General features: G+C 42.5%; 2 protein-coding genes and 1 long non-coding RNA gene across 4 annotated transcripts; 1 reads left to right on the top strand and 2 right to left on the bottom strand.

Annotated features, from left to right (window-relative positions):
• Positions 1–43,952: 43,952 nt before the first annotated feature.
• Positions 43,953–92,360, bottom strand: CAV1 (caveolin 1). 2 transcript variants are annotated; one of them, XM_075857118.1, is made up of 3 exons: positions 92,272–92,360; positions 78,327–78,488; positions 43,953–47,644 (listed from the first exon to the last, which is right to left on the bottom strand). In XM_075857118.1, exons 1-3 carry the CDS (start codon positions 92,299–92,301, stop codon positions 47,303–47,305), a joined length of 534 nt encoding a protein of 177 aa, XP_075713233.1. In that variant the 5' UTR covers positions 92,302–92,360; the 3' UTR covers positions 43,953–47,302. The 2 variants fall into 2 exon arrangements, with proteins under 2 accessions (XP_075713233.1, XP_075713234.1); XM_075857119.1 differs by lacking the exon at positions 92,272–92,360 and adding an exon at positions 80,984–81,028.
• Positions 75,467–80,104, top strand: LOC142749287 (uncharacterized). The gene is made up of 3 exons (XR_012882396.1): positions 75,467–75,554; positions 78,445–78,625; positions 79,834–80,104. It is a non-coding gene; the product is annotated as an uncharacterized LOC142749287 (long non-coding RNA).
• An 8,535-nt stretch (positions 92,361–100,895) lies between the features above and the next one.
• Positions 100,896–104,225, bottom strand: CAV2 (caveolin 2). Its single transcript, XM_075855043.1, has 3 exons — positions 103,881–104,225; positions 103,304–103,491; positions 100,896–101,123 (listed from the first exon to the last, which is right to left on the bottom strand). The coding sequence occupies exons 1-3, from the start codon at positions 104,022–104,024 to the stop codon at positions 100,979–100,981; spliced, it is 477 nt and encodes a 158-aa protein (XP_075711158.1). The 5' UTR covers positions 104,025–104,225; the 3' UTR covers positions 100,896–100,978.
• Positions 104,226–144,179: the final 39,954 nt, after the last annotated feature.

Below are 144,179 nucleotides of genomic sequence, written 5' to 3'. Positions count from 1 at the left end.
AATAGCGGGGAGGGGGACGGCGAGATCTCTGCCCGAGTAAACACCCGCGCTGCGACTGCCAGAGTGGGGCCGATTGTCCGGTGTAACCGCGCGACCCTGGGAACATGTCTGCCCAACCACGGCAGAGCCTGCAATGGGATAGACATAAACGCCTGTTCCATAGACACCCATTCTTTCATCCCGCCGTGCCGGAACCAGTCTAAGATTCGTGTCAAGTGGGAGGCGTGATGATAGGAGACAAAGTCCGGAAGACCAATGCCCCCTCCCCCTTTACACGAAAGAGCAAAGATCGGGCGATACGTGCTGGTTTCCCTGCCCATATGAATTTGTGCACCAGGGACAGCAGGGACTGAAAGAACGGGCGTGGGATATGGATCGGTAGGGCCTGTAGGAGATACAGAATCCGTGGCAAGATGTTCATTTTAAAAATCGCACATCTACCGAACCAGGTAAAAGTGGCCGACGTCCAAAAGTCCAGGTCCGCCTTTATACGTTGAAGAAGCAAAGGGAAGTTCACCGCATAAAGGCGAGAAAGATCACTGGGAAGTCGGACTCCCAGGTATTTAAGCGAGTCTCTTGCCCACTTGAAGGAAAAAGACTCTGACAGGTCAGCGACCAAAGTCTGTGGTAACGAGATATTAAGGGCCTCTGACTTCTGGTAGTTTATTTTGAAGTTGGATAATCTCGAGTATCTACCCAGCTCCGCCATCAGGTTAGGCAAAGAAATTCTAGGGGCTGTGAGGAAGAACAGTAGGTCATCCGCGTAAGCTGCAACCTTATGGGATCTGCCTCCCAGGTCCACGCCTGTAATGTCCGGGTTGGAGCGGACGTGACACAAGAAAGGCTCTAGGCATAAGATAAAGATCAGAGGCGATAGGGGGCAGCCTTGGCTTGTGCCGTTAGTAATCGTAAAGGAGGATGAGAAGTGCCCATTGACCTTGACCTGAGCCGACGGGGAGGAGTAGAGACCAGAGATCCATGACATCATATGAGTCCCTATTCCTATATGTCGTAGGGTGGCCAACATAAAGTCCCAACTGACCCTGTCGAAGGCCTTCTCCGCGTCCGTTGACAAAAAACAAGTGGGGAGTGACGTGACTGCCGCCTGGTACATTAAATGAATTGCCCGTGTGGTGTTATCTCTCGCTTCCCGTAAGGGCATGAAACCCACTTGGTCAGTGTGTATCACGGTTTGAAGGAGCGGAGACAACCGATATGCCAGAATCTTTGCAAAGAGTTTCAAATCTACGTCCAGTAGGGAAATAGGACGGTAACTCTGGCATAGGGATGGGTCCTTCCCTTCCTTGGGTATGACCGTAATATGAGCCCTCAGTGTGTCCCTGGGAATGGAACCCCCTTCGGTAAGTGAATTAAAGGCCCGGATGAAGTGGGGTGCGAGCACTTCTGAATAGGTTTTATAATACGGCAGAGACAGGCCATCCGGTCCCGGGGCCTTCCCCGTAGGGGAGTCTTTCAGTGCCCATGACCACTCCTCTGGGGAGATGGGGGCCTCTAAGGCCGCAAGATCGTCAAGTGGGATGGATTTCATCCCAGAGGATCGAAGGTACTCCTCAATCCGCTCTAGATGGCTACCGCCGTCCTGTGAGGTGGTGCCTTTGGGAGATTGTAGAGAGAGTGGTAATAGGCACGGAAGGTCTCAGAGATGTCATGTGGAAGTTGCAGTCGTATATTATGGGTACCTATGATGTGCGGGACGTATGTACGCGATCTGGTTTTCCGGAGGGCGCGGGCCAAGGTCCTACTGGGTTTATTACTGAATTCATAAAAGTGTCTTCTACATTTGACTAGGGTGGCCTTCGCCTTGGCCAGACAGAGTGAGCGTACCTGCTCCCTCAATTGTCCCAATTCTGCCCCTAATAACCGGTCCTGTGATACTTTATGGGACTGTTCCAGTCGGGGGATGCATGACAGTAGGTCTCTGATATGTGCCGTTCGCTCCTTTTTGAGTTTGGCTCCCAGTCGTATAAGGGAACCGCGCACCACACATTTATGCGCCTCCCATATACAGAACGGGTCCATCCCTGGTGTGTCATTTCTATCAAAGTATTCTACCAGGTCACGACGTACTTCAGAGACCAATGACGTATCCTGTAGGAGCGACTCATTCAGTCGCCACTGCCAGGAGGGAGGATGGGCCAAAGGGCGCGCTAGGGTGATGGTAATAAGGGCATGGTCAGATATCGTTATGTCATCTATTGACGATCATGTAAGGCTAGGGAGATATGCGTGGCGCAGGAAAAAATAGTCCAACCTGGAATAGGAGTTGTGAGGCTCCGAGTAGTACGTGTAGTCTTTGACTGAAGGATGCATAACTCGCCACGCGTCAACAAGTTGATGGTCGTGCAGCAATCGCCGTATACGACGATGTGCTGCCCTGGGTAGGGAGGAGTGCCCTCGTGATGTGTCTAAAACGGGGTCTAGGGTGACATTTAAATCCCCCCCCCATGACTAGGGTACCTTCCAGAAAGCCATCCAGAGCCCTCAAAATTCTGTCCAGGTAGGCCACCTGACCAGAGTTAGGGAGATAGTATGAGGCCAGTGTGTACAGTGCATTATCCAACTTACCCTTTATGAAAAGGTACCGTCCCGCCTCATCTGCGCAGGTGTCCACGTGTTCCCAGTGTAGGGAACGAGAGACCAGGATGGAGACTCCCTTGGTCTTGGAGTTGGGGGACGCACTATGATACCCTGCTGGGTTGTTGGTGTCTGTAAGCTTCGGGATGCTATCTGCCAGGAAGTGGGTTTCCTGTAGGAAGGCCGTGTGCTTTTAGTTTCCACAGGAGACGGAGAATGGAGGACCTCTTTTCCGGAACATTCAGACCCTGTGCATTTAGGGAGACAACAGTAATGTCAGTCATGGAAGCGGAAATTTCAGGAGTGGACAGAGGGGGAAAGAGAGGGAAAGGCGAGGAAGAAAAAGAGAGAAAAAAGAAAAAGAACGGGTATATTTAGAGCAAGCTCTCTAAAGTCGGAGTACAATACCTCTCCACTACTCAACGCGAGCTGTGCCGCCCGCAGGAAACCTTCAAACATGACACAGAACCCTATGAGGGAACGAGGAAAGACCAGAGTTCAATGACAGCGCGACAACAGTTAAAATGTCAGCTAGAAAATTCAATTAACCAAAGTGCTTGAGAGCCCCGGACTCACCTTATTAACAGTTAACATTCCTAGAAGTCACCTTCCCCTACGTCATAACCCAGGTTAGGCAAGTGAAACAGTTAAAGCAGGTAAACTAGATAAAACCTCCCCCAACAGGTGTGGACCTGCCCGCCCCCTCGACCCACAGTGATACAACCAGCTATAAGGCAGTTCCAGCAATGTGTTCCTGACAGTCCTTCAGGAACCCTATGGGAGAAAGAGAGAGGCAAAATGCAAAATGTAGTACAGGAAAATGTCTACAATAAAGGCGTCTGTGGACATTCAGTCCCTCCACGGCGTTTGTCATCCAGGGGGATGGGGGTCATCGGGCCCCGACCCTCGGTCTCTGCGTGGAGGTCGACGTTCCATGGCTCGGAGGTCGGATCTGCTGACGGGACCCAAAAAATCCGGGTATGGGCCTCCTCTGGGAGCAAATGGTGTCGGCGGTTCGGTCCAGTCTGGTAACCGCACCGGCGTGGTCTCCAAGAATCGGAATGCTTCCTCCAGGTCGTCAGGAGAGCGGACTTCAAAAGACATTCCCTGCTTGCGAAGGATGATGTGGAAAGGGTGTCCCCACCTGTATGTTGCGCCTGCTGCCCTTGTTGCTTCCAATAACGGGCAGACAGTTCTGCGCATGGAGAGTGTCAGTCTGGATACATCTGTCAGGATGGTGATATCGGCGCCATTGTATGGGACAGCCCCTTTTTCCCAGGCTCTGCGGGCAATCTCCTCTTTTTGCTTGTAGAAATGCACTCTACAGATAACATCCCTGGGTCGATTGCCGTCTCCATTCCTGGGACCTGCCAGTCTGTGAACTCTGTCCATTTCTATGGGCATAACTCGCGGGCGCTCCAGGAGCTTATTGAAAATGTGGGTCACAGCATCGTAAAGTCCATCGGGGGGTACAGACTCGGACAAACCCCTCAGCTTCAAGTTGTTCCGCCTTCCCCTGTTCTCGACATCATCTAAGTGTAGGGAGAGGTCTCGGAGTTGCGTAGCTTGGGTAGCCAAGGACTGGGAGAGGACCGATATGTCCAGGGAGTCGACGGAGTGCTGGCGTTCTAGGGTGTCCACTCTCACGGCTAGGGCACGTACTTCCTGGGTGACCTCACCTATGGCCCTGTCGAGTTTCTCCTCCAGTCGTGCGAGGCGGAGGTCTAAATACGTTTTAGTGGGCAGTACCTTGACCATCTCCCAGAGTTCTGCCAATGTCCGTTCCATGGAGAGCGGGGGGCCCGAGGACAGGCCGGTGTGGTGGTCTCCTGTGTGCACTGACGGGGTGGGGGAGAGGGTCTCCCGGAAGATGACCGGTAACCCCTGGCTCTGCTGACTGTTTGGCACGGGTAGAGGCCGCTGGGCCGGTGGTGGTAGTGGTGTCTCCAGTGTCCCGCATGTGGGCGCCAGGTCAGGGGCCCCAGGACTGGTAACGGGCTGGTGGTGGCTATACAGGAGGGGTGTGATCTATGTCTGGGCTGGTGGAGGGGGCCCTGTGCTTCCTGCCCCACACTGACCTCTGTCTGCCGGCTGCATCTCTCCTTCAGGTCCTGCGGTGCCGGCGCCGGGCTATAGCTGGCCGGAGTGAGAGGAAGGCGGGGTGTGCCCCTGCTGCGACCCGGAAGGCTGGCTGCGGCCTGTTGGAGGGGACAAGGAGGCCTGTTGCGGGGTGCCTTCTGGCGCGGATCGGAGGAACCGGGCGATATTGGAGGTGCCCAAGGTGTCCGGGGGGTACCGACGGTGCTTCCCCCTGGTCATATTAGGTCCGGCGGCTGTTTTGTGAGCCCTGTCGGGCGATATTCGGCGGGGTGAGTCCGGAGCTACAGCTGCACGCGTCCTCACACCGCCATGCCTAAGCCACGCCCCCGCCTAAAATATATTCTAATAAAAAGGAGGCCCTAGGTTCTCCTTTGCTTCTGAGGCTGGTGCTTCATTCCAATCCCTGTCGTTTTCCCTCAAGTGATGATGTGCCGACAAAGCCCCGTGTGACAAAGGGTGACCCTCTCTGCTCCATTTCTAAACCAGTCCCCTTCATAGTCGCATGGCACTCGGCGGGAGAGGGTCAGAGCGCATACACCAACAAACCCATGTTATGGCTATGGGGTATGTGGACCCACTGGGCCGCTTCGACGTAGTGGAGTAGCAGCTGGTCAAAAAAAATGTCAATGGCAGTCACTTAGGGCGAGAGTAACTGGATTGCTGGCATATGCCGGATAATCAGAAGCAAACTGATGCCAGACTATCAGCAGCTGGCTTGTGCTGGACTATTGGAACTTGGCTTGTGCTGGATAACTGTGATTGTCTCGGATACAGGACACAGGAACTGTAGTCATCACAGACACTGGACTTGGATACAGAAGCCGTCTCTGACACTGGACTTGGCAAGGACACTGAACACAGATGGTGAAGTTGTCTCGGACACTGGACTTGGCAAGGACACTGAACACAGATGGTGAAGTTGTCTCGGACACTGAACTTGAACACAGAAGTCGCCTTGGACACTGGACTTGAACATAGAAGTCGTCTCGGACAATGGACTTGGCAAGGACACCAGACACAGATGGCGAAGTCGTCTTGGACACTTGACTTGAACACAGAAGTAGACTCGGATACAGGTATTGGATACTGGATACAGCTAGGGAACCTTTGCAGGACAAACACTGGGAAGACACAACATTGCTCAGGCACTAGGGAAAGGGGCAGGATTCTTTTTAAGGGCCAGGGTGCTCAGGGATAGGTTGGGGATAATGTTACTGACGCGCGCTTGTGCCAAGTCTTAAAGGGCCAGCGCGCGCACCCTATGGCCGGGGAGAGAAAGCAGAGAGCATAGCGCGTCAGCGTCCCCGGGAATGGAGATGCTGGTGAAGAAAGACAGTCCTGCGGTCGCGCCCGTTGGTAAGAGGGGGATGCCGGCGTTTCCGTGGCCGCATGTGTTACGCATGATCCGGACTTCCCAGGTGATGCTGGGATTCATAGTTTTTCAGCGCATGCTGAAATATAAAATCCCACCCAAGAAGCAAAAGTAGAGGACCGTGTGTGCAGCCATATCGTGGTTTGGTAAGTACCCCGAAAATAATGTGTACTGCCTGGAAATGACATAAAACAATAAATTAAGGTTTTAAAAAGCATTTTGGGGATATCTTTTTATATTTGGGCCACCGAATAACCCCTTTAATGTACTTAAAATAGAACTCATACAGTCTCATAGGGCCTCCTTTCACGGTGCCAACTACCCAGTGCCCCATAACAGTCCCAGTAACACAGTGCACCCATAATAGTGCCAGCCATGTAATGCATACATAAAAGTACCAGCCACACAGTGCCCCCATTAGCGCTTATCCGTCCCTGCTTCCACGGTGCTATCTGCTACTTAACGCTCTTCTCTGACATGGAAGATACATGTGAGCAGCCACCAGAGGGCACAGTGCACTGCAATTATGATCTCTCCATCAGTAGGATGCATGCAGCTCTCTTTTGACAGTTGTGTCTTCTGAACACGACATAGACAAGCAGGACCGCCATCAGGAATTTCTGGGCCCCATACAGCTAAAATGTCTGCCCCCCCCCTCCATTACCGGGGGTGGGCAACGGAAATTGAGGCGCTCACGTTTGTACATTATACACATTAACTGATTTTGGTGCTGATGTCAATTACAGTGAACGAAACCATGGAGCAGGCAGGGACAAACATGAGGTATTGGTTAATATTTTGGCCAAAATACGCAAGCTCGCAACCTGCGTCAAGGGTCCCCATCGTATTGCGAGTCCCTATACTCCTATTACAAACAAATCACTGAAAAATAACTATATTAGTTTAAAATCACTGAATAGGCCATACTTACTCACAAAGGCAGGTATAACACCTTCCGGCAGGACGCAGACAAACCACAATGCTACATAGAGGGAGATTACATAGGTGCAATATACTGATGAACACCCACTCACACGCCTACTATTCATGAGGGGGTGGCTGCTTAGTATTATCATTGCACACAAATGTAGCTTTTATAAGGGTATGTTCACACAGAGTTTTTTACATGCAGAAGATTCTGCCTCAAAATTCTGTGTGAACACGTCAAAAACGTGTAAAAAAAACCTCTGTGTGAACTGGCCCTAAGAGTGTCAGTGACATGGGTGCATCGCTTACAGCTTATTAGTCACGCTGTGATCTCCCTCTATGTAGCATTGTGGTTTGTCTGCGTCCCGCCGGGAGGTGTTGTACCTGCCTTTGTGAGTAAGTATGGCCAATTCAGTGATTTTATTCACATTTATAGGAGCAAAAATCAAGCAATTATTAATAAATATATACTGTACATTAACGGTTACATAAAAGATAACCAAATCAGTGAAACTAATGTGTTTATTTGCAATTGGTAGTTTAGTCTGTAATATGGGTTAAAGAGCAAAATGTAATTGTGTTTTTATAATAATTTCCAGTAGATGGCAGAAGATACATTACAATAAGTTTTAACTTACGGTTCAGAATCACTATTAACTTTTGTGTGGAGGTTTTTCTGAGGCTGCTTAACCCCTTGGCGCCCCTCGCTGTACATTTCCAGTGCTGGAAGCCTGCTGCTCAGGACAAGGATGGAGATTGACAGCCAGCCTATTGCAGCAACGGCCGAGATAAGGCCGGAGATCACTTCGATCTTGGCCTTGTAATCCCTTAGATGCTGCAGTCAATAGTGACACGATTATGGGGGGTGACTGTTAAATATGGCAGCCAGGGGCCTTAGAAAGTCCCGAATGGTTGTCATATGTAGTTGCTTATAAGGCGGTGCTTTTGGCATGGCCTGAGAGTGGATTCATTGTTTCTGCTGAATGGAACAAATTTTCAGTTGCAGAAATTTTTGCAACAAGATCTGCCGTGTGTGAACCCACCTTAATCGGTATCTGTCAGTTTTTTTTACTGACAGTCACTAATGCATTATATAAAAGTAAAATTAAGGCTGGGTTCACACGAGCACATTAACGTCTGTAATGGACGGACGTATTTCGGGCGGAAGTCCCGGACCGAACTCAGTGCAGGGAGCCGGGCTCCTAGCATCATAGTTATGTACGACGCCAGGAGTCCCTGCCTCTCCGTGGAACTACTGTCCCGTACTGAAAACATGATTACAGTACGGGACAGTTGTCCTGCAGCGAGGCAGGGACTCCTAGCGTCGTACATAACTATGATGCTAGGAGCCCGGCTCCCTGCACTGAGTTCGGTCCGGTACTTCCGGACGAAAATACGTCCGTCAATTACGAACATAATGCCCTCATGTGCACATACCCTAAGAAGTAAAAGGCCCCTAGTTGAAGAAAAAAAAGATATATAAGGGCTTATTTAGACGAACGTGTAATACATCCGTGCAACGCGCGTGATTTTCACGCGCCTCGCACAGACCTATGTTAGTCTATGGGGCCGTGCAGACTGTCCGTGAGTTTCACACAGCGTGTGTCCGCTGCGTAAGACTCACGACATGTCCTATATTTGTGTGTTGTTCGCGCATCACACACCCATTGAAGTCAATGGGTGCGTGAAAATCACGAGCAGCACACGCAAGCACTTCCATGGTGGCTGCGCGGAAATCACGCAGCCACGCATCATATGCTGCTGACACACGGAGCTGTTAAGTAACGTTTTTTGCGCGCGCATAACGCACACGCTCGTGTAAATCCGGCCTAAGGCTGAGTTCACACAGGGCAGATACGCTAAGCAAAAGCATGCAGCGTATCTACCCTGGGCGCCGCAGGGAATTCTGTGGTGCAGTTTTTCGCCCTAAATGTCCGCTGCGAAAAACTGAAGCATTTAGCCAGCCTCCTGGGATGACATTTCATCCCAGGAGACCGCTGCAGCCTGTGATTGGCTGCAGCTGTCACATGGGATGAAACGTCACCCCATGAGGCTGCCCTGGAGGAAGAAACACAGACTTCTGGGTAAGTATAATTTATTTTATTTTCTGAGTTGCGTTTTTTTGCGGAGGAATCACTGTAAAACTTGTTGCAATAAACGCAACCTCTGCTATTTGTTGCGGGTTTTACCTCCGCATTGAATTCAATAGGCAAAATCTGCAACAAATAAGCAGCGTTTACGCAAAAACAAACAATTGACACGCTGCGGAATAAAACTCTGCACCACAGGTAAATTTCTGAGCGTTTTTTCCGCTTATAATTTACGCAGTGTGTGGATGAGATTTGTTTTATCTCATCCACTTTGCTGCTACTGTATTTGCTGTGGATTTTCCTCAAAAAATTCCGCTGTGGAAAATCTGAAGTAATTACGCACCGTGTGAACTGTCCCTAAAATTTGTTAAAAAAAGACAGACAAATAAAATCAAGAATAAACATTTTCTTTCCCATAGAAATTTCAATGTTAAATAAAAGTGATTAAACATTAAAAAAAACACATATTTGGTATCCCCGAACCGTAATGACCCACATAATATTAACACATTATTTATTCAGTGAAAAAAATTAAAATAAATAAAACAATAAAACAATGACGTAATTGATTTTTTAATTACATTTAAACGTTCAGATGTATGTATCCCAAAATCATGCTAATAAATATTATAGGGTTCACTGAAGTGACAACTGAGTAAAATATACCTTTTAATAGTAACTCGTTTTAAAAACAGGGGTAACACACCACTGTGAAGTAAGCCCCACCGTGAAAATTTAAAAACGTATAAAACAAGAAACACTGAGTCATTATGATAAATATATCTCAGTGTTTGCAACAATGTTTCACTGGAACCAGCATTTATCCTGGGCACAACAGTAGTACAATCCCCAAAATGCACCAGTGTCCGTAAACAAACACCGGATCTCCTAGCGCTGGGTGTAACACAATGCTACTGTCCCCTATGCAGACATTCCATGTACAATAAACGACCCTACGCGTTTCAGATACTCATCCTCAGGGGTCCGTATCTTGGTCACTCTGGCCTCATCACCAGCGATAATAATATTCAACAGCAGATATTCTGCTGTGCGTCACGGGAAGATGCTCGTATCGATGTCAACGGATGAGTATCTGAAACGCGTAGGGTCATTTATTGTACATGGAATGTCTGCATAGGGGACAGTAGAATTGTGTTACACCCAGCGCTAGGAGATCCGGTGTTTGTTTACGGACACTGGTGCATTTTGGGGATTGTACTACTGTTGTGCCCAGGATAAATGCTGGTTCCAGTGAAACATTGTTGCAAACACTGAGATATATTTATCATAATGACTCAGTGTTTCTTGTTTTATACGTTTTTAAATTTTCACGGTGGGGCTTACTTCACAGTGGTGTGTTACCCCTGTTTTTAAAACGAGTTACTATTAAAAGGTATATTTTACTCAGTTGTCACTTCAGTGAACCTTCTAATTTTCTTATATTGTGGGAGCACAATTATATTTATATCAATTTATTCAGTGAATTTATAATAAATATTATAACTCTTCCCGAAAAAAACAAGCCCTCATATATTTATGTAAATCGAAATAAAAAAAACTAACGGCTGTTGAAAAGCAGTTACGCCAAGTGAAAAAATTTATTGCGTCCTCAAGGACAAAATTAATTGAATCTTTGAGGGTATGTTCTCACGCAAAACGAAAAACAGCTGTAAAATCCGGAAAAGGGAAAAGAGCCTCTGATTTTTAGTCATTTTTATGCATCAAATGTTTTTTGCAGCTGTTTTTCTATTGACACAATGAAAAACGGCTCCAAAAATGACTCAAGAATTGACATGCACTTCTTTTTACTGCCACATAAAATAATAACCCGTCGGAACGAAACGCTGTTTTTCCCATTGAAATCAATGGGCAGATGTTCGAAGGCGTTCAGCTGAAAATAAGCCGTGTAAACATACGCTCGGGCCGCGTTCCCACGTAACATAAAGGCTTTGGAATTTCCGCAACGGAATTCTGTGCGGAAATTTCGCAGCATTTAGAGTAGCAGCAAAGTGAATGAGATTTTTAAATTCTCAAACCCACGCTGCGGAAAAAAAATGTAGTGAAAACAAGAAATTGACCTGTGGTGCGGATTTAAAATCTGCAGCATGTCAATTTATGCTGCGTTTTCGTTTCTTTTCTGTTGAATTCAATGGGGATGTAAAAGCCGCAACAAATAGCCTAGTGTTGTGACTTTTGCGGTGGAATCGCAGTGATTTTGCCGCAAAAATGGCAACTCAAATAAATAAGTTTATACTTACCACCCGGGTGTTGTCATAAAGACACTTTCTTCTGTTCCTCTTCCAGGCCGGCAATCACAGGCTGCAGCGGTCACATAGGCTGCAGTGTCATCCCAGGAGGCCGGACTGCACAACAACGGAGTATCGCCATGCCTGCGACCGGGGTAAGTATGAACTTTTTTTTTTTCTACCACTTCTTTCCGCAGAGGAAGTTCCGCCCTAATAACTGCATCAGAATGTGGTGTGGTTTTTCAAAAACGAAATGTGCTGTGGGTTCTAGGTCGAATACACTGCATAGTTTTAAGCATCGTATCCAATCCGTGGGAACCTAGCCTAAGGGGTTAAAGGCTTGCAAATTTCTATTTGTTTGGACAAAAAGCAAGATGTAAAATATGACCTGTAGTTATTTGTTATTAATAAATAAGAGCAAAGTGTAACATGTGATGGCATCTCCTGCAGAACTCTTCTGTAATGATGGGGGTAGGGAAACAGACAAGTGAGCCCTAATCTACCCGCCCCTCAGTCCCTGTCTACTTGCAACGACCCGCCCTAGGCGACGGGGTACAACTGGGCGACGGTCCCTACACTCAATAAGTGAACGACAGACAAACAGACAAGGGAACACAGAACCTAAGGGAAACGGGGCAGTTGCCCACGGCAACACCGTGAGCAACAAGAGTAGTAAACGAGCCGAGTCAAACCAGGAGAGTACGAGGTGCCAAACGCAGAGCAGGAGAGTAGTGAACAAGCCGAGTCAAACCAGGAGTGTACGAGGTACCAAACGCAGAGCAGGAGAGTAGTCAACAAGCCAGGGTCAATACGAAGCAGGGACAAATAGTACAAGAAGCTGCAGCAGGGCCAGGAAACCAACAGAGAAGATTCACAAGCAAGGAGGAACAGGAAAGGCAGGTATAAATAGACAGAGGGCGGGAGCTAGCTCCGTCTGGCCAGGCTGCGATAGGCTCTCCCACTCCTAAGCCTGCCATCCTGAGTGGTGGAAGATGGAGTCAGTCTCACAGACCTAGAAGCAGGTGCAGACTGATTACCTATGGGCGTTGATAAAGAAGCTGTGCCTGGCAGATCCTTTACATCTTCATTGCTAATTTTTATTTTTATTTTGAAGCTTTTGGGATCGATTTTCTTAACCCCTTCCCCCTGCTTGCATTCTGGGCCCTAATGACGAAGCCATTTTTTACGTTTTCCATCGTCACATTCGAAGAGCTATAATTTTTTTATTTTTGCGTGGATATAGCTGTATACGGTCTTGTTTTTTGCGGGACAAGTTGTATTTTTTAATAGCACCATTTTGGGGTACATATATTTTATTGATTAACTTTTCTTAACTTTTTTTGGGGGGGGGGGGTAGAAGAAAACCTGAAATTTCGCCCCTCTTTTTTGCGTCCTAAATCTACGCCGTTTACCGTGTGGTATAAATAACACAATAACTTTATTCAGTGGGTTGTTACGATTGCAATGATACCAAATTTGTATCATTTTTGTATCCGTAAAAACACTTTTTTCAGAAATGATTTGTTTTTGTGATTTGAAGAGCCATAACTTTTTTATTGTTCCGCCGATGCAGTTGTATGAGGGCTTGTTTTTTGCGGGACAACTTGTAGTTTTTATTGGTACCATTTTGGAGTAGATGCGACTTTTTGATCACTTTTTATTAAGTCAGGATTCACAGAAAACAGCAATTTTTCCATTGTTTTTTATTTTATTTTTTACGGCGTTTACCGTGAGGGTTAAATAATGTAATAGCTTTATAGTCGGGGTCGTTACGGACATATCGATACTAAATATGTGTAATTTTTTTCTTTATTTTGTTTTTTTTTATAGTAAAGCAGTTTGTATGGGGAAAAAGTGGGTTTTTCATTATTTTTTTTTCACATTTTTTTAAAATTAACTTTATTCAACTTTTTTTTTTTACTTGTCCTACTAGGGGACTTTTATATGCGATCATCCGATCGCTTTTATAATACACTGCAATACTTTTGTATTGCAGTGTATTACTGCCTGTCCGTTTAAAATGTACAGGCATCTGCTAGGCCATGCCTCTGGCATGGAGGAATAAAAGAAAAAGAACGGGTGCTTTCCAGGCGCTACCGGAAAGCACCCGTTCTTTATCTTTTATTCTTCCATATCTACATTGAGACTTTTTGCTAAATTCTCAAACCGGGTCCTGGGCTGCAACCTGACTCTACTACCACCATACCGTGGAGGCTGTTTTTGGATCCTGCTCTACTGGATGTTATGCTCCCAGCATAACCGCACCAGGTTAGCATTACTCGCACACTGTTCACACCTATAAATCACAGTTTCATGCACTATTGTGCGCTTTGTTGTCTTTTTCTGCCATTTTCTATGCCTCTGGCATGACCTAGCAGGCATTCACTACAGGCAGACCTGGGGGCCTTTATTAGGCCCCCGGCTGCCATCAGAGACACAGAGACTCGGCGATCTTATCGCCGGGTGTCGGTGGGAGAGAGAGGGAGCTCCCTCCCTCTCTCAAAAACAACTCAGATGCGGCGCACACTATTTAGCGCCGCATCTGAGGGGTTAAACGGGTGAGATCGATACTAATATCGATCTCACCCGGTCAAGCAGGGACGCCCCCAGCCCTCAGCTACCTCTGGCAGCTGAAAGCAGGGAGATTTAACGGCTCCCTGCTCTGTTTACTTATCCTGATGCAGCGCCGTGAAACGTCTATTGCATCAAAATAAAGCCCACTAATGACCGCCGTGAAAAGGCTAATCGGCGGTCATTAAGGGGTTAAATATGAAATATGCCTTTAAAAGTTGTTAGAGCAGCTTCTGATCTAGTAGACTTGGCCGGGCCATTTGTTTTAATGTAGTTTGTACATACATGAATTGGTGGGCAAAACTTTCCCTTGTGAAAACAGCCGATTGCCAGGGCACTGCTTTTAGAGAAGGGGTAAATCACCATTCTTTTGTGTACAATCCTAGGTTTGACTGAAAAACTGAACCAAAAACTGCCACAAAAACTGTGTGTGAACCTGGCCTAGTAGTGAATTACATGTTTCATTAAGTCCTTTAAAACAACCTAAGTTTTGTCTCTTTTGACATTGACAAATGCCTTTTTTAATGTGCGGACAAGAGTCTTCTACTTTTGTACAACTTCTTCTCAAGTGGCTTTTTTAGGACATTTCTGCCAAATGTGGAGGACAGATCTTCGGAACTCTCTAATAACTAAATTTGCAACCAGATGTGGTTCTTAGTTAGCACTAGAGCTTCACAAAGTTCTCCTGTTAAAGGACATTGCAGGGAAAACAAGCATTCGGCCAGGATGACCCACAAAGTTTTGATGCAGTTTTTGGTGCAGTTTTTTTAAGCCAAAACCAGAAGTGGATCCAAATGGAAGCAAAGTTATAAAGAAAAGAGTAGTGCATCTCTCTTCTTTTGTAACCACTCCTGTGTTTGGCTGAAAAAAACACCTGCATCAAAACTACGTATGTGATCCTGGCATTGGGGTGTATTCACACATGCAGATTTTAATCCGGTTTTGTTAAGGATTTTGTATGCATTTTTTTTAGGCCAAAACTATGTATGGCTCATAAAGTGAGAGGAAGTATAAAAGACAGATACTTATTTTCCTCTTATTTGAATCCAGACCTGGTTTTGGCTTCAAAAACTGCATTAAAAAAACCCTGAACCAAACAAGATCAAAATCTGAATGTGTACGGGTATGTTCACACGCTTAGCAAAAAAAGTCTGAAAATACAGAGCTGATTTTCAGATGTTTTGTAACAACTCGCGTTTTTCGCTGCGTATTTACGGCCGTTATTGGAGCTGTTTTTCAATGGAGTCAATGAAAAACGGCTCCAAAAACGTCCCAAGAAGTGTTCTGCACTTCTTTTTCACGGGCGTATTGTTACGTGCCGTATTTTGACAGCGACGCGTAAAATTACGCCTCGTGGGAACAGAAAACCGTAAATCCCATTGCAAGCAATGGGCAGATGTTTGGAGGCGTAATGGTGCCGTTTTTTCAGGAGTAATTCGAGGTGTAAACGGTCCGATTTACGTGTGAAACCACTGCGTGTGAACATACCCTAAATGTACCCCGAAACTGAAATCAAACATGCAGTTTTTGATGCAGTTTTTTGAGAGTGTGGTTACAAACCCAAGGAAAACTGGGCAGCATTGTTCAGACTTAGGGAATGTGCACACAGGGTGTATACACTGCGCAAAAGTATGCAGCGTATCCGACCTGAAGAGAATTACAACCAAAAAAAACTATCCAAATTGTGGTGAAAATTTTTGGCTGGAATCTCTGTTGAGGAAAACAGAGTTGGAAAAAAAAGAGCCAATAATTACCATACCGTCATTGTCATAGCGATGCGTCCCTCTGTGTTGACCCTGCAACCCATGTGACCGCTACAGCCTATGATTGGCTGCAGCAGTTACATGGGATAAAACGTTATTCCAGGAGGCCAGGCTGCAAGGAGAACAGAGAGACGTGTCACCATGGAAACTACTGCAGGTATAGAGTTTTTAATTTAAAAAAATTCTGACTTGTGATAGTTGTGGCGGAACCGCAGCTTTTCCAAATTGCAACATTTGCTTTTTGTTGCGGCCTTTACCTCCCAATTGAATTCAATAATGAAAACCCAAAACAAAAGTGCAGCGATTCCGCAACATAAATTTATACACTGCGGATTAATAAACCGCACCGCAGGTCAATGTATGAACGTTTTCTCAGCTGATTTTTTTCCACAACATGTGGATGAGATTTGTTGAATTCTCATCCAATGTGCTGCTACTGTAATATGCTGCAGATTTTCAACAATTAAATCTGTTACGTAAAATCTGCAGCTAATCCGCTAAGCGTGAATATACCCTATGGATGCTAGCAGGTTAAAATTATGTTCCTTCGGCACACAGCTAGCCTATTGCCGCGGCGCAACTGCTGCGAGGAGGAAAGAGAAGAATGTTGGAGGACCGCCATGAGGAGGCAAGAGAAGAATGCTAGAGGACCGCCATGAGGAGGCAAGAGAAGAATGCTAGAGGACCGCCGTGAGGAGGCAAGAGAAGAATGCTAGAGGACCGCCGTGAGGAGGCAAGAGAAGAATGCTAGAGGACCGCCGTGAGGTGGCAAGAGAAGAATGCTAGAGGACCGCCGTGAGGAGGCAAGAGAAGAATGCTAGAGGACTGCCATGTGGAGGCAAGAGAAGAATGCTAGAGGACCGCCATGAGGAGGCAAGAGAAGAATGCTAGAGGACCACCGTGAGGAGGCAAGAGAAGAATGCTAGAGGACCGCCATGTGGAGGCAAGAGAAGAATGCTAGAGGACCGCCGTGAGGAGGCAAGAGAAGAATGCTAGAGGACTGCCATGTGGAGGCAAGAGAAGAATGCTAGAGGACCGCCGTGAGGAGGCAAGAGAAGAATGCTAGAGGACCGCCGTGAGGAGGCAAGAGAAGAATGCTAGAGGACCGCCATGTGGAGGCAAGAGAAGAATGCTAGAGGACCGCCGTGAGGTGGCAAGAGAAGAATGCTAGAGGACCGCCATGTGGAGGCAAGAGAAGAATGCTAGAGGACCGCCGTGAGGAGGCAAGAGAAGAATGCTAGAGGACCGCCATGAGGAGGCAAGAGAAGAATGCTAGAGGACCGCCATGAGGAAGCAAGAGAAGAATGCTAGAGGACCGCCATGTGGAGGCAAGAGAAGAATGCTAGAGGACCGCCGTGAGGTGGCAAGAGAAGAATGCTAGAGGACCGCCATGTGGAGGCAAGAGAAGAATGCTAGAGGACCGCCGTGAGGAGGCAAGAGAAGAATGCTAGAGGACCGCCATGAGGAGGCAAGAGAAGAATGCTAGAGGACCGCCATGAGGAGGCAAGAGAAGAATGCTAGAGGACCGCCATGAGGAGGTAAGAGAAGAATGCTAGAGGTAATTAACAGCGCAAACAGCTCTGTTAGTGACAATTTACTAATATTATAGTAAAGTTATTGCAAAGATGGAGCTTCCCTTTAAGAATATAAAGCCTGTACAAATATAACAATGCTGTGTAAGAAATTGTTGCTTACATATGATAGCATAGTGGTGATATTTATACAAGTAACAACTTTTATAATTATGATCATCACACAGCAACAGATACAAATAATGTTGGTGAATTAGATATAGTCTATTATACTTACAGTATCCTGACACTTATCTAAATCCCATCAATATCATACATGCTCATTGGAGTTCTGTAAAAGCTAAAATGCGCGTGTCTCAAAGAATAACATTGCTTCAAAATATAGGTCGTTCTTTGTGAGGATAAGATTTTATATTGTACAAAATAATAATGGCTTGTATTATCATTCTCTTTTATGTCCAGATCTTATTTTTTTTTTCCTTCAGAAGAATACTGGTTATTCATGGCCAGGTTTCCTTTGAATTTGACCCATATAAGTATGGCCTTTTGAAAGAGTTACTGAATATATCTGTATGATATTTCAATAAAATGATTTTAAAATAAATACTACAATCCTCAAGCCTGGATAAACATTGAGGTTTTATCCTGACATGAACATGTGTTTGGAGAACAGAAGGTTTCTGCCTTTGAGGATTTCTTTTAAACCTGCACTTGTGGTGAAGACACGGCAGGAACACGGCTGAGTTCCATTGATTTAGGAGCTTTAACATATGATCGCTTCACTATTCCCACATTATTTTCCAGCCCGGTATGATGTCTCATGCAGTGAAGATTTCCACGCTTAAAAAAGATTTAACATGAAATATGCTGTTCTAGTGTTGTGTGCTCAGCCAGCATCAAGAAAAATCAATGGGCATCTGAGTCAATGTCATACTAGTTGTTTATGGAAAGTAAAAATATAATCGTATAAAAATAGAAATAATACAGAAATAAAGGAAAATTTTAAAGCATATACTTAATTGAATCTTCTGGGTCCGTGTGCTATCTGCAAAATTGTGGATGGCATATACTTAATTGAAACTTATCTGAATCCTCTGTTTAGGTTACGTTCCTGGTTTTGGCTTAAACAATATATGAAAAATCTGCACTGTGTGAACAGCGCCTAACAGAGCCACCTTATCCCTCCTTTTATAATTACTAATTTCTTTGTGGAAAACACTATGTATATACACTTTACAAGCATTCCAAATCAATAAGGTCTCATTCACAAGAGCGTATCCAATTCACGCGTGTGAAAAACGCGTGTGAATCGGGTCCATGTGTGTTGCGTTGTGCATCAGTGTGCTTTGCGAGTGGCATGCGTTGTTCACGCAGTCGCAAAGCACATCTTTTTTTTTTATTATTATTATTTTCAACTGAATTGATGGGTAAATCATGTAACACACACGCATGCGCGGTGAGTGGTTTTCACGTGCCCTTTGACTTCAATGGGTGACTAGGTGCGTGATAACGTACCAATATAGGACATGCAGTGAGTTTCACGCAGCAGACTCTCGCTGTGTGAAAAATTACGCATGTGTGAATGGCCCCATTGAAATCAATGGGTCCGTGTGCTGTGTGTTGCTTCAACGTACGTACAGCGCACGGACGTGATTCACACTCGTGTGAATGGGGCCTTAGGGCGAGGTAGAACCTTCATAGTATTTGAAATACACTCCTCAACATTGGAATTGCAACACCAAGAAGGAAAAGTTTTGGAATTGTGGAAATCACAGGATCGATAGACATGTTAATGATATGCAAATAATAAAAAAATGGAAACAAAATATTCCAAACATCTTGATTTATTCAGTATCGAGTATGAGCGCCACACACAGAAATACACACACTTACACGCCTTGACATGCTATCAATGAGGTTATTAATGGTTGGCTGAGGAATGTTATGCCATGCTGAATGCACTTGGGCACGCAAATCATCAAGATTGGCTGTTGGCAGCACCCTTTGCAATTGCCGACCAATGACGTCCCAAATTTGCTCGATAGGAGACATGTCTGGAGATGCTGCAGGCCATGGTAGCACATTTAGAGCACGCAGGCTGCTCAAAGTAGCACGGGCAACATCTGGCCTGGCATTGTCCCTTTGAAAAACAGCTTTTGTGTTAAGGATCTGCCAGGCACAGCTTCTGTATCCACGCCCATAGGTAATCAGTCTGCACCTGCTTCTATGTCTGTGAGACTGACTCCATCTTCCACCACTCAGGATGGCAGGCTTAGGAGTGGGAGAGCCTATCACAGCCTGGCCAGACGGAGCTAGCGCCCGCCCTCTGTCTATTTATACCTGCCTTTCCTGTTCCTCCTTGCTTGTGATTCTTCTCGTTTTGTTTTCTGGCCCTGTTGCAGCTTCTTGAACCATTTGACCCTGCTTCATATTGACCCTGGCTTACTGACTACTCTCCTGCTCTGTGCTTGGTACCTCGTACACTCCTGGTTTGACTCGGCTTGTTCACTACTCTCCTGCTCTGCGTTTGGTACCTCATACACTCCTGGTTTGACTCGACTCGTTCACCACTCTTGTTGCTCACGGTGTTGCCGTGGGCAACTGCCCCTTTTCCCTTGCTTCTGTGTACCCTTGTCTGTTTGTCTGTCGTGCACTTATTGAGCGTAGGGACCGTCGTCGCCCAGTTGTACCCCATCGCCTAGGGCGGGTCGTTGCAAGTAGGCAGGGACTGAGTGGCGGGTAGATTAGGGCTCACTTGTCTGTTTCCTTACCCCCATCATTACATTTTGGGACATTTTGGAGAAATGGCCGTACCACTGGTTCCAAGACCAAATCAATGTAACGCTGAGCTGTTACTGTACCTGAAATGAACACTAGAGTGTTCCGGCTACCGTACATTATGTCAGCCAAGCCACAATACCGGGAGTAGGACCGGTGTGACGTTACCTTGTGAAGGCCTCTTCATGGCGTTGCCCATGTGGTCTCCAGACCAATCTCTGGCTATCATTGCATCCGAGACAAAAGCGGGACTCATCGCTGATCAGGATAAACCTCCATTCCAGCCTCCATTGCCATGTTGCTGTTCATCATGATAGCGTTTGAGAGCGATGGCGTGTGGTCAATGGAACACCTGTAGCTGGACGTCTGGCTCATAGTCCCATGTTATACAAATGCCTTCTGATGGTTTGTGTCGACACTGGTTACCACCCTAGGCTTGAAATATGACGTCCAATTTCACTTGCAGTACAGAATGGATCCCACTCTTTCAATCAGATGATGCATCCGTGCGATTTTTGAGGTTTCATGTGGCTAAAAAACTTTGTTTTTTAATCTTACTTTTATGCTTCTTCCACATGCCACAGATTGGAGCTGGGTGTTTGAAAGTTTGATCATTTGTAGATCTTTGTGGTACCTGCTACTTTCTTCGATTTGCATAATCTTACGGCTTGCCCTTCTTGGTGTTGCAATTTCAATGTTGAGGAGTGTATAAAGAAATTTCAGAATTCATTTTATCTTTTAGTAGATATGAGATTTAACCAAAATGGGTTCAATCTCCACCTACAATATCTGTGTTTACATCCTAGTGGAACATTCATAATTAACATTGAGTGATCTGACAATCCCCTACTCCGGTAGTAGAATTCATCCACTAATTTAAAAAGTGCATTACCAATCAAGAAGTCAATCCTTGATGCATTGACTTTTTTGCTACTCTGTAAAACGAATGACTCTCTTATCTGACCTCTGAGGGTATGTTCACACGGAGTGTTTTCAGCCGTTTTTCGGGCCGTAAACGTCCCGAAAAATGGCTGACAAATTGGAGGCAGAACGCCTCCAAACATCTGCCCATTGATTTCAATGGGAAAAACAGCGTTCTGTTCCGACGGGCCGTTTTTTTCGCGGCCGTTTTTCCAAACGGCCGCATAGAAAAACGCCCGTGAAAAAGAAGTGCATGTCACTTCTTCAGCTGTTTTTGGAGACGTTTTTCATAGACTCTATAGAAAAACAGCTCCAAAAACGGCCGTAATAAAACGCAGCGAAAATCGCGAGCAGCATAAAAAACGTCTGAAAGTCAGGAGCTGTTTTCCCTTGATTTGACATTTTTGAGTTTGTGTGTGCACATACCCTTAGACTACATTCACACAATGCCTTGAATTTCTGCCGCGGAAGTGCTGTGGGCATGCAGCAGATTTACATATTGTACCAGAGAAAGTCAAATTTGTGGGTATCGGAGGGTTGTTCTCCTTTTATACTGCTGACTATGGGACATGTCATAGTAACACTATCCTATTAAAATATGCTGATTGGTCTGATCTCTGAAAGGGATAAAAAAAATAGTCTAGAATAATTTAGTTTTTAATGTGGAATAGACAAAGGAAATTATCATTTATTTTAGGAGACGGAGCAGGAACATTTGTGTTTGACCATAGGTGAGAAACAAGTGAAGGTGGTTTAACCCTTTAATGACCAGCCTATTTTAAACCTTAATGACGAAGCTATTTTTTACGTCTTTCCATTGTCGTATTCCAAGAGCTATAACTTTTTATTTTTGCGTCAACATAGCTGTATAAGGTCTTGTTTTTTGTGGGACAAGTTGTATTTATTAATAGCACCATTTTAGGGTACATATAATTTATTCATTAACTTTTATTAACTTTTTTTTGGGGGGAATAGAAAAAAAACGGAAATTTTGCCACTCTTTTTTGCGTCCTAAATCTTCGCCGTTTACTGTGTGGTATAAATAAAACAATAACTTTATTCAGCAGGTTGCTACGATTGCAATGATACCAAATTTGTATAGATTTTGTATGTTTTACTACTTTTACACAGTAAAAACACTTTTTTTTTCAAAATGATTTGTTTTTGTGCCTCCATATTTGAAGAGCCATAACTTTTTTATTGTTCCGCCGATGCAGTTGTATGAGGGCTTTTTTTTTGCGGGACGACTTGTAGATTTTATTGGTACCATTTTGGAGTAGAACTTTTTGATTACTTTTTATCACATTTATTTTAAGGCAGGACTCAGAAAACAGTAATTTTTCCATTGTTTTTTATTTTATTTTTTACGGCGTTCACCATGCGGGTTAAATAATGTTAGCTTTATAGTTGGGGTTGGCATGGCCTAGCAGGCATTTACTACAGGCAGACCTGGGGGCCTTTATTAGGCCCCCAGCTGCCATAGAAGTCACAGACACTCGGCAATCTTATCGCCGGGTGTCAGTGGGATGAGAGGGAGCTCCCTCCCTCTCTCCAAAACAACTCAGATGCGGCGCTCACTATTGAGTGCTGCATCTGACGGGGTTAAACGGGATTAGATTGATACTGATATCGATCTCACCCTTTAGAGCAGAGATGCCCCCAGCCCTCAGCTACCTCTGGTAGCTGAGAGCAGGGAGATTTAACAGCTGACAAATTGATAGTTTTTTACCGCTCAGACGGTTGTGGATGTAAAGTCTGAAGTGTCCATCAAGTGTTTGACCTTCCCCCAGCTAGCAAGCCGAAAGAACGAACCATGTGTATCTCGCTGGTCCTTGTGGTTCCACACAGAAATGCAACTGCAGAAATGCAACTGCTTGCTGTGTATATCCTCGTACTTGATGTTCTAAATCTCCAGCAAGGGAAAAAAAGGAGATAGTGCACTACCTTTGGGAAACTACAAATTCCACAAGTTTATTCCATACTTACAAAAACAGATATAGATAAAAGCATAAGATAAGCTCCTGTAACATGCCAAATAATGGAACCCGACACTGGGTTTCGCCCTTCCGGCTTCCTCTGCGGCTCCCTGTTCTGCTTATTTATTCTGATGCAGCACCGTGAAAAGGCGTATGCATCAGAATAAAGCTCATTAGTGGCCGCCGTGAAAAAGCATATTGGCGGTCACTAATGGGTTAAACTTCTGGTGTTTACTATCTTATATGGCTATGGAAAAATATAAAAAAAAGTACACAGAGCATATGGTGCATCATCCCAAGGTAATTGAAGTGTAACGTTAAATATAGAACGGTGCTCATCTGATAGTGTTGTGCTGGGAGCACAATATGCTTGTTGGTAATAGAGTCAGGGGGGTCTGCAGCCTGGGATTTTTCCGGTGACCTGTAGGGTCCCGTTGACACAAATTGTAGGTATTCCAAAAGAAAGAGGGAATCCCGCTGGGCGGCGCAGAGGATCAGCGCCACCAAGTGGGATTCCCTCTTTCTTATCGAATATCTACAACTATCTTATATGATCTTACATGGTCTGCAACAATATATGCCACAGTGAAGAAGGTCCAACAGTGTATTTCTTTTTTTTTTAAGACTTTTAAAAAAATAAAAAAAATAAAAAAATGGTTTTAGTGTTGAGGTTTTGCAAAAGTTTTATTAGGCAACCATTGAGACTGTTTTGACTTAAGGCATCACAGTCAGGTTTGATATGGCAACGGTGAAGAAAAGTGTTTGCTATGTAGGCTGGCTAAAACTGCTGGAGCCAGCGCGGTTCTGCAATTATCAGGTATTTATGAGGAGGTATCGTGTTAATAGAGCATGAACGAGCAGGTTTAGGAAGAGTTTCTATCCTACTGCAGTACGGTTTCTAAACAAGCAAATGTAATTGTATGACATGTACTGGCCTAATGTGTTTCTTTTCTCATATTATTAGACCTTTTTTACAAAGAGCAAAATGTTTTTTGTTTTTGTTTTTCTAAAGATTTCTATTTGATTATATTAACCTCTTTACAAGGAGTTACCTCATCATTACCCTAGAGAACCAGGAATAGTATCATTAACCCATTCACTGCCCTAGTCCAACCAGGGATGTGTTAAAGTATTCTCCTTTTAGGTGATAGGCAACGGCTACCGAAGCCCGGGTTGGTCAGAGATTCCAAATTGTTCAGCGCAGAGGCAACACAAAGACGAGATGATAGTTTGTCAAAGTGCCTGCTCTCTAGAGCCCAACACCCTGTAACTTTATTTATACCCATTGTATGCTTCCTCGTTAACATAGCAGGACTCAAACCTTAACCTATTACAAAACAACAACACATTCTAATCTTCTATTGGCTATTAGGAATGATCCAATCAGCATTAGACATGCCCACACTGACAAAATTAAATTATATCCATCCCCTCCTAACACCGAGACGGTAACTCCAGCAATGGGAGTCACTCTTTATCTATAGAATGATGGATATGTCCTGGCACCAATCTATCTTCTCCTATGTGGGGGTTGAGGATGACATATGGTGTGATTAACTTGTGGCTGACACAGGAACAGTGCACTATCCCTGGTGCAGTTCCTGTGTTTACATCCCTCACGTCATCGAGGGAGGGCGGGCCTCTGGCCGGCCTGCTATTCGTCGAGGTTGACAATCCCCGTTTTCCAACGGGGCGGGATGGGCCTCACATGCGGCGTCTCTCTTTGGCTGAAGCAGACGGTGTCATCGGAAGGGGGTGGGGACTCCACCTTTAAAAGATGGAGCGGTTTGCCGCTTATGGCGGCTGGCATTGATATCCACGCTACAAACGACATTGGTCTAATACATTGCACACTTCTAGAATGATAGAAGTTATAACACTCTGACTCTGCAAGCCCCTGATGATTTACGGCAGAGACATAATCTAGTAAAGAAACGCGTAGGGTTGGTAGTAGATAGATAGATAGAGTTTTGGCTGATTGCATTAGTTTTTCATTCCACTATCTCCAGTCACCTCTTGGATATAGGTATTAGGAGCTTAGACATAGAGCGGAACAGTCAGCACATCTATTATTGATAGATGAGAGAAATATAAATATATACATAAAAATATCAAAAAGGTGAATAAAATTCATATAAAAATATAATAAAAATACAAATAATGTCAAGAGATTTTTTATGCAGACAGGCAGAAATTAAAACTCTTTGATTTATCCTACTACATTTTATGGTGTCAATGTAAAGTGCGCAGGCACTACAAATAAAGGCATATTATTGTCACAATCTGTTCATGCCAAGATGATAAATGGATAAACCACAGTTAGATGGTAATGTATATAAATATATCCCTTGTGATATGAAATACAGTGAATTTTAGTTTTGAACTCAAGGGAAAACTATAAGTAAACTCATATTTACAGTGAATTATCAGCATTAGACATATAGAGGCTGAAATCCCCCATAGAAAGGGAATGCCTATATGTCTGGAGCATGAGCTAAAACCAGTCCAAAACCAGTTTTAGGGACCTTGGTCTAACTCAATAAATATGTAAACATGTTTACTTTAACCGGTTCAGGACCTGGCTATTTTGAGCCTTCTGGACCAGACACCGTTTAGTCATTTTTAGCATGCATTTAATGTTAAACAGCTATAACTTTTTTATTTGTTTGGCTAGCGACATGATTTTTGCAATGTTTTTTCCAAAGACAATGCAGGTCTCCTGTTTTTTTTATCATTTTTATACACATCCTTTTTGCTATTTTAGAATTTTTAGGCTTAAAGTTTGAAAACAATAGTTAAAAAAAATAATCTTTTTTACTTTTTAGCTATTTTTTTCTGGTAATAACATAGTTTTACCCTAAAATAGACATTTTATTTGTGATCATCCTTGTCTACCATAAATTTTAATATATTAGATGTCCATTTTAGGGTAATTGGCACAGCAGCCCCAGTTACAGGGAAAATTAGACCTCTTAGGGCACATTCAGACGTGGCGGAATTGCTGTTGAATTCCGCTGCGGACAGTCCTCAGTGGGTGGAATAAAGATTTCCCTTTTGATACTTTGATACCTATGTGGGCTGCGGTTTTTCTATCTACTGATGTCTATCTGGAGTTGGACTGGCTACAACTTGACACTGCTTGCACCGATTGAAACCTTTTCTTGTTTAATGCCCCTCATGAATTCTTCTGGGACTGTGATGTGCTGCTGATTTCTCTTTTTGGAATTCTGCACCAGCCGTTTTTTTCATTTCTTTCTATACATTTTTAGGAAAGTTAGTTAAGACGCTGCAGAAAATAACTGTGCGGAAATCAGGCTGCGGTGCAGAATTTTCAGTCCACTGCATGCTCATTACATTGCGGAGAAGAAGCGGAATTTCACTGCGGATTTCAGCTTTTGCAATGCAAAAACTGAAATCTGTGGCTGTGGCTGTGATATCTGCAACGTCTGAATTACCTGTCAAATATGCAAATGTTGGTGCAGATTCGTTGCGTAATTGCTTTAAATCTGCACCAACATTTGCAGCGGAAAAATTCCGCCACGTCTGAACATGGCCTTATATTGACTATTGTCACTAATCGGGCTGTGCTGGGTCTAGTTGGACCCAACAGCAGTCTGCCACTAACGGCATCCCGGCGATCATGTGACCAGTCACATGATCACCGGGACAAAGAGAGGTAGCGATCGCTTGGGCAGAAAGCTAAAAAGCGTGCCTAAATAGTCTATGGCGTGGGTTTTAAGGACCCCGACTGCCAGCCGTAGATACACAGCCAGCGGTCGGGAACTGGTTAACTGATGTAACCTTGTATATGTGATGACTTGAACACAGTTGCAAAGCTCCAGATTAACATTGGCGGGAAAACCTAATTAAATAGACTACTGCCATAGTCACCGTGTACCTCAATCCTGATGTAAGAATTATTGTGAATTAGGGAATTAACAGAAATGACTTTAGCTGCTAAAGTAAGGCCACTAGAGTAAGATGCGACAAACTTATTAAGAAATGCACATCTCTTAATCAATTTGTCGCATTTTCGGCTGTCCGCGCGCCACAAAGGAAAATCTAAGCCAAATACGAGCGTAGATTTCCGCTACGATTATGCCAGATATTTTCTTTAAAAAGTTGCTTGAGCGGCTGAAAAATGGCTAAAATATCAAATTATTGCGCAGATATGGTGTGTGCCATAATTTGCAACTTTTTAACACCATAAAACTGCCATTATGCCATTTGTGAAATCCCTCCTTTGTGTACAGAAAGTGTTATATTCTTGGGGATTAGTAAAACCTGTTTGTTATCTATCTATAATGCGGTAACATGTCATGCTTATGCAAATGAGAAAATTTTTGCATTTTTCCATTATATGTACCCTCAACAACTCTCTAGACCCTTTACATGACAGATGGGGGGAAATGACGGAATGCTTATCGAAATATTGGCCCATCCTTCGGACTGATCCAATTTTTTCTGATATCCTTACTGTTAGACCCTCGGTCACCTCAAGATGGGCGAGAAATCTACGGGATACATTAGTCCACAGTTACCATAATCCCCAGGGGATTAAGCCGACCTTTGGAGCAAGCAAACCAAAATGGGGCTGCTGCCCGTGTGGACGCTGTATCGCCTGTTCCAATATAAACACAAGTGATGATTTTTGTGATTCGACTAGGTTGATGCACCATAAGATCACATGGCCAATAAATTGTAACACGAGCGAAGTCATTTACTATGCCCAATGCCCATGTCTTAAAATCTATATTGGTGTACTACAACACCTCCTAAAATATGGACGAGGGAGCATGTGAATGGGATTGAGGCAGCCAAGTGTACTGAACCAGGTATAATTGAGCACTTGATAACCTTACCAAGGCACTTTCTGTTGCATCATGGATGTGTCTCCAAAGGATTACAAGTAAAAGAGATTGACCGCATTGAGTTGGACTTGCGGAGCGGGTCGCTGATGAAGAAACTTCTTAAATTAGAGGCCCGATGTATCTGGAAACTCAAAATAGTCCAACCTTTGGGTCTCAATTTGGGATTTGCCTGATGATCCGATTCTGTCCTCTAACCTTAAAAATATATTCTTTGTTGCAGCACTGTAACAATCAATTTATTTCACTGGATGGGTCTCGTACCCACCTAGATACGGTTCTTTTAATACTACATGCACACACATTTTAATTTACACTGTTTTGCCTTATTATCACTTTTTATGGCATTCACGCTCTTAGGAGCTGTTTCCCACATATCTGCAATTTATGTGCAGACCTATAGTATTAGACACAATGAGACAGTCACATTGCATTCATGTCCTTTGAGTTTTTCACTTTATTCAGCGGATGATCTTTTTGTAACTTTTTCACGTTCACCTAGTGAAAATATATGGACAGTGATGTCAGAGGCTCCTCCTGGAGCGGAATCCCCGGCCAGAGCGTTGCCAACGATCTGTAGATAGTGCCACACTCCTCCCTAGTAGATAGTGACACACCGCCCCTAGAGAGTGCCACACACACCCTCCTATAGATAGAACTACATGCCCAGCTGTAGATAGTGCCACGCAGCCCTCAAGTAGATATTGCCACACAGTTCCCCTTGTAGATATTGCCACCCTCCCCTGTTAGACACCCTCTGTAGATAGTGCCACGCCCCCCATAGATAGTGCCACACACACCCTCCTGTAGATAGCATTACACTCTTCTCCATGTACCTAGCCCCATTGTAGCTCCCTAGAGGAGCCCCTGAGGTCACTGTTCATATGTGGATAGTGATGTCAGTGGTTTCTCAAGGAGTGTAATCCCTGGCCAGAGCATTGCCGACGCTCTGGCTGGGTATTCCTCTCCTAGAGGGAGCCTCCTGACACTGATGTAAGGGGCTCCTCCTGGAGCGGAATCCTGAGCCAGAGCGTTGCCGACGCTCTGGCCAGGGATTCTGCTCCTTGAGAAGCCTCTGACGTCATTATCCATATATAGACAGTGACATCAGAGGCTCCTCTAGGGAGCCCCAATGGTGCTATGTACAGGGAGTGGAGTGTAGTGCTATCTACAAGAGGATGTGTGTGGCACTATCTACAGGGGGTGGCACTATCTACAGGGGGTGTCTAATAGGGGGAGGGTGGCAATATCTACTTGAGGGCTGTGTGGCACTATCTACAGCTGGGCATGTTTGGCACTATCTACAAGGGGGCGTGTGTGGCATTACCTCCTGGGGGGGAGTGTGGCCCTATCTACAGGGGGGTGGCACTATCTATAAGGGGATGTGGCATTATCTACAAGGGGGACTATTGGCACTATCTACAGGGAAGCTGTGTGGTACAATCTACAGTGGGGCTGTGTGGTACTATCTAAAGAGGGCTTGTGTGGTACTATCTAAAGGGAGCTGTGTGTGCCACTATCTACAAGGGCGGTGGCACTATCTACAGGGGGGCTGTGTGGCACTATCTACAAGGGGGGTTTGGCACTATCTACGAGGGGGTATGTTGCAGTATCTACAGGGGAGATGTGTGGCATTTTCTGCAAGAAGAGGCTTTTCATTATGTCATCATATAGACTCATTAGCCTCAATTATACAACCTGTTTTAGTCAGGCACACTGATCTCTTTAATGTATTTTCTTTTTGAATTTATTGTTATGTTAACTACCTTTTAGCGCTATATTGCTTGTAAAATGTACAAATGGATTTATGTTCGAGTTACATTAAAAAAAAAGTGAAAAAAGTTTGCAAGACAAACTAGGGTATACAACAACACTCAGGCAAGGAACCAGTGGCAGGGCCCCTTATTATAGTCCAGCAGCCATTTGGGCTGATAATTGATGTTTGACAGCTGGACGCGTACTGGCCCTTTAAGGCCGTGGACGCGGGGGCGCGCATGCCCTGCGGGAAACAGTCCGAGGACCCGGAAGAGAGATGTCCATGGCCGGGATCCTCAAGGGGTAAGCCTGAACAACGACCCCCGGCCATAGACGTAACAGTATCCCCCTCTTCTTGGGACCAGAGCGGGAAAGAAATTTCTTCACGAGGACAGGAGCATCGATATTCTCCTCTGGCTCCCAAGACCTCTCCTCTGGACCAAATCCCCTCCAAACCACCAAGTAAAATGTCCTGCCTCCTACTTTCTTGGTGGCCAGGATCTCCCTCACTTCTAAAGTTCCGGATGAACCGCCAGGAGCCACTGCGGAACTAGGAGTCCTGGAGTAGCGGTTCAGAACCACGGGTTTCAGCAAGGAGACGTGGAAGGAGTTAGGGATCTTGAGGGTAAGAGGCAGTCGAAGCTTGTACGACACAGGATTGATCTGTAGTAGAATCTCGAAGGGTCCAAGGAACCTGGGAGCAAATTTGCAAGATGACACCCTGAGCCGGATATTCCTGGAAGACAGCCAGACCTTTGTACCTGGAAGAAACGGGGGAGGTTCCCGTCTTCTAGTGTCTGCCTTTCTCTTCATGCGGTCATCCGCCAGCAGAATAGAAGATCGTGTCTGCTGCCATATCTGCAGAAAGTTCCCGAAGGTAGAGTCGGCTGCAGGCACCTGAGACATAGTAGAGCCGGGCAGGGGTATTCGAGGATGTTGGCCATAGACTATGAAGAATGGACTGGAGGTGGTGAACTCAATGGTATGGTTATTATAAGAGAACTCCGCCCACGGGAGCAGCTGCACCCAGTCATCATGTCTTCTGGAGACAAAGAGCCGCAGGTAGTTCTCCATAATTTGGTTAATCCTCTCAATTTATCCATTGGACTGAGGGTGGTAAGCTGAGAAGACCAACACCGAGTAGGCCGCAGAGTGCTCTCCAGAACGTTGAGGTGAACTGGACCCCTCGATCCGAGACAATATGCAGGAGTAATCCGTGTAGACAGAAGATGTGTTGCATGAAGAGATCAGCCAGTCGAACCGCAGAAGGCAGGCCAGTCAGAGGAACAAAATGAGCCATTTTAGAAAAACTATCCACCACCACCCAGATTACACTGCATCCCGCAGAGAGAGGCAGATCTGTGACAAAATCCATAGTAATATGCCGCCAGGGGGCATCGGGCACAGGCAGTGGTTGGAGCAGACCAGCTGGTCTGGCGTGGGCAACTTTGTAGGCTGCACACACCGTACAGGAGGAGACAAAGTCCATGACGTCTTTGGCAGCGTGGGCCACCAGAACTGACGGGCAATTAGGTCTCGGGTCTTACGGGCACCCGCGTGTCCTGCCAGCTTGGAACTGTGACCCCAGCGAAGGATTCTTCCTCTGTCTGCCAGCCGTACGAAAGTTTTTCCTGGAGGAATGTCTCTAACCTGCAGAGGGTTAACAGAGTAGATGCAGGAAGGATCGATAATATTCTGTGGGGACTCTACAGTGTCCTCTGTCTCAAATGACCTAGACAAGGCATCGGCCCTCACAGTCTTGTCGGTAGTGGAGTTCGAACCGGAACCGTGCAAAAAACAATGACCATCTGGCTTGACGAGGGCCCAGCCGTTGAGCCGTCTGTAGGTAGGTCAAGTTCTTGTGGTCCGTGAAGACCAGGATAGGATGAGCTGCGCCTTCCAGTTGGTGTCTCCGCTCCTGCAGGGCCAGCTTGATGGCCAGTAACTCACGATCTCCAATGAGTAGTTGCGCTCTGCAGAAGAAAACAGCTTGGAGTAGTAACCACATACCACCGTCTTGCCTTTCGAACCCCTCTGGAACAATAGTGCACCGGCACCAACAGAGGAGGCGTCCACCTCTAATGAAAACTGTAGGGATACATCAGGATGGTGCAGAATGGAGGCAGACCTGAAGGCCTTTTTCAAGGTTTCAAATGCGACTTTCGCCTCTGGAGTCCATACCTTGGTTAGTGAGGGTGGAAATGGGGGCTGTCAAAGAAGAGAAGTTGGGAATGAACTGTAGAAGTTGGTGAATCCCAGGAAGCGTTGTATGGCCCTTAAGCCTTGGGGACGTGGCCATTCCAGGACAGCCTTGACTTTTTCAGGGTCCATCTTGAGACCCTGATCAGAGATGATATAGCCCAGGAAGGGTAGAGACTTCTCTTGGAACACGCACTTCTCCAACTTGGCGTAAAAATGATTCTCCCTTAATGGAAGCAACACCTGGCGGACATCGCCCTGATGAGTCACAAGATCTGGGGAAAAAAATCAAGATATCATCGAGATACACCACAACACAGACATAGAGGAGATCACGAAAAATGTCATTCACAAATTCTTGGAATACTGCGGGATTGTTACACAGGCCGAAGGGCATGACCAAATATTCGTAGTGTCCATCACGTGTGTTAAATGCAGTCTTCCACTCGTCTCCCTGACGGATCCGGATTAGATTGTAAGCCCCCCCACAGGTCAAGCTTGGAAGAAATTTTTGCCCCCCGTATAGAAGCAAAGAGCTCTGAAATCAACGGCAAAAGGTACATGTTCTTCACCGTGATCTGATTGAGACCTCGGTAGTCAATGCAGGGTCGAAGGGATCCATCCTTCTTTTTGACTAAGAAAAACCCGGCTCCGGCCGGGGATGAAGACTTTCGTATGAAACCCCTCTCCAGATTCTCTTTAATGTAGGCCGACATAGACTGGGTCTCTGGCAAGGAGAAAGGGTATACTCTACCGCGAGGAGGGAACAAATCAGGAACCAAGTCGATAGGACAATCTTATGCTCGATGTGGTGGCAATATCTCTGCCTCCTTTTTGTCTAAGACGTCAGCGAACTGAGTGTAACAAGGAGGCAACCCTGCCAATGACTGATGCGGAAAAGGCTCGAATGGATTGTCATTCACCAGACAGCGGTCGAGACAATTGGGACCCCACTGGAGAACCTCTCCACTATTCCAATCCAGGACTGGAACGTGAAGACGGAGCCAAGGCAAACCCAGCAGCACGGGGTTGACGGCCTTGGACAGGACATACAGGGAGATAAGCTCAGAATGAAGAGCTCCCACTTGGAGTCTCAATGGCTTGGTCGCAGACAATACTGGGTCAGGCAAAGGCAGTCCATCTACCGAGGCAACGATCAATGGTCTCTCCAGCAAAACAGTAGGCAATTGAAGAAGGTCCACAAGGTCTTGACAGATGAAATTGGCTGCGGAACCAGCGTCCAGGTAGGCAGAGACTGGGTGAGGTCTCTCGTCAGCGACGATGGTCACAGGAATAAACAGCTTGGATGAGAGTTCTCTATTGAGTGCAGTAGCGCCCAGGGTTATCTCTCCAACCAATCCCAGGCATTGTGGTCTCTTGGGCCTCTGGGAACACAAACGCACGACATGGCCAGCGAGGCCGCAATATAGGCAGAGTCCAAAGGTGCGCCTGCGCTGTTTTTCTTGATCGGACAGTTTAAGCCGATCCACCTGCATCGGAACCTCGGACACAGCAGAAGAACAAGGCAAGAGGGGTTGCTGGAAGTTGGGCGCCAGTCTAGGAAGCCGTTTCTCCTGTAGAATCTCTTGGGATCTCTCTCTGAGCCTTATGTCCAAACGGGTAGCCAGTAGAATCAGGTCGTCCAGGGCAGCTGGGAGATCTCGAGCAGCCAGATCGTCCTTGATCTCAGGCAATAGGCCATGCTAGAAGGATGCTACCAAGGCCTCATTGTTCCAGGACAATTCTCCTGCCAGAGTCCGGAACTGGATGGTGTATTCGCCCATGGAGACGTCCTCCTGACGCAGGTTAAAAATAGCAGTGGCTGCCGATGAGGCACGTCCAGGCTCCTCAAATATGGAACGGAACAACCGCACAAACCCCTGGAAGTCTCGGGTCCCTGTCGTTCCCAGATTGGATTCGCCCATGCCAGGGCCTTGCTGGCGAGTAGGGACATAATGAAGGCGATCCCTGCTCCGTCCGATGGAAATGCTCGGGCGTGCAGAGTGAAGTGGATTTGGCATAGATTCAGAAACCCCCTGCACGAACTTGCGTCTCCATGGAACCGAGGTGGCAATGGCAGCGAGAACCGATAGTCCGAACTGGGGCTGCTAAGAGGTGTAGCAGGAGGGTCGATCAGAGAAGCTTGAATAGGAGTGGTGACGGAAGTAACTAGCACACCTAGATGCTGTGCCATGGAGTCTACTGCGACAAAGAGTTGATCCTGTCATGCTTGCGGATCCTGCAGGTCCGCCTGCATGGCTTGGGAGGATGACAGGCTCTTGACTTGGCCAGCAGGGTCCATGGCCTGAGCGTACTGTCACGGCGCGGGGTGTGGACCCACTGGGCCGTACAGGGTAGCGGGGTAGCAGCTGACCAACAAGGTACAAAACAATGTCTATAGTTCAGAGCGGGTACCTGAGGCAATGTAGACAGTAGCGGACGCAGGACTTGACTTTCACAACAGGTGACAACGTGGATGCAGCGGAATGCACGACTTGTCATTCACTTGTAGATATGATAGCACAGGATACAGGGTACAGGCAGCAGGACTCGGTAACACTGGGAACTGGAAGACACTGGGAGAACATTTGCAAGACAAACTAGGGTATACAACAACGCTCAGGCAAGGAACCAATGGGCAGGGCCCCTTATTATAGTCCAGCAGCAATTTGGGCTGATAATTGATGTTTGACAGCTGGACGTGTACTGGCCCTTTAAGGCCGTGCACGCGCGGGCGCTCGTGCACGCGCGGGCGCTCGTGCACGCGCGGGTGCTCGTGCCCTGCGGGAAACAGTCCGAGGACCCGGAAGAGAGCGCCGGCGTCTCCCTGGAGGGAGCGGACGCCGAGAAGAGAGATGTCCATGGCCGGGATCGTCAAGGGGTAAGTCTGAACGACAACCCCCGGCCATAGACGTAACAATTGCCAGGTAGTGTAGAGACACCCCCCCACTTTTTGCAGTCCGTCTCCCCTGCTCTGGAAGCAGGGACGGACTTTGCTTGACCAAAGGGGGTGGACAGTAGATTACAGGAAGGGAGACACCTAGTGGCAGTAACGTTACACAGAATATGCACGGATAAAACAACTAAATTGTTACAGTATGCAAATGACAAAGTTGTTTGAAAAGTTAGTATCCCTTTAAACGTTACTATAACAGTTTAACAAGTAAACTTCCTTTCCCATACTTTCTCCTTCCACAGTACTCTACCAGTCTTTCCAAGACCCACTTCAGTTTTTACTTCACACAGCTCTCCACTTCAACCTGGATTTCACGCTTTTTCTGTAAGATATCATTCTCCCTCTATCTGCGCTCTGTAAGTGCCTCTCTACACCTTCCAGACCCACTTGTCCAGGCCCTTGTTACCCAGTAGATTAAAGCCCACCCCCTAGGGCAATTTACTTCAGGACACCATTATCCAATATTCTTCTGACCACTACCCAACAGGCAGTTTTACCATGAGGTCTCCAGACCTCACCCAGGTCTCCTTTCTATCACTTTCCAGTTAATCCAGGATACAGGTAGCCTATTCTCAAGGATCACCTACCGCTTCCTGCTCTAATGATTGTAATGTAGTCCAGCCTTTACCAGGACTACAATTGCCAGGCCAGGTTTTAGGTCTCCAGGGAATCTTGTAGCTTCCTTCCTTGTCCACCTGTTCAGGGAACCCCTTATCTCCCCTACTAGGTCCACTACAGACTTTCCCATGTTTTAAGCACAGTAAAGCTCATTCCCTACTGCCTACGCACTTACGGGCTGTATCTCCATAGCCCCCCAGCAGACTCCCAAAGAGATACCATGCCATTATGGTAAAATACCCTGCCACCGGGACTGTTTCAACGATTGCCGCTTGTATTTGTTAGGTCACCCTCCTCCACAGCCTGCTTCTCTCTGTTCTAGACCATAGATGTAGTCTGATAACTTACACACTGCTACGTGACTCAGGCCTCCGACTGCACTACACACCACAGCAGCCTCAGTTCTACACAGATCTGTTTCACCTTCCCAGATCCACTCTCAGAAGCTGCAGCCTCCAGCAGGGGCGTAACTAGGAAAGACTGGGCCCCATAGCAAACTTTTGACTGGGGCCCCCCCTCCCCTGGGTGTCACACAACCCCCCCCCCTTGTAGATAGTGCCTTTTTTACAGCCCCCCCCTGTAGATAACGCCATACAACCCCACCTGTAGATAACGCCATACAGCCCCCTCTGTAGATAACGCCATACAGCCCCCTGTAGATAACGCCATACAGACCCCCTCTGTAGATAACACCATACAGTCCCCCCTGTAGATAACGCCATACAGTCCCCCCTGTAGATAACGCCATACAGCCCCCTCTGTAGATAACACCATACAGCCCCCCTGTAGATAACACCATACAGCCCCCCTGTAGATAACGCCATACAGATCCCCTCTGTAGATAACACCATACAGTCCCCCCTGTAGATAACGCCACAGTCCCCCCTGTAGATAACGCCATACAACCCCCTCTGTAGATAACGCCATACAGCCCCCCCCTGTAGATAACGCCATACAGCCCCCCCTGTAGAGAACGCCATACAGAGCCCCCCCCCCTGTAGGGAACGCCATACAGAGCCCCCCCCCCCTGTAGGGAACGCCATACAGCGCCCCCCCTGTAGGGAATGCCATACAGCGCCCCCCCCTGTAGGGAACGCCATACAGCCCCCCCTGTAGGGAATGCCATACAGCGTCGTCCCCCCCTTGTAGGGAACGCCATACAGCGTCCCCCCTCCCAAAAAAATGCGACCTACAGTGTGTCCGACAAAAGACATGTATCCCCTACCCACAGGATAGGGTATACATGTGTGATCGCTGGCAGCGATAGGGAGAACGGGGGACCGAAGTCCCCCGAAGTTCTCCATGACTAACCTCTGACTTCCGGCATCTACGCAGCTCACTAAAAATGAAAGGAGCGCTGGTCACGCATGCGCACAAGCGCGACCGGCGCGCCATTCATTTCTATGGAGCTGCCAACACAGACCCCGGAAGTCCGAGGTTTGTGATGGAGAACTTCAGGGGACTTTCAGTCCCCCGTTCTCCCTATCACTGCCAGCGATCACACACGTATCCCCTATCCTGTGGATAGGGGATACATGTCTTTTGTTTAATGGCAGAGCGGGGAGATACCTCCCTGCTCTGCCGTAGTCTTCAGTGGCGTCCCGCTGTAGCAGCCATAGCGGCTGCTAGCGGAGCCTCCGGCCATGGTGAGGGCCCGTGCCGGCGGGCGACACGGGCCCCCCCCATGCCGCAGGCCCCGTAGCAGCCGCTACTGCTGCTACGGCGGTAGTTACACCACTGGCCTCCAGCCTTCTGCTGCCCTCCTGCAGAACGACAAGCCTACTCTGATCACCGATTCTCCAGCCCAGCTCCCTCTATACTTCATGCAGTTCTTCCGCTCAATCCACCTTTGGGTGCGAAAATCCCCCTTATATGCCTCTTCAGGTCTATCCTCCTACCAGTGTGGTAGCGCAGTGTATTGGAGTCACCACACTCTACTTGCCAACACCAGATTCTTCCAGGATTTGCCAGGTCCCTCTACTGACAAGCTCAATGCCACCTCGCTTCACTAATGATCAGCTGCACCGCAGAATATCGCGGCCTGCCTCTTCCAGGAACCTGCAAGACAATACGGCAAAACAGCATCATATCTAAAATTCCTCACATTCTGGCATTCAGATAGTCAATTAAAGGGCCAGGTAACTTATTTGAAAAGAGACATTTCACAAACCATAGGATGTAATTTGGGAAGGGTGAACTTAGTTAAATCTCCTTAGGGCCTGTTCACACAGAGTTTTTTGCAGGCAGAAAATTCTGCCTGAAAATTCCAAACAGATTTTGATCTGCCTGCACGCTGTTTGCTGCGTTTTTTGCGGCATTTTTCGCTCGCGCCCATTGAGTGCCATGGGCAAAAACGCAGCGAAATATGTTTCTCTGCCTCCCATTGATGTCAATGGGAGGTCAGAGCCATGAACGCCTGAAGATAGGTCATGTCGCTTCTTTTTACCGCGAGCGTTTTTTACTGCTCGCGGTAAACAAACGCGTCTGCCTCCCATTGAAATAAATGGAAGGCATTTTCGGCCATTTTTTGGTGCGTTTTCCGATGCGGTTTCTGCATCAAAAAACATGTAAAAAAAACTCAGTGTGAACAGGGCCTTACACTCTGTCTAGAGGTTTTACTATTCAGAGGAGGCATACAACATGGTATGATCTGATGCAGAATCTGCTAGTGAAGATAAAATGCAGTTTATAATTTTATCTTCATCTACTGAGTTTGATAACCCCTCCCAACACAAGGAACCTGCACTGGCTGTCTCAAGTAAAGTGATGAGGACACCCGCTGTCAATTATGCCCCAAGTTTCCAAACTTCACTGCCTCCCCACGGATTCAGGCAGGGGTAGGATTCAAATATTTAACAACAGGTTCCCTACATTAATAATCAAATAAAATAAATACACTATTCCAAGTACACTATATAAGCTTTTTGTCACAGCACCCAAACACAAACGCTTAGTGTACAGATACAGTACCAGAAACTAGCTCAATACATAAATATAGTACTAGAATCAAGCTCATTAGTACCAGAACTAAACTCATTACAGAAATACGGTTCCAGAAACAAGCGGAGTAGTACCAGAACTAACTTCATTACAGAATTGCAGTACCTGAACTAAGCTCACTAGTATAACAATGAAGCTCAGTCCATGCCTGCTTGGTGCTTTTTAGCTCAGCTCCATTGGTTCAGAGCTTTGATCTTTAACTACAGCTTAGCTACAGTTCCTACAGGGAGTCCGATGTAGTCTGTGACACACCTCCTTTCTCATCATTGGTTCAGGCTGCACTTTCTCCCGCTTTACTGCAGCTCTGTTTCCTCAGATTGGCTGCTGTGTACAAACACAAGTCCAGCACAAGTTCATTACGAAGTCAGTACAGAGAGAGCAGATTTTTATAATAGTAAGGGCAGAATGATTATAAAGTACAGAATGCTAAACCACCAGTGAGAAAAGAATGATCAGGTAACTTCCACAAATATACTGAGGGAAATGAACCCTAGTAAGAGGAAACCAGGAGGATAGCTTTAAGCTCATTACATAAATATGATACTTGATCCAAAATCAGGACATAAATACAGTATTAGAACCAAGTTCAGATAATGAATACAGCACCAGAACCAACCTCAATACATATATACAGTACTTGAACCAAGCAGTACCAGAACAAAGCTCAGTATATAATTATAGTACGGAAACCAAGCTCATAATTTAACTATAGCACCAGAACAAAACTCAGTACATAAACACAGCACCAGAACTAAGCTCAGTACATAAATACAGCACCAGATACAAGCTCAGTACATATATACAACATCAGAACCAAGCACAGTACATATACACAGCAGCTGTAATGACGGGGTAGGGAGACAGACAGGTGAGCCCTAATCTACCCGCCACTCAGTCCCTGCCTACTTGCAACGGCCCGTCCTAGGCGACGGCGTACAACTGGGCGACGGTCCCTACGCTCACTATGTGCACGACAGACAAACAGACAAGGGTACACAGAAGCTAGGGGAACGGGGCAGTTGCCCATGGCAACACCGTGAGCAACAAGAGTGGTGAACGAGCCGAGTCAAACCAGGAGTGTATGAGGTACCAAACGCAGAGCAGGAGAGTAGTGAACGAGCCGAGTCAAACCAGGAGTGTACGAGGTACCAAACGCAGAGCAGGAGAGTAGTCCGTAAGCCAGGGTCAATATGGAGCAGAGGACAAAAGTACAAGCAGCAGCAGCAGAGCCAGGAAACAGACAGGGGGTGGGAGCTAGCTCCGTCTGGCCAGGCTGTGATAGGCTCTCCCACTCCTCAGCCTCCCAGCCTGATTGGTAGAAGGAGGGGTCACTCGACCAGACTTAGGAGCAGGTGCAGACTGACTAACCACGGGTGTCGACACAGAAGCAGTGTCTGGTAGATCCTTTACAGCAGCAGAACTAAGCTCATTACATACAGTGCCAGATCCAAGCTCAGTACATAAATACAGCACCAGATACAAGCTCAGTACATATATACAGCATCAGAACAAAGCACAGTACATATACACAGCACCAGAACTAAGCTCATTACATACAGTGCCAGATCCAAACTCAGTACATAAATACAGCACACAAACCAAGCTCAGTACATAAATACACTACCATAACTTAACTCAGTACATATATACAGCAACAGAACAAAGTTCAGTAGATAAATACAGCACCAGTATCAAGCTCAGTACATAAATATAATACTAGAACTAAGCTCATAATATAAATACACCACCATAACTATGTTCAGCACATGGATCAATTGCATAGTCATTGCCATATAAGTTTGTACCATGTAAAACTACAGCTTTCAGAATTATCTGAACAATGGTAAGGGTACGCTGATTTGTTGTTTTACAATAAAGAATAGTACCTCACATCATTATGCTGCTGAGTGTACAAGTGAATATGTCAAACACAGTCACAGCCTGAATACACAACAAGTTGATAAAGGGACTCACAGGTGATGTCTTCTCTGATTGGAGTTGCTCTCCTTCCTTTTCTTCACTATCTGGCCCAGAGTACAATGATGGCTTCTCCTGACCACGACTTGTCTCTGCAGAGACTAACACAAACTCCCCATAGTCACACTGTGCCCCCTGAATATAATACCGCCACACACTGTGCTCTCGAATATTATACCGCCACACAAAATGCCCCTGAATATAATACCGCCATTTACTGTGCCTCTGAATATAGTAGCACCAAACATTGTGCCCCCTGAATAAAGTAGCACAGTAGCGTCTAAAACAAACACCTCTAAAAAAAAAAACTTCCACCAATCATTGTTATACTGCTAGCCCCAACACAATTACCCCAAATTGATCTGTAATATATTAAGATTAACGGTAGACAATAACTATGTCAACCTATTTTAGGTTAACACGAAATGCTTACCAGAAAAAATAACTAGAACAAAAATTATATGTATAAAAATAATTTTTAAAAAAACTTGTGCCGATCGCCCAACAAAGAAAAAAGTTATAGCCTGTTAAACTAATATGTACTAAAAACAGTTAAACTGAGTCTGGTCCTGAAGACTCAAAATACCCTGGACCGAAACCAGTTCAATATACTTATTAAACTGACACCGTACAAAATCTCAGGTTTGCAGATTTTGGATTTCCCTGTTAATAACATTGATACAGAGATTCCTTTGTGTCTTTTAGTAACTTTATATTTCTCTGATCAGAGAGGTCTTAAGCTGTTTAGTGACAACGCCAAATTCAGAGACACTGAGATTCTCTAAGAGTAGGATCTAAGAAATGAATGGTTATATCTGAAGAGCCAAAAAGGAAAAAAAAAACACCTAAAGGTTGAATTCAGTTCAGTATTGATAAGTTATATATACAGTAGATACATACTTTATATAATCAGTGACTTCTTTATTAGGTTCTCCTGTACACCTACCTGAGCAATAATGAAAATATCCATTTAGCCAATCATATGGCAGAAATCCGTGCATAAAAGCACGCAGACATGGTCAAGAGACTCAGTCGTTGCTAAAAAAATAACTATAATGGGAAACAGATCTAAACTCAGTGAATGTGGCCATGGATTGATTGTTGGTGCCAGACAGGATCATTTGAGAATCTCAGAAACTGCTGATCACTCTGGATTTTCATGTGCAACAGCCTGTTGAGTTTACACGGAAACAAGAAAACAAATCCGCTGACCTGAAGCAAGAATGCCTTGTCAATGAGAGAGGTCAGAGGTAAATGACCAGCCTGGATCAGCTGAAAGTAACTCACCTCAAAGACACCACAGTAAACACCCTGTCTTACAACAATATGCAGAAGGGCATTTCTAAATGCAAAGCTCCTTGCAAATCTTAAGGTGTTTGGGCTACGAAAGATCCGACTGGGCTCTATTCAAGTCTAATAAGACCAAAAAACTACTGTAAGGCTGAGTGGGAACAAGCTCCCAATTACATACACCATAGAGATGATAAGGTCAGAATCCCTCATATATTAATAAATCCATGGATCCATCCTGCCGAAAATGGAAGGCCTCTCCAGTGTTCTCCTCCTCCAAGCAGTTGGACTCCTATTTTTAGACATTTATGGGAGATACTATTACTAGGCATTACATGTGTAGAATATCTCTGGTTCTGTGTTTCTACTTGTCCTTGTCTCAATATTGTCACTATGAGTAAAAGGGGATTTCCACTAAAATAAGTTTTAGCACATCGCTAGTATATGCCATCACTTATTCATTGGTGGTGATTTAACTGCTAGGACCCCACCAATCCTCAGAATGAAGGAGCCACAGCACTAGTTAAAGAGGCTCTGTCACCAGATTATAAGTGCTCTATCTCCTACATAATCTCATCGGCGCTGTAATGTAGATAACCATAGTGGTTTTTATTTTGAAAAACAATCATTTTTGAGCAAGTTATGAGCAATTTTAGATTTATGCTAATTAGTTTATTAATAGACAACTGGGCGTGTTTTACTTTTTACCAACTGGGCGTTGTACAGAGCAATCTACCAATCAGTGACCAATCAGCGTCATACACTTCTCATTTTTCCAGCCCATTGTTACAGTGAGATTGTGCAGTGAAAGAAGCTGGGCTGGAACAATGAGAAGTGTAGGACACGGATTAGTCACTGATTGGTCGGCGTCATACACTTCACTGTACAACACCCAGTTGGTAAAAAGTAAAAACATGCCCATTTGTCTATTAAGAAACGAATTAGCATAAATCTAAAATTGCTCATAACTTGCTCAAAAATGATTGTTTTTCAAAATAAAAACCACTGCTGTTATCTACATTACAGCGCCGATCAGATTATGTAGGAGATAGGGCACTTATAATCTGGTGACAGAGCCTCTTTAAGCGCTGCTGCCCCTTTGCAGATTTTTACTGCACAACGACGCTCTCAGCCACCCACTAAAGGTTGGACCACCAGTGATCATAATGTTATGGCACATCCCAGTGGCATGACATAACATTATTACTTGGGAATACCCCTTTAAATATGTTATCTACATATTTAGCAGAACTAAATTTGTTTCTTACCTGCACCATAAGTCACTTGTGGAGATTACTCAGTAGATATGAGTTGTGCTACATAGCAATACCGCTTAACTATGCTTACAACCTTAGCTCTGCTGCATATCTTATCTTCTCTGTGTTTTGATATGTATTAAAAGTTCTTCTAATTCTGCACCTATACCTGTTCAGCATACTTCTTGACCAGCATGCTTATTTCTAGGTCTTGGATGTCAGCTAGTAAAATAATGATCTGTAAAACAACTGCATTGTAAAAGTCACTCTAATGACCAAACTTTTATCCATTCTGCAGTTTTGACCCAATAATCTATTATTTTGGTGGTCATACCACTATAGTGGTTCCTAACATCAGAGTCATATGCTTTTCTTCCTTCCCCTAGGGCAAAGATTCTGCTTGCTGCCCTAGCTCTGTATCTAAATAGCCTGGTCAAGGCAACCAGCACCCGGGGGACATGCCACAACAGACCCCGTCTTCCCAGCTGCCCACCTACTATTTTTGATGTATCCCCTTTATCAAACATGTAACATACGTGAAGACTTAATCTAATTTTGTAGAGTCTACACTAAAATAATATCATTACTGTCACCCGATTATTGTTATACCGTATAACACCATAAACCGGTTAAACTATCAATAACATTTGTCACTTCTTCTGTAGATTACACTTTATGTTATACCACAACCAGTCTATAGAACCGTTCATTATAAATTTATGTGCACAACATACCATAAAAGCAATGTGATTTATGTTGGCAAGAGATATTTTTGGTTGTGGAACTAGGGCGTACGACTAAGAATGATGTTAGACATAAATCTCAAAATATCTTAAAAGTTGTTTGTAGTTTTAAAAGCCTATTTTAAAAGGGCATTACAAAGTTCCCTCTAAAAGAAAGTGGATTAAAGTTAGTCCTGTGCAACATTACCATATATGTAGATTTTGCTCCGCATTTTCTCTTGTGCTTAACACTTGGAAGGTTATTAAAACTAAACCTTTTGTTAACATAACTCGTCATCCAATCCCAACATGACCATCAGGTAGGCTTCTGTGTACACTGTGAATTATTGAAGAACAGCTCACATCCCATGGAACAAATAATAGTGACATTTTTACATGACAGCATGTTTCCACACATTTATCAAATAACTAACTCTAAACACGTTAAACCTTTTATTGTGCACATCTCTCCTTGTACATTGAATACAGTATGTGTTACATTGTAAATATGACTACGTTTCAAACAGCAGTTGCTTTACATTGAAAGTAAATCGCTTACATGACATTAGAGTACATCACAAACAGTATTCCAGAAGTCATTTGTCATATTGTGTTTATGTAGCAGAAAATATCCTTGTGTAATCTAAAAGGAGAACAAAAAGATGACATCACAATACATCTCTACACACAACTTGTGCCGGAAGAACTGATTTATGACATCACAAAGCCTCTTAATGGGGTTCCTCGGGACTCTGAATCTGCTCTTGTACACTTCATTGCAATTTAGTCCTTGAGCGGATGTCAGAGGACCACCCTGCCAGGATGTTTATGTATAAATGAATGACTATACTTTGTAGCCATCATTGAAGTCTATATTTTTATTGCGCCCATACACTTTGCTGTAAGCATATTCATGTTGATATAAACACATCTATACAAGGTGTGTGATCTTGGCTTGTGGACTGAATTGCAACTGGGTGTGTACTAAAAAATGTTTTTTCACTCTCCAAAGGAGAGTATAACTGATTATAATTAGTTAGAAGGGTATACTAGATTGGCCCTGGTTTTCTCTTTGCTGATAGCTATATATATATATATATATATATATATATATATATAAATAAAAGAAGCCCAGAGATTTACAAAATGCATTGAAGCCCGTGTATACAAACTAGCAAAGACAAGAAGGATCGATGTGGTCTGTTGCAACCTATCATGTCACTGTTTGTATTTCTGCAGTCAGGTTAGTGCTCTGATTGGTTGCTATAGAAGACCCTATGCTGATTGAATCATGTTGTACAATCTTAATGTAGGTGTACGCCTCTAAAGCAATAAACAACTGACATTATTTTGTGTACTTTCTCATTATGGGAGAACCTGAAAGAGGTAAAACAGGACAGTAAAAATTGCAACAAGGTCTAAGCTTAAAAAAGGAGATTCAGTTCTGCTGAAATTCGCAAACTCCACCTTGGTCAATTTTCAATGTCATTTATAAAGGTGACCTTTTGTAATATGTTTCCAAGGAATAAGTGAGGAGCCACTGATGGAATTGTAAATGAGATAGCAATTCTCAGCAAAACTAAACCTACACTTCCATGGTATAAAAATAAAGGAGCAGGAAAACTTAAATGCTGCATTTATTAGAATGTGTGTAATAATCTGTAAAGGTTTAATACTGCTAAAGAAACTCTAGTTCTCGCTAGAGTGATAAAGCCAACTACTGGAGCAAATATATACAAGAAGTACTGGTGCGGCAGATTCCCATAGTGACCAATCAGATCGCTGTGTTCTAACCTACCCTAAATCTGATTGGTTGATATGGGAAATACCCCTGCTTTTTGTGTGCACTACACTTTATACATTTTGCATATTACTGGTCTTAGTAAGGTTTGTCCTTTTCTGTAGTTTCCAATCACGGCTATCTAGGTTATGTACAGCTGGTACTCTTACTGATAACCTTGTATAAGACGGCATTTCACATTTCTAAATGCTACTCCAGCAGTTCACAGCTACCATCGTTCATGTTCAAACAATCATGTTAGCACAGTTGGTGAGGCATCTATTATCTAAACACATTGAATTCGTAAAGCCCCTATACCATTTTAACTCATTAATATACTATTCATGATGTTCACAAGATAGCAAAAATACTGACTGTTTTATTATAATCAGGAATTACATATTCTATTTTTTATATTTATTTATATATTTAAGTCTTTCATTAATATGTTGTTTATAGTTTTGATTTCGCAGAAACTTTTAGCCAAAGAAACCAACGAGATGTGAGATAAATGAAAAAGTGGAATAAATGAAGTAGTTAGTTTTGGTGTGTAAATAACTATTATAATAAGTTCACAAAGAATCTTGACAGCCAGCGCACTTGGAAGCAGCATGCATCATAGACATAATAAAAATGGCACTTTCATTAACTTTTTTTTTTTTTAGTATATATAGTGTAAGAGTAGTACAAAGCACACTTAACTAGTTCCTAGTTGTTAGTCCTCAGTAGACAGAGAAGGAGCGATATTTTTCCGATCAGGTGTAAAGGAAGCATCTGAGCTAGTTCCTTAGACACATAACATGATATATGTACAATACATATATATATATATATATATTATATATATATATATATATATATATGTCTATATATCACTTTACGTTTCAAAATACTAGAACAAGTAACGATGAAGAGTCCACTATATTGTACACAAGTTAAGTAAATTAGATGGTATATATATGTTGATTAGTATAGTCATATATTAGCCAGACACAGGCTTTAATTTGTAGCAACATATTTCATAAATATTCTGCACCATGAAATATTATTTCAGGTAAGATTTTACAGTGTATGATGTTCATAGCAAAATATACATTTTAATAAATGGCATAGAATTTCACAATACAATGTGCTTGACATCTGCATAAGTAGACATCCAAGAAAGAGTGGTCGGGCCGTAAATGGATTGCCGAAAGACGACTAGAATTGTTTATATATTTTTTAAAAGCATGTACATTAACAATTGACGTCATAGATGACTGGAGCCATTGTCATTCATTATATTAAAAACCATCAATAATTAAGTGACCTTATGATTTGAAATTTGTTAGACATCTGATATGGAATTCGTATTAATAAGAAGGTGTTATATTCATTGGCATGATTTTCAAAAAGATATCACATGATCACTGTTAAGTATTCTCATTCAACTCTTCAGGTTATGTATCCATTCTTTAGTGCCAATGAAAGATCAGTCAATTCCAAGAAGGAATATTGGAGCTTGAACAAAAGCTGAACAGACCTTCCTTACTAGTTACTACTCAAAGCTAGGCACAGAAATCATGTAGGAATCCTCTTGAATACAGTATACAGAATTTAGTAACAAAATATAGTTATTTACATTTGTTGCCTTTTTGCTATTGCTTTGCTTTTGGTTTTTTTAAATAAACTCAATGAATAATTCACTAGTTTTATTCATCCAAACTGCAGAATATTTTTCGCCAAATAAAACATTTACCATTAAACCAACTGTTTTGTAACATTTTTATGATTGTAACATGTAAGCATGACATGTAATATGTGTATAAAAAGAAAAGAAAACAGTATATCACATTGCGCCAACAGAAGCCGATAACAGCTTCTTTAGACAAAAATCTTCTATGAGGAAACAAACTTGCCCGTGGGCACACACTTTAGTGACTGTTTGATGTTATATCAGTGCCGATAAAATGTTGCTGATTTTAAAACGTATACATAAATTCTGACTATCTGCACCTGTTTGAGTGTCACTTATACTTCTTTGCGTAGAGAAATTTTAACAAAGCTGAACATCTTCCCGATGGCTTCAAACAGTGGGTCACAAAATGTGTGGATGCAGATGGAGTAGACCCGGCTGATGCACTGAATTTCAATCAGGTAGCTTTTTATGCATGGGACAACAGCCCAGATATGCAGGAATGACAGAATGGCAAAGTAAATGCCCCAGATAAGTGACAGCGGAATGCCGAAGATTGCAGACAGCAAGCGGTAGAACCAGTATTTCGTCACAGTGAAAGTGGTGAAGCTTGCCTTCCAGATGCCATCAAAACTGTGAGTTCCCTCTGGTTCAGCAATCACATCTTCAAAATCAATCTATAGGATGAAAAAGCAAAGTATTACACACAGAAACGTATACAAAAAGAAACCGAAAATCACAGATATAAAATACTTTACACTTTCCAACAAATTATATCTTACTTAAAGGCTATGTGAACTTTTCGTTTTGCTGAATTGCATATAAAATAAAAGAAAAAAGGCAACTTTGCTATAGTCTTGATTTATAAAAATAAATCCTACCATTTTCTACTAACAACTTCTATACAGGCCTATGTGTCTCCATGGTTACAGAATACAAACAAATCCAGTGTATAGTCTCATCAACTCTGTTATTATGTGTCACTTACTTCCATCTGCCTTCTCTTCTTGCGAACCTACATACAGTTGAAGAGGGGGCAGATAGAGTGGTTTAACAAATGACTGTAGAATCTGACTACACATAGGTTTGTTTGTAGTCTGTAACCATAGAGACACAAAAGAGTAGGTTATTGTATATCAGGACTATATGCAAAGTTGATTAATATTTTATTTTATGAGCACCAGAGCAATAAAAGTGGTCACAGCCTTTAAGATTAAGACTTCATCACAACATTAATGGTGCCATGTGGCTGTCAAGACACGTATGTAATATGACTTTCACGTACTACAAGTCAGATTTTTTTTCCATAAAATTTAATGGCAAATGTTAAACAACCATTGCATGACATTACTTTTTTCCTTTAAAGAGGTTATCCGAATTGTTACATTTTTTTTACAAACAGTTGCAAATGTACTAAAAATGAAAAAAAAAAAAACAATCAGTGCCCACCTATTCTTTCCCCTGGCGATCCAGCGCTGTTGCTCCGGCGGTCCTCCCGACCATAGTTTACATAAAGCCAGTATGTTACCGCTGCAGCTAATCAGAGGCCTCAGCGGTCATGTGTTGTATTCTTGGCGTGAACACTCAGCGATGGGCGTCATGATGCCAGGAATATAACACGTCACAGCTGAGGCTTCTGATTGGCTGCTGCAGTCACATGCTGGCTGCATGTAAACAAACATTGAGATGACCCCCAGATAGTCAGCGATAGATGGCTGGGGGGAAAAATAAGTGAGCACTGATTGATATTTTATTTTAGGATATTTGCAGCTGTTTGTAAAAAAAATGTAACAACTCGGATAGGCCCTTAAAGTCACTAAAATAACACAAATGTATTTCTAGTTGATTGGTATTATTATAGGCTACAGCACTCAGATGTTTATTCTGTGCCAGTTATATATTTGCCACCAAAACAAAATAAGTACCATAAAAAGATGTAGACATACAGGATTAAAATTCTCATCCAAATCTTTCAGGACAATATTCCGATTCCTGTGTCTCCAAACCTTACTTTGCCTATTTAATAATATAGTTTCTTAGCAGGAAAAAGCATTTTACATTTTAAAAAAAACATGATAAAAATAGCATTTACTATGTTCAGTACATTTGATCAAATCATCTAGTCTGCTCATATGAAATATGGAATGATATATCCCATGATTCCAAGATAAGATAGAATGACATTGGCTAAGATGATGTAGATTTAAGGCCCTATTACACAGGCCGATATTCGGCCGGTGCTGCGAGCGCCGATCAACAAAACATCATTGAGCGGCACTAGTTTGCTTCTGTCACAAGGAGCTAAGTATGGGGACGAGCGGTCGTTACCATGATCGCTCGTCCCCATACATTATCATCATGTCGGCAGCATGTCTTCCTGTTTACAGAGGGAGATGTGCTGCCGACAACAATATTTTGCTTTTTTAAAACTATACGACCAGCAGATGATCGATCGTTTGCTCGTTCATCTGCTGATCGCTGCCCTGTTTACACAGGGCAATTATCGGCAATGAGCATTATATGAACGCTTGTCTGCCCAATAATCGCCCAGTGTAAATGGGCCTTTACTCTACATTTAAGAAGTGTTATCCAGTGGTTGTCAATATTCACCGAAATGGTTTGTGACCGCATGGCAGAAATAACCCATTTTGTTCCAATAAGATTGGGCAGATTATACCTCATGAAGCAAGTATATTTAGTTCTCTATATCAGCTTAAGATGTCCTGTAGCGATAAAACATTATTTGCTCTTGGAGATATGTTAATCTTAAAGTTTAGTCTGGCTTTATAATCGGAAAGTAACATTTTATTTTATCTTGACAGATAAGTAAATACAATATCCGTTGATAATGTTAACACATCCAAGCTATTCATATTGTGTTCACATTTTTTCTCTAGTGAGAACTATCTTAAAGGTTACAGAATTGCCTATCAAAATTATACAGCAGAAAATCATTAAATTCATATTGCCATAATAATCTGCAAAGTTAGCTTCATCCGATATTAAATAAGTAAACCTATATTGCAAATAAAATTGCAAATAAGCCGGTGTTACACATGGGAACTTCTTTCTCCAGCAAATGACTTTTCATCCAATTTTTTTAGCTACATCTCTGATAGACCGCTCCAGAATTTACATATATATTTTCCTCCCATCAAATCCTTAGTTTGATAATATTTTTCATGATGAATTACAGAAATGAGTATCCTTCAGTTAGTTAACGAAGATGGTCTAAGGGCCTCACCTCAATCAGCATAGGTAGTAAGTCATATGTAATCAGAATAAGACGACGCGGTTTGCCCATCAGCAATGCAATGGATCTTACTAAAATTATTTAAGTTTGATGGAGAAACGGAACAGTATAAAACAAGCTGCTATATTGGTTAAGGGAGCTGTCATTTCCTGGGAATGACATCAAAGGGATTCTTAGATGAATTATTTCTTAGAATTGCTACTGATGTTTTATTAGTTAGAAAGTTTTACATTTTCAATTTATTAAAAAAAATCCTAATAACATTCAGACACGCTGGGCCATGCGAAATGTCATCTACATCTGCATTTTAATATCCACTTAATGGAGTGGAGTAAGTCAATTCCAAAAATAAATAAATAAAAACTTATATTTATTCTACTAGTGATTTCATAAATTATCCACTCAGGCCATCTGTAGACTATGTGCGGAATATTTAGTGACTGTGGGCCATTTGTTAAAATTAGTTTAGGTTTGGAGTAAGGCAATTTTTCGGGGATTATTCAAGGTTGACAATCAAATACAAAGAATCAAAAGACCACTCAAAACCATGTCCTATGAGTGGTTATGTAATATATTCAAATGCCACCAGTCTATCATTCATACTGGCATAAATAAATTAAAATGGTGGAACATGCAAATGACTCCAAACTGTTTTCCATATATCTTGTTTACAGGGAGAAGCAGAAAAATTCTCTATATGATTTTTAATAAATAATTGGATTTTAGCCATGTCATGATAGAATAGAACAATATTTTAGACAATTGTACGCTTCCAACTTTGTGGTAACAGTTTGGGGAAGGCACTTTTCTGTTCCAGCATGACTGTGCTCCTTGTGCACAACGTGAGGTCCATAATGATCTGGTTGGGCGAGCTGTGGAGGAACTCGAGTGGCTGGTACAGAGCTTGGACCTCAACCCTATTGAACACAAGCCAGAGCTTCTCGTCCAACATCAGTGCCTGACCTCACAAATGCTCTTTTAGCTGAATTCTCCTAGACACACTACAAAATCTCATTGAAAGACTTTCTAGAAGAGTGGAGGCTGTTATAGCCACAAAAGCGGGCCCAACTCCAAATGAATGCCTATGGTTTTGGAATGGGACATCCAACTAGCTCATATAGGTGTGATGGTCAGGTATTCACATACTTTTGGCTATATAGTGTATCTATGGCATATGAGTGGTCAATGATCTCGGACCACCACTGATTTCCACAATGAAAAGCCTCTACAGAGCAACCCGAATTGATTACACCTATAAACATTTCAATTTATCATCAGTAGAGGAGTCTGGTAGCGGCTTTCCCCCTTCTACCTATTGAAAACACATGCACACTCGGCCAAGCCAAGCTTGTATGTGTATGGGGGAGTCGGGAGGAATAGCTATCAGCCAAAAGATAGTTCGGCCGACAGCTATCTAAACTGTATGGCCAGCTTTATTCTTGCCTGATCTGTCTATATCTGTGTCATACCTGCACTATTGTAAACTGTTTGGTACTGACTGAAGACGGTGCTGAATTTGAGATGGATATATCTACATTAAATTAATGAGAGGACCCGGAATTTTTTAGCCATAGATTCCAGATATGTTACACAACTGTATAAACTAAACACTTCTGCCTTATCTCTGCAACTTTACAGATTACAATATGGCACAAACAGAGGAATTGTCTGAATATGGGCAACAAGGGATGGGGAAGATGTAGACAGACAGTCATAACGGGAGCTCATTGTTTGTCTATTCTAGACAATTGCTGGCTGATGATGAAACACACGATAAAGCGACAGTATGACTGTAGTGACCAATGACTTCCTCCCTGTTCTGTTTATATATGCACAAGTGAGAGCTTTGTTGTTCCTTTCTAGATTTCACTCTCCTAACATTGTAAGCAAACATTAAAAAGAAGACTTGGCAATGCCCATCCTTTCTTAGCATAAATCACTCAGCTGGAAGAAAACATCATCAAGAAACTTCACAGAGCAATTTCCCCATAAACAATCATTAACAACTGCCACAATTGGCCATATGTATTGGGTATCATATGAATACAATGCTGCATCCTATTCAAATGGTATATTCCGGCCTTAACCCCTTGGCGCAGCAGTCGGTTTGGTCCTTCATGACGGGGTAATCTTTATTGTTTTTCATACCTGCCTTCTGAGAGCCATTTTTTTTATTTTTCTGTCAAAGTAGCTGCATGAGGGCTTGTTTTTTTTGTGGCATGAGTTGTATTTTTAAAGGCACAATTTTGGGGTACATATAGGTAACAATAGAAAAAAAATAGCAATTCTACCATTATTTTGGGGTGTGGTATGAATGTCATGTTAACTTTATTATGTGGGTCAGCAAGATTACAGCGCTACCAAATGTATATAGTTTTTTTTAATGTTTTACTAATTTTGCACAATAAAATCACTTTAAAAAAATCTGTTTTTTGTATCGCCATATTCTGCCATTCCTAATTTTTTTTTTTCCATCCAAGTTTTTATTCGTTTTATTTTGGGGTACATACGACTAATTGCTCGCTTTCTATTCCTTGTTTTGTGAGATGGGAATAACTAAAAACAGCAATTCTGCCATTTTTTAATATTTTTTTTACAGCCTTTATCATTCAGGTTAAATAATGTGATCATTTTATAGTTTGCTTTATGGACACGGCACACCAATTATTGTTCCTTTTTCTATTTTTAGTTTTTGACATAATAAAGCATTTAAATAGGGAAAAAGTTTTTCTGTTTTTTAATTATGTTACGCAACTTTAGAAAAAAAAAATTGTAGTCTCACTAGGGAACTTGACCATGCAATCAATTTATTGCTCATATAAAATGCTGACATACTTCTGTATTGCAATGTATTATGCCTGTCAGAATAACGCTGACAAACATCCTAATAGGTGTAATAAGATAGCAGACCTAGGGGTATTGTAATGCCTCTGGTTGCCATCAGCTTTGCACAATTGTGTCACACGGAAGGGGCGATGGGGTGACAAACAAAGCACCTTCCCTCTGTCTAACCCCTTAGATGCCAGGGTCGCTAATGACTCGGCTGTTGAGCTCGCGCTTTCACAGTGCTGTACATGTATGGTGAAATGCGCAAACCCCTTGGTGGTCAAAGAGTTATAAATGTCTGCAATTGATATAGCAATGAAAGTGTCAGAAGCAGATTGTGTGGTTCCTTTAAACTTTAATTAGGATTAACCTGCAGATGGTTATGTTTTTTCTTTCTGCTGAATAAGCATGACAAATTTTTTTTTAACTAAGACTACATTTACAGCACATTTGGTGGAGAATCACACTGCCCCAAAAATGTAACTTGTTGATACATATGCGAGTTTGGTCGGATCGGTGGTGATATCTCTTATACAGAAGTACTTCAAGGAACTTCTTTATTTAATGTAGCTGTATGAGGCTTTGTCCTTTGCGGGATGAGTCACACTTTATGTAGGTGCCATGTTTGATACATATACATTAGCGTCTAATATAAAAAAAATGTGGGAAAAAAAATGTGGGAAAAAAAATGCGGAAAAAAAAAACAGTTCCACTGAAGTTTATATTTTTTTTTTTTACAGCATACACTGATCATCTTAAATGATGCTATACATTGTGCAGATTGATACGGTCATGATGATACCAAACATGTGTATATTATTTTATGTTTTGGAAATTTTATTGAATAAAGCTTATTTATTAGAAAAAATGTGCATTACTTGAGTACATTAGCTGTGTTCTGATATTCTGTACTCTTTTGCTTTGAATACTGTGATTAGCGTTGATCGCAACATTTAAAGGGTTAATGTCATTAGAGCTGGGCTGCGTCTGTCTATTACAGCTATTGCCGCGGTCCTGATCACACGGGCACTGCCTACTTGATGAGCAGGACAAGTATGCTCATCCTGATGTGGCAACGTCCTGCCACTCATGACCAGCATACTTGTCCTGCTTCGTCAATGGTTGAGTGGGTTTCAAGGACATTGATATTGATGGGCTATCCTTAGGATAGGTGTCCGACTCCCAGTGGAGTAACGAGTGCCACATTCCCTTCATTGTTTAACAGGCACAGTTCCATCCATTGAGTAGCGGCTGTGCCTGGTATTGCAGCTCAGTCCTATTAACTTGAATGGGACTGTTCTGCGGAGAGCTGCAGTACCAGGCATAGCTGCTACACAAGGTTTGGCGCTGTGGTTGGTAAACAATGAAGGGGACATGACGCTCTCTACCCTACTGGGAATCTTAAGGATAGGCCATCAATAACAAAATTTTGGAAATCCTTTCACTCAGCTGAATGGATCACCACCGATCTGATATTGGTGGCCTATCCTAAGGATATCCAAAGTCCTGAAAAACCCCTTTAAGCCATATGTTTTTAATGATCTCCTGCAGACTATGGTGCTTTTGCATGAAGACTGGTGTACAGACTTTGCAGTACACTGGTATGAGGAGGCATATTTGTACTGTGTACTGAATTAGAAATAACCACATTTTTATCTGACTACGGATCGGTTTCCAAAAATGCATTACAATCCGTGTCACTTACATCTATGTAAGGTTATTCAAAGGAACTATTGACATGTAAAATATTTTCTCTGAATTATGATGTGAATCCATCTGATCTTCAACTAGAACAGAACATCAGTAAAAGTCCTTCCCATAGTCACAGCTCAGCAAGGACTCTCCCATCCCATTACTTCTCACTCACATATCTGGTCTGAATCCCAAAAATAAATGCTGGGGCCTGGGAAAACGGTCAAGTCACCTTAACATCATGTTCAAAAGTATTCAGTTCAATAAATCAAATATTGTTTAACAAGTGGAGATGAAATGATATATATATGTGCTTACATTACTTCCCATTTGCTTCATTTTGTTTTAGTCTTGCAGCTCGCTGCTTGGTAAATGAAAAGACATCCAGGGTCTTGTGAGTAATAGATTTAAATGTCTGATTGTAAATGTCATATTAAGCTAACATTCGAATGAGAACTGGATCAGAATTAATATGGAAAAAAATCTTTTACTCCAAACTAGGATAAAGTTTATGCCAACCATCCACAGCTTTGTCAGCCAGTGTACGCAAAGCAGAGCTCTTGCTTATAACAACGAAATATTAGGACGTAGATGGCCACTAGTGTGTTTGTTGAACTTGTAACTAGAATTCTCTCTCCTCGTGTATATTTGGCGAGCACACTTCATTACTCTGCTACTCACAGGATAAGCTCTCTTGAGCTGGATCTTAGAATCATGGAAATAACAATGGCTGTACAATCGGTTTCTTCCGATACGGCTTTGTATAAATGGGTTAAAATTTCTAAATTGGCAAAAAGGCAATGGCATGAAGTTATTAATGTATACACTATATGTAATAAATCTTCTGTTTATACGTATCTTGTTAAAATAATTGACAGGGTTGACATTACTTTAAACATGACCATATCTCCCCAAGTATAAGTGGCAATACAGAATATTCCTTATACTTCCACCATAGCTAGTAACAGGGAAAGGTTGTACATACACTTAGCATCTTTGTTGTGTTTTTGCTCTAGAAGCCAAATGCTCCTTTATTGAGAATGGGATTTTATGACATGGAACTGATTGCAAAGCGAATGCATAAAATGATATCATAATAAAATATAGTGGCATCCAAGTGCAATGTGATTGATTACATTGCACTTGGATGCCACTATATTTTATTATATATACAATAAAAGTGACATTTTAATTTTCTATAATATTTATACTTCCTTCCAGTGAATTGCTTGATCTACAGTGGACACATAAATACTTACTATTCAGTGATCAATCAAATTATATCAGTTGTACCTTTCTTTTGCATTTGTTGGCATTTTTTAGAACCCATAAAACATAAAAAACTAAAATCAGTGTAAAAGTTAAGCTTTTCATACACTTAAGATAGCTCTCTTCTAAACGCTTGTTCGGCAGTCAGCTATTCCTCCCAACTCTCGCATACACATGGACGCTCGGTCGAGCAAGCATGCGTATTCAATGTAGAGAGGGGAATAAGCCTCATTTGGCAGCAGTTTGTCTCCTGTGGGAAAAAAGGACCACGTAAGTTGAAATCTAACATGCCAAATCCTTATTTCCCCTGACATCAGGGGAAATTTGGGTCACCCCGATACACATCAGATAGTCAGTCGCTCCTGCAAAAATCGTCGGGTTCAGCCAAATGCCATCTAGCCTTTAGGCTAGATTCACACAAGCATAGGGAAGCTCGGACATGATAAACGTGACGTTTTTCACGTCTGGGGTGTCCCCGTGCGGGTTCCGTTTTTCTCGGATCCCCATAGACTTGAGCCTATGGAGGGATCCGTGAAAATGGAACAAAATAGGACATGTTTTTATTTTTCAACTGACCTTTCATATGGTCCACTGAAACAACGGCCGTTTGAACAGCCCCATTGAATTACGTAGGTCCGCGTCACGGTCGTTGTTTCAACGGCCATCACACGGACGTATTCAACACTTGTGTGAATCAGGCCTTAGAGATTGTGCATGTTCAATTCTATGTAGCAGCTTCCAGTCATTTCTGATGACGCTTTTCTTGGGTGAGGGGAAAAAGGAGTCAACTGAAAAATCCACCATAATCAATGTACCCCCCCCCCCCCCCCATATAAGTCAGGTCTGGGTCTCTCGCAGCAGGTGCAGCCTTCAGTGGGTGACACCACTTGAATCCTTTAACATGCATTTTCATTTGAGTTATACCTAATAAAGTAATATCAATTGATGGATTTTATGACAACCGGTCCAAAAGTACAGAGGTTTCATTAAAGTCGAGCCTAATAGATGGTTACCTGTGGTTTCATTGCATAATATGTGATGCGAGCTGAAGCATGAATTCCCCATGTTCATACAGTAAACATTGTTCTGTAATGTTTTACATATATGTTTAGATAATCTAGATGACTATATGGCGCAGATAGGTTTGCAATCCTAGGATGACAATACAGGTTATTTATTGTCCTACCAGATTAGACAATGTACTGTCAGTTACCCCTGTGCTGCTGAAACATTGCCTATGATCTGTAAGTGCCAAATTCATTTCTTATCTTCCATACAGAATGAAACACTTTCACCTTAAGCTGTTATGGAATGTTCATGCTTTCTATTCTAGATTAAAAGTTTATCAGTAGACAAGCGCAAATGTAAAATTCTTCCAATGTTTTCATAAATAATAATTTTCTTAGCAACAATGTGAAACGATAAAAACAATCAAGTACTGGAGAGGTTTATTGAAATGGATCCTTTAAGCAGCAAAGCAGGGTTTATTAAGAAGACTTTCTGTAAATAATTAGCATAAGAGGTTTCGGAGACACGTATATGGACTTTAAGGGTATGTTCACACGGCCAAATTTCAGACGTATACGAGGCGTATTATGCCTCGTTTTACGTCTGAAAATAGGGCTCCAATACGTCGGCAAACATCTGCCCATTCATTTGAATGGGTTTGCCGACGTACTGTGCAGACGACCTGTTATTTACGCATCGTCGTTTGACAGCTGTCAAACGACGACGCGTAAAAATACAGCCTCGTCAAAAGAAGTGCAGGACACTTCTTTGGACGTTTTTGGAGCTGTTTTCTCATAGACTCCAATGAAAACAGCTCCAAAAACGTACGTAAAAAACGCCGCGAAAACGCCGTGAAAACGCCGCGAAAAATGCGAGTTGGTAAAAAAACGTCTGAAAAGCAGGGTCTGTTTTCCCTTGAAAACAGCTCTGGATTTTCAGACGTTTTTGTTGACTACGTGTGAACATACCCAAAAGGGAACCTGTCACATTGAAAACGCAGTCCAATCTGCTGAGAGCATGTTATATAGTAGGGGGAGCTGAGCAGATTGATGTATATAGTTTAGTGTGAAAAGATTCAGTATATCTTGTAATTTATTCATTTAAACAACTACTCATTCTTGGCTTAGGAGTCCAGTGGGCGGTCCTACTGAGTGATTGACAGCCTTCCCTGCGTAAGTCTACATATGGGGATAGCCCAGTGCTCAGATAAAGTCGAGGCCGGTGCACCTGTACTCATCTCAGGACTCTTCTCTGGTAATTTACATACATTGCACGCTGTATTATAACTGCTTTTTAGACAAAATGCTAAAACGGACAGTATTGAGTGGGGCATATTTAAGATGCTAATCCCCAGCAGTATAACAACGACATGCTGATGGTTTATTGCCCTAAAAACTAGTGACAGGTTCTCGTTAGTCGAATCCCTTTTTTGGCCTGTCCGAATAACATACTGTAGATGCCACAGGTGACATCAGCCTCTCTGCTCTTCTCATTTATTAAATGTATTATACTTATGCTGATGTAGTGGTGTAGTGTAGTGTATTGTTCTTCTCTATTACTCAAATAAAGAAAGCGATCTGGGTGATAGATGTATACTAGTTTAAGGTGCACCAAATGTAACACCGAGCTTGCAGTGCATGTTTGGTATGGTATATTCGCCAGGAAAATCTCCCAATGTATGCATAAAATGCGGGACCTAGAGATATGCAGCTGCATGCCATTCATTTGTGTATGTCCCCTATTGACTCCCATTGTAATTTTTTTTTTTTTACAGTATATACAGCGCGGGGTTCGACATAATACATCGGGAGCATTTCCTAGCATAACAGTGAATGCGTACTGTAAGTGCAGTAAGAGAGCATAACACCGGTTTTCTTAGAAAGCTGGAGTTGAATATGTGTTCTGGTATTTAAACCTTATAGTTTTGAAAACACCTGTTCCCTTAAGGTCGCTATGACAACCTGTCTAGCTTATGGGCGGTTCTTCTTTTACCTTGAACCTATCTCTCTTCTCTGTCCTTCTGCCAATAAGCTGTGGGGTTGTATTTATACCTGTCTTTTCCCACCTGTCTTTGCGTGTGAATTTTCCTATCTGCTGGTTTCTGATCAAGCTCCTGACTGCTCCCGCACTTCTGTTTTCCAGACCTTGTGTATACTGACCTCGGCTTGTCTCTCTGCTTACCGATTCTGATTATCCGCTCCCGGCTGGTTTTGATCTTGGCTTGTCTGATTACCCCTACTATGTTTCTGGAATTTCAGTTAACCTATTGGCTGTCCGATTTCTGGCTCAGGTTTGCTTGCTTTGCAGATAAAATTATCTATAAGCGTTTTCAATCATATACTTACTCCCAGATTTGTATTTATACATTTTCCTATGCCATTAAATAGGTTTAGAATTTGTGTATGGGGTTAAATGCTCCAATGTTAGCTCTATTTTAATGTACAATTTTTTTTAACTAAGCTGTTTTTCATTACCAAACTTTCATAAACAAATTAAACTATTTTTATTTTTTTGGGATGGTTTCTTTCCTATTGATTTAAGTTCCAACTAAAAAAAAAAATCCAGCACATTTGCCTGCAGCTGCCTAACAACTGTTTGGGAAAAGTCGACTCATAGAAATGAGGCACTGTAGAAAATTGGAACAAGTTGGTGTAAGTGATTAGAGATGAAAATGGAAACTGAGTCATCTTAAAGGAAAACTATGGCTGAAATACAGTCTGACATATATGAAAGAGCTTCTACAAGCACACAAGAAAAATTCCATAGAAGTTGTCAAAGCAAAGCTATGTGAATGAATAGAACTGGGAGAATATGTGTTTTAGGGAAGGGAGACACAACCTGCTACAATGTACAAAACATACTGTAAGGGTGGATTCACACGTGGCAGATTTGATGTAGAAATTTCTACAACTGTCCTCTACATCTGAATGGGGTTTGCCGATAATTATATAGCTGCTACAGCAACAACAGCCCCTTTCAGATGTATGTAATGGAGTTTTCAGTCACAAAAACGTATGCAGCAAATTTGGCACTTGTGACCTTACTCTTAGGGCATGTTCAGATGTGGCAGAAATTTTCTGCAAATTCCTGGCAATTACGCAACGAATCTGTAGCAAAATTTTCATATTTGACGGTTAAGTCAGACTTGGCGGATATCACAGCGGGCTTGTCGCAGATTTCAGCCTTTGCATTGCAAAAGCTGAGATTTGCTGCTTATCCGCAACAGACTGTGCATGCTGCGGAGTATAAATTCTGAACAGCAGCCTAAATTCTGCACTGTTATTTTCCGCAACGTCTAAACTAAGTTACTTAAAATGCTATGGAATCCAAAGGAAAAGAAAGGCTGAATGGAGTTGTTTCTGCAGCAAACACAAAATTCGCAACAAATTCTGCCACGTCCACTAAAGGGACGTCCACACAGTGTAAACACTGCAGAATTTCCATCCTGATTATCTGTGTGGAAATCCAGCAGCCTTTCACAAGAAAAATGGATATGCTGTAGATCGATAAACCTCATCACGAGTCCATCTCCGCACAAGTTTTCTGCGTGTTTTTCCCGCAGGTGAAGATTTGAATTTCCGCAAAGGAATTCTGGACAGAAATTCTGCAGTGTTCACTCTTTGTGAGGATGTATCTGCCAGTGAGTACAGTGAGCATAAAACCATTATGGTATGTGCACACGATATCGACAATTACGGCTGAAATTACAGAGCTGTTTTCAGGAGAAAAATGCTCCGTCATTTCAGACGTAATTGCTCATACTCGCGTTTTGCGAGGCGTCAATTACGGCCGTAATTTGGAGCTGTTCTTCATTGAAGTCAATGAAAAACGGCTTAAATTACGTCCCAAGAAGTTTCCTGCACTTCTTTGACGACGCTGTTATTTTACGCGCCGTCTTTTGACAGCGACGCGTAAAATTACAGGTCGTCGGCACAGTACGTCGGCAAACCCATTGAAATGAATGGGCAGATGTTTGCCGACGTATTTGAACCGTGTTTTCAGGTGTAATTCGAGGCTAAAACGCCTCGTTTACGCCTGAAAATAGGTCGTGTGAACCCAGCCTTACTATGTGCAGGTAGAGAAACACGAATATACATGTAGTGTGAAAGGCAATTTTTACTAGATGACAAATAATAGATAATTATTCTGACCGTTCATGAGAAAGTGTTTAGATCACAGTGCCATATTTATAATAAACTACATTTATTTGAAAAGAAATAATACTAATAAAATTCATAAAACATAAAAAAAAATACATCTATGGAGATCCTTGGTGATGTTTGCCAGTATTTGAGAAGAATGGTCTGGAAGCATAATCATTTCTCATACGGAGGAACTCAGTGCCACGTAGCTGTGAGCAATTTAAAACTTTCGGAAGAGGATTATTGAGTTTTGTGGAAAACCTGAATCACCGCATCAGTTGTTTAATTGAAATCATTTTAAATGCACGTATTTCCAATGTAATCCTTGTCTGTGACATCATCGTTCCACTGATATAATGTATAATCACCACGTCATTTAGCAAGGTAAGGAAAAAAGTTTCCTGACAGAATACAATGGGCGTTCTGTCATTGTTCTTTCAGTGTAACTTCCCTGCAGCCCGGATACGCTGCGCAACCGATTAACGTGCAGAAAATTTGCAATGTTGACGGTAGCAGCAAAATGGACAAGATTTCAATAAATCTTATCCGGATACTGCATCTTCAATCTGCATATAATTCGTGAGGAAATTCACCTGTGGTGCAACTCAATTTATGCTACAGGTTCTGAGCATTGATGCCGCGGATTTCCCCAATGACTTGTATGAGGAGCACAAAATCTGTTGTCAAATCACAAGCTGATTTCTATTGCGGTTTTTACAGCGATTATGCAGTTAATTCCGCATTATGTTTCACACAAAATCCGCAGATAAAACCACTGCAGAAGATCTGTATGCACAGCAAAAACAAACTATTTGCTGTGGATTTCTGTGAATGATTTACCTGCGGATTTTTGAGATTCCTCTGCGGATTTTCCATTGCGAAAAATCTGCAAAGTATCCAGCAAGAGGGAACATACTGTCAAAAATATTTTAATTATCTTTATATATGTGAACCTAAAAGTGCTATAGACAGTTGTCACTGGAGCACACAGATCTGCTGACACAAGAGCCTACATGGGGGGATGGCTATTCTATTTCAAGTCGTTTAGTTTATGGCTTTGCATTTCAGCTGTTACAAAGGCAACGTGAGAAAACGTGCTGACATTGTATTTCTTATGGCTAAAGATATATGTGGAGTTTTGGGACATTACCATATTTAGAATGCTCATGCTTTGCAAGTATGAAGTTACCACCTACTCTCATTTTCTTATAAATAAAGATGGATCGCCCCCTGTGGGCAGAGACTGTTTGAACACTGAAGCTGCGTGTCATGGTCTCTCCGGCCGGCCTCTCTCAGATCCACCATTGAGAGAGCATTCATTAATTTGGAACTCACAGACAAATGCAGATAATGTCCAACGTTAATGGACAATGTAAATTCTGCAGCGACATTACCCTTAGGCCAGGATTACACGCACAGTATTGATGCCATTTTTTTTTTAACCAATCACAGGAGTGGACACAAAAGGAAAGGAGATGCATCAGTCTTTTCTTTATATCTTTCCTTCCTATTGAATCCAGGGAGAGGGAGATGCAAAGTAGAAGCAGAGTAGTTGCTTATGGCAACCAATCAGGTTGCTGCATTCATTTTCCTAAAAGGCCCCTAAAAAATGAGGTGAAATCCGATTGGTTGCCAAGTTCAAATACTCCACTTTTCCTTTGCACCAGTTTTAAAATATCTTCTCCAGTGTCTCTTCATGCTAGCAGCTTGATTTGCCTAATTGTAAGGGTATGTTCACACGCTAAACAAAAAATGGCTGTAAAATATGGAGCTGTTTTCAAGGGAAAACAGCCTCTGATTTTCAGCCGTTTTTTGAAACTACAAACGTTTTTTGGAGCTGTTTTTCTATTGACCTAATGAAAAAGTTTTTTTAAACAGCCACGTTAAAAAAAAACATCCTGTCGGAACACACAAGCGTTCAGCTTCCGTATATTCAGCCGTTCTTCGGCGCGTTTATGGCCCGAAAAACGGCTGAAAATAAGCTGTGTGAACATACCCTAAGGCTGGGTTCACACACACTATTTACGGACGTAATTCGGGCGTTTTAGTCCCGAATTACATCCGAAAATACGGCTCAAAAGCGGCAAACATCTGCCCATTCATTTGAATGGGTTTTACGATGTGCTGTGGCGATGGTCATTTTTTTTACGCGCGTCATTTTTTTACGCTGTCAAAAGGCGGTGCGTAAAAAAGACGCCCGCGTCAAAGAAGTGCCTGTCACTTCTTCAGACGTAAATTGAGCCATTTTCCATGGACTCCATGGAAAAACAGCTCCAATTACGTCCGTAATGGATGCAGCGAAAGACGCCTGCACTTGCCATTACGGCTGAAATTGCGGAGCTGTTTTCTCCTGAAAACAGCTCCGAGATTTCAGCCATAACGGACGCTGCCGTGTGAACATACCCTAATAGTGTAGGTCCCCCTTATAATGGGGATTCCTACATGGACATTAAGGGCATGCCCCCACGTGGCGGATTTCCTCCGCAACTGTCCGCATCAATGCCGCACCTAATCCGGGTTGCGGATTACGGCTGCGGATCTGCCCAAAATGTGCAGTAAATTGATGCGGACTAGCTGCTGCGGACTGCGGTAAAAGTGCTTCCCTTCTCTCTATCAGTGCAGGATAGAGAGAAGGGACAGCACTTTCCCTAGTGAAAGTAAACGAATTTCATACTTACCGGCCGTTGTCTTGGTGACGCGTCCCTCTTTCGGCATCCAGCCCTACCTCCCTGGATGACGCGGCAGTCCATGTGACCGCTGCAGCCTGTGATTGGCTGCAGCCGTCACTTAGACTGAAGCGTCATCCTGGGAAGCCGGACTGGAGACAGAAGCAGGGAGTTCTCGGTAAGTATGAACTTCTATTTTTTTACAGGTTGCTGTATATTGTGATCGGTAGTCACTGTCCAGGGTGCTGAAACAGTTACTGACGATCGCTTAACTCTTTCAGCACCCTGGACAGTGACTATTTACTGACGTCTCCTAGCAACGCTCCCGTAATTCCGGGAGCCCCATTGACTTCCTCAGTCTGGCTGTAGACCTAGAAATACATAGGTCCAGCCAGAATGAAGAAATGTCATGTCAAAAAAGCAAGACGCATCCGCAGCACACATAACATGTGCATGACAGCTGCGGACTTCATTGCGGAATTTAGAATCTCCATTGAAGTCAATGGAGAAATTCCGCCATGAGTCCGCAACCAGTCCGCCACTGCTCCGCAACAGACAGAGCATGCTGCGGACACCAAATTCCGCTCCGCAGCCTATGCTCCGCAGCGGAATTTTACGCATCGTCTAAACGAACACTTCTAAATTTAAGTGGAAGTCAATGGAGAAACGGCTCCGCTGCGGAGTGTCCGCAGCGGAATTCAAGTGAAATTCTGCCACGTGTGAACCCAGCCTTAAACATCTCTCAGTTGCTTCTTAGCATCAGACAAGTTCTTATTCGGTCTCATTTATAAAAACTTGTCTAGACAAAAAGTTCAGGAGTTTCTGAAAGTAGCCAATCAGATCACTGGTTTGAGGTTTGACGGCCATCACATGGACGTATACTACGGTCGTCCGAATTCAACTTAGGTAGCATGAGAATCGCAACTATATTTGCATTTTAAGTCTGGGTTTTCAGATTTAGTAATGAATCTGGATGTCTGGTTTATTATTATGGTTAAACCTTTGGCTATAAATGTATTCTTAACAAGATATAAAACAAAAATGCTAATTTATAAGATATTTCACAGTTTTTCATTGGGAATAATTGTAATTGAACTTGCTTACTCTGCCAATGAATTTTCGCTTGTCAGTTGGCAGATGTGGAATTTACCATCAGAACGGCAGAGTGGGAAGCTGACAATACAGAATCCAGGGCCCATTGTCCTAGGCACAGGCATGTTTACTTATGTAGCAAATATTTTCTCTCAATGTCGCACTTGTGTAACAATTCACTTGGAAAGAATGTATCTAATGAACAAGACAATCTGTAAAGCTGATAATATTTGCCTGTGAATTAGAAAAGCTTTTTCAGATGTATCAAGACCTTGTTAGATCACAGCATGGAAACCGGTGTGCTAATAGTGGTTTTACCTCCACTACTGTCTGCATGAAGGTGTAATAGGCGTTCAGTCACAGTTAGGGCTTATTCAGACGAACGGGATATACGTCCGTGCAACGCGCGTGATTTTCACGCGTTTCGCACGGACCTATATTAGTCTATGGGGCTGTGCAGACATGTGCGTGATTTTTACGCTGTGTGAGTCCGCAGCGAAAAAGTCACGACATGTCCGTTCTTTGGGTGTTTTTCGCGCATCACGCACCCATTGAAGTCAATGGGTGCGTGAAAATCACGCATGCCACACGGATGCACTTCGCGAAACAGCTGTGAAAAGGATGAATGAAAACAGAAAAGCACCACGTGCTTTTCTGTTTACAAACATCCAAATGGAGTGTCATAATGATGGCGGCTGCGCGAAAATCACGCAGCCGTGCATCATACGAGGCTGACACACGCAGCTGACCAGTGCCTTTTGCACGCGCAAAACGCTGCGTGCACAACAGACACAAACGGAAACCATGGGCACAGGATCCGTCACCATTGAAATCAATGGTGATGGAAACGGAAACCTCTGGTTTCCGTTCGTGTCAGTTTGTGTCTGTTCAGGGTCTCGTTCTGACGGAAACCTCAGACAAAACGTCAGAACGGGACCCCAACGCAGATGTGAACGAAGCCTTACCTGTATTCTGTAAGACCTTAAGGCTATGTTCACACATTGCAATTTGTTGCAGATTGTGGTGCACATTTTGAAGTCAAAAGTGCTTTTTAAAACAAGTGGGAAAAAATTAAGAACTAAGGCCTCATATGCACATGATCGTAGTGGTATGTACGGCCTCTGATTTGCGGTTCGGACGGCCACAGAGTGTCATCCGCGGGCCGCCCGCAAATCACAGGCCGTGCACATGGCCGTGTACATTCATTTCAATGAGCCCAGACCACAAAATGCGGCCCATAGAGAACATGTCCTATCTTTTTGCGGTCCAGGCTCCAGAGCAATGCACGGACCGCTGAAACCACATTTGTGTGCATGGGCCCATAGAAATGAATGGGACTGCAATTCACTCACAGATTCGCGGGTGAATTGTGGCCACAACAACAAGTTCACGTGCAAGTTATTCTTCTCCTTTCTACTCGATCCAGCTCTGGCTTTGACTCAAAAATCGGCATCAAAATCTGCAACAAATTGCTATGTGAAAATATAGCTTAAGGCCTTATTCACACGAATGTGTTTTACGTCCGTGCTACGCGCGTGATTTTCACGCGCATCGCACAGACCTATGTTAATGAATGGGGCCGTTCAGACTGTCAGTGATTTTCATGCAGCGTATGTCCGCTGCGTAAAACTCACGACATGTCCTATATTGGCCGTGTTCCTGCAGCACGCACCCATTGAAGTCAATGGGTGTGTGCAAATCGTGCTTGGCACACGGAAGCACTTACGGGTGCCGCTCGTGATTCACGCAACAGTAGTAAAAAGAATGAATGAAAACAGAAAAGCACCTCGTGCTTTTCTGTTTGTGAACATAAAACCATATGTTTGAATAAGGCCTAAGGCCGTAAAAACCATGCAGCGTATCCCACCTTGAACCTGCAGTACATTCCATCCGAAAACCACATTGTTGTGTGTTTTTTCGGATGTAATTTCCGCTGCGGAAAAGCCGCTCATACTTAGAGGTCATTGTTATAGCGACACGTCTCTCCACCACAGTCCGGTCCGGCCTCCCTGGATGTCGCTGCAGCCCATATGACAACTGCCTGTGATTGGCAGCAGCGGCAGTCACATGGGATGCAAAGTCCTCCCAGGACGCCAGACTGCAGGAAGGAGAAGGGCGTTCTGGGTATGATTTTTTTTTATATTCCGTAGTTGCGATTTTTGCAGGTTATTGCATTTCCTTTGAATTCAATGGGCAAAACCCGCAACAGAAAATCAACAAAAACACAGCATAAATTGACATGGCAGGTCAGTTTATTAACGTTTACGCTGCGTTTTTTTCCACAGCGTGGGCACGAAATTTTCTGAATCTCATTCACTTTGCAGCCACTGTAAATGGTGTGCAATTTACACACAGAATTCCATTGCGCAAATTACGCAGTGTTTGCGCTACGTGGGAACCCGGCCTAAGGATGCAGTCACACATGGCAGATTGTTGCAGAAATTTTTTGCAACAGAAAATCAGTTCCATTCATCAGAATGGAACTTGCAGAAATGCATACACCTGTTGCAGAAAAAAAACATTTAGATGAATGCATTGTATTTTGCAGTTGCAAAAATTTCTGCAACAAAATCAGCAACGTGCAACTGCAGTCGCTGGGTATGTTCCCACACACAGGATACGCTGTAGATTTTCTGCAACAGAAAATCTGCAGCAGAAACGCTAGAAAAACGCTGGTAAATCTGTAACAGAAATCCACACCAAATTGTGCATTTTTCCTGCTCATATTGCCGGGGAAACGCAGCGTTTTTTCCACAGCGGTTTTACCTGCGGATTTAGTGTTATACTTTGCTATAACGATTGTTTATGTGCACCTGCGGATTTCCAGCGGTTTTTGCTGCGTAAACGCTGTAAGAACCGCAACAACATAAATCTGTTGTGGAATTTCTGATCCCCCCCCCCCCCCACATTGAAGTCTATGGGCCAAACACGCAGCATCTCCGCACAGAACACTTTCCGCATGACTTTTGTGCGGTTTTTTTTCTGCAACGTGGGCATGAGATTTTCTAAATCTCATTCACTTTGCTGCTACTGTAAATGCTACAGAATTTCCAAACAGAATTCCGTTGTGGAAATTCCGCAATGTTTATGCTATGTGGGAACCCAGCCTTAGGATGGGTTCCCACAGTGCAGATTTGCTGCAGATTAAGGCCTCATGCACACGAACGTATTTTTGTCCTCCCGTAAATACGAGTCCTTGGTCACACATATTCGACCCGTATTGCACCAGTATTTACGGACCCGTGCCAGTAAATACTGGTCCGATGTCACCAGTATTCCACCCGTATTTACGGGCACGTTTTCGCTGCAAAATTGCACTGCACTAATCGGCAGCCCTTCTCTCTATCAGTGCAGGATAGAGAGAAGGGACAGCCCTTTCCGCAGTAAAAGTAAAATAAATTCATACTTACCCGGCAGTTGTCTTGGTGGTCCCTCTCTTGACATCCAGCCTGACCTCCCTGGATAACGCGGCAGTTCATGTGACCGCTGCAGCCAGTGATTGGCCTGTGATTGGCTGCAGTGGCCACATGGGATGAAACGTCATCCCAGGATGCCGGACTGGAGGAAGAAAAAGAAGAAGAAGAGTGCTGGTTAAGTTAACTTTTAATACTATTAACTCCAGCGGTAGTCACTGTCCCGGGTGCTGAGAGTTCCTGCCGATCAGTTAACTCTTCCAGCACCCTGGACAGTGACTATCCCCTGATGTCGCCTAGCAACGCTCCCGTAATTACGGGTGCACACGTAGCCACTCGTAATTACGGGAGCCCCATAGACTTCTATGGGCCTGCCCGTGCTGTTATTACGGCCTGAAATAGGACATGTTCCATATTTTTCAACGGCACGGGCACCTTCCCGTAAGCATACGGGAAGGTACCCGTGGCCAATAGAAGTCTATGGGCCCGTAATTATGGGCCATAATTACAGCTCGTAATTACGGGCGTTTTTACGTTCGTGTGCATGAGGCCTAAGCATGCGTTATTCTAAGCCGAAACCAGGAGAGAAACCTAAACAGAAGAAATATATAAAGGAAGACCTTATAGGTTTGCTCTCCTGGATTCAATTCTGGTTTGGGCTTAAAAAATGCATGCAAAATCTGCATCAAATCTGCACTGTGGGAACCCTTCCTTAGGGTATATCCACACGTAACGTAAGTAGTGTGGATTTTGAGCGACTGTATTTCATTGCAGAAAATCTGCAGTGTAATACAGTAGCAGCAAATATCATCCACGTGCTACGTAAAAACTCAGCTGAAAAAACATTCATATATTGACCTGGGGTTTCTCTTATCCGCAGCATTTATGTTGCAGAATCACTTGTTTTCTGTTGCGGGTTTTTCTCATTGAATTCAATGGGGAGGTAAAACCTGCAACAAATAGCAGATGTTGCAATTTTTGCAGCGGAAAAGCTTAGATTCACGCACAAAAATCGCAAGTCAGGAAATAAAAGTTTATACTTCCCCGCAGTCATGGTTACGCATTCCTCTGACGTCCTGCAGCCCAGCCTCCTGGGATGATCTTTCATCTCATGTGACTGCTGCAGCCAATCACAGGCTGCAGTGGTCACATGGAATGAAACGTCATCCCAGGAGGCCAGGCTGCAGGATGTCTGATGGATGCGTCGCCATGACTACCGGTAAGTATATGCTTTTTTTTTTTTTGTGGCTGCTGTTTTCCTTGGTGGACTTTCTGCCTGAAAAACTCAGGACCCAGATACAATTGAATACAATGGCAGAGCAGGAAACTATCCGCTTCCTGCTCTGCCATTCACTCCTCCTGGAGCGATATCCCCAGGCAAAGCGTTGCTGACGACCTGGTCGGGGATTCTGCTCATAGACCGAGCCCCTGTCTTCATGGTCCATATAAGGGCAGTGACGTCAGTGCAGGGCACCTCCTGCAGCGGAATCCCCATATATGGACAGTGAAGTCAGGGGGTGCGTCTATGAACGGAATCCGAGGCCAGAGCATCGGCAATGCTTTGGCCGGGGATGGCAGGAGAAGAGCTGGAGTCCCAGGCAGAGTGCTAGTAGCGTTCTGTCCAGGACTCCTGCTCTGGGATTGCCCCTGACATCACTTTCCGGTCCAGGAGGATCCCCTTAGGTCACAGTCTATGGACAGTGATTTTAGGGGCTCCTCTAGCAAAGGGGGTACTGTGTGGCATCATCTACAGCGGGGGGGGGGGCTGTGTGGCTCTATCTACAGCGGGGGGCTGTGTGGTTCTATCTACAGGGGGGGCTGTGTGGCACTTTCTACAAGGGGGCTGTGTGGCACTATCCATAGGGAGGCTGTGTGGCACTATCTACAGAGGGCACAGTGATATTATCTACAGAGGGCACTATCTAAAAAAGGGATGTGTGGCACTATCTACAGCGGGGGGCTGTGTGGCTCTATCTACAGCGGGGGGCTGTGTGGCTCTATCTACAGCGGGGGGCTGTGTGGCTCTATCTACAGCGGGGGGCTGTGTGGCTCTATCTACAGCGGGGGGCTGTGTGGCTCTATCTACAGCGGGGGGCTGTATGGCACTATCCATAGGGAGGCTGTGTGGCACTATCTACAGAGGGCACAGTGATATTATCTACAGAGGGCACTATCTAAAAAAAGGTATGTGTGGCACTATCTACAGGGGGGCAATGTGGCACTATCTACAGGGGGCATTGTGGAATTATCTACAGGGACCAGTGTGTGGCAATATCTACTGGGGGCAGTGTGGAGCACCATCTACAAGGGGCACGGAGTGTGGCACTATTTATGCTGGTTTTTATGCTACCAGTAGTGGTCAGCACATATCGCCTAGCCCTAGTGATAAAGTGAGACATCACCTGCCTGTAAACAAACAGAGACATACTGGCCACCATAGTAGCTGTCAACCAAACTAGTGCAGACATTTTTGTTTGTTTATTTATATACATAAATTCTGGAAAACCATGTCCCCACCTGATAAGCCACGCCCCTTTAAAACACACGCACCAAAGACGCCACACCATAAGTGTCCCTGGAAAAAAAATTCAAACGTTGGCAACTATGTGTATCCTCCCTGTATGAACATGCCTTAGGCATGGAGACTTTTTGTAGCGTGAATTTCACGTTTTTACTATTGAACATCTGCATTCAAGATGCAACTTAAATCACTTGCAGCTGTTGCTCGACAATTAAAATGTAAAAGTTGCGCTACAAAAAGTCTCCATGTAGCCCTACACATAAACAGCAAGTTAATGGGACATTTCTCTAACTAAGGCCAGAGGTACATGGTCATACGCCTATAGAAGTCTACGAAGCCTTACTGTACCTCCATATGTCCCTAATTTCATACAGAGTCATACAGAATCTGACATTAAGATAAATTGTGCCTACAACTAACATGTGGTATTTTTTTTTTTTTTAACGACACAGGAGTGTCTTCATCATTTCTATAGTGGAAGAAAACATCACTACATCATTACACATATACTGTGCTAAACATTGTTGATGCAATCTTTTCCATGCAGCATTTGGTTTGAAATACAGTCTTTCAGATATCGAAACTTTTATCTGCTTACCCAGTGTTAGGTATGCATGAATACATCTAAGAATCTACTCATACGTTGATGCTGAATGACAATGAAGGGTATAATTGGCTCTAAAACCATGTGGACCTCATCATTGCACATGAAGGCTGAGTTCACATGGGGCAGATACGCTGCATAGAAACACGCAGTGTATCCGCCCTGTGCGCCACAGGGAATTCCGGGCAAAAAAACGCACAAAACTGTGGTGCAGTTTTTTGCCAAGAATGTCCGCTGCGGAAAACTGCAGTACTTAGCCGTCCTACTAGCAGGCCGGCCTCCTGGCATGACCATTCATCCCAGGAGACTGCTGCAGCCTGTGATTAGCTGCAGCGGCGCTCACATGGGATGAAGCGCCGTCCCGGGAGGCCGGCCCTCTGATGTCATCCATTTTGGCCTATTGACCACCGCTACAGCCTGTGATTGGCTGCAGCGGTCACATTGGATGAAAAGTCTTCCCAGGAGGCCGGCCTGGAGGAAGAAACACAGACTCCTGGGTAAGTATAAGATTAAATTTTTTCTGAGTTGCGTTTTTTGCGGCGGAATTGCTGCGAACCCGTTGCAAAAAAACTCAACAACTGCTGTTTGTTGCGGGTTTTACCTCCCATTGAATTCAGTGCGGAAAACGCACAACAAATAAGCAGCGTTTACGCAAATACAATTGACATACTGCGGAATAAAATTCCACACCACAGGTCAATTTCTGAGCGTTTTTTCCGCTCAGTATTTACGCAGCGTGTGGATGAGATTTGTTTTATCTCATCCACTTTGCTGCTACTGTATTTGTTGTGGATTTTCTGCAACAAATTCCGTTGCGGAAGTTCCGCAGTATTTAGGCAACGTGTAAACTGACCTTTAGGCCTCATTTACACGTGCGCAAAAGGCACTTGACAGCTCCGTGTGTCATCCGTGTATGATGCGCGGCTGCGTGATTTTCGCGCAGCCGCCATCATAGAGATGAGGCTAGTCGACGTCAGTCACTGTCCATGGTGCTGAAAGAGTTAACTGATCGGCAGTAACTCTTTCAGCACCCTCGACAGTGCATTCCGATCACCATATCGAGTAACCTGTTTAAAAAAAAAGAGGTTCGTACTTACCGAGAACTTCCCGGCCGTTGCCTTGGTGACGCGTCCTTGGTGACGCGTCCTCGGTGACGCGCCTCTCTTGACATCTGGCCCCACCTCCCTGGATGACGCGGCAGTCCATGTGACCGCTGCAGCCTGTGCTTGGCTTGTGATTGGCTGCAGCTGTCACTTGGACTGAATTTTCATCCCGGGAGGTCAGACTGGAGGAAGAAGCCGGGAGTTATCGGTAAGTCAGAACTTTTTTTTTTTTTTACACGTTCACGTATATTGGGATCGGAAGTCACTGTGCAGGGTGCTGAACCAGTTTAACTCTTTCAGCACCCTGGACAGTGACCGTCTCCTGCCGGGTTCGGTCAAAACGAGTTCGGCCGAACCCGGTGAAGTTCGGTTCGCTAATCTCTAAGACACTCAGTTCGGATGTTTGTAAACAGAAAAGCACGTGGTGCTTTTCTGTTTACATTCAGTTTGACAGCTCTTGCGCGAATCACACAGTTCGCACGGAAGTGCTTCCGTGCGACCTGCGTGGGTTTCACGCACCCATTGACTTCAATGGGTGCGTGATGCGCGAAAAACTCAGAATTTTAGCACATGTCGTGAGTTTTACGCAACGCACTCGCGCTGCGCAAAATTCACGCATTGTCTGCACTGCCCCATAGAGTAATATAGGTGCGTACGACACGCGTGAAAAGCACGCGCGTCGCACGTGCGTATATTACGCTCGTGTAAATGAGGCCTTAGAGTGCACTGCTGGATACATAGAAGCTCTATCGTGCGCTCAATTCCGAATCCGTCATGTCAGCGGGACTGAGTTGAATCGAAACATTGTTGGGGTGAATAAAACACACCACTTTTCCATTCACAATCTGGAGTGCTGCCTATGCTTTTTGATTTAGGGTATGTTCACACGACAGCGTCCGTAACGGCCGAAATTACGGGGCTGTTTTCAGGAGGAAACATCCCCGTAATTTCAGCCGTAACGGCATGTGCAGGTGCTTGAACGCCGCGTCAGTTACGGACGTAATTAGCGCTGCTATTCATTGGAGTCAATGAATAACGGCTCCAATTACGCCCCAAGAAGTGACAGGTCACTTCTTTGACGCGGGCGTCTATTTACGCGCCGTCATCTGACAGCGGCGCGTAAATATACGCCTCGTGTGAACAGACAAATGTCAGCCCATTGCTTTCAATGGGCAGATGTTTGTCAGCGCTATCGAGGCGCTTTTTTCGGACGTAATTCGGGGCAAAAACGCCCGAATTACGTCCGTAATTAGTGCGTGTGAACATGCCCTTAGGGTATGTTCACACAGAGTGTTTTCAGACGTTTTTCGAGCCTGAAACGTCCCGAAAAACGGCTGAAAAAAATGGGAAGCAGAACGCCTCCAAACATCTGCCCATTGATTTCAATTGGAAAAATGGCGTTGTGTTCCGACGGGCCGTTTTTTTTGTGGCCGTTTTTCAAAACGGTCGCGTAAAAAGATGGCCGTGAAAAAGAAGTGCATGTCACTTTTTCAGTCGTTTTTGGAGCCGTTTTACATAGACTCTATAGAAAAACAGCCCCAAAAAGGTCTCTAAAAAATGCCACAAAAATCGCGAGTGGCTTAAAAAACGTCTGAAAATCAAGAGCTGTTTTCCCTTGAAAACAGCTCCCTATTTTCAGACGTTTTTTATTTTGTGTATGCACATACCCTTTAGTTCATGACTTAGATGTGATCGATAACAGGTGGATCCGATCCGCTGTCACCGAAACCGTCAGTTCCGCTGTCCTGACGCTGTCGGGTTTGAGTTCAAGATAAAGCTTCTATGTATCCCAGAAACAAACATAAAAGCTGTATCTCAAAAAGTAAAAAAAAAATATATAATAAAAGCCAATTAAAAAGTTATCTAAAATCCTACAATATGTTGTTTTATAAAAAAAAAAAATATATGTGCTCAAAGGTTTACATAGCCTTTAAAGAATGTTTCTTTGGTATACGTTTGGCCAGTTTAAGTCAGTATACCTTTTTTGTTTAAGGCATTGAAAATCGCAGACGACTATGCTTTTCTGGGGAATATACCAAAGAAGTTTGTACTTCACAGTTTAGAGTCATCGTATGCAATGTGTACATCTAACCTACGAACCAAGCTCACTGTAAATGGAACCTCGGTGCTAAATAAACAATCCCCCACCTGAAGCCACCGTCAAATTTTATTAGTGTGAACAATTAATTTGCTTTGTTATTTGAAGCCTATTGAATCCATAACGTTTTTTTTTTTTTTAAAGAAACAATGCCTACACTATTACTTATAAAAATAGAATAAAAAGGCTTTAAAAGCGGTATGAATTCAAGAATGAAAGAAGCATGGCGGATTTGAAAGCATTGCTCATAATAGTATATGGCCAGACATGTTAGAAGATAATTATCCTCTGAGGCAAAATCTTATGAAGATCCAAGTGTCAGTGCCAACACCTGCAAATAGCACACATTATGTCACACTATATCTAGAAAAACAAATAACTCGCTGAAGTATGTTTGACAATGGTTTATTGTTCCTGAAATATGCTTAACTACCAAACAAGGTTTTCTAGAAGAAGGACTTTTCTATAACACACCGTAAGTTATCCATACCATATCTGATATAATAATAAAAAAGACATATATAAATATATATTTTATATATAAAATAAATAGGAGATAGTTTTCCGACTGGTTGAAAGGGAGGCCGAACCCTGCAGAATATTAAAAACCACAAAGTTGTAATATACTTATAAATTCAGTGACGTTCCCGCACCACTGGGACGGGGGTCCCCCATCATATTTGGTAGTCATTAAAAAGCAATGACATTTCATACAAAGACATCTCGGGGCAGCAGGCAATCCCTGGCTGCAGTGATGACATGTCGTCCATAATGACATCACTGATCCAGCCATCGATTGGCTGGCACAATCTCCTAGTTATGTATGAAACATGATCGCCGTGTGATAACAACAAGACAGAGCCAGAGCCTGTGGTGTAGGAAAGACACCTAATTAAAAAAGTAAGTAAACTATTCATAGTTTTTTTTTTTGTTCTTAAACATTCTACAACATTTGGCCCTCTAGTTAAGAGGTTGGAAGAACCCCCTTTTAGGCCAGGATCACACAAACAGGTTTTAGATATGTTTTTTAAGCCAAGCGCAGGAGTTGATCCAAAAAAAAAGATGCATCAGTCTTTTCTTTATACCTTTCCTTCCTTTTGGATCCACTTCTAGCTTTGGCTCAAAAGACAGAGCCTAAACCGCATCAAAACTACATGTGTGTTCCTGGCCAAGGGGGCATTTACATTTACAATTCGATTGATTCTGCAGGTTTGCCTTGATAATTTCCCCCTGCAAATACACAAATGACTAAAGATAAATTATTATATTAGGAACTGTGTTATTGGAGGAAATTTAATAATCGTACATACAAATGATTGGTATTGTTTATTTAATTGTAACGTGTAAATCTTCCCCTACCAGATTGATCATTTGTTTGTACATTTTCTGTGCTAATGTTTGGCCTGATAACTGCATAGCTTAAAAAGTTTAGTCACCGGTAAATCATTTTCACTGCCTACCAGGCCCTAAATATTATTTTTAACTCTGTGACCCTGCAGAGCCACTATATTTTTGAGGTAAAAAAAATTCACCAGTGACTTGTTCATTCCATGTTAGCTGGACAGAGACATCCATAGCACCTCTCTAGGTTAAGGACAAACAAACAGAACCATAGATTTCAGCTTTCTGGGTGCCTGTGAATAGGAGTAAAGGCCCTATTACACAGGACGATTTTGGCCCGTGCAGCGAGCGCTGATCAACGAGACAGCTCGTTGATTGGCGCTCGTTTGCTCCTGTCACACGGAGCTATGGATTAGGACGAGTGGTCATTACACCAATCGCTCGCCCCCTTACATTATCATCATGTCGGCCTTTTCATTCTCTACCAGGAAATGACAAAGCGCCAAATTAAGCCACATTTACAGTATAAGGCTAGATTCACATGAGCATAGACTTGAGCCTATGGAGGGATCCGTGAAAACGGAACAAAACAGGACAGGTTCTATTTTTCAACTGACCCTTTACACTCCCTGTTGAAACAAAAGGCCCCATTGAAAAACATGAACCCATGTGACGCCCATTGTTTCAACGGCCATCATGCGGACGGACGTATTCAACGCTCGTGTGAATAAGGCCTAAGGGGTTTTAAACACTTTTTGCGACTCATCCAACAAAAGGGCGTAGCTAAGTGGGAAATGGTGCATGGTCGAGTGGAAAGGGCATGGCTTAACATTAGCCAAATTGTGTCAAAATTTTGATGCCAAAAAGGTGTTCTGAAGCAAGCCAACAAAGAGATAATATAAAGTTAGACAGACGTGTCTAAAGATGTGCCCAATTTATTGCCATGGTGATATATTTGGGGCATCTAGTCCAATTCAGACAGCGTAGATTTAAAGACAGTATTAGTAAATCTGCCCTATTGCCAGCGCGCAGCTGGCATTGTTCTCATTGTCACAGTAGGGATTGATGTAGGAAGGAAAAGTTCATGTGCACTGTCCATCCACACAATAGAGGTGCTGGCTGCCATCTAACAGCAGCTTCATTATTATTAGGCCACAAGGCCTATAAGATAAATGCAATATTCCCCATCCTAATATATTGCAGCACTCAGCTAAATGTACTATTCCTTCACAGAATGGAATATGTTGCTATTTACATTCATTCTTTGTTTGATGGTGCCTATAAAAGCAGAAAGTTTGTATACAAGGCTATAATGACCCTAGTGGACAATATCTAGAATGACAGTTATGCCATTAATAATGTAAAAAAAGATGATTAAAAACAGGAAAAATAAGGAAAGGCCTTTTTTTAACTCATTCCTCCCCTAATTTATAATTTCTTTGAAGCTAAATGGGGATTTGGGAGTGACAGTGATCTCTTGAATATTGGCGAAAATTTTATGTCAAGGAAAATGTTAGGAGATTAATTTGTGCTTTCATCTGAATAACCCTGGATTACCCTTAGTCCAATCCCAGGAAGGAAGTAATGCATGTCCTTAGAAGTGGACAGATCTAAACTTCTATGCCGAGTTTGTCCCGACCCTCGAAATAAAAAGAACTGAACACAGTTCGCAAAAAGATTCCTGCAGCCAAACCAAAAAACGCAGCCCCGTAAACAGAATATTTACTGCCAGTAACTGCTTAAAATAACAGTTTCTTCTATATCAAACGTAGCGGCAGAATGTTTACTCTGGGTTATGAGCGGTCACAACGTGGATTCATTTCCATGCCCTACTAGTGGTGATCAACCAGCAGAGAAGATATTATTTTCTATATGATAAACGCAGGTTATGGATAAACAAACGGATGAATTGTAAAGATCATATTCCCAGCAAGTAGTGAAGTAAAAGTCAAGATGGCACTTGTAGTTCTACATCAGCTAGAAAGTCACAGGTTGCCTAAGTACAAAGTAGTATCAGTTGTGTGTGTGCGTTCTCTATACAGTGTGACGGAATATGCTGGTGTTATAACAATAACTGTAAAATTAATAAGCAAAGTGACGTCACATCCATAGCCAGCACATGCACATTTATATGTATATATTAGATCATCCTATATAATGTACATGCAAAAAAACGATCTCAGGTAACATCTAACAGTGGCATCTCGCAGCTGTCACATGTACACATATAATCTACCTGCACAATATATATATATATATATATATATATATATATATATATATATATATTTCTGTCTGTCAGTTAAAGTGGCAGTCACAGCCTCCACCCACCTTCACCACATCGTCATTCAGGTGCTTCGGGTCTCTGTTGACCAGGTTGATCTCCTTGGTGTGGACATCTTTCTCGTTGAGACTGTCATCTGCCATGACCTTGTTGTTGGGCTTATAGATGTTGCCTTGGTCTCGGATGATGGGAGTAGTGTACAGGACACCCTGGGGTGTATCACAGCAGTGATGGGAGAGGAAGAAAAGAAAAGAAAAAACTTTTAACAAACTAATCGCATAGATGAAGAAAGAAGCAGCAGCCACTTGTCAGCATGAGCAGAGAAACTTGTCCGGCACTGTTACAAGTAAGGCTTGGTATATAAGAGATTCCATGCACAACACCACACCCCTATGTAGCAGAGCACATCTCTCCAGCAGGGGTCAGCACATCGGGAATATTCCTCATTCCTGGGGGATTCCGAACCCCTCCCAAAAAGGCAATCCCTGCCTGTCACACCCTCAGAGTTTCCATGTGAAGTAGGAATTCAATGCTATCTCCAGCTCTTAACCCTTGTATTCCCCCTGGAAAAGCATGCAGCTTGTGTCTTGCAAAGACAAACAATTTACTGAAGAAAACAGAGAAAATCTTCCCTTGAAATAGACATTATTCCCTTTTTTATTTTTAAGCTATTATTGTAACTTCTGACAAGTTTCAGAGCACAGGTACATAGTCATAGCTAAGGCTAAGTTCACATCTCATTTTTACAGTACGTCTGACGTGCACGATCTGACATGAAAAAAAGATTGTCAAAACGTGCACCACAGCGTGTACATTGATTTCTATGGTCAGGGCGAATGCGCTAATGGTGTAGTTTGTGCTTATGTTTTGTACACTTACATTCTATCCTTTTTTTTTCCCCAAGTCCTGAAAAGCGTAGTCTACTACGCTTTTCAGTACTTTTCAAAAACGTATACCACTCATATATGTTGTATTGAAGTCAATGGCGACGTATGGATGACGTATGCATTCTTAAACCCTACATTTGCATACGTAAAATGTATACGTTTTTGTCACTATATATGGGAAATTGCCCAGATTATGGGATAAAACAGCGCCTCGCACTGCCCAGCCCCTCAGAACTGGTGCCAGAAAACACTGCAGCCACTCCCTACTTCTAGCTTTATATTTTGACTTTACAAAGTTTTATTTGGCTCAAGAACAAAAAACGTATACGTTTTTAGACATAAGAACGAACACAAACGTATAGAACCGTATACCACAAATGTGTGAACAAAATTAGATGTGAACTTAGCCTAACACTGAGCATAAGTAACAATCATACAAGACATAGTAATAGAATAAACAGTATAATAAATACACTCTCCATACCAGATATGCGGCCATGTACTCACTATTGGCAATACTAAATATTTGACTTAAATACAGCAAATAACAACAAGGGCTAGAAATGAGATACATCAAATATGTGGTTTAAGCCATTTTGGATACTGAAGGTCCAGAGCACCTTTTTTGGATGGGCAATATTTGTTTACGCCCTCCTCTTTTGGATAGGTTAACTCTGTCAATGCCTGACACAGAAAAAAGAAGAAATGTCACTGAAGTGGACTTGTGTAACATGCCTGGCAACATTAGAAGAAGTTTACACCAGTGGGTTCAGAGCATCAACTAGGTGATCTAGAAAAAAATCTTACCCATTGTCTTATTGTATATGATATATCACATTAATTGTGTAGAAATTAATATATGACTGTATGGTGTAACACATGTTAGTATCTGCTCATTTAAATATACGAGAAACTAAAAGATAAGAACAATAAAACATTTTGGATCCACATGTCGGAGTCCTTGAATTATTGCCATTCCCTCTGTAGAGTGATTAAAAGATGGACTAGTTTTTTAAAGGGTTAATAATGTCGCTTCTGCATAAAGTGTAGGTAAAAGGTACTTTCTAATAGATGCTGTGAAAATTTGACATTAGTAGTGGCCAACACTATGTTCAGCTTTTGAATCCATCAGAGGGAACCAAGGCCACTTAGCCAGGAGCGAGAGAGCGTGTGCGTACGTGCATACACACACACATACATACACACACATACACGCACACACACATTTAATTGAATGATTATGTTTGCAATCCATGATCCCCTTTATACCCCTTATTCCAGCCATAGCTGAGCATGAGTAGAGCCAGCCGCAGAGTCCACAGTAATAGTCCCAGCCACGTTGTGCCCCTAATAGTGTCATTCACAGAACCCCCCAACAGTGCTAACCACAATTCACCCTCAAACACTGAGCCATAGAGCTCTTCAAAATGTGGCAGTGACAGAGCTTTCTAAGGCCGGGTTCCCACATAGCGTAAACACAATGAAATTCAGTGCAGAGACTTCGCAGCATTTACAGCAGCAGCAAAGTGAATGAGATTTAGACAAATTTCATGCCCATAATGCGGAAAAAAACCTCAGCAAAAACGTTCAGAAATTGAACTGCGGTGCAGATTTTAAATTTGCAGCATGTCAATTTATGGTGCATTTTCATTGCTTTACTGTTGTGGGTTTTGCCAGTGGAATTCAATAGGGATGTAAAACGAGCAACAGAAAGCCAAGTTTTGGCACTTTTGTGGCGGAAACGCAAAAATCGCAACTGAGAAAAAAAACAAAAACTTTTTTTTTGGTTTAAAATGAACAAAGAAGCTTATACTTACTATATGGGCATTGCAGTGTTTACATGGACTGCAGTGTCATCCCAGGAGACCGGACTGCATGGACAACAGAGGGAAGCGTCGCCATGACTACAATGTGGTGTGGTTTTTCAAACGGAATGTGCTACGGGTTCTAGGTCAGATACGCTGCGTATCTGACCAATGGAAACTTGGCCTCACAGTGCCAGTCACAGAATCCCCCAACAGGGACAGCTACAGAACCCCTCTAATAGTACTAGCCATACAAATCCCCTAACAGTGCCACCACACAGTTCCCCCAACCTTAACAGCTACAGAGCTCCCATAGCAATGACTGTACTCTTCTGACTCCCAATAGTGACAGCTACAGAGCTCCCATAGCAATAACTGTACTCTTCTGACTCCCAATAGTGAGAGCTCCCATAGCAATAATTGTACTCTTCTGACTCCCAACAGTGACAGCTAAAGATCTCCCATAGCAATAACTGTACTCTTCTGACTCCCAATAGTGACAGCTACAGAGCTCCCATAGCAATAACTGTACTCTTCTGACTCCCAACAGTGACAGCTACAGAGCTCCCATAGCAATAACTGTACTCTTCTGACTCCCAATGGTGACAGCTACAGAGCTCCCATAGCCATAACTGTACTCTTCTGACTCCCAACAGTGACGGCTACAGAGCTCCCATAGCAATAACTGTACTCTTCTGATTCCCAATAGTGACAGCTACTGAGCTCCCATAGCAATAACTGTACTCTTCTGACTCCCAACACTGACAGCTACAGAGCTCCCATAGCAATAACTGTACTCTTCTGACTCCTAACACTGACAGCAACAGAGCTCCTATAGCAATAACTGTACTCTTCTGACTCCCAATAGTGACAGCTACAGAGCTCCCATAGCAATAACTGTACTCTTCTGACTCCCAATAGTGACAGCTACAGAGCTCCCATAGCAATAACTGTACTCTTCTGACTCCCAATAGTGACAGCTACAGAGCTCCCATACCAATAACTGTACTTTTCTGACTCCCAATAGTGACAGCTACAGTAACAGTTACTGAGAGTGGCCAATCAGTGGGTGCTCACTGTAACTACTACCTCCTATACCCAACATCGGCACAGGAGCTATTCATTCATGCACATTCATGTACTGGGCTGTTCTGCAGACACACCTGGGCCACCTGTTCTAGACTGTGCTCTATATAGAATATTATAATCTCATGTTCAAGGATTTGATTATCATGACTGTAAGGACCATGCACGAAGGAATCCCTGTCACATCCTTTAGTAATTGTATAAGAACGTACAAAGCCCCATTGTGGGCACCCACATTTGGTAAATCAATGTACCAGACCTTCCTCCTCAACGAGACATTTTGTTGAGCCCTTTTATAGTGCCATATAAAATGTGCCCACATGGATAAATCCAATATTATATTCCCCAGTGATGTTTTGCAGTTAGTTGAACAAGTGACAGAAAAATAACCCTTCTGTTGCAATTGTAGATCAAAATTTCTGTGCCAACGTAAACCATAGTTTTGAAGTTGTGTTAATTTAGTAAATTCCACAAAAATTAAACTCCGGCCCAGCCATATAATTAACAGATCTTTAATATATCTTGAGAATAGCTTGATGTTTTGCGAGAAGGGATCATTATCTAAAAAACAATGTTTATTGCCTCACATTCCGCCAACCAACCAAACGCAGATAAAAAGAAGACTAAAACTCTGCAATGTTGTAAACCAATCGAATAATTACTGTGTTTAGACAAATAAAACGTTACTGTAGTGACATCCAAATGCGGTGTAATTGCTGAATATAGCAAGACAACATCACAAATCCGAAATGTCAAATCTGCCATTTATATGTGCCCCTTGGGAGACCACAGAGAAGCAATACAAAGTTCTGGGAATAGGAATCAAGCCACTGGCATTAATTCTCATTCAGCAACCCTTAGCTAGTATAAACACAATGCGCTAATGTTGTTAGCAAGCGAAATCCTAATTTCCTAATAAATTATAGAGAAGCATTTATAAATGATTAAGAAAAATACAAAAATGTTATAAAGAAGCGCAAAGAAGTGTTAAAGATATTGCTCTCTATTGGAGACTTTATCTAGGATTAAATGAAATTGTAATGCGCATTGACCATCTCCATGTCCAAGACTACCTGTCTGTGGATAAGTCAATTGGTCAAGCAACTATAACAGTATGCACAATCCATAGCAGCCAATTTCTTGCATATCTCCGCAGTATGCTGTATATGTATTTCCTTGTACTGAAAGCAAATTAAAGGACAGCGGCCCGCGGATAGATGCCCTTAACACACACACAGTATAACCAGGATTTGCGGTGTAGCTAATTCAATTTATTGTTCTTTGTAAGCAGCCATTTCAGACTGTGGGAGAGGCTGTTTGTAGTAGAGACATGGCCATTTTTCTGCACCTCATGCACATAACACCAATTCCCATTCACGTAAACATCAATGCATAGTGTATTGTGCCCTGTATATTACAAACTGTGTTCCATTTTTCTGGGCCTCTTCCATTGGAAGGTTTACCTTATGCTACAGGGAAAGCATACTCAGAAATATGCAAACCTTTGAGGGTCCGGAGAAGTCCATGATAAGTATTTTTGTCCCTTGCTAACCTTGTGTCCATAGACAATAGAGAGAACTGTCCAACTATCACAATGGGGACATAATCGTGTGGAAAATACACCAAATGTAACCCCTCTATTGGCCCCACAAAAAAAATAATATATACATATATACAGTATATTACTCTATGCACCAAATAACATTTTGAGCTTTTTCTTTAATTTGACAAGTATTTAACACTGTGTGGGTGGTCTCTATGGCAGTCATGTGAAAAGCTGTGGCCGGACTTCCTCTGTATCAACAGGAAGTCCAAGAACATTGTAAAGTACCAATCTACAGTGGAATTACATCCAGTCCATCAGATAACTAAGCAAACTCTTGTCTTTCTATGTCTCTTGGGACCAGGTCCTTATAAGCCTATGTTCACACGTTCAGGATTATGTCAGGATTTAGGAACAGATTCTGCACTCAGAGAATCTGCTAACATTCCGCCGGTAATGCATATGAATTGGGTATTTCATACCCTATTCACACGCTAAGGAAAATATCAGTAAGGCATAATGAATACGCTGCGGCTTTTAAAAACCACCACCTGCTCATTACTGCCGCAAGTCCCACGCTGAAAACCTGTGGATTTGCTTAATTAAATAACAATGGGCTAATCGGCGGCCTGATATCCCTCACTTATTGATATCCCCCACTTGATCAAACGCTAACTGTACCAGCTCAGGTTACAATTTTCATTCTACATCATGATGAGCTTTTAAGACCATGGCATAAATAATTTGATGGTGTGGCTATAATGGAAATCCTTAGACCAGTTTTTTCCAATTATGAAGAGTATGAGAGGTAAGTCCAGCAAGGTACTTTTATGGTATAGTTATTACCGTGTTCTTTTTATACAGAAACCCCTTAAAATAATTCATGGAAGATATGGCTTCAAAAGGGTTGCACCAGAATCGACAATTATCACCTATCCACACGGTAGGTGAGAATTATCTGATCACTAGGACACCACTGGGACCCCCACCAATTGAAAGAACTGGGGTCCTGTTCATCCTCACTGTTTGACCCCGGTAAGGAAGACATTGAATAGAGCGACGATCGAGAATGTGTGCTTACTGTACAGAGCTCAGCTATTTCCAGTCTCTTATACACATTGAATGGAGTGGTGGGCGCATGTTCAACCCCTGCTCCATTCAAGCTCCTCCTTACCCCGGTTCTTTCGATAGGTCTGGGTCCCAGCTGTGCGGTCCTCAGCGATAAGACAATTATCCCCTATCCTATGGATAGGTGATAATTATCGATTCTGGTACAATCCCTTTAATATTTAATTATTTTTTGTGTGTCTGATACATTTTAGATTTTAGTACATAGCCTTTCTCTTTTTTTCATGCAATATTATATAGCAGTTCTAGAATACATAGTGCATAGTCCCATGTTTGTGAGTTTGTTAGTAATCTTGGTACGTAAATTTTCATTTTATTTACCATAAAAATCATTTCTAAATCTAGATCTACAGTTGTGCTTACAATAAAGAGTTTTTATTTGGTGTAATAAGCCATTCTAATTACAGTTACCAAAAGCTTAAGGCTCCATCATTGGGAATAAAAGTTCCTGAAAACGGAACCATTCAACCATCAGCAAGCAATTGTAGGTCTATGCTGTGCATGCCACATGCCGATTCAGATGGTTACATTCTACTGCCAAGATATGATACCTGAACGACCTCTGCAAATGAGATTTACTATCCAAAGTGCACCAGATTTCGGACCTACATGTTGTGCACCACATTTATTAACTACTTTAGACACTTTTTGTGCCTTGCTCAACAAAGGGGGTGTGGCTTAGCAAAAATTGTCATTGTCTACACGTAATAGGGCGTGGCTTAACTGTATCAACGTGCGACAAAACTTTGCCAAATATTGCTAGATGCGCCACATTTATCATACAGTATGCATGAATTTGATAAAATTGGTGCCTCTACTGACTGCCTTATCTAAATCTTAGACAGTTTTAATAAATCTGCCCCATTGAGTTTACTTAGTACAATAAAACTGCAAAAAGACCCAGATTTTGGGTGGGATTCAAACAGCGTACTTATATTTAATGGGCAATTTATATGGGCAAGTGATCTATTGATCTATTTGAGTTCTATCTGCAGATACAGGCTATATTATGATGGCATGTGGCTGCTGCTACAATGGTACGTAACAGTCTGCCATAAACAGCTCTTTGCTTTGTGCTGACAGATTCATAGATTTACAGGGTTTTATGATGCGGTTAGTCCGGATCATTAGACCTGCTGTTGGGCCGGGATTTGTGGCTGTGCTGGTCTTGCAGTGGGGATTTAGATTTCTTCCCAACCTTGTAACCATATATTCAGATATCTCCTACTTGTAAAGTGGACAATTCTAATAAGTAAATAATAAGGAGCTGCCGTATATGTAGTCCATTAATGTACAATGGTACAGGGTCAACTTTAGTCTAGATTTTTTTTCAAAAATGTATTCTTCACTATTTTCTGTTTGATTCTTTTGTTCTTCCTGATAACTGTATGTTTACAGGATATGTCAATTCTCTGTAAATGTTTTATTATTTTACAGGCCTTAGATTCTCTTTTCATGTTTTGACAAGCAGGAAATTCTTGGCAGATTATACCATCCACCATTGGCAGCCACCCTCTTCAATACTTTCTGACATTGCTTTAGATAAAAAAAAAAGTGACAGTTACCAGAAAGAGAGTATTATCAAGCAACGGCAGAGCACTCCAATAAGGTTCTGGTGCTCAGTGTAAGGATACTTCCATCTACTATATAGTATGTAATAATCCTTGGAACCTGAATTTTTTTATGCTACAATGCTTATAAGTAGTGATTTATTAATCTATTGACAAAAAATGGATCGGCAAAATATCTAAGATACGTTTTGATCCACCCAGGACCTTTTTTAAAGTGCATCTGAAGTATGTAAATTGAGCAAATCAATGGTATAATTAGTGACATGCACCATTTTTATGACAATGGATTAATAAATCAATACATACGATAATTGTAACAAAGCTCGGGAGCCTTGAATTATTAGAACTCAGAAAGGGAGCATAACTGGAAATATAGGGTGTCTCTTATTACCTTCACACTATAGGACAGGTTTACTACTACTTTCTAAGTTTTAGACAGCGCAAACTTAGACGAGGTAGTCAGAAAATGTGTCAAATCTATCAAAGTGGTGCACGCTGTATGATAAATTTGGTGCATCTAGCTAGACATGCTCTTCTTTATACTACCTATTCGTTTCCGACATTTTTTGGCGCCCAAATTTTAAAACATTTTTGGTGCATTGTCATATTGTAAACCCTTTACGCTAGACCACCTTTCCCTTTCCGCTAGACCACCCATGTCCCCAATAAGCCACGATCCCCTTGTCGAGCGTGTCATAAAAGTGTCTAAACAGTTAATAAATGTGGCGCATAGCATTTACGCCAGAATTTTGCAGATTTTGAGTAGTAAATCTGCCCCAATGATGTCAACAAAGTTTATACAGTTAGACACTTTTAACATGAATGTGTGGGTTTATTTAAAAGGGTGCTTAGCTTGGGGTGGGGGAGTGGAAAGGGCAGGTGCCTGGGCAGCAAAAAAAACAAGCCACTCTGCCTTGGCTAGGGTATGTAGATACAGGGCAAGGGCAGGGAACAAAACCTTTGCCCCAGGTAGAGCAAAGCCTTCCTACACCTCTGGTTTTGTTATAATTGCAGGGTCACATTAAAGTGTACTGTATCTTGTTTCACTTTTTTTTAAGCATGTTTGTTTTATGTTTTTGTTTTGTAGCATCTTTCTGCCAGCAGAGAAAATTCCTCGAACTGCTGGAAATCTGCCACGACATACTAAAGAAAGGGCCACTGACTCATTGAGCCCTTTGCTCAGAGGTGTTTAATCGATTTATAGAGCCCTATTGGTCTTGAAATCAGTGGCGGTACAAAACTATAAGCTCACATGTATTCATGACATATCACAAGATTTCTCTTTTAACCATTTTCCCTGTGGTGTTGTATGATGCTTGCAGGTCATTTGTAACCGACAGGTCCCCCTACTAAAACAGCGTAGAGTCATGGTAACTGAAATGGCGTATCACTATTTATATTTCCAATACACCGATTTTTGGGGAAAATATGATGTAAATTCCACTGACAGCTGTGAGTTTTCTCTGAAGCTACAAAGCTAACCTTTGTGTAATAATCCCATTTGCCTCTGGGAAGATTGGCATTAAAGTGCAAAGGTCTTGACAGTTTACTTTACACAGTGTAGCCATTTTATGAACTACATGTGGTTGACTTACACCACTGCTAAACAAATTTCCCCACATTCCATGTGTAACCTACAGTGTCATATATAATGTAACACTTTGCCATACTGGAAAATTAGAACTCTTTAAAATAGCTTTACACGAGAACACTAAAATTCGTCACGAAGGTGAGAAAAAAAAAATCTATAATATCCATATCCTCATCCACAGGAAAACCAGTCCCACTGGTGAAGTGAGAAAGGAAATACAAGAAACAATAAAGTTATAGAAGCTGATTTCCTAAATAGCCAGATGTCAGTCATTTGTTTTGTTCATTTCTTATTCATGTTTATCTGCAATGAGGAAAAAAATGTACTTAGGATTTTGATAGCAGTGAATAAGTTTATGAAACTAGAAAACTAGTTTATGAAAATAATTTTATTTTTTTTACCAGTAAGAATAAGAGACACTGTACTGTTATAAGGGTCAGACTGGCCCATCAAGGGACGGGAATGATCACCAGTGGGCCATGGTACAGATGAGATAATTCGGGCCCGGCCACAATAGGGCTTATTGAGTGCAAAAAAAAACCAAAACCCTACCTGAAACTGAGGGTAACCACCTTTTTATTAGATTATTTCACCTAACCTTTTAGTTCCTAGAGATGATGTGGGCTGTGTGTACAACTATAAAGAATAGGGGTAATGAAGTCATAAAAATTCTACCTTACAAATTTTTGTATAGTTGGATGGTGGACCCTCAGAATCATTTTCTCTGGTAGGACCATGTTACCCACTGCTGAATTTGAGTTATAGTGGACAACTAGCAACCCAGAGGCCACATGCAGTCCACGGGTACTCTACCTGTGGCTCCTGGTGCCTCCCTTTTTTCTATACAGTACACAGTGAGAAGAGGTAGTAGAGCATGCTCATGAAGCTATGAACTGACTGTGTACTATAATATGTCATTTTCACATCCCAGAATTCCAATTTTTAATCATCAATTTCCGACCTATTTTTTTGTGTTATAGGCATCAATGTTCTACTACAAATGTTTGATGATTGGGGGTCAGACTCATGGGACCCTCACCAATCCCAAGAGCTAGTCCCACGACTCCTATTTGGAGACATAGTTACAGTTACCCTCAATTAAATCAAATGTGAGATACAGCAACAGCTAAGCATCTTCACTCAGCTGTTTCAGTATCTGTTATGTGTAATCACTCTCCATTATAGACACTTTTTCACCGCTGAGTGGAGCAGGACAATAAATGGAAAGTATAACATTTTGAGGGGGTCAACAGCAACATCTGAGGCCCAGTTGTTTGCCCACCAATGGCTTAGAACATATAAGCTACATCATCACTGTAACTAGGGATGTTGTAGGCAGTACAGATGTGTCCATCCTTAGTTTCTCTTAAATTGTGTTAAGTTATACACTTTGTCATGATACCAACTCAATACAATTTTGCACCAACCAGTAAAAAAATGGATGTCTGACAGTTGGCAGCCGTTATGCCCCATGCACACGACAGTAAAAATCGTCTGTAATTGCGGACCATAATTGCGGTCCTCAATTACGGACCAATTCACTTCTATTGACCACGGATTCCTTCCCGTATATTCATGGGAAAGTGTCCGGGCAGTAGAAGTGTACCGCAAAAGATAGGACATGTTTGCTTTTCACAGACCGTGCTCCCATACTTTATATGGGAGCACAAACGCAAATATGGGTGCCTATCCGCGGCCGGCCGTGCCCCCAATCATGGGCCGTGATTACAGACACGTCTGTGTGCATGGGGCCTTAGAGATATCCGTCACATCCATCCAGTGAAAAATGTATAGGTTAAACATATTTGTTGTTTTAACATTGGAGTCTGGGGGCAACGCATAGCAGACAGATGGCTCTGGTGGCTGCCATCCATCGGCCTTCCGTCACACATGGACTCCAATTTTAAAAAACGTACACATATAAAAAATTTTACTGGATGGTTGTTACATAGTACGGTTGAAAAAAATACATATGTTCATCAAGTTCAGCCAAGGAATGGCAGAAAGGGAAGGGATGGGAAAAATTATAGAACTTTGTTTTACCCCTATTGATCCAGCGGAAGGTTTAATCCGACTGGATCAACATTCAAACAAGATTCTATACATTGACATAGGAGCTGATATTTTTTAGTTCTATGAAAATATCTAAGCCTTTTTTAAAGCCATCTACTGTCCCTGCTGTGACCAGCTCCTGCGGTAGACTATTCCATAGATTCACAGTTCTCACAGTAAAGAAGGCTTGTCGCCTCTGCAGAATGAATCTGTTTTTCTCCAGACGGAGGGAGTGCCCCCTTGTTTTTTGAGGGGATTTTACATGAAACAAGTTTTCACTATATTTCTTGTATGGGCCATTCATATATTTATACAAGTCAATCATGTCCCCCCTTAGTCGTCTCTTTTCAAGGCTAAATAGGTTTAATTATTTTAATCTTTCCTCACAAATTAGATTCCCCATGCCCCTTATTAGTTTAGTTGCTCTTCTATTTTTTCCAACTTCAGGGCATTCTTTCTATGAACTGGGGGAAGAACTGAACCGCATATTCTAGATGAGGCCGCACTAATGCTTTGTAAAGTGGTAATATTACATCCCTGTCCCGCGAGTCCATGCCTCTTTTAATACATGACCATATCTCGCTGGCCTTCGAGGCAGCTGATTGACATTGCATGCAGTTATTTAGTTTATGATTTACAAGTACACCCAGATCCTTCTCAACAAGTGACTCTCAAAGTATAGCTCCCTTTAGGACACTCCCTGCAGGTTGTTGGTACCCACATGCATAACTTTACACTTATCTACATGAAACCAATCATTTGCCGAGTGGATGCCCAAACACTCAGTGTGTCCAAATCGGCTTGTCATTTCCGAACATCTTCCATAGACTAAACAATACTACATAGCTTGGTGTCATCTTCAAAAATAGAAATAGTGCTATTAATCCCATCCTCTATATCATTAATAAATAAGTTGAATAATAGTGGACCCAGCACGGAAACCTGGGGTACACCACTTATAACCGGGGACCATTCAGAGTATTATGAACAGAACTGAACTAAGTTCTTTAAGAACTCTTGGGTGTAACCCATTTGGTCCTGGAGCCTTGTTCATATTTATTTTACTTAGCTTGGACCATATTTACATTCAGCCAGTTTAGTATATTAATTGATGTATTAACAGCATGATTGTGACATATATTTTTTTTAACATGGCAGTCTAGGGGCGACGGATGGCATCTGTCGGAGGCATCCGTTTTATTTTTACATGTTTGTTCAACATCTCGGACCAAACATCTCAGGATATGTCAAAATTAGGGAGAAAGTAAGGGAGGATACATCTGTACTTCACTGGAAAACTTGCTAGCATATGTGGGTCCTGAGTTTAGCTAAAATAATTCTAATATGAGAAACATATATCTGCATATTAAATATCTATGTAGCCACATATATATATGTTACATTTAACTTATAAGAGACAACTAACTGTATATGTATAACCATGTGCCCTGCAGTCAAACAGAAAATATGAGTAACCAGAGGCATTGGGGGATGTATTAAAACCTCGCCCATAAATGGTAGGTGAGGGTTTCATTCTTGAGGTGTGAAACTATTCTAGCGAGTGTCATACAATGCTAGTGCACTGTTCATGATCAAATACTAAACCGTATCCTAATTATAGCATTATCCTTAATGAACCGTAAATTAACATTTCCAAACTCCTCTCACTAGTACGAATGAACTTAAACCACCGCAAACCTCTGTGGAAAAGGGAGAGGCAATACTACTGTGTTTCTCCAATAAAATGGCCTTTGAAGACTTACAGGGAATAGCATTGCCAGTGAACACCCTGTAATTTGCCTTTCTCAGAAAACTCAGCATACTTTTTCCACTCACACAGTTTGAGGTTATTCTCAATATACATTCTGTTAAACGTAACTGACTTCACCATGAGGATATCAGCACACTTGCGCAAAATGAGTGTTTTTCCCAGACTCCTTTTCATTATACCAATAGGTACAAGAATGCCAAGTTGGCTTCATGCAGAATAAATACTCCGTCAAGAGAGCCAAAGTTGCATTCCATTCTCTACTCCTCCAAGCAAAGTTATATATTTTCAAGGAGGTAACAACTCAGTGTCAGGCATATCAGCTTAAAATGATTCTGCACAGGGCAGTACCACCTAGAAAACCTTAAACTTTCACCGCAAAGCCCTGATAATCTGCACATGTTTTCATGCCATCATCTGCCTCATAGATCACTCGCATTTTTTTATGAGACAGGTACATATAGACGTAACACCTCAAGAGTTTTACAAAGAAGGTGTCTATCTGAGCAACTCCCAAAGTAAAGAAGACGCACTATTTCCACATGCACTAGGCAGTCCTACCTCTTCATCTATGTATTTGCCACCAGACATGCTGTCCTTCAGTTGCCAGGAGCTCTGATTGAGATTTCAGTGAGGTATGATTTAAGGGAGGAAGATCCTGCATTGTGTAAAGGCACAGCAAGGAAAGGAGGGGAAGGAGGTGGCTGGGAGCATGATTATTGCTGGCCCACGTCCAATGTTTGTTCTGCTTGGTTTTGGCATAGATGACAGCCGTGTTGAACTCAGAAACATCCCTAGGGCTCATGATACAGAAATAAGGTGCTGGGAGCCACAAAAGTTTTCATCCTCAATAAAACTCGGATACATATGCACACTTTGGCTCATCTGGCTGACACATTATGTTTCATCATCTAAACAGAATTGTTGCTATTATAGATTGTTAATTCAAGAGGTTTTAGGGACGCTGAAAATTTGAAGATGCGCTTTACTGATAAACAATTAGAACTATTATTATCATATTAAAAATATAATGTAGGTGAAAAGTACCATGTGAAGAAGCCCACAGAATGAACACTGGGCAGCTTTAGGGCATCTTCATAATTTACGCAATCCACTTTTAAATCAACATCAAAAGTATGAGGAGGCCCGTACTAAAGTTTGCTATGGGGCTCAGTATTTTTTTGTTATGCCCCTGTATAGAGGATGAGTATAGTATATGTTGTGCCAATACAAAAGATTTTATGGTTATATGACTGGAATGAAATTTGGCTTATCAACATCAATGTTATCCTAATATGGTAAGTAGCGTTTTTATCTTCACTTCAAGATGCCACTCAGCACCACACAGAGTAAGGCTATGTTCACACGCAGTGACCAAAAACATCTGAAAATATGGAAAACAGCTCCTGATTTTCAGACGTTTTTGTAGCAACTCGCGTTTTTCGCGGGGTATTTTACGGCCGTTATTGGAGCTGTTTTTCAATGGAGTCAATGAAAAACGGCTCCAAAAACGTCCCAAGAAGTGACATGCACTTCTTTTTCGCGTGCGTCTTTTTACGCGCCGTATTTTGACAGCGACGCGTAAAATTACACTTCGTGGGAACAGAACATCGTAAAACCCATTGCAAGCAATGGGCAGATGTTTGTAGGCGTATTGGAGCTGTTTTTTCAGGCGTAATTCGAGGCGTAAAACGCGCGAATTAGGTCTGAAAACACTGCGTGTGAACATACCCTAATACTTTTTCCATTTTCGTAATTTCAACATTTTTTTTACTGACTCTGGTCTGAACCACAAGTTGATTTGAGGATATAACGGCCCCTTAACCAGATCTACCTAAGGAGATTACACAGTCCTATTTCATAAATATTTAAGATATATATATACACACTTCTAACATTTTTGTCTAAACTAGTAAACAAAAGTACTTGTCTATTCTTCTTGCTCTTCCATTATATGCATCCAAGTTAGAGGCTTCCCATCTTCGGACAGGACAATGGCCATTAATTTCACATTACTAGATAAGTGACTGCTTACCTTAACATTAGGGTTCATGCATGAAGCCATACAAAACAGAGCCCTAATGGGGCTGCCATTAAGGTGCAAAAAGACTCAAATTTCATATGTAGGTTTTTTTTCTGCCGGATTGTGCATGAGTCCACCATTAAAAAACAATTGTTGCATGCTCCATCGGAGCATTGCTTCTGGGAAAGAATAACTCCGTACATACGGCGCGTGACGGAGCATGTACAGTAGTACACAGAGACCTCCTGATCAAATAACATTATACCATGAGGTAAAAGATCAGTAGAACTTGCTGCACCAGTTGAAGATTAGCTAACTATAGATTAATTAAATGTATTTTTTTTTTAACAGATTTAAAATTTTTGCAAACTGAGGTTTCCATTATTATCCTATATTTTTTAATCCTATAAATTCGTTGGTGTCAACAACCAACACATGTGTGAGGCTAGCTTTTGCATACCACATTTCGGGCCAAAATGCACATGTTTGTGTGTATGAGGCCTCAAGGCATGTAGAGACACCTCACATAAATTCATCCTCGACAAGTAAACTGACCTATGCAGCTTTGAACAGTTCAGAGCTCTGATAACCCCTGTGGCAAAGAAAGGGTTAGCTTAGTCTATGTATTCACAGAAATTCATTTGAAATCCACACATGGAAAATTCTTGAAATCATGGCAACTACGGCTAAGCATTCCCATAAACAGCAAAGTTTCCATGCAAACATTTTCCAATATTCCATTCTTTTTCTCGGATTGTACAGCGCCGGCTAGGACTCCGCATATAGAAATATACTTTACAAGCTGGTGCAATGTATCAGTCTGACTTGAGATATACCAGAATATCTATGAATGTAGCTTGGAATATAAATTCATTACTCAGTACAAAAGTTTTGATGCCATTTGCTAGAACAAGAGAATAAAGTGGTTATTTAATACATTATTGTGGTTTCACTGAACATGTGAAATAATATACACTGCCTATATTACAAGGGAAAGAACCGATCCAGATAAATATTGGCAGCGCTTCAACAATTGGCCATTTTTTTTAGAACGGTTTGATAATGTGCGCTAAAAATAGTCACTTTTCACGAAGTACAGATGTTGAATTGATTCTTACCAAAAAAGGCAGAGGGATAAGAGATTGTAAAACAGCAAGAGATTTATTTTGCTTGCGGTCTGTGTTACTGTAATACTGTCTGACTGTATGGGTAGAGCTGAAGAAGTGAAAACTGAAGTTATGGCGACATAAGGGTGCGTTATCAAGAAGCCCAGCGTGGCTTATTGGTGCCATATTTATTGCATTGCCCTTAGGAGAAGAGCTTCTAAATGCTATATGTGACTTTTGTTAGATTCTGTTCATTTTTCTGTTCCACCAATAACCATGACGGGACATGTTTTGTGAACAGTCTGTTTTCTTTTCCATAGAGCCTACTATCACTATTCATCTCTGTAAAACACTAGGCATCAAAACTAGAATGTTTGTTGGTTATGTAATAAGTGATACTATCTGTCGTCCATATGTCTGACAAAATGATTCACCCACATGCTTTGAAAGATTTACTTACAATAGTTTCCATGAAACCATAACAAAGTGCAACAAACTGGAATACAGAAGAACACAATTTTTACCAAAATTTTAAAGAGCAGATATTTAAAGTGAAGCTTTACACTCTTAGTAACTCTTAGGGTATGTGCACACACACTAATTACGTCCGTAATTGACGGACGTATTTCGGCCGGAAGTCCCGGACCGAACACAGTGCAGGGAGCCGGGCTCCTAGCATCATAGTTATATACGATGCTAGGAGTCCCTGCCTCTCTGCAGGACAACTGTCCCGTACTGTAATCATGTTTTCAGTACGGGACAGTAGTTCCACGGAGAGGCAGGGACTCCTAGCATCGTACATAAGTATGATGCTAGGAGCACGGCTCCCTGCACTGTGTTCGGTCCGGGACTTGCGGCCGAAATACGTCCGTCAATTACGGACGTTATTAGTGTGTGTGCACATACCCTGATACATAAATAAGTACTCTGGTGCCACCATTTTTCCCTGGACAGTTTATTGTACATACGCAGGGCATGTAGAATAAATAAGCACAATTATTCGGGTGCAGGCACTCCCTTCTTTAACTATACATATTGGAGGAGATTTATCAAAGCTATTACAAGCTGCCTATAGCAACCAATCTGATTCCAGCTCTCATTTTTTAGAGGCCTTTTGGAAAATGAAAGGAGCAATGTGATTAGTTGCTATGAACAACTGCTCCACTTTTTCCTTGCATTTCGCTACATTGCAGTTACTATATAGGAACTCCCGGGGGATAACAATCTGCCCTGGTCGTGTGACGGACACACAGGAGTACGGCTCATTAGAAGACACAGATACCTGTACAGCACCTGTAAGGAGCTGGGCACCTATGTGCCCATCACATGGCCAGGGCAGATTTTTGTCCCCTGGGAGTGCCTACTGAATGACTGAAAGCAGAGTTATTGAAAATCGTGAGGGGCTAATGCAAAAAGCATACTGGAAAAAATACTTTATTTTTTGGATTATATCCTATGGATGTGTCATAAATGTCTCTCGTGGGAAACCCCCTTTAAGGTTTAAAATACCTTCTGTATTAAGGGGTTAGGAGAAAGAAATCATTAAAGGGGTGTTCACATCTTGGACATTTATAGTATGTTCACATGACCCACACCTATCTCTAGAATGGGGGTACCTAAACACGAAGTGAATAAGTTACCTTGTTTACGTAACTCGGGAGCTACGGAGGCAGCATAGATCGCCATGCTATGCTTTTTCCCCAACTCCCATTCGATTCTATGGAAGTTACAGAAACAGCGTAGCTCAGCAAGATAGAACGGGTTTAGGAGGTCCCGTTCTAGAGATAGGTGCGGGTCCCAGCAGTGGGACCCACATCTATCGGACATTTATGGCATATCCTATGGATATGCCATAAATGTCCAAGATGGGAAGACGCCTTTAAGTTATGCTTACAAAGATTATCCACACCTCAGCTATGTAGCCATTTCACATTGTTTGCTCAATCTATTCTCTTATTGCAAAAATGATTGGGTGTGTCTATGACCTGGCTAAACGGGAAAATATTTTTTTTGCAGCTGTATATCCACTTAACGGTTTAGATTAACCTTTTTGGCTCATAACTCTGATCTTTAATCATAGTTTACACTTAGACGAGGGGTGGGGGATATTTGGCATACTAGGATTGGGAAAACAATTTAAGTTCCAAATGATATTGTTCAATTATTCTTAACATTTTATAAATTCCCTTTGTAATAGGATTATTTATAAAACATTGATCAGTGAGGGTCTGCCTATTAGGACCCCCACATCCTGCGAATGGCAGCCTCTTTCCTCATAAACTGGACTGAAGCCTACCAGTTCTTAGGATCATTAGGTTCCCAGCTGTCAGACCCTACCGAATCAACATTTTATAGTGGGAAAACTCCTTTCATAAAATCTATTTTAAGTGCCTATTTGTATACATGTTGGGAGGCACAGGTAAAACATTCCATACCTTTGCACACCTGGGAAAATATTCCGGCCATTTACGAAAAATATGTCACCTGGAAGTATGGCAGTGGTTCCCCAGCAATGGAGTTATGACATGAGATCAGCTTGAGTGACAATGCTCAGCAGCACATAGGGACAGCCAGTGGGGAATTGTAAATGACCCAATGGGTTATATTAGGATTACTAGAGGTCTAAAGTTTCACATCAACCACAAACTTTTGTATATTAAAACACAGAACACTAGTTAAAGTGATCCCATGTAACATCTAACCAAGTTTTACAACCGAAGCCTGTAACAACTCTTTCAGTCACATCTTAGAAAAACATCACTTGTCTTATAAGCTGGTCGTCTATTCAGTTAGACTTAACAGCGTATAGATAAGTGTTCTCATAATGATGTCATTGGTTAATGCGCAGAATGCTTAACTTCTAACAGTATGGTATGATATCATATCAGAGAATTACTTGTCTGCTATTCTACATTACTTTATTGCTAGGTGCTTTTCTAGACTGTGGATGAATGTATGTTCTTGCCCTCAGAGAAGAAATTAAAATGTTTACTTTTAATTATGGCAGATTTGTTAGAATAGCATGTTCTTACATGTTACAATAGTACCGTTGATGTGTTGGTATGAACATGTTCTCACATTAAATGTAATGGGGTAATTGGGGAGAGACCAAGATTCTCTTCTTCAGAACTGAAGTCCTTGAACACACATGACAGCATCCATGTATACACATTCAACCGCTTAGTACACCAAAGATGAGTGTATGAAGGGGAGAGGTGGTTGAGTCTTAAGGCAAGTGATAATCGGCCGGTGCTACGAGCACCGATCAACAAAACATAGTTGATCGGCGCTCGTTTGCTCCTGTCACATGGAGCTATGGATGGGGGACGAGTGGTCGTTACTCTGATCGCTCGTCCCCATCCATTATTATCATGCCGGCAGCGCGTCTCACTGTTTACACAGGCAATTATCGTCAACGAGCGTTATATGAACGCTCGTCTGCCTGATAATCGTCCAGTGTAAAACCCCCTTAAAGGGAACCTGTCACCAGCATTTCACCTATTAAACCAGCAATGTCTTCTTAGTCGGCTCTGTAGCTTTAGTATTCAGTTGTTTAGTGTTCCCACACCGTATGCTAATGAGTATAAGAGTCATATCTTCGTTTGAAAAGAGCCAAATCTTCATTCCTCAAGTCTTTCCGGGTTTTCCCCGCCTCCTTACTTCTGATTGACAGCTCCTCGCCTTCCCCGAGCACACAAAATCCAGCGCTTGTGCATCGATGTCCTCCTCTGGGGTGTGCGTACAACGGGACACCGGATAATTACGATAAAAAGGCGCAAAATGTTTGCAGACCGATATTTACAGTCGGAGGAGGAGTTTAGGAGCAGGGATAACGGCAATGAACTTTTGATAGCAGCGGCCAGTGAGGGATAAGTAAAGTTCAATAGGTGAAATGCTGGCGACAGGTTCCCTTTAAGTGAAACTAAAGTTTTTACTTAGTTCACACCCCAATTGTAGGCTCCATCAGAAGTGTATGTCTACTGTGATGTACTTATGCATTTCAATGGGACAAATATATGCCAAAAAATGTATCCTTTTTATTAGAGAACAAATATAGGGATTATAGAAAAATATATATTTAAATATAGATGCAACAAAATTCTGGCGAATGAAGAAAAATATTTTAACAAGCATACAAATTACATGCTGAACTCTGAGGATACTAGAAACACAATCTTTCAATATATTTATTTAAAATGTACAAGCACATATTTCAGTGCATTCAGTTAATATACACGAAAATAATTTTTTTCTTATTTAGGGTGCAGTCAAATGTGGCGTATTGGCCTCGTATTTCCACAGTGTAAAAAAAATGCTTTCGAAAACGTTGTTTACAATGTAAACAATATTCCGCAACGCAAGGAATTGAAAAATCTGCCCGAGTTGCGGAATATTTTTCGCCTCGGACATTGTACAGGCAAATACACCACCTATTATTGCACTCTTGATGTACAAGGAAACAGTGTTTTTGAAAAATCAATATGCAATGAATAAAGGAATAAGTGATTGTCAGGAAAAAGCTGAGCTAACAATAAATGGTATAAAATACCTCATATAAATCTGCAGCCTCTATATACAAAAATGCTGAATAAATCATAAAAAGTTTTAAAGGCTATGAATACCTTTGAAGGGAATTTTTTTAATAAAAAAGGTCAGTCAGTGTGGTTAGTGCAACTTTCTAAATAGTTTTCATTAAAAATTATTTTTACTTTTTGAGATACAGCTGCTCTGTATTTTCTGTACAGAGCAGCTGTATCGTTCGCTATGATGTGAATCCGTAAGTCCCGCGGAACTGACGGGTTCAACGTCAGCGGGTCCTGCGTGTCTCCACCTGTAATTTATCACATCAAAGTTATGAACTTAGATGTGTTGGAGAACAGGTGGATCCTGCATGTCAGAGACACGCAGGTCCCGCTATCAGTGAACTCGTCAGTCCCGTGGACCTGACCGGAAAAAGGTTTAGCAAGAGATACAGCTGCTTTGTATACAGAATACAAAGAGTAAAAATTTTTTTTTTTAATAAACCGTCTTTATAAAGTTGCACTAATCACACGGACTGAACTTTATTAAAAAAAAATAATAATTGCCTTTCAAAGGTTTACATAGCCTTTAAATATGTGCAGAATTTATGCACATCCAGTGACAATTACACGTAGTCTCCGGTTAAGGCTTGTTCTTATGGTCAACACTCCACATGACATCCTGGTCACCGTTTCCTAAAGAACTTAATCAGCCAGTAAAAGCCTGTCATCCTTGCTTCTCTCTAAGGGTATGTGCACACACAAAATAAAAAACATCTGAAAATTCAAGGGAAAACAGCTCCTGATTTTCAGACGTTTTTTATTCAAAGCCGCGTTTTTAACTATATGGAACAGTAAAGTCTGCTGCGCTTTTCCATACAGGGGTATCCCTCAAAAAAAGTATACCGCAATTATAAGTTTTTTTTAACAGGCGACGGGTGCCACTGCAGGCCTATACAGAGGCATAAGTCTGAGTTATCCGTGGGGAAATACTCCCGACGTATATAAAATATTCACAGAGTATCTATTTCCATGATTGTGTTAATGAAGATTGTGAATTCTGACCCATAAAAATGGTTAGACACAACTCACCTAGTCTAAGAGGTGACTGATCAAGAAAACCCTAAAACATGATATGACTTTTGGCTGAAGCTAATGGGGGCCCCCTGCTAAGGAAACCCATTACTTAATGTCAACAGTGGACTCAAAATATGCTGTATATGGACATAAACATTGGGTTTTGGGGGCCAGATTAGGTGATTGTGTAGGTGTTCCATGGTAAAGAAGGTGGCAGTGCCTGCTTGTCAGTTACACGTCTTAGCCTGGTGTTTCCTATACTAAAATGCCCCGGTGCTGTGTTGTGTAGTACATTTTTTAGTACGGCTACTACGATGGTCTTTCATATGGCATTAATTGGCTCTTGCTCCAGTAGGGTGCGGTGTGTGTCCAGTACATATATAGTAGACAGACTGATTCAGACACGTATTCGTAGATCTGGAATGTACACATGGAAGGGTTAAGGAAAGTCTCTGCATATTTCTTCAGGGTAGTGAAAGATAAACTTTATTCAACCCTAGATGTTCTGACATATTCTTGGTTTCATCACTGGCTTAAAATGGCTAATCTACTTGCACGCGGACTGATGAAAAGCAGCGTCCCATACTTGCAAAGAGCGGAGCGACAAAGCTGTCTGTGATACCCTTCCATATTGCTTGTACAGATGGTAACACCATTAGACAGGTTCTCACGAATGGCATCACGACCCTGCAAACAAAAAAATGGACAAATAAGACGTACTTGCATGTGGAAATGGCGAATGATGAAGTAAAGCGTAGCCACCGTGCACATGGGAGTAGAACACAGATTTGTGGAGGTAAATAAAATATAGATGATGCTTTCCATTTGTTAACCACTGACCAATAGAGTCCATGAACAAACAAGGGATATATATCAGAATCTAATGCTAAACTATAATGTTTATACATGGCTAGAGTAAAAAACATGACCAGAAGCTGAGGGAATTCTTTGTGAAAACATATCCTTTTTTGGATAACTATCTGCGAGTGATAACATTACATGCAAATGTGCACCCCCTGAATAACATGTGCCCAGTACTGCATACACTGTGCTCTATTCACTTACCGGCTCCAGATCAGTGTAAGAAGCGTTGACAATTATACTGGCGCTCGATGCCAAAGGCAGACGGTATAAACCCACTGCTTCTTAACTGGAAAGTCATCTCTTTCAGGTTCAGATATAGGTCAAAGTCAAAGTGCCTCTGCCGTGAGACAGCTAAACATTGAGGCGGATTTAACAAAACTGATTGTTACCCCTAGCAACCAATCCTTATGCAGCTTTCATTTTTACAGAGCCTTTTAGGAGATGAAAGCGGAGCTCTGATTGGTTGCCATGGGCAACAAGGCCACTTTTTCTTTCAGACAGTTTTCATAAATGAGGCCCATTGTCTGTAAAGGCTTAAACCATTACTAGGAGTAAACCAATACACAGCCTCATGAGCCAATGTTTGGGTGCTGGTACACTGCCACCACCTACTAACTGCCACCACCAACTGACTGCCCACTGCCACACCTACTAACTGCCCACTGCCACACCTACTAACTGCCCACTGCCACCACCTACTGACTGCCCACTGCTAAACCTACTGACTGCCCACTGCCTCCACCTACTCACTGCACACCTACTAACTGTCACCACCTACTGACCGCCCGCTGCCTCCACCTACCGACCGCCCGCTGCCTCTACCCACCGACCGCCCGCTGCCTCCACCCACCGACCGCACGCTGCCTCCACCCACCGACCGCACGCTGCCTCCACCCACCGACCGCACGCTGCCTCCACCCACCGACCGCATGCTGCCACCACCTACCAACTGCACACTGCCACCACCTACCAACTGCACACTGCCACCACCTACCAACTGCCACCACCTACCAACTGCCACCACCTACCAACCGCACACTGCCACCACCTACCAACTGCCACCGCCTACCAACTGCACACTGCCACCACCTACCAACCGCACACTGTCACCACCTACCAACCGCACACTGCCACCACCTTACAACTGCCACCACATACTTGCTGACTTGCCTGGGTAGCCAGGGCACTGTTGTTGAGTTCCTCTTTGCAAACTCTCATTCAATCAGAATTGTTATGAGCTCTGTCTATGAAGCTGGAGAGATGCAGCGGTTCCCACCCAGCTGAGCAAAAAAAGTGGCCCGTAAGTGTATATACACGGTGCGGTCAAATAGTGATTTATTGCCCCGAATACCGCGAAACCATGGCAATAGTGGTAATAGCAGGAATAAAATGCCATTTGACCGTACCATTTTAATATAACCTAAAGGTAGGTTGACAGGAGGGATATTTGCTGCAGAAATCTCTGGGACTGTCCCATTCATCTGGATGGGTTCTGCAGAAATCCAAACAATGGGATCCGTTTCTTATTAAAATGTTTTGCGTGTTACTTTTTGACAGGCGGTTATCAAAGCTTCATTTCCTTAATGTAAGGGGTATTCACACCTTAGACATTTATGGCATATCCATCCATGTCCTATAGATGCGGGTCACAGCTCTGGCACCCAACAAGGGTTGGGTGATGGGGTAAAGTCCATTCTGGAGATAGGTGTTGGCCTCTGGAGCTGGGAGCCACATCTATCAGACATTTATAACATATCCTAGTGAAAAAAAAATCCAATAAATGTGATGGTGTCACTTGACTTGCGTGCCGTGATGGTAAACTCTACCAAGTTGTTATAGAGACCCTAAATAACGGGTATTGTCAAGCCTCTCATATGACAAGTGAGATTACGCTCATACTGTCCCCCATCACATTACTTTAGACACACGATTTCTATATGGTCATGGGGATTCCTCAACACTATGCTGAATTTGCATGTACACTGTAAAAACAAATAGTTTACCAGATGTGCAGGCAGCTGAGGATGGCGAAGAGTAGTCCAATGACGAAGGCCAGCGGGATGGCGAGGAGCACAGTGAGCACCTTGTAGATGAGGTATTTACTGATCTCATACAGGGCAGTGCTGCAGATCCAAACTTTATCAAAGCTGTGAGTGGTATCAGGCTCTGCGATCACATCCTCAAAGGACAACTGCAACAGAAATGGAACACACACCAGCCTGAGTGCAGCTCTATTAAAGGAGCAGTAAATCTTTCCTTTGACTTGAGCTCTTAACACTCCAGAAACAGTAGATACAGAACCCAGTAATACAGCTGTTGGTAAGATAAGCCAGTAAAATCTAGACTGGTCTTGCTGGAATTTGTTGTTCAATAAAGACCTCAGAGCTATATACTGCACACTGCAAGCTACAGCGCTAGGTACGTTATACCATACATGTACACAGTGCAATGTAGCAGGGTTGAACTTGTCATTAACTGTACAATGCAGGGAGATTACCTTCAGTCCTGACACATGACATGTGATGAGCTGTGCAAAGTGACAAACTCGGCTCTGCTATGTCTGTATAGGGCTTCATTTACCTTCAGGTGGCCGTTCAGGTTGTGCGGGTCCCGGTCCGGTTGACTTTCATAGGTTTTCTCAGTGAGCATCGGGACAGATGAGCGGTTGAACTCATCCTCGTCCATGAAGATACGTGCGTCGGCTTTCTCCTTCTCTAACCCCATGATACGTCTGAATAGAGGAGAACCCACGACTTGTCCGAGCAGCGGAGTGCGAGAAGAGACTTCCTGGATGCTACAGCTGCTCGGCGCTCCCCCCTCCTCCCCGGTGTGAGTTGGTGCGGACTGAATATTCGGGCTCTGGATCCCGGGACACGCCCCGCACTCCACACCCACAGCAGCCGGGAGAGACGATCGAGGAGGGGGAAGTCTGATGTGAGCACTTGTAGAATTAGAAGCGAATACAAAGTTTTCTATAATGGTGGCTGTACTCAGTGACAGGTTCATGTGCACTTACCAGTGATTGTGAATGGGGAAAATGGAGTGTACAAATATTGGAGTCACATAGTGATTATGGGGTATGGTACAGTAAAGACTTTGTTCACATCTGTCTAATGTCTGCAGATCCATGCGGCGCTATTTACTGTCAAAATGATGGACACCTTATTGGGACCTTATTGTAAGTCGTCCGTCGTGCACTGCTGGTATAGATCGTACGATGACACTGCATAGTGGCTTGCATTATAAATGGTAGACACGATGCAGATGTGAAAAGAGTCTTAATTGTTTGCAGGTTGGAAGTAGGTATTCGATCCTTATGTCAAGGGTGTAGATACCATATGTGCAACTGTAAAGGGGCCTTACAAGCATAGGATAAGTCATCAATATCAGATCAGTGGGGGTCCGACTCACAGCACCCCCACAGATCAGGTAATTGAAGGGGTCACGAGGCGCCTGTTAGCGCTGTTGCCTCTTCATTGCATACTAGGGACAGCTCTGCACATTTGGTAGTGGCAGTGCCTGGTACTGCAACTCAGTCCCATTCAAATGAATGGGACTGAGCTGCGGTATCTGGCACAGCCGCTACCCAATGTACCTGGTAAGCAATGAAAAGGCTGCAGCGCTCACCAGGTTGCTGCGGCACCTTCAATCACCTGATCTGTGGGAAGCTGGGAATTGGACCCCCACCAATCTGTTGTTGATGACCTATTCTAAGGATAGGTCATCAATATCATAGTTCTCGGCTTTGGACAATCCTTACTTGTTAGAAGGGTCCCTTGACAATGAACAGATCAAGGGAAACTGGGTAGAAACTGGGCAGTACGTTTTTAATTTCCCTGCCCCGCCAATAAAGGGTTAAATTAAGTATTAGGCCTCATGCACACGACCATAGTGGTGTGCACGGCCCGTGATTTGCAGCTTGGACGGCCGCAGAGTGTCACCTGCGGGCCAACCGCAAATCACAGGCCGTGTAGATTCATTTCAATGAGCCTGGACCGCAAAATGCAGCCGTAATAAGACATGTCCTATCTTTTTAATAAATCCTATATACAGGGCATACATGCTGCATCATCTGGCACAAATTATGTATATCATCCCTTATAACTTACGACTGTACTCCCAAAATATATTGCACCAAAAAGAAGAACCAAGGAGTCTCTAAGTCAAAAATTACATAATCTTTTTATTTGACAATATTACACTGTTTACAAAAAACAAGTTTCTAAAAATGAATCACAAATAAAAGCATGGCCGCCACATGGGTCAATATACATCAGATATGGTCATATATGTAAAGACACATTACAGTATACCTCAAAGACAACAATATAAACGAATCGCATGGTTTCTCTTCCCTAGTCTACCAGATGTAGATGTGTATGAAATACCATCGATATACAGTGATGCATTATTTATACAGTGAAAGACAACAATGTATGCTGAAGCGTTGTGTTACAGTGATTGATATATATAGAACAATTTGTTCTTCAGATGTTGTCTTACTTCTATAGGAATCTATATATGGCAGCGTAGAATAATAATAAAATAATGAAATGTATAATTTTTAAACAATTTTGTAGACTTTATGAATTTTTGCACTATTGCACTTTAGTATTGAAATATATATTTCTATACTCTTAAGTACTTATTATGTTAGCACTTTTACATACAGAAAATTTCTATACATATATACATATATATATATCTTTTCACCTGACTATATGTGCATATGATTTATGTACATACAGATACATGAGCATGACAAAAAACGCATATATATTTATCTCTATATTTACTTTATATGGTATGGTGTTATGCGTTTGAGATATATACTTGGATGTATGTGTATGTATGTGTATATAATTTTTGTCTGTTATATATAACACTTACTCATTTATCTATTTTATTTTCTTTTTTCACTATAAAAGATATATGTACATACACTAATTTGTACTGTTCAACACAGTATATTTTGTGACATAATGGTTTAATTCACGTTTAATTTCTTTTTTATTGTCTTAATATAAAATCATGTATTTTAATATAAATCTATTATGCATTTTCTTGAAGATTTTGTGCGATATATCACATGGGTATTTCCTTTGGGTTAAAAACCATATATATTCATAGATTACTATGGTTTTTGTATAATTATAAACATTTATGAACATTGAACATCTAATTCTCATTGTACGATGTGTAATCTTTCTCTATACGTACATATTACACTTGGTGGATCTATTATCAACATGCCTCAATCTAGTGCGCATGCGCTGGCGTCCTTGGCAACTCACTAGGAGTCGGCATCTTGATGTGCGCGGGATGAAGGGCGCCGCTGTGACATCATCACGCGGCGCACTCATCGCGTATCACATGATGCCCACACCATGTGATGTTTGTCTACTGACAAACGCGGACATGACGCCACAGCTGATTGAGGTATGTGTATTATACAATGCTTTCACCTGGCCAATCATTTTTTGATTGGTCCTTAGGCTAGATAAATAGGAGGGACATATTTGTAGATGTCACCCCCAGACGAAGGCGGAAGCCGAAACGCGTTGGGGCCGGCCGCCATTCTTGGAGTCTCAGCTACATGGGTTAGTACTTTGATAGTGCTCCTTGGTTCAGTGTTTGCTGGTTCATGGTATTTGGGCTCTCTTATATATGCATGAACAACTCCCTGATATTTACACATATTTGAGTTTTTCTTTTTGGACATTATAACACGTTGTTTCTCAGTCCTGTTCTCTTTTGCATTTTTCATACATGGGAGTCTCATCCCTCTTACCGTTTTCCTGAAGCAGTTTAACATATTACCTGTAGCCTGTATACCTCATCCTATTTACATCACACTACCTATATTGTTGTCTTTGAGGTATACTGTAATGTGTCTTTACATATATGACCATATCTGATGTATATTGACCCATGTGGCGGCCATGCTTTTATTTGTGATTCATTTTTAGAAACTTGTTTTTTGTAAACAGTGTAATATTGTCAAATAAAAAGATTATGTAATTTTTGACTTAGAGACTCCTTGGTTCTTCTTTTTGGTGCAATGTCCTATCTTTTTGCGGTCCAGGCTCCCGAGCAATGCACGGACCGTGAAAACAACGGTCGTGTGCATGGGCCCATAGAAATGAATGGGACTGCAATTCACCCGTAGTTTTGCGGGTGAATTGTGGCCGCAAAAAAACTTTCGTGTGTATGAGGCCATACAAAGTGCCTATTCAAATCAATGAGTTGTCTGTGTAATGCAGAACAGGACAGGTCCTCCAAAGCGAAAGATGTTCTTTGTAACCTCTCTCCACTCTGGCCAGGATAGGAGCATCTTGAACAAGGGAATCCCCACTATTAACTCAAAATTCTTTAATAGGGTATAGGAAAATGGATTTTCTAAACTAGACCAGACTAGACTTCCGTGCGAACTGCGTGATTCGCGCAAGAGCTGTCAAACTGAATGTAAACAGAAAAGCACCACGTGCTTTTCTGTTTACAAACATCCGAACGGAGTGTCTTAGAGATGAGCGAACCGAACTTCACCGGGTTCGGCCGAACTCGTTTTGACTGAACCCGGCAGGAGACAGTCACTGTCCAGGGTGCTGAAAGGGTTAAACTGGTTCAGCACCCTGGACAGTGACTCCCGATCCCAATATACGCGAACGTGTAAAAAAAAAAAAAAGTTCTGACTTACCGATAACTCCCGGCTTCTTCCTCCAGTCTGACCTCCCGGGATGACAATTCAGTCCAAGTGACAGCTGCAGCCAATCACAAGCCAAGCACAGGCTGCAGCAGTCACATGGACTGCCGCGTCATCCAGGGAGGTGGGGCCAGATGTCAAGAGAGGCGCGTCACCAAGGACGCGTCACCAAGGACGCGTCACCAAGGCAACGGCCGGGAAGTTCTCGGTAAGTACGAACCTCTTTTTTTTTAAACAGGTTACTCGATATGGTGATCGGAATTCACTGTCGAGGGTGCTGAAAGAGTTACTGCCGATCAGTTAACTCTTTCAGCACCCTGGACAGTGACTGACGTCGACTAGCCTCATCTCTATGATGGCGGCTGCGCGAAAATCACGCAGCCGCGCATCATACACTGATGACACACGGAGCTGTCAAGTGCCTTTTGCGCACGCAAAACGCGTTTTTTTGCGTGCGCAAAACACACACGCTCGTGTAAATGAGGCCTTAAAGTGAAGGGGGACTTCTTGATTTAAGTAAATAAAGATGGCCATTCTCAAGATCTCTAAATGGGAATATTTTAATTTGCATTCAGAGGCTGAAAACCGGTTTTGATACTGGGCTTCACAGGGTGGCAGGCTTATAAGAGCTATGTCTTTGTAAGACTCGTAATACGAAACTCATAGCACTGTTTTCACATTGAGGGGCATTGAGTTTTTTTGTTCTATTAGATTCCATATGAATATGTAAAAAAAAAATAGTGTTATGTTCCATTGGATGCTTTGTTACGGAGGTATTATCCCCTAGAAGCATTGCTAAGAATATCTATGTAATACACTCCTCAACATTGAAATTGCAACAACAAGAAGGAAAAGTTTTGGAATTGTGGAAATCACAGGATCAATAGACATATTAAATGGTAACTAAACGTTTGACAAACTTCTGACATGTCATAGTGACATGTCAGAAGTTTGGATTGGTGGGGGTCCGAGCACTGAGACCTTCACTAATCGGTCAAACAAAGCGGCAGAAGCGCTCTGCTGTGTCCCGTAGGGTGCGCGGGCACGCTCATGCCCGCTCTTAAAGGGCCAGCGCGCCCACCTGTAAACAATCATCATTATCAACCACATGATTGCCTGAGTGTTGTTAGTTATTCCCAAGTCTGTCTTGCAAATGGTCCTTTAGTGTTTCCCGTTCCAGTTGCTACCTGTGCCCTGTTACCTGTCCCTGTATCCTGTGCTGTGTTCTTGTTCCTGAGCCTACTAGTTGGAGTCGTGTCTACCGCACCTGCTGTTGCCTTGCCACATCCTGTGTCATCTGCCACGTCCAGAGGGATTCGCCACATCTTGCGCAACCTGAGGCACCTGTGTCATCTGCCACATCCGGAGGGATTCGCCAAGTCTGGCGCAACCTGCGGCACCTGCTGTCATCCGCCACGTCTGGCATTACCTGCTGCACCCACCTCCATCCGTGCCGGAGCTGCGGCCACTGTCTGGACGATCCAGGTACCCTTGTTCAGGACTTTGTATTTCTGGGGTTCCTGTTGTTTTCCCTGCTACGGCGGTGCGGCCTAGTGGGTCCACATACCCACAAACCGTGACAGTACGCTCAGGCCATGGACCCCGCTGGTCAACCTGAGACCTTGATGACATGAGCCATGCTGGCCGAGATGGAGGATCTCCAGTCACGGCAAGACCAACTCTTCCTGTTGGTGAACGCCATTGCCCATCGGTTGCTTGTTCCAACCACAGTCGTCACCGTACCCATTCCTGCTGCATCTCTGCTGACCCTACACCAAGGAGACCTCTCCGTGGGCGAGTATGCCATTCAGTTCCGTATAGCCGCTTCGTTTCTGCTCGGCTTTTTCTCGAAAGCCGATGTATCGGAGTACGGGCTCATAGACTTTCTATTGAGCCCATACTCCGATACATTGAATTCCGGAAAAAAATGGACAGACACGAAGCAGCTAATCGCTCACACGAGCGCTTCTACTGCTTCATTTGAGCGATTGGTGGGGGTCTCAGTGCACGGACCCCCACCAATCCAAACTTCTGACATGTCACTATGACATGTCAGAAGTTTGTCAAACGTTTAGTTACCCTGTAAAGATAAGCAAATGATAAAAAAATGGAAACAAAATAGTCCAAACATCTTGATTTATTCGGTATCGACTATGAGCGCCACGCACAGAAATACACACACTTACAAGCCTTGACATGGTATCATTGAGGTTATTGAGGCACGCAAATCATCAAGATTGGCTGCTGGCAGCTCCCTTTGCAATTGCTGAGCAATGATGTCCCAGATGTGTTCAATGGGAGAAAGCCTGGAGACTCTGCAGGCCATTGTAGCAAGTTTAGGCCACACATGCTGCTCACAGTAGCACAAGCAACATGTTGCCTGGCATTGTCCTGTTGAAAAACAGCTTTTGGGACACTTTGGGGAAATTGCCCGTACCACTGGTTCGACGACCAAATCAATGTGACGCGGAGCTGTTAGTGTACCTGAGGGGTCTGGCTAGCGTACATTATGCCACCCCACACCATAATCCCGGGAGTAGGACCAGTGTCACGTTCCCTGGTGAAGGCCTCTTCATGGCGTTGCCCACGTGCTCTCCAGACCAATCTCCAGCTAACATTGGGTCCAAGACAAAAGCAGGATTCATCGCTGAAGATAATCGACCTCCATTCCAGCCTCCATTGCCGTCTTGCTGTGCTCCATGATAGCCTATGTGTTAGGAAAAGTCTGTCACTTTGAGATAGTCATGACTACTAGCCTAGCTTCTGGGTGGGTCTGGTTTGAGTTGCAGAGCCTATCTCATTTCTCTGTTTTCTTCCTATCAGATTCTAGGGTGGAGTATTTAAGTCTGGTCATTGTTGCTTGCGAATTTCTCTGTGTATGCAAGTGTCTCATCAAGCTCCTGGCTACACCTGACTATTTGGATTCTTGGAACAGGACCTCGGCTTGTCTTTAGATTAATACTTTGCTCTCTGATTTGGACATTCTACTCTCGGCTGGTTTTATTCTCTAACTCCTGGTATTCCTCTGCTTTCTGATTTGGATATACAGCCTCTCCTGTTAGTTATTCTGTTTTCTGTTTACCCTTTGTCTGTCTGGTTTCTGTTCTGGTATTGCCTACATTGCACCTTCTGTCAAACACTGTATTCTGTTAATACAACCTGGGTTCTATGCAGCCAAATCCAACCTGCCTTCAACTCTGCTGATCAGTGTAGTAACGGACTTGAGGTAGCGAATTACCTGCACGCTTTATCCAGACAGTCTCCAGCTGCCTTTGGGGAATTGCTAACAGAGCAATTCCATAACTTGCACTCTGGGGGATAGCTTAACTAGTGATTCCATTACACTATGAGAGCAGTGGCGTGTGGTTAGTGGCTGTGGCTGGACATTAGGTTCGTAACTCAATGTTGTGCAAGCACCTTATGATGGTTTGTGTCTACACTGGTGGCCACTCTAAGTTTGGGATGTGAAGTCAAATTTCACTTGCAGTACAGAATAGATCACTACCTGCCATTAGGTCAATCCGTCCGTGCAGAGGTTTGCCTCCAAGCACCTCTTGCTGTCATTCCCGTTCGTTGTTATGGTTCTTACTCAACGTTGAACAGTGCTGACGTCTCAGCGATCTGCTGGAGTGATAAACCAAGATCTCTCATTTTAAGCTAGGTGCTTGAAAATTTGATAATTTGCAGATCTTAGCGACACCTGCTACTTCCTCGATTTGAATAACCTTACGGCTTGCCCTTCTTGGTGTTGCAATCTCAATGTTGAGGAGTGTATGTCATACAGTATTACATAGCACCATACGGCTGTACATGGCATTAGTCTCTATCTATTCTTACCACATTGACTATACAGATAGTATACTGAACAAAAATTATCCGGATATTGTAGCGTGCATGGCCACGGGCCGTCGGGTTTACTCACCTCCCAACGCCCGCAGCCATGGATCCGTGAGCGCTGGTCCCCATCTCCTTCCTAGGAGACGCCAGCGCTCACTTCCGCTCTGGTCTGCTGTGTCCCGTAGGGTGCGCGGGCACGCTCGTGCCCGCTCTTAAAGGGCCAGCGCGCCCACCTGTAAACAATCATCATTATCAACCACATGATTTCCTGGTCTATAAGAAGGCCACAGCCCTTCTGATCCTTGCCTGAGTGTTGTTAGTTATTCCCAAGTCTGTCTTGCAAATGGTCCTTTAGTGTTTCCCGTTCCAGTTGCTACCTGTGCCCTGTTCCTGTATCCCATTCTGTGTTCTTGTTCCTGAGCCTACTAGTTGGAGTCGTGTCTACCGCACCTGATCCTGTGTCATCTGCCACGTCCAGAGGGATTCGCCAAGTCTGGCGCAACCTGCGGCACCTGCTGTCATCCGCCATGTCTGGCATTACCTGCTGCACCCACCTCCATCCGTGCCAGAGCTGCGGCCACTGTCTGGACGATCCAGGTACCCTTGTGCAGGACTTTGTATTTCTGGGGTTCCTGTTGTTTTCCCTACTACTGCGGTGCGGCCTAGTGGGTCCACATACCCACAAACCGTGACAGTACGCTCAGGCCATGGACCCCGCTGGTCAACCTGAGACCTTGATGACATGAGCCATGCTGGCCGAGATGGAGGATCTCCAGTCACGGCAAGACCAACTCTTCCTGTTGGTGAACGCCATTGCCCATCGGTTGCTTGTTCCTACCACAGTCGTCACTGTACCCATTCCTGCTGCATCTCTGCTGACCCTACACCAAGGAGACCTCCCCGTGGGCGAGTATGCCATTCAGTTCCGTATCCTGGCTGCTGAGTTAACCTGGAACAACGAGGCTTTGGTGGCCACATTCTGGCAGGAACAGTCTTCGAGGATAAAGGACGAGCTGGCTGCTCGCGATCTGCCATCTACCCTGGACGATCTTATCCTACTCGCCACCCGGGTTGACATGAGGATCCGGGAGCGTTCCCAAGAGGTTCTCCGGGAGAGAGAACTTCCTAGGCTGGATTCTACTTTCCAGCAATCCTCCTCAGTCGTCCCACCAGAGGATCCTATGCAGAGTAACCATGTCAAATCGTCTATCCAGGAGAAACAACGCAGACGCACTTCTGGACTTTGTATTGCGGCCTCGGAGGTCATATTGTGCGTCTGTTTCCCCAGAGGCCAGTGAGACCCCATTGCCTAGGATTGGTTGGGGATATAACCCTAGGTGGAACGGTACCTAATAAAGCATTCTGTTCCAAGCTGACTATTCCTGTGACCCTGGTGTCCAGCGAGAGGACGCATCAGGTTTCTGCCTATCTTGACTCTGGGTCTGCGGAAAACTTCATCCAGAAGGAGATGGTGGATCATCTTCAGTTGCCCACAGTCCCCCTAGAGACATATTTGGCTGTTGCCTCAGTGAACGGACTGCTTCTGCCTAATCCGATCGTTTCTAAAACCAAGCCGTTGAAGCTCCAGGTTGGAGTCCTTCATTCTGAACTGATTTCTTTCCTTGTTTTCCCAAGGCCATTAATCCTGTTCTGCTGGGCCTGCCTTCGGTTCGACTACATGCCCCAGTCCTGGACTGGAATTCTGGAGAGGTTCTCCAATGGGGCTCCAAGTGCCTTGGTCGTTGTCTGTTGCAGATCCATCCTGTCCAGCCTCCTCTACCTCAGTCATTGGCGGGACTGCCCCCCCAGGTTGCTCAGTTTGCAGCAAAAGGGAGGCTGCCCCATTGGACTTATGACTGCCCCATTGAACTGGTCCCTAATGCTTCTCTCCCCCGTGGCCGAGTATATCCTCTCTCCTTGCCAGAGTCTCTATCCATGTCGGCCTATATCAAGGAGAATTTGGAGAGGGGTTTCATACTAAAGTCCTCCTCCCGGCCGGGGCTTGATTCTTCTTCATTATAAAGAAGGACGGATCCCTTCGACCCTGCATTGACTACCGTAGTCTCAACCAGATCACGGTCAAGAAGAAATACCCGTTGCCACTTATATCAGAGCTGTTTGATCGCATACAAGGAGCCAAAATTTTTTTCTAAGCTGGACCCGCTTTGGGCTTATAACCTAATCCGGATTCGCCAGGGGGACGAATGGAATACGGCATTTAACACCCGGAACGGGCACTACGAATACCTAGTGATGCCCTTCGGACTGTGTAACTCTCCCGCAGTGTTTCAGGAATTAGTTATTGATATCTTCCGAGATCTCCTCTATGTCTGCGTTGTTGTTTATCTCGATGATATTTTGATTTTCTCCCCAGATCCGACGACTCATCAGAGGCATGTCCGTCAAGTTCTGCTACGATTAAGAGAGAATGGTTTATACGCCAAGTTGGAGAAGTGCGTCTTTGAGAGGAGTTCTTTGCCCTTCCTGGGCTACATCATCTCGGATCAAGGTCTTAAGATGGATCCTGAGAAAGTAAGAGCTGTCCTGGAGTGGCCACGTCCTCAAGGCCTAAGGGCCATACAGCGGTTCCTGTGATTCGCCAATTTCTACCGGCAGTTTATTCCAAACTTCATCTAATCTCTGATGGCTCCCATCTCTACCCTTACCAAGGAGGGTGCGAACACCAAGGTGTGGACTCCAGAGGCAGAGTCCGAAATTTATTAGTCTCAGGAAAGCCTTCACTTCAGCTTCGATCCTCCATCATCCTGGCGTATCTCGGCAGTTCTCATTGGAGGTGGACGCTTCCTCTGTTGATGCAGGTGCACTTCTTTTCCAGAGGAGCTCCAAAGGAAAGGCAGTAGTATGTGGCTACTACTCAAGACTTTTTTCTTCTGCTGAGCGCAATTACTCTATTGGAGATCGGGAGCTACTGGCCATCAAATTGGCTCTGGAGGAGTGGAGACATCTTCTAGAGGGCGCAGCTCACCCCATCCTGCTCTACACCGACTACAAGAACCTAACCTACCTTCAGTCCGTTCAACGGCAAAATCCCCGTCAAGCCAGGTGGTCGCTGTTCTTCACCCGTTTCCAATCTGTGCTCCACTACCGTCCCGCTGACAAGAATGTGAGGCCCGATGCCCTGTCCAGATTTTTTGAGACGGAAGACATGGTGGAGTCCCTTCAGACTATCATAGACCCGTCCTGCATTGTCACTGCTAATCCTCTGCAGGTTAGAGACATCCCTCCGGGGAGGACGTTTGTTCGGTTGGCAGACAGGAGAAGAATTCTCCACTGGGGACACACTTCTAAACTGGCTGGGCACCCTAGTGTCCGTAAAACCCGAGACCTGATTGCTCGTCACTTCTGGTGGCCCACGCTGCCCAAGGATGTTATGGACTTTGTCTCTTCTTGCACGGTGTGTGCTTCTAACAAAGTTTCTCACTCCAAGCCTGCCGGCCTGCTTCAACCTCTGTCTGTACCCAATGCCCCCTGGCAGCACATTGCGATGGACTTTGTCACAGACCTTCCCCCCTCAGCAGGATGCAACACTGTCTGGGTGGTGGTGGACCGGTTCTCTAAGATTACACACTTTATCCCGCTGACCGGCCTACCTTCTGCTCCCCGACTGGCGAGACTCTTCATTCAACACATCTTTCGCTTGCATGGCTTGCCTCTTCACATTGTGTCCGACCGGGGGGTTCAATTTACCTCAAAGTTCTGGAGAGCCCTCTGTAAACTCCTAGATGTGAGATTAGACTTTTCCTCAGCCTATCACCCCCAGTTCAATGGGCAAGTTGAGAGGATCAACCAGATCATGGAGAATTATCTCCGCCACTTCATCTCTTTACAGCACGATAACTGGGTACAGCTTCTTCCATGGGCCGAGTTCTCGTACAACAACCACACAAGTGAGTCCACCACTTCCACTCCATTTCACATTGTGTACAGTCAACATCCTAGAGTCCCTCTTCCAGTGTCGACTACATCTCAGGTATCCGCTGCTGACTCTGCATTTGGGGACTTTCTGCAAATCTGGCAACAGACCCGGTCCTCTATTTTGCTGGCAGTCGATCGCATCAAGCGAAAAGCAGATATGAAGAGAAAAGAGCCGCCTCAGTATCTTCCGGGTACCAAAGTCTGGCTATCCTCTTGGAACACTTGTTTGAAGATGCCTTCATACAAGTTTGCTCCCAGGTTCCTTGGTCCTTTCGAGATTCTGCAACAAATAAACCCTGTCTCCTATAGGCTGCGGCTGCCAGAATCCCCAACTCCTTTCATGTGTCCCTCCTGAAACCAGTGGTCCTTAACCGCTACAGCAAGACTTCTAGTTCCACAGTTGCTCCCAGCGGTTCTTCTGATGTGTTCGAGGTGAGTGAGATTCTGGACTGCAAAAGGGTAGGAGGAAGGACTTTCTATTTGGTGGACTGGAGAGGGTTTGGTCCTGAGGAAAGGTCCTGGGAGCTGGAACAGAACCTCAGTGCTCCTGCTCTCATTAAGGAATTCCTCTCTCGCTCTGGCCCCAAGAAGAGGGGGCATAAGAGGGGGGATACTGTAGCGTCCATGGCCACGGGCCATCGGGTTTACTTACCTCCCGGCGCCCGCAACAATGGATCAGTGAGCGCTGGTCCCCATCTCCTTCCTAGGAGACGCCGGCGCTCACTTCCGCTCCGTTCAGCTGTGTCCCGTAGGGTGCACGCGCACACTCGTGCCCGCTCTTAAAGGGTCAGCGCACGCACCTGTAAACAATCATAATTATCAACCACATGATTTCCTGGTCTATAAGAAGGCCCCAGCCCTTCTGATCCTTGCCTGAGCGTTGTTAGTTATTCCCAAGTCTGCCTTGCAAATGGTTCCTTTCTTGTGCCTACTAGTTGGAGTCGTGTCTACTGCACCTGCTGTTGCGTTACCACGTTCTGTGTCATCTGCCACGTCCAGAGGGATTCGCCACGTCTGGCGCAACTTGCAGCACCTGTGTCATCTGCAATGTCCTGAGGGATTCGCCACGTCTGTCGCAACCTGCGGCACCTGTGTCATCTGCCACGTCCAGAGGGATTCGCCACGTCTGGCGCAACCTGCGGCACCTGCTGTCATCCGCCACGTCTGGCGTTACATGCTGCACCCACCTCCATCCGTGCCAGAGCTGCGGCCACTGTCTGGACTAGCCAGGTACCCTTGTGCGGGACTTTGTATTTCTGGGGTTCCTGTTTGGCCAGCTGCCTCCCTGCTACGGCGGTGCGGCCTAGTGGGTCCCCATACCCACAAACCGTGACAGATATCCACTGTACAGCAGTGGTCACAAACCAGTGGCTCACAGCCCCTTGCTGTGTGGCTCGCCAAAGGACCCCTGTTATAACCATATGCTCTTGCAACAATATGACAATGATTTTGTGCTTATCTACATTTATTATGTTAACATTTTTTAGTTTTATGTGGCTCCCGGCCATCATTCAAACTTAAATGTGGCTCACAAGTTATAAAAGTTTGGGGATCGCTGCTGTACAGTATCGGCTTTTATGGGGCAAAGGTTTGACAGGTTTACATCTGGAAGCGTGGTCTGTTGTCACAATTTTTTTTATATGTTATGGTATACATTTCATAATTTCATAATGGAAGTCAATAGCAGACATGTCCACATTTAAGGGTATATGTGTGCGTATGTTTGCTCATTACCAGTTCGGACCTGTCTGAAGAAAAAAAAAACTCCCTTTAAAATAAAAAAGTAAAAAAAGAATACTGTTGATATATAGTTGCATTGCATTTTTTGCAGTATATGTCAGGAAATGTCTTATAGGACAAAAACAGTCCTCATGCCTATTGCACGCCTTTTCTTTGTTTCGCAATAGAAGGTATATGGATGTATCCCTGACATATTCCACAGATTCCTATGGGCCAATCATATGCCAACGTTTTGGCAAAGGTTTTTGTGTAATATGTCAGGGACACCTTTTTTTTTGGAGTATTAAATAGCATGTAGCTGAGACTAACACATGATCAGGACAGGTTTATAGCCTCTGGATATAAACAGAGTTTTTTCCATTCATTGAATGCAAGTAGAGATATTGCAAATAGTAAAGAATTTATACATAAAATATATTACAAAGTTGAATAACTTTTTTTCTATTATTATACATGGTGTAGCATAATACGTAAAACCCCAAAAAACTGACTTTTAATAAATACTACACAGCTGACTGATCCTCTGTAGTGCTGCTTTATATTCTGGGCAAATTTTCTCCCTGGTTGTTACATTCGGGGACTACGCCAGTGGAGGGACTAATGTTTGATTATATTGCTGCATGGAAATATGTAGTAAGAAGAATGATTTTTAATAATGAGCCCTTGTAACAAATGTGGCATGACTCGTATTTGGCATTCTGACAAGTCATCCACTCTGAATAATTATTTCTACATCCAGATTTAGTCAACAAAATGTACCGTACATCAGCATAGCTCCTAAGTGTCCCACTTTTGGAAAAACAATCTCTCTTGACCCACATTCCTCTGTCCCTCTTTGTGTAAATGAAAACTATTGAAGACCATGCTCCTGCACACCCTATGTGTCCCTCTTTGACCATCTGATTGGGAAGGATCATCAGCCTAAATGTTTGTCTTTATAATAGTATAAACACATTCCCAATGGAATAGCAAGTTACAATGCCCTTTGCTTAGAAGCTTCATCCCAGGACATGTCAGCTCTCCTATCTGTAATAGAAAATACTGGTATGAACCCTTCCTTAGTTATTTCTCCTGGAAATATATTAATACATTCACAACAAGGCATTATCATGCCCCTTGTCAATAGGGTTTGTCCCTACACTCCCTGACACTGTCCAGTCAGTGTTGAAAATATTCCACAGCACTCACTTGCTCAGATACTTTCCACTTCAATCTTGAAGAAGAGATGTGAATTCCATGTCCAGAAATCCCATCCTGACAAACAACTAGTATACAAATTGAGGACAGAATCAATCTGGCAAAAATATAATTGTGTTTATTAACACATCCCAAGTATATCAATAAGGCTACGTTTCGACTCCGCAGGAGCCTTTCTCAAGCATTAGAACAGCTCCTGCAGAGTCAAAACATCGCTTTATTGATATACTTGGGATGTGTTAATAAACATAATTATATTTTTGCCATATTGATGCCGTCCTCAAGTTTTGTATACTGTCCAGTCCGTGTTGACAGTGTCAGACAATAGGCTTGTAACCTTTGGAGCACTAAAGGCAAAATCAGGTGAATATTTTAGCTATTCTCAGTATTTTAGGGTCTAGAATACATTGCCTCCATCCCAAATGTATTTGGTTACAGTTACATTTAATCATCAGCTAAACACATACAATCACTTTTATATTCCCCTTTTCTTTTGAAGCCACTTCTAGCAGCAAATACACGATGTGTTAAACCGGCCTTATGGTTATATAGACAATACCTATGGTTGACCTAAACCAACATTGTGGTTGCTAATTTGAATACAATGTGATTCAATAATTATTTTAGCTAATATTTAGTGTTGTGTATAGAAAGGATCTGTAACAATATTTTTTTTTATGGAAAAAACACATTATTAGGGTTTAAAATGAAGCTTATAGAAAAATAGGTTGAACTGGTATCTGAGGAATTTAATAGTTACCCAAAGTATAACTCTGTGCTTCATTGTTTACATTAGATTCGTGATTCGAAGGGACAACTTTTATGCAAATAAGTCTCAAATAGCTGAACAATTATTGTACTTTAACTTTTTAATGTACTTTTATTTAAAAATGTTGTCCCCAAACTTGAAACACTGAAGCTACCGCTATTGGCAAAGACATGGTGGATCTGAAAAGCAATCTTACTTGAGAAAAACAGATTTGTCAGTAACCAGGCTTTGTGTGCCTTTATTTAATGGACAAAGCACATGTGAAAGCCACACGTCTTATCTCATCTACTTAATTCAAACACTTTGCAAATTAGCTCTTGGAGACATCATTAACACAGAGGTTTGGTTACTCAATAAAAAACATGAACATGACAACTGTTTGTGTGTTATTAGATTATTTAGATTGTGTTTATCTATAATTGTGACTTAGATAACAACCAGACCACATTTTATTAGTAATCAATGCAGAAATCCAGGAGACTCCAAATGGTTCACTTACTTTTTTTTGTAACTGTATGTGTTATGGATCCAAATCCATTAATTTCACATTATATTAAGAACATTTTTATCCACATTTATAATTGGTAACCAACTTGTAAATGAGTCAGATGGGGCTATATAGTTCATGCCTAAAATATTCTTTTGTGCAATATCAATTCATCCTCAAAAATAACATCATAGATCGTAATATAATATGAGCTTCGTGGTTAATTTTGACACACCAATTAAAAAATGAAAATATATCACACTATACACTATAAGGAAAAAAGTATTGGGACACACCTCTTAATCATTGAATTCACGTGTTTCATTTAGTACCATTGCCATAGGTGTATAAAATCAAGCACCTAGCCATGTAGTCTGTCTTTACAAACCTTTATGAAAAAGTGGGTCAATCTAAAGAGCTTACTGAATTCCAGTGTGGTACAGTAATAGGATGCCACCGTTGCAACGTGTCAGTTTGTGAAATTTCTTCCCTCCTAGATATTTCATGATCAACTGTTAGTGATATTATTTCAAAGTGGAAGCCTTTAGGAACCACAGCCACGTAAAGTTACAAGCGTGGTCGATGAGAGCTGAGACGTATATAGCATAAAAGTCGCCAACTCTGCTGACTTAATAACTGCAGAGCTCCAAACCTCTGGCATTAACGTCAGCAAAAACTGCGCTGAGAGCTTCATGGCATGAGTTTCCATGGCCGAGCAGTTACATGCAAGCCTTACATCACCAAGCACAATGCCAAGCGCCGAATGAAGTGGTGCAAAGCACGCCATCACTGGACTCTGGAATGCCTGGAGAACGTTACCTGCCTGACTGCATTGTGCCAACTGTATAGTTTGGTGGAAGAGGGACAATGCTATGGGGTTGTTTTTCAGGGGTTGGTCTAGTCCCCTTTATTCTAGAAAAGGAAAATCTTAATCCTTCAGCATACCAAGACATTTTGGACAATTGTATGCTTCCAACTTTGTGGGAACAGTTTTGGGCAGGCCCTTTCTGTTCCAGCATAACTGTGCCCCAGTGCACAAAGCGAGGTCCATAAAGGCATGGTTGGGTGAGTTTGGTGTGAAAGAACTTGCCTGGACCACACAGAGCACTAAACGCCATATTAATGCCATTGGATTTAGAATGGGATGTTATAAAAGCTCCTGTAGGTGTAATGTGTAGGTGTCCCAATGTCCATATAGTGTATAATAATTTGAAATAGATATATTGTGGATAGATCACCATATATTTATTATATTGGATAAGTTAGGCTTTGTTCACACTGGCGTCATGGCTTCTATTTATAATGGGGTCCATCCAGGTTCAGTCAAGGTTTCAGTCGTTTTGGCTTTTTTCCAAAATGATGAAACCCCTGAAAAAAGCACTTAAAGGCAATGTGAATAGCAGCTTATTTATGAAGAATTGTAGTCATACATTGTTTGCAATAGTCAGGTTCTTTTCTAAACAACACTCAAAAGTCCTTGTGATCCTATCCTAACACGGCCTAGTAATTGGACATATTGTAAGGCTTACCTGGCTGAGATCAAAGAGGTACCGTTGGCAGTACTGTATCTTAATATTACTGCTTATCACAAATTATAAGTAAGTAGATTGGAGGAGATTTATCGATAGTGCCATAGGATGCATGCATTTATAAAAGTTCAAAAATTGTGCAAATTGTGCCAAATTTATACAAACAGCGCACGCGATTTAATTAATATGGAATGAATGGTGCGCATCTTTAAAATATTTGCCGCATTTTACAAATTCTCTTTGCCACACTCATTTTTCTAGACACTTTTCAAATCTGTAGACCAATGTAAAAAGTATTAACACATAAGAAATTAAGAATATACCATTTATTAGTATTGATGCATCGTACGAGAAGTGTGCCTATCTCTCCCACTTTGAAGTACGCGCCCTGTTAATGAATCAGCTGTAGCCTTAAAACAACACCACAACTTAGAAAACCCACCTCCTTTTCCCGACACGTAAGTGGTTCAGGGGCTCTATAAATATGCCATTTTGCCCGAAAACCAGATTTTTAAAATGTATTTACATATGTATAAACTGGCAACCATGTACTGATAAATCAGCCACCATGTATTCCATCGTTTGCTGCAATTTGCGACACCATTTCCATCATTGTGTTGAGTGCAGGCACATAGAGAAAAAAGACCAATGCAAGTTCCACATAAACTTGCTTGACAAATGTATCTCTCATTCGTATGCTATGACACAATCTGAGGGTTGTAAAATCAATTATAGATTCTCTCATGAGAGACAAATTGTACAGATAATTATGGTGACCGCCTAGTGTTAGCAATTGGATATTAAGATAAATTATTATAAATATCCCGTTTCAAAATCCTTTTTTGTTATGATACTCATAGTAAATACTATAAGTCCAATGCTTATAATAATTAAGGCCTATAAGGCCTTTCTTGTACCTTCTTGAAGAATCCAGAACATTATATTTGTTAAGTACATGTTGAAACTTCTGTGGGTGTGGAGCTATATTCAGGAGGTATTGAACGGTTTATTAAATGTAGAACTGAACATTTTTTATTTTTAAAATTTGGCAAATGTCCTTTAAAAAACAAAACACTGCAGGGCAGAGTAATAATAGTTTATTAGCGATAACTGTACAAAAATTTATGAACGCATCCACATAAACAAAATCAATGGACGTGTGTAAGTATTGGACTAAATACTATATTTTAGAGCATGCTCACTAATACTTGTTACAAAACTGTTTAAAAAATTAAAGGCAAAGGTTGTAAGGCTCTGTTCATATCTGCGTATTAAGGTGGATACCACCAGTGCCCGATAAACCTCATTGACTTAAAATTGGGTCCGTTTTGGTTCTGTCTTGATGTCCATCGTTTTGACTTGGGTTGAAAATCTGAGCCTGCAATGCAAATGTGAAAATAGGCTAAGTTTTATGTTCATTTCACTGCATCCACAGTTCTTTCACAATACATGTTGTGTAAATAAATTTACAATGTGTTTGGGTAAAAGCAGGTTACCTGTTAAAAATGTTTCCGCTCATTGTAGTGCATTATAACTGCACTACACTGCAAACAACAAATATTAGTGCATAAGGAACTTATAATGGACCATAGCAGTTTTCTACTATTAGTATTTATTTTTTATTTTTTGCAAGCTGTGATCCCCTCAGTGGGAGAATACCACTTTAATACGGCACGCTATGGAGCATGCTACATTATTTTTGTTTTCCTCACAGATTCTCACCTCTACGTATGTGCCTCTACAGAATCAGAGGCCACAGAGGTACAGTGTGGGCCCATAGCAGGCTATGGGTGGTGTGTTAATAGATCTGTATACCACAGGTCCATAAGAAGTCCATGCAGCCTAAGGGCTGATTCACACGAACGTGAATTGCGTTTTCACGCGCCACACACAGACCAATAGAAGTCTATGCGGCAGTACAGACAGTCCGTGCTTTTTGCGCAGCGTTTGTCCGCTGCGTAAAAAGCACGACATGTTCAATATCTCGGCGTATTTCGCGCATCACGCACCCATTGAAGTCAATGGGTGCGTGAAAACCAAGCATGCCGCACGGAAGCACTTCCGTGCGAACTGCGTGTTTGCGCAACAGCTGTCAAAAGGATGAATGTAAACAGAAAAGCACCAAGTGCTTTTCTGTTTACAAACATCCACATGGCGCATCATATGCTGCTGCCACACGGAGCTGGTAAGTGGCTTTTGCGCAGGCAAAACGCTGCGTGTTTTGCATGCGCAAAAACGCCATGCTCGTCTGAATCAGCCCTTAGGGTGTAAGCTCATTTGAGTAGGGTGCTCTTATCCTACTCTTGTTTCTGTCCATTAACAAAGGAATTTTACGGGAGTCAAACATTGATGGTCTAACCTTAGCATACACGGTTAGAATAGTTTAATTTGTCCCAGTCATGAGGACAAGGTAAGTATAAAAAGGGGTTTTATTGAGTACAAGAACACAGCAAAGTGTTTAGAAACCGAACTGGTTTCTTCCTCAGGTAGCGTACAAATGATAAAGGTAGGTGGGGTGCAGGTTAAATAACCGAACATAAGGTCGGTTAGATTAACAGCTACCGGGTCAGGCTTGCAGGTCAAGTTTACATTGGTATACATAGATACAAGATAGCTGAACAATACATTAATAATCAGTTTATAGTATTCCCATTAGCAATAATGGAATAACTCTTTAATAAAATAACTCCTTAATAAAAGTTTGTTTACGATGGAGATGTGTGTAATAAAAACGAGTGTAATAAAACATTTTTAAAAAGTGTTAAAATATGTTAAAAACTTGAAAAGTACTAGAAAAATATGACTGCAATTTGGATCTTCGCTATGTAGCGTCATGGGTCATCATAGTGATATGCCGCTGCATTCATATGTAATTTTATCTTGCGCTTCCATTATTACTTCTTCTATGGTCAAATTAAAATAGGCTCAATTGTGTAAGTCTTTGTCTTGACGTTTTTGTTTTAACATTTATTAGTTAATATTCACCTTAAATGGTGAGTAGAAAGTTTTGCTCATGCAACTTTGTAGAAGTATGATCTTTTTTTGGAAAATATGAATCAAATCATTATACTTGTTTCTAATGTGGATTATTCCAATTTATGTCAAAAACCTATATCAGAGTATGTATATAGCAAGAGGAAATTGTGATTTCGAACTTTAGTTGTGCTTTTTTTGGGGTATATATGATGTTTTCCCCCTTTTTGCGGTCTCCATTGTTATTTTGAATTACCTTGATAACGAAATCTTCACTTTTGTATCACCGATATATGCAAAACTGGATTCATAGTTTAGATCAAATAATTGTCTCCATTATTTCATTGAGTCTTAAATAAAAATGAAAAGAATTACCTCATTCCCATGAATATAAACATGCCTTTCTTTTACCACTTACCAAAGATACACAAGGATATCAAAAATCCACCGGGCAGACCTATCATATCGGGTATACAATCACCCACTTGTCATCTTTCCCATTATCTGGATCTTATCTTTCCAAAATATGTGGTGGAGCTTCCAAGTTATCTAAAGGACTCAACCCAATTGATAAAAGATTTAAACAAAATTCCTATCAAAGAAAACCTACTGTTCATTACACTCGATGTGAGTTCACTTTACAGCAATATTGAACACACAATAGGTCTTAAAAATCTGAAAGTAATGTTAGACAGAGATATAGAACTACAATCCCCACAAACTGACTTTCTATGTAAAAGTATGGAATTCATTCTAAAAAATAATATATTTACATTTGATCACAAAATATATCATCAAGTAAAGGGTACAGCAATGGGGACCCGAGTAGCACCCAGCTACGCAAATAATTTTATGGGCATGTTCGAAGAAGAACACATTTGGCAACACCCTTGGGCAACCACTAACATTACACTCTTTAGGAGATATATAGACAACCTTTTTTTCAGCTGGGAAGGGGATATATCAACTGCCACATCCTTCTGCCAGTCATTAAATAACAATACTTGGGGGATTCATTTCACCTTTAATATCCAAATAAATTAGATAGATTTCCTAGATCTTACTATTGCTAGAATAGCAAAAGAAATCATTACACGAACACACTTTAAAAAGGTGGACAGCAACAGCTATCTAGACTACAACAGTGGTCATTATTTGAAATGGCTAAAAAATATACCGTACAGCCAGTACAAGAGAATAAGGAAATATTGCACATTAAATACAGATTTTAAAAAACAAAGTTGCATCCTCTATAAACGCTGCAAAGAAAAAATTTATCCACATACACTTTTATTAGACGCCTACAAAAAAACGGAAGTTTTGAGTCAACCAGAGTGCTTACCAACTAATAATGTAGAGGAAAATAAAACTCAAGACAGTAGCAAAATTAAAATAAAAGAACAAAGTTCTCCAGAGAAAAAATATAAGAATAAGTTTGCCTTCAATTTTGTTACCAAATATAATTCTGTACACAAAAACATCCGAGACATCATGAACAAACACTGTCATATTCTACATGTTGATCCTTATTTACGTACTAGCTTACCGACGAAACCTACTATAACGTTTAAAAGAGCAAGAACTATCAAAAATATTTTAGCACCTAGTCGTATAAACTTTCTAAGCAAGCAAAAGTTAATAAAACAAACTAACGGTGCAGACATACAACCATACAAAAAAGGTCGTTCAAAGTGTGGGAAAAAGAGATGTCTGTGTTGCTCTACTATTATTAATACAGATTTTTTCCAATCAAACCAGACCAAAAATAAATACCAGATTGAGACACAATTGAACTATCAATAAAAATATGATATATATCTCATCAACTGTGCGTGTGGTCTCCAATATGTGGGAAGAACAATACAACCCCTAGGCTATGTTCACACGGAGTATTTTGCAGGAGGAATATCTGCCTCAAAATTCCGTTTGGAAGTTTGAGGCAGATTTTCCTCTCCCTGCACGCCGATTTTCGCGGAGTTTTTCGTGGCGTTTTTCGCCCGCGGCCATTGAGCGCCGCGGGCATAAAACACTGCGAAATACGCTTTCTCTGCCTCCCATTGAAGTCAATGGGAGGTCAGAGGCGGAAGCGCCCGAAGATAGGGCATGTTGCTTCTTTTTCCCGCGAGGCAGTTTTACTGCTCGCGGGAAAAAGACGCCGACGCCTCCCATTGAAATCAATGGGAGGCATTTTCGGGCCGTTTTTGCCGAGTTTTGCGTAAAAAAACTTGGCAAAATACTCCGTGTGAACATATCCCTACATTGCCGTTTAAATAAACACCGATCGAACTGCAAAAATAAATTTCTTTTACACAGCATTTCAAAACACTGTACTCTTGTTCACAATGATAATTTTGAATGTTTTACTATTGTACCGATTGAACAAATAGACAATCATAAAGTGGATCGCTTCGGACTCCCTATGTAAAAGAGAAATCTTCTGGATTTACAAGCTAAAGACCCTAACACCTGAGGGACTCAATGAAATAATGGAGACAATTATTTGATCTAAACTATGAATCCAGTTTTGTGTAAATTGGTGATCCAAAAGTGAAGATTTCGTTATCAAGGTAATTCAAAATAACAATGGAGACCGCAAAAAGGGGGGGGGGGGAATCATATATACCCCAAAAAAAGCACAACTAAAGTTCGAAATCACAATTTCCTCTTGCTATATACGTACTCTGATATAGGTTTTTGACATAAATTGGAATAATCCACATTAGAAACAAGTATAATGATTTGATTAGTATTTTCCAAAAAAAGATCATACTTCTACAAAGTTGCATGAGCAAAACTTTCTACTCACCCTTTAAGGTGAATATTAACTAATAAATGTTAAAACAAAAACGTCAAAACAAAGACTTACACAATTGAACCTATTTTAATTTGACCGTAGTAGCAGTAATCATTGAAGCGCAAGATAAAATTACATATGAATGCAGCGGCATATCACTATGACGACCCATGACGCTACATAGCGAAGATCCAAATTGCAGTCATATTTTTCTAGTACTTTTCAAGTTTTTAAGATATTTTAACGCTTTTTAAAAATGTTTTATTACACATGCTTTTATTACACACATCTCTATCGTAAACAAACTTTTTATTAAGGCGTCATTTTATTAAAGAGTTATTCCATTATTGCTAATGGGAATACTACTGATTATTAATGTATTGTTCTATATATTGTCCAGCTATGTTGTATCTATGTATACCAATGTAAACTTGACCTGCAAGCCTGACCCGGTAGCTCTTAATCTAACCGACCTTATGTTCGGTTATTTAACCTGCACCCCACCTACCTTTGTCATTTGTACGCTACCTGAGGAAGAAACCAGTTCGGTTTCAAAACACTTTGCTGTTGTTCTTGTACTCAATAAAACCCCTTTTTATACCTACCTTGTCCTCATGACTGGGACAAATTAAACTATTCTAACCGTGGATGATCCACAAACCAGCTGCGCCAGAGAGATATCCGTCTTTTTCTCCATACTCCTGCTTTCCAAATATAGAGGCTTTTTTCCAGATCTCGAACCAGATCTCAGGCTGCAACCTGACCCAAACAACTACATCCCAGAGGAATATTGGAATTTGCTACACTGGATGTTATGCTCCTAGCATAACTGCACAAGGTTAGCATAACTTGAATCCAGTACACACCTAATCTCTGTATTGTTTCATGCACTATGTGTACATTGTTGCTTTTTTTTCCTATTGGTCTAACCTTAGCATAGGCCTTCAATGTTTTATTGTGGAGGTCCAAGCCCTTGGGAAACCTACTGTGATGGTCTAAAAGCAGATTCCAAGTCCAGTGGCTGAAAGAAGCTGGGAGGTGGGTGAGATTAGTCAGAGTAGTCAAGTAACAGTCCAGGTGTGGTACACAGATAAGCGGCAACAGTTTCCAGTGTAAGGCAGAAACTTGGTCAGGAAAAATTCTACGTTTGGTACACAGATAAGCGTCAACAGGTTGTAGAGTAAGGCAGGGACGTGGTCAGGAAACAATCCAAGTTCGGTATACAGATCAGTAGCAATAGTTTGTAAAGTAAGGCAGCAATAAACTAGCCTACAGGCAGTAAGTTTAACCCTTTAATCACCAGCCTATTTTAGACCTTAATGACCAAGCTATTTTTTGCGTTTTTCCATTGTCTCATTCCAAGAGCTATAACTTTTTTATTTTTGCGTCGACATAGCTGTATAAGGTCTTGTTTTTTGCGGGACAAGTTGTATTTGTGGGGTACATATAATTTTTTTATTGACTTTTATTCAATTTTATGGGGGGGGGGTAATGGAAAAAAACCATACATTATGACACTTTTTTTTGCGTCTTAGATTTACGCGGCTTACTGTGTGGTATAAATAAAATAATAACTTTATTCAGTGGGTATTACGATTGTGGCGATACCAAATTTAAATAGATTTTGTATTTTTTACTACTTTTACACAGTAAAAACACTTTTTTCCAAACTTATTTGTTTTTGTGTCGCCATGTTTTAGGAGACATAATTGTTTTATTTTTACGCCAATGCAGTTGTATGAGGGCTTGTTTTTTGCAGGACGACTTCTAGTTTTTATTGGTATGATTTTGGAGTACATGTGACTTTTCGATCACTTTATCAAATTTTTATGAAGGCAGGATGATCAGAAAACAGCAGTTCTGGCATTGTTTTGTATTTATTTTTTTACGGCGTTCACCGTGCGGGTTAAATAACAATTGCTTTATAGGTGGGGTCGTTACGGACGCGGCAATACCAAATATGTGTAATGTTTTAATTTTTTTTTTTTTTTTCATATGAAAGTATTTTATAAGGGAAAAAGTGGGTTTTTAATTTTTTTTATTTGGGATTTTTATTTATTTTTAACTTTATTCAACTTTATGATAACTTTATTTTTAGTCCCACTAGGGGACTTCACTATGCGATCTTCTGATCGCTTTTATAATACACTATATTGTATCCTATTATTGCCTGTCAGTGTAAAACTGACAGGCACCTGCTAGGTCATGCCTCAGGCATGGCTTAGCAGGCATCCACTAAGGGCAGACCTGGGGGCCTTCGTTAGGCTCCCGTCTGCCATTGAAGCCATCCTCACCCTGCGATTGCAGTGTGCCGATGGCTCCCTCCTTCCAAAACCACTTGCGCCGCATCTAAGGGGTTAAACGGGTGCAATTGATGTCAAAATCGATCCCACCCGTTAGTGCAGGTGTCCGGCTGTATTTAGACCACCGGACTGCCACTGTAGCTGGCACAGGACACCCATGCCGGGCTTATGTCAGAGCACCGTGAAAAGGCGGCGCTCTGGCATAAGTACCCTTAACGGCCGCCGTGAAAAGGCGTATTGGCGGTCATTAAGGGGTTAATAGCCTGGCAAGAAGAACGTGCAAGGGCCACTGTCAGGCCTGTTACTGCAGCTCAGTACCACACAGGCCTCGTATTTGGACAAGCCACTGTACCATGGTTCCTTCATTCTACTAATCGCAGGGTTCCCGGGTATCAAACCCTCATAGATCAAACATTGATGGCCTTTCTTAAGGACAAAGCCTGTCATTAGCGACTGAAAAAGACCCTTGTTACTGTGATCACAACAATTTAACTTGTCTAATGACACAAATAATAAACATCGGCTTAATCCGTTATCATAACCACTATTATTAAAAATGTTGTATCATTTACACACAGTGATCATTTACATGCTACATTCACACGTAGTGGTGTGACAGGTAACAGCACCACTACTGTCTCAGTAAATACATGTGGTTTGCGGTATAACTTTGAGTTAGATACACATGATTTTTCCCTGTTTGCTTTGGAAAACCACATTGTGGTGCCAAATGTAAAAAATGTGTTCACAGTATTCAACGCCGCTTTTAGTGCTGTGGTTTTCACCATTGACTTCAATGAGGAATGCTGGAGGAAAACTATGGCAAAACCAGGACCAATAAAGTCCATTGTGTGAATAGGATTTTTAACATCCCATTAAAAACATCTGGCAGCTGAAAGAATACTAGAGCAACAAAAGTAAAATACTGCAGAAGAATTAATATGGCCACATTTAAAAAGATTGTTTCATTCGGCTTTCAAGATACCACTGATATTTTCCATATAGCATAACATAGCATCCATTCAGATGAATAGATGGCTCGAATCTTCCAGTGCGAGAGCCACTGCTTTTTAGTAGCTCTCCACTGGTGTCCTGAGTGAGGGACTCCTCTCCATGACGTCCATATGCGTTAATAGGGCAAATAGACAACCCTCCAACCCGGTCACTGCCTAGGGTTTTTGGACATTCTGCACCTCTGGTAGCCAAGACAATTTTCACACTTTGCACACTGAGGCTGGGTTCACACACACTATTTACGGACGTAATTCGGGCAATTTAGCCCCGAATTACGTCCTAAAATGCGTCTCAAAAGCGTCGGCAAACATCTGCCCATTCATTTGAATGGGTCTTACGATGTTCTGTGCCGACGGTCATTTTTTTTACGCTCCACTGTCAAAAGGCGGCGCGTAAAAAAGACGCCCGCGTCAAAGAAGTGCCTGTCACTTCTTCAGACGTAAATGGAGCCGTTTTCCATGGACTCCATGGAAAATCAGCTCCAATTACGTCCGTAATGGACGCAGCGAAAGACGCCTGCACATGCCATTACGTCTGAAATTGCGGAGCTGTCTTATCCTGAAAACAGCTCCGTGATTTCAGCCGTAACGGCCGTGTACGTGTGAACATACCCTTACAAATAAAATATTCATAATTTCAAAGTACAAACACAAACCCCCATACCTATATATTTTCTGAAACTAGACACCTGGCATATTGTCAAAATGCAACTCAGAACTTTATACACACAGGCGCCATCATGCAATTTTATGTCAAACTGTAGCTTTTCATAAAAAATGCATAACAATGCATATTTGTGGATAAAAGTGTTACCCAATCAGAAAATTAGATGCACCACACATATCCTAAAAACTACATTTGTTTAAAGTTCATACATACCATTTATGTATACCATGTATACATGAACATATCTTAATAAAATTAACAGAATTGAAGAGACCAAAAATATGTTTTTAAAGGGGTATCAGAATCGACAATTATTACCTATCCACAGGATAGGTAATATTTGGCTGATCGCTGGGGGGAGCCCACCGCTGGAACCCCACAAATCGTGAGATTGGAGGGTCCTGAACCTCCCCTTCTTTTTCACTGCACACTCCCTTACAGTGAGGAGGAGCTTGAATGGAAGAGGTGATGAGTATGTGCCTGCCATTCCATGTAATGTCTGATGGACGAAGCTGAGCGCTGTACTTTGCTGCTTCCCATCAGTCCCATAGACTTTGAACGGAGCATGCATGCGTGACCACTGCTCCCTTAAATGTCCTCCTCACTGCAGTCGAGCAGTGAGGAGGAATAGGGGGTTCAGGACCCCCATTCTCGTGATTGGTGGTGGTCCCTGCATTGGGGCACTTAGCAATCTGATTATCATCTGTCCTGTTAGGGATATGTTAATCATTTGTCTTTTCTTTCTGGTGGATATAGGTTCAGATATAGATTATCACAGTTGTGATGAAAATTGGGTCACACCGCTGTCTGAAGTTTTTAACCGCTTCCCGACCGCCCACTCTGTGCAGTGCCGACGTGAATTCACGGTGGGTGTTAAAAGCGCAATCCGGGTGTCTCAGAGTAGCGCTGACACCCGGATCGCGCTGTTAACCCCTGCCTCTGGTCCCGGAGACATGACCGGGACCTAATTGGTTCAGGTCCCGGTCATGTGATCACAGGGAAAGCTTGTTGTAGCAACGAACTGGAAAGTTTGTTACTACAACAAACTGGAAAGTTTGTTGCTACAGCAAACTTTCCCGGGGACCGATTGCTGGTGCTGCAGTCGGTTATAAGGCGGAACCGGGGGCCACACAACGGCCCCCGGGTCTGCCATGCACGGCAGCCTATGAGAACCAGCCGGAGGCCGGTCCTCATAAGCTTCCTGTCAGTGTGACTCTCAGCGTCACACTGACAGTTTATAATACGTTACACTACCTAGGTAGTGTAATGTATTATAGCAGCGATCAGTGCTGCAGGTCTTCAAGTAAAAATGTTTTATAAAAGTGTAAAAACAAGTTATAAAAGTTACCAAAACAAAAAATGCTTTTTTTCCTATAATAAGTCTTTTATTATAGGAAAAAAATGAAAATGTTAAAAAAAGTACACATATTTGGTATCACCGTGTTCATAACGACCCAAACTATAAAACTATAATATTATTTTTCCCGCACGGTGAACAGCGCAAAAAAAATAATTAAAAAACAATGTCAGAATCACTATTTTTTTGATCATCAACCCTCCAAAAATATAGAATAAAAAGTGATCAAAAAGTCGCATGTACCCTAAAATAGTACCAATAAAAACGACAACCCATCCCGCAAAAAACAAGCCTTTACACAGCTTTTTTGACTGAAAAATAAAAAAGTTATGGCTCTGAGAATATGGTGACACAAAAAATAAATAATTTTATCGAAAAGTGATTTTATTGCGCAAATGCCACAAAACATAAAAAAAACTATATACATCTGGTATCGCCGTAATCGTATCGACCCGCAGAATAAAGTAAAATGTCATTTATAGCGCACGGTGAAAAGTGTAAAAAAAAAAAGACAAAAAACGTCATAATTTTTTTTTTGGTCGCTTTGCTTGCCAAAAAAATCTAATAAAAAGTGATAAAAAAATCACATGTACCCTAAAATGGTACCAATGAAAACTACAGATTGTCCCGCAACAAATAAGTCCTCGCACGGCTCCGGTGAAGAAAAAATAAAAAAAGTTCTGGCTCTCAGAATATAGCGACTGAAATTCTGCAGTGTCCAAAAGCTGATAATATCGGGCGCCATTTATCAGTGCGACATCGGCCACATATCTGTGGATTATTATTTATTTACCGAATTATTATACCCTCTTATTATGTCCTGATGTACTCTGCCCAATTTACACATACCCCCACATTATAAACTGAAATACCAGCAAAACCCCAAACAGAACAGTTACCAAGCAAACTCTGCGCTCCAAAAGCCACATGGCGCTCCCTCCTTTCTGAGCCCCACAGCGTGCCCAAACACCAGCTTACGTCCACATTTATTATATTTTATATCCGGGAGAACCCGCTCAACATTGTATGAGGTATTTGTCTTCAGTGGCACAAACTGGGCACAACATATTGTGCGTTAAAATGGCAAATCAGTGGAAAATTGTAATTTTCACTTTGCACCATCCGCTGCGCATTAACGCCTTCGCGCACCATGACTTAATAGCATGTCGTGGTGCGGGGGGTTATATATGGAGCGGGCTCATGCGCTGCGCCCGCGCCATATTCTGTATTACAGCTGACACTCAGGACTAATGGACAGGAACAGCGATCGCGCTGTTACAGGAGCCTGTAAAAATTATATTATACTGCAATACATTAGTACTGCAGTGTATTGTACCAGCGACCTAATGATCGCTCGTTCCAGTCCCCTAAAGGGACTTTTGGGAGGTTTCCACTGTTTTGGTACCTCAGGGGCTTTGCAAATGCGACATGACACCCGAAAACCATTCCAGCTAAATTTGAGCTCCAAAAGCCAAATATTGTTCCTTCCCTTCTGAGTCTTGCCGTGGGTCCAAACAGCAGTTTATTACCACATATGGCGTATTGCTGTAATCAGGACAAATTGCTTTACAAATTTTGGGGTGATTTTTCTCCTTTATTCATTGTAAAAATTAAACATTTCTATGTTTTTTCAGAAAAAAGTAGATTTTCATTTTCACGGCCTAATTCCACTAGATTCAGCAAAAAAACTGTGGGGTCAAAATGCTAACTATACCCCTAGAAACATTCCTTGAGGGGTGTAGTCTACAAAATGGGGTCACTTTTGGGAGGTTTCCACCGTTTTGCTCCCTCCAGGGCGTTGCAAACGCGACATGGCACTGAAAACCAATGCAGCAAAATCTGCGCTTCAAAATCCAAATGGCGCTCCCTCCCTTCGGAGCTCTGCCGTGGGTCCAAACAGCAGTTTAGTACCACATATGGGGTATTGTTGTAATCTGGAGAAGTAGCTTTACAAGTTTTGGGGTGCTTTTTATTCTTTATTCCTTGCAAATATCTTTTTTTTAAATATTTTTTTCAGAAAAAAAGTAGATTTTCACTTTCATAGGCAAACTCCAATAACTATAGCAGAAGACGTGTGGGGTCAAGATGCTAACTATACCCCTAGAAAAATTCCTTGAGGGGTGCAGTTTCCGAAACCGTGTCACTTTTAGGGGATTTCCACTGTTTTGGCACTACAAGAGCTCTTCAAACCCGACATGGTGCCTAAAATATATTCTAAAAAAAAGGAGGCCACAAAATCCTCTAGGTGCTCCTTTGCTTCTGAGGCCGGTATTTCAGTCCATTTTCACACTAGGGCCACATGTGGGATATTTAAAAAAACTGCAGAATCTGGGCAATATATATTGTGTTGCTCTGGTAAAACCTTCTGTGTTACAGAATTTTTTTTATTACAAATGAATTGAAGCAAAAAAAAAAAAATTTGTCAATTTCCCCTCTACATTGCTTTAATTCCTGTGAAACGCCTAAAGGGTTAAGAAACTTTCTGAATGCTGTTTTGAATACTTTGAGGGGTGCAGTTTTTAATATGGGGTGATTTATGGGGTCTATCTAGTACATAAGGCCCTCAAAGCCGCATTAGAACTGAACTGGTCCCTGTAAAAATCGCCTTTTGACATTTTCTTGAAAATGTGAGAAATTGCTGGTAAAGTACTAAGACTTGTAACGTCCTAGGAAAATAAAATAATGTTCAAAAAACTATGCAAATACAGTGGAGGAAATAAGTATTTGATCCCTTGCTGATTTTGTAAGTTTGCCCACTGTCAAAGTCATGAACAGTCTAGAATTTTTAGGCTAGGTTAATTTTACCAGTGAGAGATAGATTATATTAAAAAAAAATAAGAAAATCACATTGTCAAAATTATATATATTTATTTGCATTGTGCACAGAGAAATAAGTATTTGATCCCCTACCAACCATTAAGAGTTCAGCCTCCTCCAGACCAGTTACACGCTCCAAATCAACTTGGTGCCTGCATTAAAGACAGCTGTCTTAAATGGTCACCTGTATAAAAGACTCCTGTCCACAGACTCAATTAATCAGTCTGACTCTAACCTCTGCAACATGGGCAAGACCAAAGAGCTTTCTAAGGATGTCAGGGACAAGATCATAGACCTGCACAAGGCTGGAATGGGCTACAAAACCATAAGTAAGACGCTGGGTGAGAAGGAGACAACTGTTGGTGCAATAGTAAGAAAATGGAAGACATACAAAATGACTGTCAATCGACATCGATCTGGGGCTCCATGCAAAATCTCACCTCGTGGGGTATCCTTGATCCTGAGGAAGGTGAGAGTTCAGCCGAAAACTACACAGGGGGAACTTGTTAATGATCTCAAGGCAGCTGGGACCACAGTCACCAAGAAAACCATTGGTAACACATTACGCCGTAATGGATTAAAATCCTGCAGTGCCCGCAAGGTCCCCCTGCTCAAGAAGGCACATGTACAGGCCCATCTGAAGTTTGCAAATGAATATCTGGATGATTCTGAGAGTGATTGGGAGAAGGTGCTGTGGTCAGATGAGACTAAAATTGAGCTCTTTGGCATTAACTCAACTCGCCGTGTTTGGAGGAAGAGAAATGCTGCCTATGACCCAAAGAACACCGTCCCCACTGTCAAGCATGGAGGTGGAAACATTATGTTTTGGGGGTGTTTCTCTGCTAAGGGCACAGGACTACTTCACCGCATCAATGGGAGAATGGATGGAGCCATGTACTGTCAAATCCTGAGTGACAACCTCCTTCCCTCCACCAGGACATTAAAAATGGCTCGTGGCTGGGTCTTCCAGCACGACAATGACCCGAAACATACAGCCAAGGCAACAAAGGAGTGGCTCAAAAGAAGCACATTAAGGTCATGGAGTGGCCTAGCCAGTCTCCAGACCTTAATCCCATCGAAAACTTATGGAGGGAGCTGAAGATCCGAGTTGCCAAGCGACAGCCTCGAAATCTTAATGATTTACAGATGATCTGCAAAGAGGAGTGGGCCAAAATTCCATCTAACATGTGTGCAAACCTCATCATCAACTACTAAAAATGTCTGACTGCTGTGCGTGCCAACAAGGGTTTTGCCACCAAGTATTAAGTCTTGTTTGCCAAAGGGATCAAATACTTATTTCTCTGTGCACAATGCAAATAAATATATATAATTTTGACAATGTGATTTTTTTTATTTTTTTTTTATATAATCTATCTCTCACTGGTAAAATTAACCTAGCCTAAAAATTCTAGACTGTTCAAGTCTTTGACAGTGGGCAAACTTACAAAATCAGCAAGGGATCAAATCCTTCTTTCCTTCACTGTATAAAGTAGACATATGGAATATGTGAAATAGTAACTATATTGTGTGGTATTACTATCTGTTTTACAAGCAGATACATTTAAAATTAGAAAAATCATAATTTTTGCAAATTTTCTCTAAATTTTGGTGTTTTTCACAAATAAGCAATGAATTTATTGACTAAATTTTTCCACTAATATAAAGTACAATATGTCACGAGAAAACAATCTCAGAATCGCTTGGATAGCCAAAAGCATTCCGGAGTTAATACCACATAAACACATGTCAGATTTGAAAAAAGGGGCTGGTCCTGAAGGCCAAAATGAGCTCGGTCTTGAAAGGCTTAGGGTATGTTCACACGAGGGCATCCGCAATGGCTGAAATTACGGGGATGTTTCAGCCTGAAAACATCCCCGTAATGTCAGCCGTAACGGCATGTGCAGGCGTTTGAACGCCGCGTCCATTACGGACGTAATTGGCGCTTCTATTCATTGGAGTCAATGAATAACGGCTCCAATTACGGCCAAAGAAGTGACAGGTCACTTCTTTGACGCGGGCGTCTATTTACACGCCGTCATTTGACAGCGGCGCGTAAATTACGCCTCGTGTGAACAGACAAACGTCTGCCCATTGCTTTCAATGGGCAGATGTTTGTCAGCGCTATTGAGGCGCTATTTTCGGACGTAATTCGGGGCAAAAACGCCCGAATTACGTCCGTAATTAGTGCGTGTGAACATACCCTTAAAAGGGATTTCCACACTAAATCCAATGCTATGTCCTTCCAACAAAGCGACGCGCAGATACATATAAAAAGTTTATTGCAGAATCACACCAGTATCTTGTGAAATAAAGCCATAGGTTAACCACTATCTGTGATCTAGCCTGAGCTAGAACCTTTAGGGTATGTGCACATGCAAACTCAAAAACGTCTGAAAATACAGAGCTATTTTCAAGGGAAAACAGCTCCTGATTTTCAGACGTTTTTTAAGCCACTCGCGTTTTACACAGGGTTTTTACTGCGTTTTTTTACGGCCGTTTTTGGAACTGTTTTCAATAGAGTCTAACGAAAAACGGCTCCAAAAACGTCCCAAGAAGTGACCGGCACTTCGTTTTCGCGACCGTTTCTTTATGCGGCCATTTTTCAAAACGGCAGCGTAAAAAAATGTCCCGTCAGAACAGAACGCCGTTTTTCCCATTGCAATCAATGGGCAGATGTTTGCAGGTGCTCTGCCTCCGATTTTTTGGCCGTTTACGGCCCGAAAAACATCCAAAAACAAGCCATGTGAACATACCCTTAGTATAAGATATGTCCTTGGTTACTGAAGTGCCTCCCTGCTGAGATTTATGAGATTTGTGCTTGGGACGGAAAGGGTTAATGGCTACAAGACTGGGACCCCCGCACAGCTGTACTGAATCCAACTTACATCACCATGATCTCTCTATGATGAGGAAAGGACATTTAAATACGGGTGCAATATGCCCATCTGTGAAAGCCTTTAGTCTAATGTCAATTTGTATTCATTTCAATTTTATACAGCAAATTGTATGGAAATTTGTATACTTGAGCAGAAGCTCTATGCAGTATAATTCAGTGGCAGTATGATGTAACAAGATAAAACCCAGAGTGGAACATTTCTCAGTAGCACATAAGAACTTAATGCAGTGCAGATACTCAATTAATAAACATATCATTAGTAATAGTAAGAGAGCTATAAGAGAATTCTTTAACTGTATGTGATTTCTAAAAGCTGTACATTCAGAAATGTGTAAATCTCCATTGTAGTGGAATTTCAGATCTAAATAGTGATCTGAGACCTTCCATCGGAGCAAAAAAAAAATTCCACCTTGACCCCAGAACACTAGAAAATTATCATGGAATTTGATTCTTTAACCCCTTCCCAACCGCCCACTGTCTTTTGACGACGGGCAGTGCAGGTCCTAAATCTACAGTGACGCCTTATGGTGTCGCTGTAGAAAAGGCATATGAGCGCTCCAGTAAGCACTCATTCTCTAAGCAGGAGCTGTTACTAACAGCTCCTGTAAGAATAGCCTCCTGAGTACTGCAGCTGTTTAACCCTTTGATAGCCGTGGTCCGTGACCACGCTATGATCAAAGGGAACCCATAACAGCAGTCTGTGTCAGAGACACAGTATAATGTATTAGTATACAGGAGTATGCTAATACATTATAAGTATAAAATACAGTTGTTAAAAAGGTACCCCTTCATGGGATTAAAAAAATAATAATAAAAAAGTAATGTCTAAAAAAAAAGTCATTATTTAGTATAAAAAATATATATTTGATTGCCCGAACATTACATAAAAACAGCATATATTCTGTATCTACACGACCGCAATAACCTAAATAATTAATTTCCCAGGTTATTTAGAGCGAAACGTGAACGGTATAAAAAAATAAACATAAAAAAGGCAACAATCACCTTTTTATATATTAATTCCTCAAAAATAAAATGTCACGATCACAGGGTATGTAGACCCACTAGGCCGCTCCGCCGTAGCGGAGAGGCAGATGACCAGGTCTCACTCAGTCTATACAAAAGTCTAATGGCAGTCCGTAACACACGGGTACCTGAACTAGCTCAGACGGTGGCTGTGGCTTCAGCATGGATGGAGGTTGGTGCAGCAGGTTGCGCCAGACGTGGCGGGCAGTACAAGATGTGGCAGAAGACACTGGACGTGGCAGAAGACACTGGATGCGGCAAACGACAGCAGGTGCAGTAGGACACGACTCAAGCACTAGTAGGCACAGGAACAAGAACACAGCACGGGATACAGGAACAGGTAACGGGCACGGGTAACAACTGGAACGGGAAACACTAAGGGACCATTTGCAAGACAGACTAGGGATAAACTAACAATGCTCAGGCAAGGATCAGAAGGGCTGGGGCCTTCTTATAGGCCAGGAAATCATGTGGATTGATGATGATGATTGTTTTCATGTACACGCGCTGACCCTTTAAGAGCGGGCACAAGTGTGCGCGTGCACCCTACGGGACACAGCAGACCGGAGCGGAAGTGAGCGCTGGCATCTACTAGAAAGGAGTTGGGGACCAGCGCTCACAGATCCATGGCTGCGGGCGTCGGGAGATGAGTAGACCCGGTGGCCGTGGACGCTACATAAAATACATAAGTTACACAGTAATTTAATTGTAGCTCCAAACTGCGCAGGAAAAAAAGTAACATTTTGCCTGCGTAAAACAAGGCCTCAAACAGCCACATCAATGAAAAAATAAAAAAGTTATGGCTGCTGAAAGGCAGAGAGGCAAAAACAAATAAATGTAGTTGGTCATTAAGGCCTTTTCAGGCCTGCTCATAAAGTGGTTAATATAGTTGTCGAATATGCCATAATATTTTATGCATGCTAGATCCAAGTGACATATAATGCATACTATATTTTCATCCAGTTGTCGGTTCACATCCACGTAGCTTACAACTGTAGATAAAAATGGAAATATAGCGCTGGCGACTCTTTTTCATAGTGTTTATTACAAAACATGTAAAAGTGTTGGCATGTTAGGCAAACTGCAATATCTGTATTTATTACAGAAATGGCCACTTAAGAAAAATTTGGTAGCACATTAAGGGTATGTTCACACAGGGTGGATGCGCTGTGTAAAAGCCCTGTAATTGCGGCCGAAAAAAAACGCACCAAATTGTGGTGCAGTTTTTCGGCCAGACCGTCTACTGGGGAAAACTGCACGTAAAAAAAAGTTTCATACGTACGTAGCCATGGTGGTGCGTCCCTCTGTCGTCCTGCAGTTCGGCCTCCTGGGATGACATTTCATCCCATGTGACCGCTGCAGCCTGCAATTGGCTGCAGCAGTCACATGGGATGAAAAGTCATCCCAGGAGGCCGGCCAGGACGAAGAAGCACAGAATTTTGGGCAAGTATAAGATAATTTTTTCTCTGAGTTGCGATTTTTGCGGTTTTACCTCCCCATTGATTTCAACAGGGAAAACCCACAACAAATAAGCAGCAATTACGCATATACAATTGACATGCAGTGGATTAAAAAACCTGCACCACAGGTAAATTTCTGAGCGTTTTTTTCGCTCAATATTTATGCAGCGTGTGGATGAGATTTGTTAATATCTCATTCACTTTGCTGCTACTTTATTATGCTGAGGATTATCCACAACAAAATATGTTGCGGAAATTCCGCAGTATTTACGCTACGTGTGAACTTACCCTAATAGAAAACTGTTTTTTATGCAATGTGCCATACAATATACAGTGAAGGAAATAAGTATTTGATCCCTTGCTGATTTTGCAAGTTTGCCCACTGTCAAAGTCATGAACAGTCTAGAATTTTTAGGCTAGGTTAATTTTACCAGTGAGAGATAGATTATATATAAAAAAAAGAAGAAAATCACATAGTCAAAATGATATATATTTATTTGCATTGTGCACAGAGAAATAAGTATTTGATCCCCTACCAACCATTAAGAGTTCAGCCTCCTCCAGACCAGTTACACGCTCCAAATCAACTTGGTGCCTGCATTAAAGACAGCTGTCTTAAATGGTCACCTGTATAAAAGACTCCTGTCTACAGACTCAATTAATCAGTCTGACTCTAACCTCTACAACATGGGCAAGACCAAAGAGCTTTCTAAGGTTGTCAGGGACAAGATCATAGACCTGCACAAGGCTGGAATGGGCTACAAAACCATAAGTGAGACGCTGGGTGAGAAGGAGACAACTGTTGGTGCAATAGTAAGAAAATGGAAGACATACAAAATGACTGTCAATCGACATCGATCTGGGGCTCCATGCAAAATCTCACCTCGTGGGGTATCCTTGATCCTGAGCAAGGTGAGAGCTCAGCCGAAAACTACACGGGGGGAACTTGTTAATGATCTCAAGGCAGCTGGGACCACAGTCACCAAGAAAACCATTGGTAACACATTACGCCGTAATGGATTAAAATCCTGCAGTGCCCGCAAGGTCCCACTGCTCAAGAAGGCACGTGTACAGGCCCGTCTGAAGTTTGCAAATGAACATCTGGATGATTCTGAGAGTGATTGGGAGAAGGTGCTGTGGTCAGATGAGACAAAAATTGAGCTCTTTGGCATTAACTCAACTCGTCGTGTTTGGAGGACGAGAAATGCTGCCTATGACCCAAAGAACACCGTCCCCACTGTCAAGCATGGAGGTGGAAACATTATGTTTTGGGGGTGTTTCTCTGCTAAGGGCACAGGACTACTTTACCGCATCAATGGGAGAATGGATGGAGCCATGTACCATCAAATCCTGAGTGACAACCTCCTTCCCTCCACCAGGACATTAAAAATGGCTCGTGGCTGGGTCTTCCAGCACGACAATGACCCGAAACATACAGCCAAGGCAACAAAGGAGTGGCTCAAAAAGAAGCACATTAAGGTCATGGAGTGGCCTAGCCAGTCTCCAGACCTTAATCCCATCGAAAACTTATGGAGGGAGCTGAAGATCCGAGTTGCCAAGCGACAGCCTCAAAATCTTAATGATTTACAGATGATCTGCAAAGAGGAGTGGTCCAAAATTCCATCTAACATGTGTGCAAACCTCATCATCAACTACAAAAAATGTCTGACTGCTGTGCTTGCCAACAAGGGTTTTGCCACCAAGTATTAAGTCTTGTTTGCCAAAGGGATCAAATACTTATTTCTCTGTGCACAATGCAAATAAATATATATCATTTTGACAATGTGATTTTTTATTTTTTTTATATAATCTATCTCTCACTGGTAAAATTAACCTAGCCTAAAAATTCTAGACTGTTCATGTCTTTGACAGTGGGCAAACTTACAAAATCAGCAAGGGATCAAATACTTATTTCCTTCACTGTAAATACATATAATAATATGGTATAAGTTAACTTTATTCTTTACATGTATTTTTTTTATAGGATGCTATTTTAAAAAAAAATTATAATTTTTTATGAAAAAAAGAATCACATGGTGTTTAAAGGGGTTAAATGAGAACTTGGTGAATTATTTTTCCATCTTTCTTATTTAATGGCAAATACTTTTCAAGGGGTCTAAAGCGAAGTTTCAATGTATTTGTTTATAGTCTGTTGAAACAGGAGTCAGTCTAAATTAGGAGGGGTCCCAAGTGCAAAGTTTAATTGATTAACGGTAGTACATGAGTGTGACTCGTGATTATAGTCCGTAAAAACAACAAGATAAAGATATCAGTTTCCCTTTGTTTACAGATAGGTCAGTGCAATTACTAATGTGACTTGTGCTTAATGGAATGGTTGTGGTACTGCCCTTCCTTTTCCCTAGTAACATGAGTGACATGTAAAATAAACTGAGACTCCTGGAAAAAAATGAATTGTCCTGTGACATAATGTGAATTTGCTAAGCCTTGGTTATAACACAATGGATAAAATATCTTTTCTCTATACATTTTCCTAGATGAACCATTATGGAAGTGAGAGGTTACAGTACATGGGAATAGGTTTCTTTATGTGAGGGAACATTATAGTTATCTGGAGATTGGGTTGCCAGCTTCAGAAATTCAATCCAGTGTATAGTATTGTGGCACCTAATAATGCTACAGTTTTAATCCTTTCAGTTTTCTTACACCATGTGGTAGACCTACTTTGAACGAAAAAATATTATATGTTTAAAAAATATTTCGCGACCCATGGCAAAAATGTACATCACAGTCGGACAAGATGTGAATAACCCTTTAAGGCCCAAAAGGGCTGTGTCTAGAAGATTTGTTACATTCAGCTTGTTCCTGAGCAATCTGAATTATCTGATGAAGGCCTAATATGGCCGAAACGTTCATATAAATAAAGTGGATTGCATAATAAAAATAACCAATTATTTTCACCACAAACCGGAGTGCCGAGTTCTTGCATTTATTTCCTGTGGATATGCCATAAATGTCAGAGATGGGAATACCCCTTTAAAATGGTTTCTAGTGTGTATCAGAGATATGGAAATTAAATTATAAACCCCAATACCAATGGGGATCAATTTAATAAAAGGACTCCGGTAATTTTTTTTTTTTTTGCCTATATAGTGTATAATAAGCTATTATTAAAGAATAATGTAGAGGCTCCTGTATATGCATTGTTTATACCTGTTTTAGTTGATGAGCCATTTATGGGTTGTTCTCCATCTTGGTTACTTCTTCCCCTCTAATATGGTTTCGCTAATGCAGCCTAAATTTCCCATCATGCCTCTGGTATTGCAGAGGCTGAGAGGGCGGAGTCTCATCATACTGCACTTGCTCCTCTGAGTCCTATTTAAATGCAGCAAGTACCAGGACTTCTGTAACAATCTG

Source organism: Rhinoderma darwinii, chromosome 3, assembly GCF_050947455.1.
Source record: "Rhinoderma darwinii isolate aRhiDar2 chromosome 3, aRhiDar2.hap1, whole genome shotgun sequence".
NCBI classification, from domain to species: Eukaryota; Metazoa; Chordata; class Amphibia; order Anura; family Rhinodermatidae; genus Rhinoderma; species Rhinoderma darwinii.
This window is presented reverse-complemented; position numbering and strand designations above follow the sequence as displayed.

Bases quoted from the DNA above. Each gene is read 5' to 3' on its own strand.
- CAV2 (XM_075855043.1), bottom strand. From the start codon at position 104,024: ATGGGGTTAGAGAAGGAGAAAGCCGACGCACGTATCTTCATGGACGAG. The intron at 103,492-103,880 runs GTAAATGAAGCC...TTTCTGTTGCAG, and splicing joins ACCTGAACGGCCACCTGAAG to TTGTCCTTTGAGGATGTGAT. The intron at 101,124-103,303 runs GTAAACTATTTG...TTTTGTTTGCAG, and splicing joins CTCAGCTGCCTGCACATCTG to GGTCGTGATGCCATTCGTGA.
- CAV1 (XM_075857118.1), bottom strand. From the start codon at position 92,301: ATGTCTGGTGGCAAATACATAGATGAAGAG. The intron at 78,489-92,271 runs GTAGGACTGCCT...GATACACCCCAG, and splicing joins GCAAATACATAGATGAAGAG to GGTGTCCTGTACACTACTCC. The intron at 47,645-78,326 runs GTGGGTGGAGGC...TTCATCCTATAG, and splicing joins TGAATGACGATGTGGTGAAG to ATTGATTTTGAAGATGTGAT.